The sequence below is a fragment of the Mesoplodon mirus genome, assembly GCF_964341445.2.
Source record: "Mesoplodon mirus genome assembly, chromosome: 7".
NCBI classification, from domain to species: domain Eukaryota; kingdom Metazoa; phylum Chordata; class Mammalia; order Artiodactyla; family Ziphiidae; genus Mesoplodon; species Mesoplodon mirus.
In genome coordinates, this window is record NC_138983.1 from 97534441 (window position 1) to 97678619 (window position 144179).

General features: G+C 43.2%; 2 long non-coding RNA genes and 2 pseudogenes across 4 annotated transcripts; 2 read left to right on the top strand and 2 right to left on the bottom strand.

The window, feature by feature from the left end:
* Positions 1-21108: 21108 nt before the first annotated feature.
* LOC309807709 lies at positions 21109-103545 on the top strand. The gene is made up of 3 exons (XR_014294650.1): positions 21109-21568; positions 89330-89576; positions 103067-103545. It is a non-coding gene; the product is annotated as an uncharacterized lncRNA (long non-coding RNA).
* LOC309808083 (3-hydroxyisobutyrate dehydrogenase, mitochondrial-like) lies at positions 56591-60921 on the top strand (annotated as a pseudogene). The gene is made up of 2 exons: positions 56591-56602; positions 59708-60921. The product of its transcript is annotated as a 3-hydroxyisobutyrate dehydrogenase, mitochondrial-like (transcript).
* LOC309808084 (dipeptidase 2-like) lies at positions 71467-75826 on the bottom strand (annotated as a pseudogene). The gene is made up of 9 exons: positions 75654-75826; positions 75222-75563; positions 74857-74983; positions 74423-74552; positions 74058-74199; positions 73687-73756; positions 73390-73566; positions 72721-73010; positions 71467-71485 (listed from the first exon to the last, which is right to left on the bottom strand). The product of its transcript is annotated as a dipeptidase 2-like (transcript).
* A 12607-nt stretch (positions 103546-116152) lies between the features above and the next one.
* LOC309808236 lies at positions 116153-118314 on the bottom strand. Its single transcript, XR_014294714.1, has 3 exons — positions 118099-118314; positions 116814-116959; positions 116153-116382 (listed from the first exon to the last, which is right to left on the bottom strand). It is a non-coding gene; the product is annotated as an uncharacterized lncRNA (long non-coding RNA).
* Positions 118315-144179: the final 25865 nt, after the last annotated feature.

The following is a 144179-nucleotide window of genomic DNA, read 5'->3' on the forward strand; positions in this document are numbered from 1 at the left end:
AGGTTGAAGGGATTAGCCTGGAGCACAGAGACCAAGAAACCCAAGCCAGTAGGTGGAAGGCAGACTTTTCATGGAAGTCTCCAAGCCCAAGTCAAGTTCTGGGACCACCAAGTACAAGTCAAATAGTGCTCATTTAACCCCAAAGGGCCCCATGGGAGTGGAGGAAGACTGGAAAGAGAGGGAGAAGGGGCCAATGAAGGTACAGTATTTACTATGGGATTTAACTCCTGAAAGGCCTCCCAGTAGCTTCAGATCTGCTCAAGAATCCTTCATGTCCTGCTGGTTTGCAGGGAGTGGCTCACAGCTTCAAGGCCTCCTCTGCCAGATAGAGAACTATTTCAACCATCCTGCCTCTATTTTGGACTGTAGCAATGCAGACAGGAAACCTGACCCCATTTTCAGGTTCTAAAGAGAAATTCTAAGTACCTGAAAGACTAAGGAACATGGTGGCTTTTATTTAAGATGGGGAGCTAGAGAGCACATACCTGGACTTGGGCCTGCAGCAGCACCAAATTGCACCAAGAGTTCCCTTTAGTTTCTCTCGCATCTCTGTTTCTCCTTTTCTCTCTGCTGGATTAGCCACGGGGACTCCAAGTTCTTCATTGTGTGGTCCTGGTACCAAGATTCTCCTGGGAATTATAAAGCTATTCACCTTGTACACCGAGCACTTCTTATTTTTTCCCCAGCAACGTTAAGTCATCCTTAAGAGGAGTCAGGTGCTAGCTCTTAAATATATTTTAGTCATCCCTTTGTACATTAAGTGCTCTCTCTTGGAGACTGCTCCTGACGTGGCGTTCACCGTGCTCTCAGCTGGCCTCCTGAAGTTCTGCCCTGCCTTCCCCACCAGGTACAGTCCAGGAGCTGCCTACCTCAGGGTGATAGGTTATCTTCTAGTTGCTTTATTCCTGTCCCTTTTACATTTAGAGAATCTAATTTGAATACATAAACTTCTCTGTGACCACAGCTTTATTTGCAACCCACAGGTTTTGTTATGGCATATTTTCATTATCATTCAATTAATAAAATTCTAATTCCCATTGCGACTTTATCTTTGACGTACATAATGATCAGAAGTATGTTTTTAATATCCAACTATTTGGTAAAATATTGGTTATATATTTTTAAATTTCTTGCTTATTCGGAGTCTTGTTTTATAACTGGAATATAGTCAATTTTATAAATGTGCCATATGCACCTAAAAATTTCTGCGTAATATATATATTCCATCATTGTTGGTGCAGTGTTTTATGTAAATGTAGGCCAAAGTTTTTAATGATGGTATTCAGATCTTCTCTAATCTGCTCATTTGTTCTTGTGGTTCTACGTTACTGATCTAGGTAATTTAGGTTTTTCTATTTCTACTTAGATTTTTGGAATTTCCCTTCATCTATTGCATTGAAGTTTAGATTTATAATATATTCCTTGTAAAGTAACAGTGGGTTTTATTATCCTGCCTTATCACCAGTGATACTTTTTCCTTTCAAATCTATGTTAACATTAAAAACTCTTCTTCAATTTTACTTATTGTTGTTAGGACGTAAGTTTTGAATCCTTTAATTTTCAATCTGACTCTTGTCTCTTGTAGGTGGCATAGAATTAGGTTTTTTGTTTGTTTCAATAATCCTTGTCCTTTAATTTGAGTATTTACGGTTAATGTATTTTCTTATAGACCGTTTACTCCTCGTTTACTATTTGTCCCACCTTGTTATGTTCTTTTTGCTCTTCTTTCTTCCTTTTAGATTTCTTCAAATTCCATTTTCCCTTGTATTAGCTTGTTATTTTTACATAAGTAGCAGTTACACATGTACCATGACTTATTAGCTCTTTTACTGCTTCTCAAGCAATGCTGAGATCTTAAATTTCTTTTACTACTTTTCCTCTTCCATTTGTTTTAATGCATTCTAATTTTTGATATATTTTATTATTACTCTTTTGTGCTGTTAGATTTTATTTAGGTTTATCCACTTATTTATACATAATTCTTTATAAAGTCCTTATTTTCGTCTGTGATAATCTTCCTTCTACCTGCGGGTCTCCCTTTATAATTTAATTCCGTCAGTTCTGATGAGAACATATTTTCTAAATTTTGTTTGTCTGCAAATTTCTTATTTCATCTTTCCTTCCAAACAACATTTTCTCTGCCTCTAGAATTCCCAATGGGCAGTTCTTTTCTTTAGCACTTAAAAATGTTATTCATTATTTTCTAGTATCCAGTTTCACTGAGAAGAAAGCTGTAATCTTAATCCTATTGTTCCTTTGAAAGTAATCTCTCTCTTTTTCCTCGGGCTGCTTTTAAGATGTCATGTTTTTCTTTACTATTCATGAATTGTACTGTGGTGATCTTAGGTGTGCTTTTCTTTGTATTTGTTCTTGTTGCATTCTTTAGTGCTTATTGAATTTATGGCTCCACATATTCTTTTTAGTTTTAGAGAACTCTCAGCTGTTAATATTTCTGAAATATTGTTTTCATCCCAATCTCTCTCTCCTTTTTTCTTTGGACTCCAGCTTACACATATGATAAAAATGTTTACTGTGGCCCATATGTCTCAAATGCGCTTTTGTGTACTTTTTATTCTTTTCGTTTCCCATGTTTTAGTCTTAATATTGTTACTACGCTATCTTCCAGTTCACTTACCTCTCTTTACCTGTGTCCAATCCACTACCGAATTTTAAATTTCGTATAATTTTTAATTCTATCAGTTCAACTTCAATCAGTTTATAGTTTCTAGTTGTGAAGTTAAGTTCTCCACCTTGTCATCTATTTTCTTGAACTTGATAATATTTACCAAAATATGTATGAACTTTAATGTTTAGGTCATGTATGATTCTGATTCTGTTTTGTTTTTTATTCTAATTCTCCTTTTCTTGGTAGTCTTGGTGGTTCTTCAGTGAATACCAGACTTGGGATATGACAAGTCGTAGGGAACCTGAATGACGTTACAGTTGCCCTTTGAACAACCTGGGTTTGAACTGCAGAGATCCACTTATACATGGATTGTTTTTCAATAAGTAATACAGTACTACATGATCTGTGGTTGGTTGAATCCTCAGATTCAGAACCACAGATAAGAAGGGCCGACCATAAAGTTATATGTGGATTTTTGACTGTACAGGGAGTCAGTGTCTCTAACCCTTACCTTGTTCACGGGTCAACTATATTTTCTTGAGGAGAGAATTTCCTATTCTTAGGTAGGGAGAAGAGGGGAAGATCACCTCAGTCACTGGACCAACTTCATACTCATTTTCCTTCTTTATAAGGTTCAGTATAGATGTTGCATCAACCTTCCTAACACACAGACACAGACACACACACACACACACACACACACACACACAGAGACACACACAGAGAGACACACACACACACACATATGTAGAGACTTTCAATGTCCTAATTCATATCATTAGCTTTCCATTGGGCCACAAATCTTTCATAGGTTCTGAACCCCAATTTTGTCTCTTCAGCATTATGAGCCAACTAAGTCTTTGCTTTGACTTCAGTTAGCTTTTGTTTGACTTCTTAGCATCTTGCCTTATCTACCTATTATACATGGAAAATACTGCAAGGGAACACTGTTGCTGAATCCAGCTCTGTTCTCTGAATCTTTACTCTCTCTGTGAGTTTGGTCCTTAAAACTCTAGCTGCCTTGTTATTTCTCAATTCCAACCTGGTTTCCTTAGTCCTATGACATTGTCCTAAGATCTACTGGCTTTTCTACCTCTTAGGAGCCACATTTGGTTTCTCAGACTTTTGCTCTTCATCAGTAGTTTCTAAATGGCTGGGCTAGAAAAGCATGTGCAGAATATTGTTCTCACTTCAGTGAGTTTCTTTCTCTATTTTACTTTTCTAGGTCATGGCTACCTCAGTAGCTTTCTAACGCTCACAGTCCAATGTTGCTTATGATTTATTTGGCCTTTCTAGTACGTTTTCCTAAGGTAAACTGATATAGTTGGAAACAGAAGTTTGTACCCACCATTTAAAAAATTCTGTTTTGTCTTTCTATGGATTCTCTTTTTGTCCCATCTTCTGTCACTTTTTCCTACCCAAAATTCCCATTCTCACAGATAGATTATTTTAAGATTAAAAATGAAGATTTTTAATTTTATTTTTAATTTTTAATTATTTTAATTTTTAATCTTATTTTAAGATTAAAAATTAAGGTAATATAATTTTGAAAGGAATTAATTTTGCTTTGAACAAGAACACAGATTGGTGAATGGAATATGGAAGGTTCCTCAAGAGCTTTCTCATCTCTAAGAGTAGTATCCAACCATCGGTACCATTATAAGTTTGTCAACTATGGAACAAAGCAGTCTTTATAAAATCAGCATTATTCAATAATCTCAAAAACTGCTTCACTTTCCTGCTCATGCCACGAATTTCCAAATGTTCAATAGGAGCAGAGAATCATGGGATGGGATGTGGAGAAATGGCCTGTCATAGTAACTATAAATATTGGAAGAATGAAATTACAAATAAAGAGGGTTTTCTATGAATATATTTGAAGTGTTTGTTCCTAAAGAACTTCTAGAATAAGACTTAGAAGTTTAACATAGAAACACCTCTTGATAAGTATGAAACTCAGTAAAATTTATCTCATCATAGTTTTTTCTTTTGTGTTGTGATTGTCAGAGTCACACAAAACTGTGTTTTTCTGGACTTCACAGATCTTCTTATTTTTACTATGGGATCAGTGACCCTACATTTTTGAAACGTGGCAAAATAGTTAAAATTGGAACATTTCCCCAGAATCCAGGGCATATGACTTAATTTCTGTAGAAGGCAATATTATATTTCTGTCTAGTTCTGGGGTAAACATTTTCATACCTGCCAATCCAATTTGACTAATGTATCGTTTTTACAGTGCATTAGTGTAAATTAAATGGTAAATTCAGTCAAACAGTCATTTCATACATCAGAAAGGAAAATCAGTCAACACAACTGTCTGACTGAAATGAATGAAGAAAACAATTCAAGGCAAACAACTGTCCCAGTAGACTTGTATAAATACAGTAGTGGTGTCATGTGCAGAATTAATCTTCCCTCACTCTTAACTGGAGAACACCCTGCCAGCCAATTCAGTCACTCAAATGATACTGAATTACAATATTCCAGTTTCATTTACTCTCAGTTACTGGTGACTGCCCTTCCTTCTCCTTCATCTGTCCATCAGTGGAGAATGTCAGAGCAGGAGAATAGTAATATTGGCCTATTGTAATGTACTGTCTTGAATTCTACAGCTTCAAAATTCTTAGGCTAACTCAATGATCTTAAAGAGTCTGGTGCAGAAAGGATATGTGAATTAAATCGCAGACCACTTGCAGCACTAACACCCCTTATTCCTGGTTCTAATATATCACAGAATACTCAAGAGGAAGGTTTTGAGTGGTCAGCATAAATATGGCTCCAAAGCAGGCACATGGAAAAGAAATGTCATCTCTGATCCACTTTAAAGTTGACTTTAAAGTCAGTTGTCTTTTACTCATAAACCAGATTCAGTGTGAATTTTGTTCTGCTAAAGGTTAGAGAATCTGTTGGAGGAGTGTGGCCAATTCTTTTGAATTTTTTTACTCTCTAACTTTTTGTTTTTTTTAACATCTTCATTGGAGTATAATTGCTTTACAATGCTGTGTTAGTTTCTGCTTTATAACAAAGTGAATCAGCTATACATATACATATATCCCCATATCTCCTCCCTCTTGTGTCTCCCTCCCACCCTCCCTACCCCACCCCTCTAGGTGGTCACAAAGCACCAAGCTGATCTCCCTGTGCTATGCGGCTGCTTCCCACTGGTATCTATTTTACATTTGGGAGTGTATATATGTCCAAGCGACTCTGTTACTTCATCCCAGCTTACCCTTTCCCTTCCCCATGTCCTCAAGTCCATTGTCTATGTCTGCGTCTTTATTCCGGTCCTGCCCCTAGGTTCTTCAGAAGAATTTTTTTTTTTAGATTCCATATATCTGTGTTAGCATACGATATTTGTTTTTCTCCTTCTGACTCACTTCACTCTGTATGACAGTCTCTAGGTCCATCCACCTCACTGCAAATAACTCAATTTCATTTCTTTTTATGGCTGAGTAATATTCCATTGTATATATGTGCCACATCTTTATCATTCATCTGTCGATGGACACTGAGGTTGTTTCCATGTCCTGGCGATTGTAAATACTGCCACAATGAACATGGTGGTACATGTCTCTTCTAATTACGTTTTTTTAAGGGTATATGCCCAGTAGTGGGATTGCTGGGTCGGACAGTAGTTCTGTTTTTAGTTTTTTAGGGAACCTCCATACTGTACTCCATAGTGGCTGTATCAATGTACATTCCCACCAACAGTGCAAGAGGGTTCCCTTTTCTCCACAGCCTCTCCAGCATTTCTTGTTTGTAGATTTTTTGATGATGGCCATTCTGACTGGTCACACAAAGAACTTTGGCATGGTGTTCATCATCTAGCTTATCCTAACATGCAGACATTTATGAGAGTAAAGTCAGGTCTTTGCCAGAGTGGGTTGCTTATTTGGGCAACTGGGTCCAATCAAGAAGGACAAATGTAGGCTGCCAGAGTAAATAAGGAGAGGAAAAACAAAAAGAATGAGACATATCATTCATCAGTGATTTTCCCCCCAATATTCTTAGCCTCCACCTATCTCCATCTTACTGGTAACACAGGAACTAGACTGAACTATCAGGTAAAAGGTCTCTACAGAAACTGAGGTAATATAGAAAATAAAATAATAAAATATAAAATTGTAAATTTTCTTCCTAAGGATAATTGAGATGATGCTTCAATAATAACATAAATCAGGGGAAGTCTAAAGAAATTTTAGAAAACTTGGATAAAGTAAGAAAACCTCTGTTCACCAGCATCCGAATGTTTGAGAGACACCAAGACACGTGGGCCAAGTTCTGGAGAGAAGGGAAACACAGATGCAAGCTTGACATTTGGTGCAGCTTTTCTCCTTGGGGCATTTGCTGATTCAACTCATACAGCCTAGGAGCTGAAAAGCCAAGGAGTTCAAAAGACTGTAACCACAGAAGCCAAACGGCAAGAGCTCAAGCTAAAAGCAACAACTAATGGAATGACAAGCTACACGTATCCTTAGTCTCACGGGGCTGGGGGAACCATTACATTTAAAGCCTAACAAATACAAGGGTAGTTGGGAATAGGGAGAATACAAACTTTCACATGGTAATCCCAAAGGGCAACACCCATAGAGGAAGGACAAGACAGAAATAGAGCACCCTTCACACAGACTGAAAAACAGCTTTGAATGAGCTCAAACTGAGAGTGGACTAAGGTTTCCAGTCCCTATAGTAACTGTGTGCCATGGGCAAAAGGAAATCTTTTCAAGAGAACAATAACAACATCCAGAATGTGGAGGTATCTTTATAGTTTCCTAAAATAAGTTAAGCCCAATTTTAATGTACAAAATAATTGGACATACCAGGAAAAAGACTAAATGATCAAAAGCTCAAAAAAAAAATAAAAGAAAGAAAGAAAAAAGACAATATAAATGGACAAGGAGGACAAGAGTTAGTAGGCTTTGGTTAAAAAACAAAACAACTATGATTAAGCAAAGAAAATAGACACACGGCAAATATGCATATGAAAAGATGCTACACATTCCATGTCATCAGGGAATTTTAAATTAGAACAATAATGAGATACCACTACACACCTATTCAAATGGCTAAAATCCAAATACTGAAATACCAAAGTTGTTGACGATGCAGAACAACTGAAATTCTCATTTGCTGCTAGCTGGATACTTGGCAGTTTCTTACAAAATGAAACATACTTTTACCATACAGTGATCTAGTAATCATGCTCTTTGGTATTTACCCATAGGAACTGAAAAGTTATGTCCGCATAAAACCTGCACATGGGTATTTATAACAGTTTCTTTCATAATTGCCAAAACTTGAAATCAACCAAATGTTTTTCAATAGGTGAATGGATAAACAAACTATGGTATATTGGTACAAAGGAATAGCATTGAGCAATAAAGAGAAAAGGCTATGAAGCCATGAAAAGACATGGAAGAAGCTTAAATGCATATTGCTAAGTGAAGAAAAGCCAATCTGCAAAGGCTACATGCATATTATATGATTGCAGCTATATGAACTTTAGGAAAAGGCCAAAGTGTGGAGACAGTCAAAAGATCAGTGGTTGCCAGAGGTTGTGGGGAGGGAGAAAAGGATGGGTGAAGCACGGAATTTTAAAGGCAAAGAAACTCCTGTGTATGGTTCTGTAATGGTGGATACAGGTTATTGCACATTTGTCAAAAAATCATATAATGTACAAAACAAAGAATGAAGTTTAAAGTAAACCATGGGCATTAGTTAGTAATAATGTATCAATATGGGTTCATTAACTATAACAAATGTATTACGCTAATGTAAGATGTTAATAATAGGGGAAACTGGCTAGAGAGGTAAGGAGGTATGAGAACTCTGTCCTTTCTGCTTAATTTTTCTGTAAACCAGAAACTGCTCCGAAATAGTCTGTTAATTGAAAAAACAAATCTAGACCTGCATACAAAACTTGCGCGTAAATCCAACCACAGCAGCATTATTCATAAGAGCCCCAAAGTGGAAATAACCCAAATGGCCATTTACTGTGAATGGATAAATGAAACATAGTAATATCCACACCATGGAATATTATTCAGCCATAAAAAGACATCAAGTACTGATGCATGCTACAACATGGATGAACCTTGAAAACATGCTAAGTAATTGTATGATTCCATTTGTATGCAATGTCCAGTCTAGACAAATCTGTAGGGACAAAGAATATTAGTGGCTGACTAGGGTTTGGAGAAATGGGGGAGTGAGTGACCTATAATAGATTCTTTTTCTTTTGGGGGGTGGATGAAAGTTCTAAAATTGATTGTGGTGGTAGATGCATAACACATTAAATTGTACACTTTAAATAATATGGAAAGTAAATTATATCTCAATGAAACTATTATTTTAAATTATGATTTATGTATTAAGAAAAGGACAACATGTACAATTTAAGCAAAAATGATCTGTGAAATGCAACCAAAAGAAACTTCTAGAATTAAAAAAGCTGAAATTAACCACTCAGAAGATTGGTTGAACAGTACCTTAGTCAAACAAAAGAAAGGAATACAAATGTCAATTAAAAAATAACTACACAAAAATTTGGAGGGAAAATGATGGAAAACAGAGAAATAAGTACTTAAGACATATGGAGTATATGTAAAACACTGTGTCTAGCCAGCCCCAAGTCACACAGCCTAGGGAGGAGACACACAGCCTACCTGAATCACAAGGACTTCTCCAAAGTAAAAATGAGGTTCTGATGCCAGAAGTGGAAGGAATGAATTACAAAGAAAAAGAACAATGGTAAACTATAATGCAGATATACATCGGTAAATACATAGGTTCCCTGGGGTTGTGATCTGGTACAACAATAAAAAAAAAAGATAAGACTCATAGTAGAGGCTGCTAGATTCTGCTGAGGAAAATGTCCAGGGAGGGAAGAGTTGATTTATTTCATTATTTTTTTAGAGTCCACATATAAGTGACATCATGCACTATTTGTCTTTGTCTTATTTCACTTAGCATAGTGTCCTCCAGTTTTATCCATGTTGACTTAAATGATAGGATTTTCTTCTTTTCTAAGGTTGAATAATATTCTATTGTATATATATACCATATTTCCTTTATCCATTAATCTACTATGGACACTTAGGTTGTTTCCATACCTTGGCTCTTGTGCATAATGCTACAATGAACATGGGAGTACAGATATCTCTTCAAATCATGATGCTGTTTCCTTTGGATATATACTCAGAAGTGGGAGTGAGGAAGAACTTATGACACAAATCGACCATGTGTAAAAGATGTTGTAGGAATGAAAAAGTCTGAACACCTAGGAAGAGTGTGGAGTATTTGGAAAGGTCATTGTTCCAGGTCATACAAAGTTTAAAATTATGACATTTCAGTGAGCCTCTGTGCATGAAGGCTTGCTTATGTTTTGGGATTTGAATACAGTGCAAAAGGAGTTGCTAAATTTTCAATCAACATCAAAAAAAGGGTGTAAATGTTTTTTTCTTTGATTATGAAACTACAGGAGAGGCAAGCCTAGAATTCTAGGCCCACTAGAATTTTCCCTGATGATAGTGCTAATTTAGGAGAAGAAGAAGGATCCAAGGCCATAGAACAATTTTGAAAGCAAAATAAGACTGCTGAGTCTTCACCCCGTGTATGAGATTAAGTTTTAATGGCATATGATGAAGTGGCCATGACACAGCCGGCAGAACTCGTTGAGTTGTTGAAAATGGCTCTTGAAGCTATAGGAAATGGACAGTAGACATAGAAAAAGAACAAGGTAAATCCCAAAGAGTGGAAGGACAAAATTAATCAAGAGAAAAGTCAAAAATAGAGAAGAAAAGCAGTAAACTTGACAAATAAAACCAAAAGATTGTTCTTTAGAAAGACCAATAAAATAAGCAATATTTGGCAAATATGATAGAGATGGGACTAGCTATAAAACAGAGTGAATTTTTTTTTAATTACAAAAGAATACTATGGTAGCTTTATACCAACACATTTGAAAATCTGGACAAAATGGCTGATTATTGATTAGTTACATGCAGCCATTATTTATACCTGTTTTGAGTAGAGAATACAAGAAGCTTTATGAAAATAGAAAATATAATCAAAGATATACACCTTAGAAAGACATGAGTTATTTTCCAATGTATATAAAAAATTAGACGAGTCCTAATACAAAAATCAGATACGGGGCTTCCCTGGTGGTGCAGTGGTTGAGAGTTCGCCTTCCGATGTAGGGGACACGGGTTCGTGCCCCGGTCCGGGAAGATCCCACATGCCGTGGAGTGGCTAGGCCTGTGAGCCATGGCCACTGAGCCTGCGCGTCCGGAGCCTGTGATCCACAACGGGAGAGGCCACAACAGTGAGAGTCCCGCGTACCGCAAAAAAAAAATAAAGTGAGTGACAACTTAAATGATATATGGAATATTTTGCTGACTTACAAGAACATGCAGAATTAAGTATGACCCAGTTGAAATGTTAATTTTATTTTAATGTGTATGTTGGGGTGGAGTCTTCAAGGTGCCAGAAGACAAGCATTCACCCATCCTGTTTGGAACTGCAGCACACAGACACCTTCAGTTACCAGTTCTGTTCATTCCACAGAATCATCTTGAGAAAACATACTGTTTTTTATGGACCTGGTATATATCTTAATTAGTTTGAAGAATTTCCCAAATACCTGTTAATATGTAGTTCTCCAATTCCAATCTTGCCACATCCTGTACCAGTGACACAGCACATACGAGTTTTATTTCTCTTTCTTTCTCTGGGTTGTTCAGAACCCAACGAAAGAACAATGGAATGTCATCAAAGAGATCAGGGTTCTTGACTCAGATTTACCATAAAATAATAGTGTCCTCTTGGGAAAATTATAGTTATTCTAGGCCCCTTTCCTTTTCTTTCCTTTGACAGAGCTGCACTAGATGACCCCAAGGAACACTGCACTCTTTGCAGTCGTAGCTTAGATGTTATTGGTTTTTCTGAAACAAATGAGGACAATGACACGTGAAACTGTGCAACATCTGTGTAACTATGTGTTCTTAGAGTTGCCTCCATTTTACAGGTGATAAGATGGCTGAGCACAGAAGTAGATGTCTTGACCAGAGGTTCCAGAGTAGATGGAACTGAACCTCAAGTTTCCTTCTTTCCTGATGCTCACTTAGCCAAAACATAGGCTTCTGAATATTAAGCTGTAAAGCATATTATCAGTGTGCTTTAAAAGAAGCAGTTCTTCTAGGATTTCCAATTAATAGCAGGAGGTTTTGAAATTCTTCAAAGATGATCTAATTTTGTGAGATTTACAGCTCTATTTTCCTGTCAAGCAAGTTGTATTAGTGCCAATCATCTGAACTTCTGGATGCTTCTCTGAACCTCTTGAAGTTTTCTTCTTGCTATCTGAAATTCATGCCAGATAAGCCTTTTTCTAGAGCGTATATACAGACTTGTGTATTTTTATACAGAAAAGCGATGCAGTGAGTGAGGACGGGGGTTAAGCCCTCAGTCTCAGAGTGGTATTGAGCTCCTGGTGAAATATAATCATCATTTCCTCAGAATCGAAAAGCAGTTATCTCTAGTTTTCAATCCCATTAACTATTTATACATTTATGTATGATACATGTATTTATTGTACCTACTAGGTGTGTTCTCTTTGGGAAGTACAAAGCTCTTTGAGACATAGGTTGTTCATTTTTTTGTTTTCCCACAAATACTGCGACCTTTTGAGCAGGAAGGTCTATATTTTACTAACATCTAGAACCAGAAGTTAACAAGGTGTCTAAGATGTAGTCAATAAATATGAAATACATAAATGAACAGATTTTTAAGGAAGGGCCAGGACATGAACAAATAGAAATTTTTCATTTTCAGTCACAAAGCAACCAGAGACATAAAACTGATACAGACAACAAGTGCTACGGTCATTCAAAGAAGGCGTAGAATAGATACAACAAGGATCTCCTCTATGGCACAGGGAACTCTACTCAATATTCTGTAATAACTTATAAGGGAAAAGAATGTGAAAAAGGAATCACTGTGCTGTACACCTGAAAGTAACACAACATTGTAAATCAACTATACTTAAATTAAAAAACAAACAAACAGACAACAACAACAAAAAGAACCCGAAAGAGGTCATAGAAGTTTTTATGAGATTCCATAAGAGAAGCCAAATGAGGATGGGAGAGACGGCTTTTGAATCAATTCAGAGGAGAAGTCACAGAGAAACTTGTCTTTGACCTGAACTTGAGTTTCCATTAAAATTGCATCGCAGAGATATTACAGATGAAGGTAATCACATAAACTTACTATACTGAAACTTGCAGAGGTTATGAGCGTTGTTCAAGATCCCAAAGCAAGTGCATTGTGGAATCAGAATTTTAAGTGAGGCCTAATGAACTAAAAACAAACAAACAAAAGAACAAGCCCTTTCTGTGATATCATGTTGCCTTTGAAGTCGTTCTATTGGTGGGTTGGTAGAAACTGGTTCCAGTGTTTCTGGCAGGGATGACTAGCTCTGTCCCCCCACTGTCCCCCGCCCCCGAGTTGATCCTCAAAGTTTCCTTTAGAATGGACTTGCTAAAATGCAGACCTGCAAGTATTCATGACGCCTGTGTCCAATCATTTCTCCTGCCATTGCCTACTTCACTTCTGGATTATATGAACAATTCACTGTCTTCTTTTATGCTTTTCCCTCCTCCAAGAATTCCTTTCTCCCTATGGGGCACCTGGGAAACCCACTTCAGTTTTCAAACCTCAGTTTACATATTATGTCTTTTGTGCAGTCTTCTTTTTAGTGTTGTGATCACACGCTCCTTTTTGCTACCCTTGCACTTCTTCATTCCTGGTTGTTGCACTCGCTACACTGTATTGTGATTGTATTTTTTACATATCTCTGTCTTCTCCTGGGCAACATTCCTTGGGGCCAGGGACTACCTTTTTTCATCTATTGATGTTGCCTTAACATGTTACTTGTTGTGAAGTAGTTAGTTATAAAAATGAGATTTGATTAAATTGAAAATTGTTTTGTACATATTAGTTATTATCATTTACAGATATAACAGGAAAAAATATTAATGTTGGTGCTGAAAGTTCACTGCTAGTAAATGGTGGTGGTACTTGACTTCACATATTATTTTCCCCACTATTTTATATCTTTCTACCTGATATGTCTTCTTTATTTCCATCTATGTTTCTTTATTACTACACCAAGAAAAACAGGGATGAGGGTAGGGCTAGGCCATACTTGGCTGGAATAGTAAAGAAATTGTGTGGGGTTTTGGTGAGAAAATCCTGAAGCATACAGGTCTGCATCTTCCCTTTGCTGCATGTGGAGGGTTCTGCTTCTAAAGACTTTTATTAGCAACTAATCAAGATGGGTTTTTTGGGTTTTTTTTTTCTGTGGTACGTGGGCCTCCACTGTTGTGGCCTCTCCCGTTGCGGAGCACAGGCTCCGGACGTGCAGGCTTAGCAACCATGGCTCACGGGCCCAGCCGCTCTGAGGCATGTGGGATCTTCCCGGACCACTGCGCCACCAGAGAAGCCCAATCAAGACGCTTTTGCACAAGGCTCCTGATAAGCTTTTGGTATACTAAGAGTAAATCAGAGTTAACGTAGCTTCTGATTTCTTTTACATTGTCAATGTGGATGATCATTTTTTACTGCTGGGGGTGGTGGTGGTGGGGAGTGAGGGAATGTTCCTTTCCTGCTCGTGATGTTTTAGTCCTGTCAAGAGAGCTCGTAGGGCCCTATCAGCGCTGCTTCTTTACTGACTCTGCCCCAGGGTGATCAAGTGACTTATATAGAAAGCTTGAAAAGAATTAAGTGAGCATGCTTGCCTTGACTAATTCTGTTCTCTCCCTTGAGAGTGTGAGTGAGTGTCTTCTGTTTCTCTCATTCTGTGTATTACTAGTTAGTAAATCTGCCCCATTCTGGGGTTCAGTTATGTGATCATTTCATTCCAACTGGATTCTCAAGCCAGGGTTATCAACAGTAACAGGAATATTCGGCCCTCCATCTTTTCTCTTATTTTCTAATTTATGCCAAACCAAATGGAATTAAGGCATTGTAGCTGCTGAAAGGTAATTAAAAGACCCTAACATTTGGTGCATTACTTGGGAACACTGAGAAATAAAAAGAAAGGAGCAGACATTTTGGAGAGGAAAATGTCCATGTGGAAAATCTTTTGGTACTGCCAAGGAAGGTATTCCAGTGCCTTGGTCTTTAATGTATGGTGGGATGTTGGGACCTTTGACTGTTTGAAAATATTTAAGTTTGTGCAGTAAACTGCTGAAGCCTATAAAAGGTTTAAGACATGCTGTATTATTCTCCCGTGCTTATTGTAACATACTACCACAAACTTGGACGCTTAACACAATAGAAATTTACTATCTCACAGTTGTAGAGGCCAGAAGTCTGATATCAAGGTGTCAGCAAGGCTGCTCTCCCTACAGATGCTTTAGGGGAGATTCTACCCCTTGCCTCTTTCAGCTTCTGGTGATTGCCAGCTTCCTTGGCTTGAGGCCACATCACTCAGTTTTTGTCTCTGTCTTCACATCACCCCCTTTCTGTGTCTGTATCTTCTCTTTTGTGTGTCTCAAATGTCCCTCTGCCCTTCTTGTATAATAAGGACAATTGTCATCCTATTTAGGACCCATCCAGATAATATAGGATGGAAATCCCATGTCAAGATCCTTAATGACATTTGCAAAAACATTTTTTTTCAAATGAAGTAACCGTCAAGGATGAGGACATGGATATATCCTTTTGGGGGCCACCATCCAACCCACACTACCAGCCATAAGATACTTTGATTTTGGCTGATGGCTGCAGCTTATGGTGTGGGAAAGTGGCTGTTTCTTTCGAGCCACTTAAGTAAAGGTCTGACATAAAGAAAAGGGGCATTAGGGAGTTGCAGGTGACTGAGCAATACCTGGAGTGGAATGAATAAGGCACCTGGAGGGTCTTTAGTATACCTGGCACTTGACTTGAGAGTGTGCAGGAGTTTACAGGGCAGAAACGTCTCAGGCAGCTGTCCAGCAGCCAGCTGCTGCAATAGCAGCCACAGCCAACTGTACCCTTCAGGTCCAGTTTTTCCCAAGCAGGCTTGACTGAGACAAAGACTCAATTGTAAGGAAAACATGTTTTATAGAACTTGTCGGCATTGACACATATGGTCTACCGTAGGCTCAAGTGACTCCCCTTACATGTGGACCCAAGCTGACACTGGATTTGTCAATTATGTTGGAGAAAGAAATGTTCTCTTCAAGGCAGCTGCCTTTGGTCTAGGCAGTTCCATAGCAGAAGGCAGTGAAAATGGCCATGGCGGCATAGGACTGTCTAATCTACGCCTCAGAACTGGAGGTGTCATGTCACTAGACAGAACCCATAATTAGTTCAGTACTGCAGTATGAACCACAAGGTCATCAAACAGGAAGGATAGCTCAAGAGTCCACGTGTGATAGATGCTCAGGGCTGTGCACTGCACATGGCAAATTCATGGTGACAAATCAACGTCAGGCTAAAAGATTCCTCCTGGTTCGAAGTTCGCAGGTCAGAAATTTCAAAGAAATGGCATAGACTAATGGACATTCTAGTGAGGCTAAAACCAAAGAGACTTTCTCTTTCTCTCAAATGCCATTGAGTTTCTGCTATGTTCTTTGGTCAAATTCTGTACTGGATTCTGGGAACAAAAATGTGCCTAGTTTGACTCTTCTAGGAGTGGGGGATTGGCTTGCTTTTGAGATTGTTTTTAAATTTTGGGGATAGTGCTGTAAAATCAAATTGTATCGTAGTAACTCTTCAGACTCAGCATGGTTCATGAGAGGCTTGATAAACTGATAAAACAGCCAAGGCCCTGAGAGACCCAAACCCGTATCAGTCTGTTCTCTGTGTCTGTGAGTCTGTTTTTGTTTCGTAGACAAGTTCATTTGTGCCATATTTTAGATTTCACATATAAGTGAGATCATATATTTGTCTTTCTCTTTTGACTTACTTCACTTAGTATGATAATCTCTAGTCCATCCACGACGTTGCTGCAAATAGCGTTATTTCATTCTTTTTATGGCTGAATAATATTCCATGGTATATATGTACCACATCTTCTTTATCCATTCATCCATCAGTGGACATTTAGGTAGCTTCCATGTCTTGGCTATTGTAAATAGTGCTGCAGTGAACATTGGGGTGCATGTATCTTTTCTTTCTTTCTTTCTTTCTTTCTTTTTCTTTCTTTCTCTCTTTCTTTTTTTCTTGTCACAAGGCATGTGGGATATTAGTTCCCTGGCCAGAGATGGAACCCCTGCTCCCTGCACTGGAAGCATGGAGTCTTAACCACTGGACCACTAGGGAAATCCCAGGGTTGTATGTATATTTTTGAATTAGAGTTTTCTCCGGGTCAATGCCCAGGAGTGGAATTTCAGGACCCTATGGCAGCTGTATCTGTTCTCTGCACGTCTCACATCAACCACCTGCACTCCAATCCTTGCTCTCAACGTCATCTTCAGGGAACCCAACCTGTGACCGGGACCTTGACAAGAAGAAATGGCTCAGGGAAAAGCTACCTGCACAGGGAGGAGATAGAGGCCATCGACCCTGGGGTGTGGCAGGGAGAGTGGGCACAGAGATTTGTCATTTCACCCCCGATACTCAGCCCTCCTGGCTGCCCCACTCTAGGTCACCTCGGGATACAGAGGTGACCCGGTTAGAGTCCCTGCCTGTGCAGGAATCTAGGGGCACCAGCGGGTCTGAATAATATTAGTGCAGGGTCTCCCCCACGGCACTGGGGTTATTTGGGGCGGGTCATCCTCTGCTGGGGGCCCCTCCTGGGCACTGTGTGGGGTTCAGCAGCATCCCTGGCCCCACCCATTTGATTCCAGGGGCCTCTCCACCCCAGTAGTGACCACCACAGATTTCCCCAGACATCACCAAAAAACTGGGGGAGGCGGGGGCAGGATGGCCCTGGGTGAGGACAGCTGTGTTGAAGCAACCAGCCTGGCCCAGGGCAAGGTCTGCCCCAATCCCGTCAGAGCCTGCATTTAGAACTGCCCCTTTCCTCTCCCACCTCCCCTGCCCTGCAGTGGTCTCCGAGACATCATCCCCATGTAATCCATCACACCTTCTCAGTTTACTGTCCCCAGCACCTAGAGGAGTGTCTGATGTGTAGTAAATGCTTCATAAATACTTGCTGAATAAAGGAGTTGAATAAAGGGATGAGTGGATGAATGAATGAAGGTTACCATGGAAGGAGGGGTGAGATTCCCTTTCTGGCTCTCGGGGGTTGGGAGATCAAGTGAGAGATCCATGCTAAATAGGCTGACCAGCCTTCTGGGGTTCCCCGGAATGAGGGTTTCCCCACAGTTCCAGCGCTCAAACCTGAGCGGTCCTGGGCAAACTAGGGGTGGGTGTTGGTCACCCTATGTAAACAGTAACAATTCCAACTGCAATAGCAATGGCCAAGGACCTCTAGGGTCTTACTGACCAGGCAGAGTTCTTTACCTGGCGGGGAAAGTGACACAGGAGGGAGGGAGGAGTCTAAGGAAGAACATCCCACACGACAACATGTGCCAATGGCCCTGGGCCCAAGGTCACACCTGACCAGGGCTTGCTTTTATTTTTTTTCTAGTTTACTTTTTCCCACGTGGGTATGCAATTGTCCAAATGCCATTTATTGGAAACTCCTTAATTTCCCCACTTTCTGTCATATCAGGTTCTCGTATATCTCCTTCTGGACCTTTATTCTATACCATAGAGCTTTTCGTCCCATCCTTGCACCACTAGGGATGTTTCATCACTATAACTTTATTTTTTATTCATTTATTTTTTTGGTCGTGCCGTGCGGCATGTGGGATTTTATTTCCCTGACCAGGGATTGAACCCGCGCCCCCTGCAGTGGAAACTCGGAGTCTTAATCGCTGGACCTCCAGGGAAGTCCCCAGGGCTTGCTCTGACATCCATCGAATGGTGGCGGGTGGACTCGGGGAGCAGCTGTCTGTGAGCCATCCTGTGTAGAAATGCAGGGTGGAGGGCAGGACAGCTGGAGCGGGAGGGGAAGAGGCGGAGGAGGGAGGGAGGGAGGGCGGGCGAGAGACAGACAGAGAGTTTCCGGAGACAATAGCTCTGGCCATGTCCTAGGGCATGAAAGCTGAAAATAGCTCCTAGTGCCAGGAGCCTTGGAGCCGCAGCCTGTGAGCCAGGGTGACTGGCTCTCCTCCCTGGTGTGTGTGTTGGGGGGGGGTAGCTCTGGGCTTCTCAGGCTGGGAATGGGATGCACGGAGCAGGGACGGAGTAGGGACCCTTCTCTCTGGGACCTCGCGGGCCATCCTTAGCTCACAAAGCTGAACCACTCCTGACCCTACGAGTGGGGGGCTTATCCTCCCTGTCCCCTGGATCACACCCCCTCACACACAACTTCCCCATGTGTGCTCCCAGCAGCCAAGAGAATCTGTTTTTAAAAGATTTGGGGGAGGGGGGTAAACATACAAACAAGAGCAGAATGGATACTTTTTCAGAATGGGAATGGCTCTGTGTAACCCCACCCCCAGGGAAACCACAGTCCTGACCTCTAACACCCTTGACGAGTCAGCCTTGGTCTGGGCTTGCGGACCCATGGAAGCTTCCTCATCCCCTCTTTCAGACCCTGTCTCTCCCTCGGCGTCTTTGTGTGAAGCACCTGGGGAAGTGGCACTGCTCGGCTGTACTGCTGCTAGAACTCCACCTGGGCTCCACCAGGCTCCAGCCCCCCGCCCTGTGCACCTCTCTGACCCTGAGGCACCTCAACTGGTAGGAGCGGCATCACCTTCCCTCCCGGGACTTGTGACACTTAAGGGAGACACCGAAAAGACAAGCGTTTGGCTCCCTGGCTGGCAAAGAGCAGGTGCTCAATTGTCATAAGTGTCCGTATCAGTGAGGCTTCTCCAGACAAACAGAATCCATAGGGTGTGTGTGTGTATATACACACACACACATACATATGTACACGCATACAAAAATATACAGCTGTGTATATATGCAGTATGCATACAGACATATACACATATAGTATATGCAATACACACATACATATATACACACATATATAAAATGCATCGTTTGTATATATACAGTATGTATACACACATACAATACACATATACATATACACTATACATACACACATATAAAATGCATAGTTTGTATATATACATTATGTACACATGCATATAACATATGCAATAGACACACCTAGTACATATATATCATACATATATACACACATACAAAGATATTTAGATGTGTATATATACAGTATACATACATATATAATATATGCAATACACGTACATACATATAGACACATATATACACCTAACATATAAAAGCGTGTAGCATAAAAATATATATGTACTGTACATATAAATTCATCATATATATACATATATATCATATATATAAGATATATACACATACATATACACAATGTATACACACACATACACACCTATATGTAAATATGCGCATGTACATACACATATAAATACATATGCAAGTGTGTCTATATATAGTATATACATATATACATATAATACCTATGCAACATATACACATACAGGTATACAACATATATACACACCTATATATAAATATACACTGTATACATACATACGTACAGCGTACATCTACTGTATATATACACACACCCATATATCAATATATGGGTGTGTGTATATATACAGCATGTTCACATTTATAATATGTATACTATATATATACACATACATACATGTATACAATATATACACACAAATATATAGGCTTGTATGTATACTGTATATAGTACTTACACATATAATACAAACGCACGCACATATAAACATGTGTATACATATATATAATATGTATACACACATATACAAATTAATAAGCTTGTATATATTCAGTATTTTTACATATATAGTTTTGTTTTAAGGAGTTGACTCATGTGACTGTGAGGCAGGCAAGTCCGGGCAGGACTCTGGGCTGGAGACACAGGGAAGAGCTGATGTCCCAAGGCCACTGGAGGAACAGTTCCCTCTTTCTAGGGAACCTCATTTTTCTCTCCAGTCCTTCAACTGATGGACGAGGCCCACCCACGCCGCGGCATTGACAGTCTCCTTTACGCAAAGTGGACCAATTTCAGTGTTAATCTCTTCTGAAAAATACCTTCCTGGCCACATCTGGAATAATGTTTGTGGTTGCCGGGGCCCCACGCAGTGCGCACATGAGATTAACCATCCCCGTGGCGATGATGACACTTTATTTTCTCCCTTGAACATTGTCCCTACTATTCCAATTAAAATGGCAGTGCCACGAGGGCAGGGCATTTCCTTTTTTGCCAGTACTGAGCGTCCGCGGTCTGGTGCCTAGCATAGGCTAAATACACGGCATTTTTGTGAGCAGAAGCCGGGATTCCAGCTGTCATATTTAATGAGGAATTATAGTCTTCTTATTGGGGGGGGGGTGTCACGGTACGTCAAGGGCGGGAGTCGAACCCGCCACCCCAGGCCCCGAGGGGTCTCCTCGGGTCCCCACTTCGGGCCGGTGGGTGTGGCTGGGGGCAGCCGAAGACGTGCGTGCGTGCGTGCGTGAGAGCGGGCGTGTCCACAGGGTGGGCCGCGCGCGCCGCGAGTGGTTCGGCCCGGTCTCCGGCTCATTGTGCTCGCCTCACGCAGGCCTGAGTTCGCAGCAGCGCTGGAGGCCCGGGGCCTGTGACCACAAAGAGGGAGCCGGGGGCCGGACGGGAGCGCGGCGGCGGCGGCTGAGGCCCAGGCCAGGCCCCCTCCCCTCACTGCCCGCCTGCCTGTTTGCTCCGCCCCCGCCGGCGGCGCCGCGCCCCTCCCCCAACCGGCAGACTAGCACGGTGCGGGGGCGGCGCGCGAAGACATGGGGGAGAAGCTGGAGCTGAGGCTGGAATCGCTCGTGGGGGCCGAGCCCGCCGTCTGCCCGTGGCCGCTGCCGGTCTACGTAAGTGCCACCCGTCCCCTCCTCCCGGACCCCCGCCCCTCTTCCCCCACGGCGGGCGCTGAGCCCACCGAGAAACGGAGCGACTCGAGTCGCCAGACCTTCTTTGGAGCCCCCCTTCCCGCCCCGCCGTGGTTCTCCGCGGCCTTTTCCAGCCCCCGCGCGCAGGGTGGGCAGAGGGGAGCCGGCGCCGGCCGGGGGCGCAGACTCGGCCGCGGGGACCCCGGGCTTCTGAGGGGCGCCCGAGCCGGTCTGCGGTTGGCTCTGCAGGGCTGGGGACCCCGGTCTCCCCGGGCCTGGACTGCCGGCGGGCTTGCCCTTCTGTACTTTAGGATTTGACATGTAGGGTTTCTTTTGCCTGGTAGTTTATTCTTAGCGCTGTCAACGTGCTTAGTTTTTTTTTTTTTTTTTTTTTTTTGAGGGCACCCTTTCCTCCCTCTCTCCAGTTTTTTGTGTTTCTGTTTTGTTTTGTTTTAGTTAGGCATTTTGTCCCTCTGATCTTGAGTGGGTGGGCTGGCAGGACACTTGGAGAGGAGGCGTGCTGTCCCCTGATCTTGAGTGGCCTTTGGAAAATGACACGCCAAAGGGAAATTTACACACAAGTCCGGTGATTGCAGAAATGTAGGGTGTCCGGCCAGGTGGGCGCCCGGCCTCTCGTCCCCTGTGGCGGCGTGGTGCGCGTGTACCTTGTCTCAGGGTTTACGCTTGGGCCCCGCAGCCCACCTTCCGGAGGGAAAGCGCAGCGGGCGGCTTGGGCCGGCGCCTTTGGGGCGCCCTTTCGTGCGCTCAGCTTGCGGGGGACCGGCCTCCAGGCGACCCGGCGGGGAAGCCCGCGCGACCCGCGCGTGTGTGTCAGTTTTGTGGAAAGTGTGTCGCGGCCGGGGTCGGGACGCTGGGACCGCCTGGAGCCGATGTTGACTCCGAGCCCCGGTTCTCCGCAGTTATCTGAGGTCCGAGGGTTTCCAGCCCTCCACTGCGCACTGGCGCTTTCTATTTTTGCCCTTCCTGTGCCTGGAGGCGCGGCTGAGCCTGGGCTCTGGCTTTTCCGGTTGGGTAACTCCAGGCGGCCCGGGTGGGCGGCCTGAGCAGCAGTGGGCCGGGCGGGGAGACATGCCAGGGGAGGGAAACTGAAAGTGGGGAGAACCTTCAGAACTCCAGCTGATCCACTTGCCTCGCCTCCCCGCCCCTCTTACTGCACTTGTCATGCCGGGGATGGCTGGTCGGCACATTTTTCAAAATGTAATAACTTGTGTATCCTTAGTAGCCGTGAAGCGTAGTTCACTTGTAGTGCACAGTTGTAGGAGTTTTGATCGCCATCAGGCGGCAGAGCAATCCTGTCATCCTATTTGCTGCCCTTTGGCGCCAGGGTGCCTCTAGCCTCTTGGCCACTAATGTCCCGAAGGTTTTAGCTTTTCCAGAAAGTCAGATAAACGGAACAACAGCATGTAGCTTTTTGATTCTGGCTGCTTTGGCTCAGCAAAACCTATGCGAGATTCCTCCCGGGTTTGTTTTTTTTGTTGCTGTTGTTTTAAATATTTATTTAGGTAGTTATTTACTTGGCTGTGCTGGGTCTTAGTTGCGGCACATGGGATCTTCATTGCCGCGTGCAGTATGTTTTAGTTGTGGCGTGGGGGATCTAGTTCCCTGAGCAGGGATGGACCCCGGGCCCCTTGCATTGGGAGTGTGGAGTCTTAGCCACTGGACCACCAGGGAAGTCCGTCATCCCTGTTGTTGCGGGTATGAGAAGCCACTCCTTTTTCTGGCTGTGTTGTATTCCACTTTCCGTTTGTCCATTCGCCTGCAGGTGGCAGGACTTGTGGGATGTTTCCAGTTTTGAGGGGATCAGGAATAAAGCTGCTGTAAACATTCCAGGGCAGGTTTCCATGTGAACTTGGGTTTTTACCTCACTTGAGAAAATACTCAGGAGTGGGACTGGGGTCTGTGCTAAGTGTATGTTTAACAACCCTTCTGCATCTTAGAAATTGGTATTTTTGAATATTGGAAGAGTTTAGAAATCCACTGTGACCCAGCACCCAGGCACTTGAAACGAAGTTGAAAGTTCATCTGGAGATGGTCACGTTGTCCCCGTCACTGTCTTTTCTTCGAGGCAGAGCAAGGCCACAGATGTGTAACCCTTGTAAGGAAGGCCTCATGTGTCCAGGCCCTGGCAGGACCTGGCTTTCTAGTGGTGGGCGGTTCTGCAGTGGAGATCGTCTTTCCCTTGCTGGCCAGACCTCGCTTGGCAGGGTGCGGGGTGTGCTGCCTGCCTGGCCGGGCGCTCTTTCTGCCGGTCAGCAGCCGTTCCTGGTGTGTCTGTCCTACTACCAGGCAGGCGGTCAGGGGCCCTAGTGACGTGCTCAGCGAGCCGCAGCTTTCCTAAAGCTTTGCGGGTAATGTCTGCTACCCTCCCATTTCCCTGCTGAGAAATTTTGCTTTCTCATGGGAAGTGAGGGGGCAGTACTTTATAAGAGTTCATATTTTGTGATGACTCGATGCTGAATACATTAAGAAAATGGGCTCCTTCCAGAAGCTTAACTTCTCAGAAGGTCACATTTCGCACGTGACTGCACGTTTGAAATGAGTGAGCTTGTTTGTTCATGGATTCATTCATTCTGCAAGCACCTCCTGGATATTTACAGTGAGTGTTCCAGGGGGCGCGGAGGACAGTAGACAGTATTCTTTTTTTTTTTGATTTTTGAATTTTATTTTATTTTTTTATACAGCATGTTCTTATTAGTCATCAATTTTATACACATCAGTGTATACACGTCAATCCGAGTCGCCCAGTTCAGCACGCCACCATCCCCACCCCCTGCGGCTTTCCTCCCTTGGTGTCCATACGTTTGTTCTCTACATCCGTGTCTCAACTTCTGCCCTGCAAACTGGTTCATCTGTTTGAGACAGCTTTGTATTTCCCGCTTCCAGGGGCTCTTGTGTGGGCACTGCAAAGCGGGGTTTTAGATGGTGCAAGGTGGAGGGTGGGCACTAGAACCGGTGCCCAGTGTCCGGGTGTGCGTGCGCTAGATGGGGCGTGTGGCCTAGGACTCCTGCCGGCTCGGTGACCCCGGCCGAGTGCTCTAAGGCTTCTAGGTCTCAGTATTCTCATCTGTAGCATGGGCTGAACAGGACTCACTCTCTCTGGAGGTTACAAGGTCGAACTGTGTTAATGCTTGTAGACCCTACAATGTAGAACACTTAGGACAGTTTGGAGCATCGTTAATTGTTCCACAGATATTACCTGGTCTGTTGAACGACTTTGCCTGGTACACGCCAAAGCGATTAGGAAATTGGTATATCCCAGCTTCATTTCCTTTCCATTAAAACAGGGCTCAGGAAAAAAAATCTGTTTTTCAGTAGTCGTATCATATAGTGGAAAGAGCACTGGTGTGAAGGCAGCCTAGGGTTTGAATTCCAGGTCTTATGCTGTCTGTGGCCTGGGCAGGTTACTTTTGAACTGCAATCCCCACACTTGTAAAATGACATTAAAAACCACTCTTTCTGTGGGTTCTTAGAATTAATTAAGCAGGTTATGTGTGTAAAGTATCCTGGCACTTGAATGAGTTGTCAGAACCAAGGGCTGCTGGAGACGATGCTTCTGCCCTAGGTAATCTCCCCTTCTACTGGGCGGCAGGTAAGCACAAGCACAGTAGTCAGTTCTCTGGAAGAAGTGAGTTCTGGTGCTACAGAGCACAGAATCTTTCTTTTTAATTTAATTATTATTTTATATTGGAGGATAGTTGATTTACAATATTGTGTTAGTTTCAGGCGTACAGTAAAGTGATTCCGTTATACATATATCCATTCCTTTTCAGATTCTTTTCCCGTACAGTTTGTTCCAGGCCATGGTGTAGAGTTCCCTGTGCTGTGCAGTAGGTCCTTGTTGATGATCTGTTTGATATAGAGTCGTGTGTCTATGTTAACGCCAAAGTCCTAATGTATCCCTCCCCCCCCCAACCTTTCCCCTTTGCAGAGCACAGAATCTTGGAAGGGAAAGTTCAGGGTAGGCTTCTTGGAGAAGGTGCCATCTTTTCTAAGGATATGTAGAAGCTCCTGGGGTGGCAGGAGGGAGCAGTGTGTGTCAAAGTTTGAGAAATATAAGAAAATATGGCAAAACTACTGTACAGGACTGGAACTCAGGGTTTGGGAAAGAAATGAGAGTTGATACTGGAAACCTAGTGGGGCCCAACAGAACGGGGCCTTGTTTGTCCTGTCAGAAGTTTAGATGTTTATCCTGAAGGCTGTGGGAAACCCTAAAGAACAGTGAGATGGACTTCTGGTTTAGAGACTCACTTGGACCTCCATGTGCAAGGCACTTGATTGGGTGCAGGGTGAATTGTAATCTAAGGTTCCCACTTAAGTTATAAAAGGTTGGACTGGATTTTGCAGATCTGAGAGAGAATGGGTGGGGCTTGGTGACCAGTTAGAAAAGGGAGGGCAGCAAGCGTGGGTGACAGTTTACAGCTGCATCTTTTTGTGAGATACAGAGCACAGTAGGAAGGTATTGGGGGTGGGGAGAGGATCTTACTTTATCTTCAGTGCTTTAGAGGGGCCTGGTAGACAGGTCTGGGCCCAAGGTTCAGATCTGGGCTTTTGGGGAGGAGAGGTGTTTGAAGGCATGGGAGAGACTTAGGTTACCCACAAGAAGATCCAAAGAATCATAGGTCTGAGGGCTTTTTAAGTGGGTATACTGAGGAAGTTTATAAGCTGAAAGAAAGCAGCCAGCAGAGAAAGGGTGTGAAGATCTAGGAGAGGAAATGATTGTTCATTTGTTTTCAAAAAGCTGAATACTTATCGTGTGCTTGGCCCTTTTCTAGGATCTGGGGTTCTCACCATGTGTTACCTCTTCTGCAAGGACAGTTCAACTCATTCCCTGGTGAAGAGAAGTCTGATTATTCTTTGCATCCCATTCAGGTGTAGGAACTGTTCTGTACCTCTGAAGGGACTTTACTTAACCAGAGTAATAAGTTAGAAATCAAAAGAAGTTAGAGCTGGAAGGGACCTTAAAAGCCACTGTACTTAATTTTGCCTAATATTTTACATTGATTGTAAGAAAAATGCAGAGCCCATTCTCTTCAGAATTCCTTCACGGAACTTTCTTTATGACTTTCATCCAGTGGGTCTAGCTTGTAAATTTTAGCCTCCTCCTAAATTTGCTTCTTCATCCACATTACATTTTGCCCAGACTATGGCAGAAACCCCTGGGTGGTTTCGCGGCCCCTGGTCTCAGTTCCTCTAAGTTCATCTGCCTACTCGGGTTGAGTGATCTTCTAACATGACAAGATATGCCTAAAATAATGCTGCTAATGGCTTGCCCACACAGAGTTAGTGCATACTAGCCGCCCAGCGTGTGCTCTGCACAGAGGCCTGTAGTCTGAACTGTGCTTTGCCAAGCCTCCTGGGGCTCTTTGGCCCTGAGGAAGGGGAGCTTTTTGTGATCACTCTCTTTATCTAATTGGTCCTTCAGCTGCGGGGCGCCTTTTTCTAATCAGCGGAGGCACCCTTACTCAGCCAGTGGTAGCCCCAGGCCTCATCACCTGTGGGATACAAGCCATGCTCTCTCCCAGGCTTCCTTGGACCAACATCTCTATTTTTATTTCTGTCTCTTCTCACACTTGGACCCCTGTTCTTTAGTCATCCCCACCTGCAGTATTTACAGTGCCCAGCAGGTGTCAGGCTTGAGTGTCTTTGCACAGGTGCTCCCTGTGCAGCTAATGCACCACCTACTCCACCTCTGCATAGCCTCATCTTTCCAGACTGTACTTCAGGGTTATCATGAAGCCGTCACTTAGATATAACTTTTGGCCTCCATAGGCACTTCTGTGCTTTATCTCATGTGGTTGAAATTTTGAGTTTATAGATCTTCCTCCTTAATGAGGCTTTAAGGACAGGAGTCATTTCTAATCCTTATCACAGAGCAGATGCTTTTTAACGGTGATAAAATGTATGGTTTAAATGACTCTTTTTACAATAATTTTGCTTTAGCTTCTGATAGAAATAAAGTTTCCAGATGTTGTGTTCCTGCAATAAGAAATAAAGATGTGACCTTCCAGTTGTGTAAAGCCCATCAATGCTGTGTAAGTGCATCGGGTGCGCTAAGGAACGTGGAGCCAAGTGGGCTAGTTGTGAGAGAGAGAGACTTAACTATGTTAACAAAGGTAAGCCTTCATTGTGTCCTGCCAACATTTGACAGTTGCTTTTGGGCAAACTAAATTTATAAAATTTTAAACTGTTCCTCCCCATTAAAGGGATTGAATATTTGTCCACTTTGGTGCACCTGTGTCCTGCGAATTGTCCAATTGGAGATGGAGGTTTAGAAAGTGAGTTTCAGTCTTGTTTAAGTCTCTTCCCATCAGACTGGTCTCGTGATTTCCTACACACCATGTTACTTCCTGTCTACCTTTCCTTGGTGTTGTTCATGCGTGGATTGTCTCCTGTACCTGCTCAAACCTTGGTCCATTCTCATTTGTACCATGGAAGTTTGTCATGCCGGATACTGTCAGAACTAATTTTACTTAAGTTTGTGTTAAGGTGCAAAGCACCCGTTTTGTATATTATCTGTTTTTTGTGTTTGTTTATATTTTTATGGTTTCTCTTCAAGAAATATTATGAGTAGGGAAATAACAAGACGTAAAGAGAAAAAAGTCATCATTCTCTTTTAAGTTGTTAGAACACCTACCTGCAATCATAATGCACTGTGGTATGTGTTAAAATAGGAAATATGTGTCATGTCCCGTAGGAGCAGGAAAGTCAGTGGTGTTAGTGAGGGTGTGTCATGGAAGTAATCACAAAGCAGGTGACTGCTGGTTGGGGTCCTGAAACATTAGTGTGTGTTCCCTGTGTCCAGTAGTGGTCTGGAGAGGTCAGGAAGCGTGCCTTTCAATTTGAGGGAACAGAGGGTTTGAGGTCCTCTCTGTTCTATTACTCTAGTATAGTACACTGCATAGCAGCTCATAAAATACTGTGTTTATAGTTGATATTTAAATCGCTGATTGATCATCAAGATTGGGATGTATCATTGGAAATGAAAATAGGAAGAGTCTTATGCTTTTTAGGTTTTTCCTTTTTTTCCAATGTCTCAGAAGGCTCTTTGATGGGGGGACTTTTTATTCTCCCATACAATTGCATGAATACTTATACCCTGGCACTTATTTTAATGGCATTTTCAATTTATAAATGTCTCTGAAACACATACTGTAAACTATTTGAGGGTAATGACCATGGCCGTTGATGGCACATCTTAAATGTGCATCGTGTTAATGTTTGAGTGTCAAGTGGTCTACCATCAGTGCTTCCTTCTTTCACCCAGTTTTCTTCCTCATTTCCTTCTCCAAATTTGTCTCATTTTTCTACTCTCCCTTTTGCTTCTCTATTCTTGCTTTCTCTTTCCCATTGCATGTGTCATTCTTCTTCTTTTTCTTCTTCTCCTTCTGACTTCATTATTATGGCCAACCAAAACCTTTTCCAGGATTGTCTCTATCTTCCTTTCCTCTTCATTGCCATCCACAAACTCTTAGAGAATATTCTTGCTTGACTCCGTTACTTCCTAGCATACCCATGTACTTCCTGGTCACTTTAGAACATTGAAAAGGGTTGGAATTTTTAAAAATAGGTAATTATAATCAGTCTTCTTTCACCTCTGGCATAAGACTCTTCTTCCTCAATCTGACTATTCTTAAATCTAGAAGTACTCCAGCTCATTGGTCTCCCTTACCCCCATGTTTAGACCAAAGAACTTGTGAAACCTTAGCCCTGTTTAATACTTGAATTTATCAAAACATAAGAGGGCTAATTCTGCCTAAGGGCACCAAAGAAGAATAAAGATGCCACAAATAAACGTTTAGTCCAGATTTATAATGGACTCTTAAGTGCCTAGTTGAGTGCTAACCGTTAACTCACTTGAACAACAGGGAGGTCATGACACAAACTAACATGTTAATTGTATAGACACTTCACTTCACCATTCCTCAATGTAGCTGATAAACTGCATCCAGTTAGCTTAAATAACATGAATGATGAATTTCCCTGTGTATATAAATTGGGAGTTTCTAAAGTTTTCTTTTTCCCTTTGTACAACTACTGACTGGCACCTCACTTGGTCAGTGCAATAGGAAATGATGACTAAGAAACACATTGTCTCAATATCAGTGGACATAATGTCCTAGTAGTCTATAAAAATCTCAAAATTCTTAATCTAAAAGGTAGGTCTGCCAATCTTATATCCTTTTCCTTTGTTAATATAAGTATCCAATCTATGAAGGTCTCAGTTTCCTTAGAATATGAGGTGGATAGATTTGCCAATATCTAGGGACCTTTCCAATTTTAATATTCCCTAGTTATAAGGGCTGAGCCAAATACAATGGCTCCCTTAATCATTAACCTCGCTCATGATGAAAGTTATCAGCAAGTTCTACTTGTAAGAGATCAAACATTCATATCCATGTATATTGTAGCACATTGACTTTTACAGAACTCCAAGTAACACAACATAGTTACATTCATAGACTTAAGGTCACTGTGGTATACTTTATAATTTTTCTTTTCCCTAGGAAGGAAATGTAGGTCCCTAGGAAGGGATTTCTTTCTCTGCCTTTCAGTAATGTAAGCCTTTTATTATCTCTTGGATCCTAAAAATGGGTAGGGTTTTGGCAGGTGGAGCTTAGGACAGACATTCCAGGTCACAGGGACAACAGGAGAAAGGGCAGAAGGAAGAATGGATTTTCAGAAAGACTTGATATCTTACACGATGAGAGCAGCGTTTCACAACCTCTGTCCTGCAGAACACTGGTTTTAGATGATGTTAATGTAGTTACAAGACAGAAGCATTTGGGAAGAGCTGTACTCTACATCCCGACATGAAATTCAAGTTTCACTTTGTTACATTACATACTCTGAAAAGTTTTGGAGGAAGGAATTGATTTATTTTTGTTTAATTCAGTCTTACTCACAGTTACTTGACAAACCTGATGGGACTGTATTTTGTGAAAGGCCAATCGGAGAAATGGTGAGATGGAGCTTAGGCTATTTCTCTGTTGGGACAGGCATGTGATTATTTTTCTTATAATTCTTTACTGTTTGTCGTAACAATTGTTACTTTGCAGGAGTCAGTTTTTTTTTTTTTTACATCTTTATTGGAGTATAATTGCTTTACAGTGTTGTGTTAGTTTCTGCTGTGTAACAAAGTGAATCAGCTATATGCATACATATATCCCCAGGATTCAGTTTTAAGCCCTCTGTTTTTACCTGAGTTATTGGGAATCTTAGAAAGCTCAACAGTCCTGGAGTCTTCATCTCTGATGTAGTTTCCAGAAGCTCCTGGCACTTACCACTATTTCCTCTTGATTCTTTTCCTCCGACTTCAGACTTCTTACAATTATGAGCTGATGGTTTTCTCAGCCTCTAGTGTCAAAACCAGCTACCTCACTCATCTTCATTGTCTCAGTTACAAGGTACAATATTTCCCATGTTTATATGTGTCAAAATATAAGTCAGGGGCTTCCCTGGTGGCGCAGTGGTTTAGAGTCTGCCTGCCGATGCAGGGGATACAGGTTCGTGCCCCGGTCTGGGAGGATCCCACATGCCGCGGAGCGGCTGGGCCCGTGAGCCATGGCCGCTGAGCCTGCGCGTCCGGAGCCTGTGCTCCGCAACGGGAGGGGCCACAACAGTGGGAGGCCCGTGTACCATAAAAAAAAAAAAAAAAAAAAAAAATATATATATATATATATATATATATATAAGTCAGGGATTGATACATAGCATATGCATAATAAAAATTATATTTCTTTTTTTTCTTTGTTCAGAGGTATCCAAACACTGGCCAAGTTCTTAAATTGAAAGTAGAGTGATCTAACTTATTCAGCTCATCCAACCATCAATGTTGAATATTTGTCTTTTTTCTTACACATATTTCTTGTATTCCAATTGTGACATTCTAGAGCACAGTGAGTACATTTGTAACTTATTACTGCATTACTACCTTGGCTATTCCTTGACCAGAATTTACTTCATACAACTGACAGCCTAATTAACCTACTAGAGTTTTTTTTAATGTATGCATACATTAAAAAAAAACTCTAGTAGGTTAACTGCATTGCTAATAACTGAATTTTTACATCTCTATGCACCCATGTATGCAACACCAGATCAAGATATTATAAAATATTTCTAACACCCTACACGGTTCTCTGTTACTTCTTTCTGTTCCATACTCTCCCAGGGCAACACCTAAGCTGACCTCTATCACCATATATGACATACATGGAAAGACACAGTGTGTATTCTTTGGTATCTGGCCTCTGGTTACATATCATTATATCAGTAGTTTATTCTTTTATTGTGTTTTACTGATTTTTTAAACCTAGACATTCATACAGTGTCAAAGTACCACTGAGTTCTTCATATTATTATGCTGACCTCCATCTTCAGGGGCTTTCCACAGTCTTCCATGTGTCTTTGCACCTACATTCTCTTCCATCTAATTATGTTTCATTTAACCAACCTCAGCCAGCCTTCCCCCATATTCCCCAACACGTAGCAGTCCTGTGTTCAGCCAGTTTTGTCCCCTATTCCATAAGCCCTTTGTGCCATTCCTGACACTGTGCCTGTTCCCTGCCCGGAAGGCCTGTTCCCTACCCTCTATATACTTGTTCAAGACTCAGTTTAAATGCTACCTGTTCTGAGAAGTCTTCTCAGAAGAAGCCAGTACTTTTTGGAATCCTTCTTTAATGAAATCCCATAGCAAGTGTAATCTGTCCTCCCTGATCTGGTAATTAATTATCCATTGTTCCTATCATATAGTGTTTGTTTTCCTTGTGTGCTGTTATTATTTATTGAAGCAGATTACAGTGACTTGAACCAGGAACTGGGTCATTTTCCTCTTCATTTTAGTGCAAGTTTCTGTGATACGAAGTTAAACTCTTTTTCCCTCACTTCCCATTCACCCTCAGCAGTTGTTAAACATGAAGTACAAGTGAAACTTATTGGTTAACAGGTTTTTGTGGCCCTTGGTTCTGGTCCCTAGGTCTAAGCTGCACTTCTGTAGTGCTAATTTGACTGATTTCTTATTGTCACATAACTCAGGCATTAACTAAATCATTACAAATTTAGCTACATATAAGACAGTATAAGAAAAACCCAGTGGATATCAAAAGTTTTGGCCTGGAGGAGAGTGTTGTATGAGTCCTAGTTTGGTGGGGCTCACACTTAATGATCGAGCCTTCCAATATTCCACTGTAAGTAAGAAAGAGGTATGCAAATATATGGTTAATATTTAACAGTGTTGATAGAAAAAAGAAGAGAGAAAGGGACGACAGATACTTTGAGGGCCTTTTGGAATTCATGAACGATTATGATTGGATGGGGAAAAAGAAGAACCGAGGGCTAACCTCCCACAAGTGAGGTCAGGAAAGAGAGAAGGGCTCATCTGGTATGCAGGTAGAGAGGTTTGACCTACAGAATCTTAGAAAACCTCAACAATCTGAGCAGCGTTTGCAAGAGGCAAACTAAAGGGCTAACAAAAGTCTGCAAAAGTCTCACACAAAGAACTCTGGCATGGTGTTCATCATCTAGCTAATCCTAACATGCAGACATTTATGAGAGTAAAGTCAGGTCTTTACCAGAGTGGGTTTCTTATTTGGGCAACTGGGTCAAATGAAGAAAGGCAGGTGTAGGCTGCCAGAGTAATAAATAAGGAGAGGAAAAACAAAAAGAATGAGACATATCATTCATCAGTGATTTCCCCCCAGTATTCTTAGCCTCCAGCTTATCTCCATCTTACTGCTAACACAGGAACTAGACCGAACAGTGAGGTAAAACGTCTCTACAGAAACTGAGGTAATATAGAAAATAAAAAATAAAACATAAAATTGTAAATTTTCTTCCTAGGGGTAATTGAGATGATAGTTGAATAATAACATAAGATCAGGTGAAGTCTAAAGAAATTTTAGAAAAGCTGGATAAAGTAAGAAAACATCTGTTCGCTGGCATCTGAATGTTAGAGAGACACCAAGACATGTGGGCCAAGTTGTTGAGAGAAGGGAAACACATACACAAGCTTGACATTTGGTGCAGCTTTTCTCCTTTGGGCATTTGCTGATTCAAATCTTACAGCCTACGAACTGAAAAGTCAAGGAGTTCAAAAGACTCTAACCACAGAAGCCAATGGGCAACAGCTCAAGCTAAAGGCAACAACTAATGGAATGAGAAGCTAAGTGTATCTTCAGTCTCACAGGGCTGCGGGAACCATTACATTTAAAGCCTAACAAATACAGGGGTAGTTGGGAACAGGGAGAATCCAAACTTTCACATGGTAATCCCAAAGGGCAACACCCGTAGGGAAGGACAAGACAGAAATAGACCAACCTTCACACAGACTGAAAAATGGCTTTGAATGAGCTCAAACTGAGAATGGACTAAGGATACCAGTCCCTATAGTAAGTGTCTGCCTTGGGCCAAAGTAAATCTTTTCAAGAGAAAGATAATAATATCCAGAATGTGGAGGTATCTTTATAGTTTCCTAAAATAAGTTAAGCCCAATTTTAGTATAAAAAATAATTGGACATAACCAGGAAAAAGACTAAATGATCAAAAGTTCAAAAAAAGAAGAAAGAAAGAAAAAAGACAACATAAATAGACACAGGAGGACAAGAGTTAGCAGGCCTTGGTTAAAAAAACAACAACAAAACTACTATGGTTAAACAAAGAAAATAGACACATGGCAAATAAGCATATGAAAAGATGCTACACATTCCATGTCATCAGTGAATTTTGAATTAGAACAATAATGAGATACCACTACACACCTATTTAAATGGCTAAAATCCCCAAACTGAAATACCGAAGTTGGTGATGATGCAGAACAATTGGAATTCTCATTTGTGCCTAGCGGGATACTTGGCAGTTTCTTACAAAATAAACGTACTTTTACCATACAGTGATCTAGTAATCCTGCTCTTTGGTATTTACCCATAGGAACGGAAAAGTTCTGAAAAGTTATGAAAGTAAGAGCCTTTACAGTGAGAAAATTCTATGATTCTATGGTTTTTCAACTCATTAATTTGTGTAGTTCATCCATTTTACTCATTGTATACACTTAAGTATATTGTTCCTTGAAATGGCCATTCAAAGTTGTTTCCTGTGCCACACACTATGAATGTTAGGGTTGGTCCTGTGTAAATCTTACCCCCATTGAATTAGTATTAACCCTAAACAAGCAGCTTTCTTCCATAAGGAAACAAAAAAGAGGTTCAGAAATGTCCAAACTAAGGTTTTATAAAACTGTGTTATCAAATCTTACTTATCAAAAAACTTCAAACATAGCAGTATGAGTTCCCATATACCCTTTACTCAGCTTCCCCAAATGTTAACATTTTCTATTACTAGAGTATAATTATTGAAAGCAGAAAGTTTACATTGTCACAATGCTACTAACGATTTATAGACTCGTATTCAAATATTGCCTATTGTCTTGAGGTCCAGATTCAAATCTAGGATCCCTTATTGCATTTGCTTGTCATATCTCCCCATTCTTCTCTAATCTAGGATAGTTCCTCAGTCTTTTTTTGTCTGTTATGACCTTGAACTAATGGAAAATCCTAGCCAGTCATTTTGTAGAATTTTTCTCAAATAGGGTTTGTTTGATATTTTCTCATGGTTAGACTGAGGATATGTATTTCTTGACAAGAACACTTCAGGAGAGATATGCCATTTTCAGTACATATTAGAGGTACAAACAAATCTGTATGTCTCACTACTGGGGATGCTAACTTTGATGACTTAGTTATAATGATAGCTGCAAAATCACTATTTTTCCCTTTGTAATTATTTGAGATTGTTCAAATATTCTGCTTCTTGTTTAATTTTCCCATACTAATTTTAGCATCCATCAATAATTTTTGACTCCACCCATTACTGTGGTGTTTGATGATTGTTCATTTTCTATTCCCATCATTCCTTCTACCTTTATTAACTATAATTTGAGTATAAGAAAGAGCTATTTTTCTCCTTCATTTATGTATTTATCTGGTTATTTGTTCATATATATACATACATCAGTGTGAACTTGTGGATAATTATTTTATTCTACGGGTTAAAATTTATTACAATCATTAATAGTTTTGTTTCTCAAAGTGTTCCATATTTGGTCACTGGTACTCCTTCCAGCTGTCTCCTATATTTTTCCTACATGGCCATACAATTTTTGGAGTAATATCTTATTTTGTGACACCACAAAATGCTCCAGACCCATCTTTTACTTTCCTCTGTCTCAGCCTTGAATCAGTCATTTCTCCACGGAGTTCTTGTTCCTTGCATTAATAATGGTATTCAGAAACCAGAATCTTGGTATGAGGTGGATTTATCGCTATCCAAGCTACCTCATTGTGTTTTCAGCAGAGAGAGCTAAAAATATATATACGAATACATAAAAATATACAAGTATCTCTATTTTCATATTATCTATCTGGGTGTGTGTGTATACACACACACGTGTGCACACACACATTATCTATCATCTGTCTATCTACATATATATATAACTTCAAATTGATATATGAATTCAAATTGATACCTTGATTCCAATCCAACACCACAGGGTTTATTCTAGCCTCCCTTACCCTTTCCTTATTTGTAACTCTTTTCTTTAACAATTAGAAACCTGATTCTCATTATTTGCAGTCTATTTATTCATTTGCTCAATTCTGGAATACACATAAAATATTTAAAAATCATTAACCTGTACACGTGTGAAAAATAAATTTACTAACAAGTTCAATATTTGTGTACATTTCTTTTTTTTTATTAGTTTCTGCTTTATAACAAAGTGAATCAGTCATACATACACATCTGTTCCCACATCCCTTCCCTCATGCATCTCCATCCCTCCCACCCTCCCCATCCCACCCCTCCAGGCGGTCACAAAGCACCGAGCTGATCTCCCTGTGCTCTGCGGCTGCTTCCCACTATCTATCTACCTTACGTTTGGTAGTGTATATATGTCCATGCCTCTCTTTCGCTTTGTCACAGCTTACCCTTCCCCCTCCCCATATCCTCAAGTCCATTCTCAAGTAGGTCTGTGTCTTTATTCCCATTTTACCCCTAGGTTCTTCATGACATTTTTTTAAAATTCCATATATATGTGTTAGCATATTTGTCTTTCTCTTTCTGACTTACTTCACTCTGTATGACAGACTCTAGGTCTATCCACCTCATTACAAATAGCTCAGTTTCGTTTCTTTTTATGGCTGAGTAATATTCCATTGTATATATGTGCCACATCTTCTTTATCCATTCATCCGATGATGGACACTTAGGTTGTTTCCAGCTCCGGGCTATTGTGAATAGAGCTGCAATGAACATTTTGGTACATGTCTCTTTTTGAATTATGGTTTTCTCAGGGTATATGCCTAGTAGTGGGATTGCTGGGTCATATGGTAGTTCTATTTTTAGTTTTTTAAGGAACCTCCATACTGTTCTCCATAGTGGCTGTACCAATTCACATTCCCACCAGCAGTGCAAGAGTGTTCCCTTTTCTCCACACCCTCTCCAGCATTTATTGTTTCTAGATTTCTTGATGATGTCCATTCTGACTGGTGTGAGATGATATCTCATTGTAGTTCTGATTTGCATTTCTCTAATGATTAATGATGTTGAGCATTCTTTCATGTGTTTGTTGGCAGTCTGTATATCTTCTCTGGAGAAATGCCTATATAAGTCTTCTGCCCATTTTTGGATTGGGTTGTTTGTTGTTTTGCTATTGAGCTGCATGAGCTGTTTATAAATTTTGGAGATTAATCCTTTGTCAGTTGCTTCATTTGCAAATATTTTCTCCCATTCTGAGGGTTGTCTTTTGGTCTTGTTTATGGTTTCCTTTGCTGTGCAAAAGCTTTGAAGTTTCATTAGGTCCCATTTGTTTATCTTTGTTTTTATTTCCATTTCTCTAGGAGGTGGGTCCAAAAGGATCTTGCTGTGATTTATGTCATAGAGTGTTCTGCCTATGTTTTCCTCTAAGAGTTTGATAGTTTCTGGCCTTACATTTAGGTCTTTAATCCATTTTGAGCTTATTTTTGTGTATGGTGTTAGGGAATGATCTAATCTCATACTTTTACATGTCCCTGTCCAGTTTTCCCAGCACCACTTATTGAAGAGGCTGTCCTTTCTCCACTGTACATTCCTGCCTCCTTTATCAAAGATAAGTTGAGCATATGTGCGTGGGTTTATCTCTGGGCTTTCTATCCTGTTCCATTGATCTATCTTTCTGTTTTTGTGCCAGTACCACACTGTCTTGATTACTGTAGCTTTGTAGTATAGTCTGAAGTCAGGGAGCCTGATTCCTCCAGCTCCATTTTTTGTTCTCAAGATTGCTTTGGCTATTCGGGGTCTTTTGTTTTTCCAAACAAATTTTGAAATTTTTTGTTCTAGTTCTGTGAAAAATACCAGTGGTAGTTTGATAGGGATTGCATTGAATCTGTAGATTGCTTTGGGTAGTAGAGTCATTTTCACAATATTGATTCTTCCAATCGAGGCGCATGGTATATCTCTCCATCTATTTGTATCATCTTTAATTTCTTTTTTCAGTGCCTTATAATTTTCTGCACACAGGTCTTTTGTCTCCTTAGGTAGGTTTATTCCTAGATATTTTATTCTTTTTGTTGCAGTGGTAAATGGGAGTGTTTTCTTGATTTCACTTTCAAATTTTTCATCATTAGTGTATAGGAATGCCAGAGATTTCTGTGCATTAATTTTGTATCCTGCTACTTTACCAAATTCATTGATTAGCTCTAGTAGTTTTCTGGTAGCATCTTTAGGATTCTCTATGTATAGTATCATGTCATCTGCAAACAGTGACAGCTTTACTTCTTCTTTTCCAATTTGGATTCCTTTTATTTCCTTTTCTTCACTGATTGCTGTGGCTAAAACTTCCAAAACTAAGTTGAATAAGAGTGGTGAGAGTGGGCAGCCTTGTCCTGTTCCTGATCTTAGTGGAAATGGTTTCAGTTTTTCACCATTGAGGACGATGTTGGCTGTGGGTTTGTCATATATGGCCTTTATTATGTTGAGGAAAGTTCCCTCTATGCCTACTTTCTGCAGGGTTTTTTATCATAAATGGGTGTTGAATTTTGTCGAAAGCTTTCTCTGCATCTATTGAGATGATCATATGGTTTTTCTTCTTCAGTTTGTTAATATGGTGTATCACATTGATTGATTTGCGTATATTGAAGAATCCTTGCATCGCTGGAATAAACCCCACTTGATCATGGTGTATGATCCTTTTAATGTGCTGTTGGATTCTGTTTGCTAGTATTTTGTTGAGGATTTTTGCATCTATGTTCATCAGTGATATTGGCCTGTAGTTTTCTTTCTTTGTGACATCCTTGCCTGGTTTTGGTATCAAGGTGATGGTGGCCTTGTAGAATGAGTTTGGGAGTGTTCCTTCCTCTGAAATTGTTTGGAAGAGTTTGAGAAGGATGGGTGTTAGCTCTTCTCTAAATGTTTGATAGAATTTGCCTGTGAAGCCATCTGGTCCTGGGCTTTTGTTTGTTGGAAGATTTTTAATCACAGTTTCAATTTCAGTGCTTGTGATTGGTCTATTCATATTTTCTATTTCTTCCTGATTCAGTCTTGGCAGGTTGTGCATTTTAAGAATTTGTCCATTTCTTCCAGGTTGTCCATTTTATTGGCATAGAGTTTCTTGTAGTAATCTCTCATGATCTTTTGTATTTCTGCAGTGTCAGTTGTTACTTCTCCTTTTTCATTTCTAATTCTATTGATTTGAGTCTTCTCCCTTTTTTTCTTGATGAGTCTGGCTAATGGTTTATCAATTTTGTTTATCTTCTCAAAGAACCAGCTTTTAGTTTTATTGATCTTTGCTATCGTTTCCTTCATTTCTTTTTCATTTATTTCTGATCTGATCTTTATGATTTCTTTCCTTCTGCTAACTTTGGGGTTTTTTTGTTCTTCTTTCTCTAATTGCTTTAGGTGCAGGGTCAGGTTGTTTACTCGAGATGTTTCCTGTTTCTTAAGGTGGGATTGTATTGCTATAAACTTCCCCCTTAGAACTGCTTTTGCTGTGTCCCATAGGTTTTGGGTCATTGTGTCTCCATTGTCATTTGTTTCTAGGTATTTTCTAATTTCCTCTTTGATTTCTTCAGTGATCACTTCGTTATTGAGTAGTGTACTGTTTAGCCTCCATGTGTTTGTATTTTTTACAGATCTTTTCCTGTAATTGATGTCTAGTCTCATAGCATTGTGGTCGGAAAAGATACTTGATAAAATTTCAATTTTCTTAAATTTACCAAGGCTTGATTTGTGACCCAAGATATGATCTGTCCTGGAGAATGTTCCATGAGCACTTGAGAAAAATGTGTATTCTGTTGTTTTTGGATGGAATGTCCTATAAATACCAATTAAGTCCATCTTGTTTAATGTATCATTTAAAGCTTGTGTTTCCTTATTTATTTTCCTTTTGGATGTTCTGTCCATTGGTGAAAGTGGGGTGTTAAAGTCCCCTACTATGAGTGTGTTACTGTCGATTTCCCTTTTTATGGCTGTTAGTATTTGCCTTATGTATTGAGGTGCTCCTATGTTGGGTGCATAAATATTTACAATTGTTATATCTTCTTCTTGGATCGATCCCTTTATCATTATGTAGTTTCCTTCTTTGTCTCTTCTAATAGTCTTTATTTTAAAGTCTATTTTGTCTGATATAAGAATTGCTACTCCAGCTTTCTTTTGATTTTCATTTGCATGGAATATCTTTTTCCATCCCCTTACTTTCAATCTGTATGTGTCTCTAGGTCTGAAGTGGGTCTCTTGTAGACAGTATATATATATGGGTCTTGTTTTTGTATCCATTCAGCCAATCTGTATCTTTTGGTGGGAGCATTTAGTCCATTTACATTTAAGGTAATTATTGATATGTATGTTCCTATTCCCATTTCCTTAATTGCTTTGGGTTCGTTATTGTAGGTATATTTCTTTTGTTGTGTTTCTTGCCTAGAGAAGTTCCTTTAGCATTTGTTGTAAAGCTGGTTTGGTGGTGCTGAACTCTCTCAGCTTTTGCTTGTCTGTAAACGTTTTAATTTCTCCATCAAATATGAATGAGATCCTTGCTGGGTAGAGTAATCTTGGTTGCAGGTTTCTCTCCTTCATCACTTTAATTATGTCCTGCCACTCCTTTCTGGCTTGTAGAGTTTCTGCTGAGAGATCAGCTGTTAACCTGATGGGGATTCCCTTGTGTGTTATCTGTTGTTTTTGCCTTGCTGCTTTTAATATGATTTCTTTGTGTTTAATTTTTGACAGTTTGATTAATATGTGTCTTGGCGTATTTCTCCTTGGATTTGTTCTGTATGGGACTCTCTTTGCCTTCTGGACTTGATAAACTATTTCCTTTCCCATATTAGGGAAGTTTTCAACTATAATCTCTTCAAATATTTTCTCAGTCCCTTTCTTTTTCTCTTCTTCTTCTGGAACCCCTATAATTCGAATGTTGGTGCATTTAATGTTGTCCCAGAGGTCTCTGAGACTGTCCTCTGTTCTTTTCATTCTTTTTTCTTTATTTTGCTCTGCATCAGTTATTTCCACTATTTTATCTTCCACATCACTTATCCGTTCTTCTGCCTCAGTTATTCTGCTATTGATCCCATCTAGAGTATTTTTCATTTCATTTATTGTGTTTTTAATCGATGCTTGATTCATCTTAGTTCTTCTAGGTCCTTGTTAACTGTTTTTTGCATTTTGTCTATTCTATTTCCAAGATTTTGGATCTTGGAAATAGAATCTTGGATCATCTTTACTATCATTATTCTGAATTCTTTTTCAGGTAGACTGCCTATTACCTCTTCATTTGTTAGGTCTGGTAGGTTTTTATCTTGCTCCTTCACCTGCTGTGTGTTTTTCTGTCTTCTCATTTTGCTTCTCTTACTGTGTTTGGGGTCTCCTTTTTGCAGGCTGCAGATTCGGAGTTCCCATTGTTTTTGGTGTCTGTCCCCAGTGGCTAAGGTTGTTTCAGTAGGTTGTGTAGGCTTCCTGGTGGGGGGGACTAGTGCCTGTGTTCTGGTGGTTGAGGCTCGATCTTGTCTTTCTGGCGGACAGGTCCATGTCTGGTGGTGTGTTTTGGGGTGCCTGTGGCCGTATCATGTTTTTAGGCAGCCTTTCTGCTAATGGGTGGGGTTGTGTTCCTGCCTTGCTAGTTGCTTGGCATAGGGTGACCAGCACTGTAGCCTGCTGGTCGTTGACTGAAGCTGGGTGCTGGTGTTGAGATGGAGATCTCTGGGAGATTTTCGCCGCTTGAGATTATGTGGAGCTGGGAGGTCTCTTGTGGACCCGTGTCCTGAAGTTGGCTCTCCCACTTCAGAGGCACAGCACTGACTCCTGGCTGCAGCACCAAGAGCTTTTCATCTACCCGGCTCAGAATAACAGGGAGAAAAAGTAGAAAGAAAGAATTAGTAGAAGAAAGAAAGAAAGAGAGAAAGAAAGGAAGAAGGAAAGGAAGGAAGGAAGGAAGAAAGAAAGGAGGGAGGGAGGGAGGAAGCACGGAAAGAAAGAAAAGGGAGGGAGGGAGGAAGGAAAGAAAAAGAGTGAAGGGAGGAAGGAAAGAAAGACAGGACGGAGGGAGGAAGGAAAGAAAAAGAGTGAAAGGAAGAAGGGTGGTAGTGAGGGAGGAAGGAAAGAGACAGGAGGGAGGGAGGGAGGAAGGAAAGAAAAAGAGTGAAAGGAAGAAGGGAGGGAGAAAGGAAAGAAAGAGAGAAAGAAGGAAAGGAGGGGCGGAGGGAGGGAGGGAGGAAGGGAAGGTAGGAAAAAAAGAGCGGGTAAAGTAAAATAGAATAAAGTATAAAATATAGTAGCGTTATTAAAATTAAAAAGTAATTATTGAAAAAAAAACGGACTGATAGAACCCTGGGACATATGGTGGAAGCAAAGCTATACAGAGAAAATCTCACACAGAAGCATACACAAACACCTTCACAAAAAGAGAGCAGGGGGAAAAATCGAAAATCTTCCTCTCAAAGTCCACCTCCTCAATTTGGGATGATTCGCTGTCCATTCATGCACTCCACAGACGCAGGGCACATCAAGTGGACCGTGGAGCTTTAATCCGCTGCCTCCGAGGCTGCACAGAGAGATTTCCCTGTCTCTTCTCTGCTCTCACAGCTCCCGGGTCTCAGCCTTGGACCTGGCCCCGCCTCTGCGCGTAGGTCGCCGGAGGGCGTCCGTTCTTCGCTCAGACAGGACGGGTTTAAAGGAGCCGCTGATTCGGGGGCTCTGGCTCACTCAGGCAGAGGGGAGGGAGGGGCGCGCAGTGTGGGGCGGGCCTTCGGCGGCAGAGGCCGGCGTGACGTTGCACCAGCCCGAGGTGCTCCGTGCGCTTTCCCGGGGAAGCCGTCCCTGGGTCCCGGGACCCCGGCAGTGGCGGGGTGCACAGGCTCCCCGGAAGGCGGGGTGGACAGTGACCTGCGCTCACACACAGGCCTTGTGGCGGCGGCAGCAGCAGCCCCAGCGTCCCACGCCCTTCTCCGGGGTCCGCGCCTTTAGCCGCGGCTCGCGCCCGTCTCTGGTGCTTCTTTAAGCAGTTCTCTTAATGCCCTCTCCTCGCGCACCAGGAAACAAAAGGGAAGAAAAAGTCTCTTGCCTCTTCGGCAGCTCCAGACTTTTTCCCCCGGACTCCCTCCGGCCTAGCCGTGGTGCACTAACCCCTTCAGGCTCTCTTCCTGCCGCCAGCCCCAGTCCTCTCCCCAGTCCTCTCCCTGCGCTCCGACTGAAACCCGATACCCGAGCCTCAGCTCCCAGCGCCCCCCCCCCCCCCCCCCGCGGTGGCCGAGCAGACAAGCCTCTTGGGCTGGTGTGTGCCTGAGGGCACCGATCCTCCCTGCCGGAATCTCTCCGCTTTGCCCTCCACACCCCTGTTGCTGTGCTCTCCTCCGCTACTTCGAAGCTTTCCCCCTCCGCCACCCGCAGTCTCCGCCCGCGAAGGGGCTTCTAGTGTGTGGAAACCTTTCCTCCTTCATGGCTCCCTCCCACTGGTACAGGTCCCGTCCCTATCCTTTTGTCTCTGTTTATTCTTTTTTCTTTTGTCCTACCCAGGTATGTGGGGAGTTTCTTGCCTTTTGGGGGGGTCTGAGGTCTTCTGTCAGCGTTCAGTAGGTGTTCTGTAGGAGTTGTTCCACGTGTAGATGAATTTCTGATGTATCTGTGGGGAGGAAGGTGATCTCCGCGTCTTACTCTTCCGCCATCTTCCTCCGGGTTCTGTGTACATTTCTTTTTGTCTTTAGCTTTTCAGTATATATTATGCATGGTTAATTACAGTATATTAAAATACTATTTTCCAAAGTTACTTAGGTTAGCTCTTTTCCACCTCCTTCAGTGTGTTTTTTTTCTTCTGCAGTGTGAGAAAATCCAGTACTTTGTGTTCAACTCAGACTACCAAACCAGAAGTTCTAGCAGAAAAGGTGATAATCCATATGTGCAGTAAGATCCCCAGGTGATTCTTTTCATTGGAGAAATATGAGGAACACTGCTTGACGTCTGTACAACTGAGATGTCTAAAATGAAACTTCAATTATTCCTTCTTCCAAACTGTCCCATCCTGCAAATCTTTTCTTCCTCAGTGAATGGTGCCATGATTCACACAAAAAGTAACTCAATGCAAAAACCTGGGAATGGTCCTCAATTCCTTCCTTTTCTTCACTTTCTGCATAGACTGCATCATTAGGTCCTCTGGAATCTCATCTCTCTCTCTCTCATCACTTATATAATGTTTCTCTTCATCTTCATTGCCACCATCTTAGCCACTACCATTTCTCCTTTGCTCTACTTGAACAGCCTAGTATCTACACAACTATCTTTTCATTTAATTGCTTTCTCTTGCATCTATGATAAAGTCAAAATCCTTAGCCTTATAGATTCTGGCCTTGCCTTTTCTTGTAAGTTGTATTTTCATACTTATAAGTACAGGCACACTCACATACACACACACGTATAGTTGGTATTGTTAGTTTAGGTTTTGTTTGCCCTCCCATCCTAGCATGAGAAAACTAAGAAACAAAGTCAAACCAAAAAAAAAAAAACTTTAAAAATAAATTTGAATAATATCCTTTCCCTCCAGAACATTTCTCTAAAGCAGTATTACCATTAATGGCAGTACAGACCAGAATTTTTTCCCTTAGACATAAAGGTATGGTGAAGAAGTCTCATTAAAAACTGGAATCTAAGCTTTCAATGTCAAATTCTGTCTCTGATCTTCTGCAGTAAGCCATAATGATTAAAGTATAGGAATCTGAATCAGAGGTCTGGTTTAGTATAATCTTTTTTGTAATAAGCTTTGTACCTTAGACAAGTCATTTATCTCTCCATTCCTTAATTTCTTCATTTATAAACGGAGATGTTAAGAGTATTGATATTCAAGGCTAATGAAAAAAGAATGCATCTAAGTACTGTATCAAACACTTTAAAAAGTGACCAGTTCAGGTTCTCTGCCCATTTTTAAATTGGAATATCTGGGGTTTTTTGGTATTAAATTGTATGATTTCTTTAGATAATTTGGATATTAACTCCTTATCAGATATATCATTTGAAAAAATCTTTCATTCAGTAAGTTACCTTTTCATTTTGTGATGGTTTTCTCCTCTCTGCAAAAGCTTTTCAGTTTGATATAATGACACTTGTTTAATTTTACTTCTGTTGGCCATGCCTGAGGAGATAGACCCCCAAAAAATATTGCTAAGATCGATGTCAATGTATTTTTCCTAGGGGTTTTATGGTTTCAGGTCTTAAATGTGAGTCTTTAATCCATTTTAAGTTTATTTTTATGTATGGTATAAGGAAATAATTCAGTTTCACTCTTTTACAAGTAGTTGTCCAATTTTCCTAACACCATTTATTGTCTTTATTTCATTGTATGTTCTTGCCTCCTTTGTTGTAGATTAATTGATCACATAACTGTGGGTTCATTTCTGGGCTCCCTATTCTATTCCACTGACCTATGTGTCTGTTGTTATGCTAATACCATACTGTTTTGATTACTATAGCTTTGTAGTATAGTCTGAGATCAGTGCATGTCATACCACCAGCTTTGTTTTCCTTTCTCAATATAGCTTTGGTTATTGGAGGTTGTTTGTTTGTTTGGATGATTCTATACAAATTTTAGGATTATTTGTTCTAATTCTGTGAAAAATGCCATTGGTATTTTGATAGGGGTTACATTGCTTTGGGAATACATACAAATGACCAAAAGACACATGAAAAGATGCTCAATATCACTCATCATCTGGGAAATGCAAATCAAAACCACAGTGAGATATCACCTTACACCTGTCAGAATGGCCATCATCCAAAAGGGAACCCTTGTGCACTGTTAGTGGGAATGTAAATTGGTGCAGCCCCTATGGAAAACAGTACAGAGGTTCCCCCAAATGTTAAAAATAGAATTACCATATGATCCAACAATTCAACTTCTGAGTATCTATCCAAAGAAAACAAAGACACTAATAAGAAAGGATGTATGCACCCCTCTGTTCATTGGAGCATTACTTATACTAGCCAAGATATGGAAGAAACCAGTGTCCATAAATAGATGAGTGGATAAAGAAGATGTGGTGTATATATACACACATATATAATGAAACAGTACTTAGTCCTAAAACAGAATGAAATCTCTTCACTTGCAGCAACATGGATTGACCTAGAGTACTAGGTGTGCTAAGTGAAATGAGTCAGACGGAGAAGAACAAATACTGTATGATTTCACTTACATGTGAAATCTAAAAAAGAAAACCAAAGAGAAACAAACTTGTAGATACAGAGAACAAACTGGTGATTACTAGAGGGGAAGGGGGATGGGGACTGAGAGAAATAGGTGAAGGGGATTAAGTGGTACAAATTTCCAGTTATAAAATAAATGTCTTGGGGATGCAATCTACCGCATAAGGAATATAGTCAATAATACTGTAATAATTTTGTATGGTGATATATGGTTACTAGACTTATCATAGTGACCAATTCAAATGTATTTAGATGTTGGATCACTATGTTGAACACTTGAAACATAATATTGTATGTCAACTCTACTTCAATAAAAAGTGACCAGTTAACATTAATTGGTATTATAATTACATTTTCTCTTCATAAAGGCACATTTTATTGATTTTTTCATTATAAAGTATAAAAGTACCTTTTACTTTCAAGATGAGTTCTAAGATTACTTGCTAATGTTAATGTGGTAATTTAAAATACGTCTAGATATAATTTAATTTTAATTGCCTAACACAAATATGTCTGATATTCACCATTATGAATTCAAACCTATTACTAAAGATGTCAAATGAGTCACCAAAACATTTTTGTGTACTGCCTCTCATTGAACCCTAAATGCTAACAAGACTTTTTGTTGGAATGAGGGATCAAAGTTTTATACTCTTTAAGAACTAATGCCATAGCTGTTTTATTTTTATAAATAAGGCTCTTTCCGTTTACTTTGTAGTGTACAATTTTTGACTGGCCTGGAAAGAGAAAAATTATTCTTTGGACTGACAAAAATGATAAAGAGGCTCATTGCTGATGAAGGGAAGAAGACAAAGAAGAATAGAGAAAGAAGGATTAGTTCCTCTTTCAAAAGGGGGGCAAGATACTAGAGCTTTCTGCAGGGAAACTGAAGCACACCTTTCTTTCTGAGATTTGAAAGGAAGAGATGCCCTACATTTAAATATCATTTAAAAATGAACCTAGCTAATCATCCAGTGAGGAAGAAAAGAGTAAAATAGCCTTTGACCAAGTCTTTTCTGTGGTGTTAAGTGCAACTAATTATAATGAATATCACATATCTAATGAGTTCAAGAATTCCCTTTGGAAGAATTGGTCTGTCCTTTACAAAAAAGAGAGTTCAAGTGAGTTATTTGCATTTGGTAGGGAAGCTCTACTGTCTAAATCATACTCATTTAAAGGTGAAGTTCAGGGCTTCCCTGGTGGTGCAGTGGCTGAGAGTCCACCTGCCGATGCAGAGGACACAGGTTTGTGCCCCGGTTTGGGAAGATCCCACATGCCGCGGAGCGGGTAGGCCCATGAGCCATGGCCGCTGAGCCTGCGTGTCCGGAGCCTGTGCTCTGCAACGGGAGAGGCCACAACAGTGAGAGGCCCGCGTATCGAAAAAAAAAAAGGTCCAGTTCAAAGTCTGCCATAATTTGTTATTATATATGTAATTTTTGAATGTAATATACAGTTACATATGTATATAACATCAACAAGAAAGTGACCCACTTTAAAGTCCCACTTTAGAGTGACCCAGTTTAGAGTCAAGAAAATGTATAAGTGAAGTGTAAAAGGGTTGGAATAGATATACCATAACAGTAACAACAAAACAAAACAAGAAAACAACAACAAAACTGGGGTGGCTAATATCAGAAAAATATATATTTTAAGACGAAAATTTTTACTAGAGACAAAGATATTTTATTTTTATTTATTTTTTCACTATTTATTTCATTTTTTAAAAAAAATTTAATCAGTTATACATATACATATACATATGTTCCCATATCCCCTCCCTTTTGCATCTCCCTCCCGCCCTCCCTATCCCACCCCTCCAGGCGGTCACAGAGCACCGAGCTGATCTCCCTGTGCTATGTGGCTGCTTCCCACTAGCTATCTACCTTACGTTTGGTAGTGTATATATGTCCATGCCGCTCTTTCGCTTTGTCACAGCTTACCCTTCCCCCTCCCCATATCCTCAAGTCCATGAGACAAAGACATTTTAAACTGATAAATGATTATACCATAGAATGTATAATAATTATAAACTTACATGCACCTAACAACACAACTTCAAAATACAATGAAGCAAAATCGACACAACGGAAAAGAGAAACCGACAGTTCTACAATAATAGTTGGATACTTTAATACCTTTCTTTCAATAGTAGAACAGACAGAAAATCAACAAGAAAATTAAAAAAACTTGAACAACATTATCAGTCAACTAGACCTAACAGCCATCTATAAAACATTCCACCCAACAGCATCAGAATATACATTCTTTTCAAATGCACATGGATATACTATATGCTAGGCCATAAAACAAATTTCAGTACATTTTAAAGGATATAAACAATACAAAGAGTGCTCTCAGATGACAACAGAATGCAATAAGAAATCGTTAACAGAAAAAAATTTGTTGAAAATCACAAATGGAAATTAAACAATATATTCCTAAATAATTCATGGGTCAAGTAAGAACTCATAAAGGGAATTAGAAATAATTTGAGATGAATTAAAATGAAAGTATAACATATTAATACTTGATTGGTCGCACATAGTCTTTTGAAAAGCAGAGGGGTTAGACAAAGAGATCTAAATTAATTTAAAAAATCATTTATTATTCTGGGAATAAAAAGAACTGGGCTTAGTCTCAGTTTTGCCTTTCTTTATCTCTGTGTCTGTTGATCATCTTGGAATAGTCTTTACATAGTCAGAATACAGTTGCCATCTCAGGAATCAAATACTGTTATCTCTAGGGCTACCATAACAAGATACCACAAACTTGTTAGCTTAAAAGAACAGAAATTTATTTTATCACAGCTCTAGAGGCCAGAAGATCAAACTCAGAGTGTTGAGAGGGCCATGTTCTTTCTGACGCCTCAAGGGGAGGATCCTTCTTTGTCTTAACCAGATGCTGGTGGTGGCCATCAATCACTGGTGTTGGCATTTTTTGATTTGCAGCTGCATCACTCTGGTCTCTTCCACTGTTGTCACATAGAATTGTCTCTGTGTGTTCCTGTCTCTGGAAACAATTTAAATAGAAATGTCAATTTTAAAAAAACAAACTGTTGATTACTATGCTCTATTTAGATAGTTCCTCTAACCCACACCCACCTCCATTTCCCCATATGTATTTGAGAAGGAAAGAGGAACTCCTGTGAGCTATCCTATTGGAAAAAATCAATGATACATTGCTTTACTAGAGATGCCTCTTACCTAAAATATTTGAATTAAATATAAAATCTGGGGAAATTATCACCCAGTTTCCCTCTTCTAGAGGCATGATCTAAATGATAGGCAGCAGAATATTTTATAGCCATGAGGTTTGCTGACATTATTGATTTGATCCAGAATCTGTATTTTCTCTCTAAAGAAAACAGTACTCTCTCTTTCCTTTCTTTAATTTATAATGTTGATGTCTTAAGATTATTGTCAGAGAGGATGCTTGTAGTTCAAATGATTTGGCTGTATTTCACCAGTATTATTACAAGATAGTCAAACAATGGCTAGGCTCCAGTATAGACCTCGGTCCCTTTGTTCCACTGGGATACGGATGTGAAAGCCACTGTTTCCTTATATTCCAAAGACCAAATAAATAAAACAAGTAAATTAACACAAAAAAAAAACAAGTAAATGAAACTATCTTAAAACCAACTCTCTTTTCTTCCTCATCCATGTTAATTCTCTTCTACCTAAAATTACTTCCTGGAAGTGATTTTTATGTTTCTTAGAGCCTCTTTATGTATATATGCACACTAATGCATATAAAACTGTTCCTTGTAGATCTTTTACTTTTTCCATTTGAATAATTATTTTCACATGTCATATAGAGTTTATCCATTGTCCTAGATATGCATTTTTCCTGTGTATTTGAGAATCATAGGAAGATAAATTCTACTCTTGAAAATGTTAACTGGTGACTGAGACACAGAAAGCTATTCTTCTTATCATTTTTCAATAGTGAGTAGTAGATTCTGTAGGGGTGGAATTTTAAGATGTAAGTATACTGTTTTTCTACACTCCAATTATGTTCCCCTTATCATAGAAATTGACCAGTGAAGTGTGCTGCTGACTTTTCAGAATCCATGTACATACAATCCATTAAGTTATTAGATATAACGTTGGTCAGAAAAGCATACTGTGAAATGTTGCTTTTATTTAAACTCCCACTATTTTCACTCCAGGGTTTCAAGATTTGACTTCTTTATTGCCCTCTGGTGGTGGGCTCTCTGAACTGCATATTTCCGGGTCTGGAGCACATATCTTCCCGGAGGTATTTAGCTCCTCAGGTACAAGCTCAAGGGTAGATGATAAGAAGCATTCATATTTATTAAAACTAATTAAGAATATCAGTAGCCTGACTGTTGTTTCTAAAAATATAAACTATTTATCCTTCTGTTGTCAAACAACCATATTTCATGAAAAGAAGTATAAATCCTTTTTTGCTTGCAATAAAAGAACAATGATTGAAGGTATTCTTCATTTGGACCAATACCTTCTCTGAAAATATAAGTTAAAATAGGAGTTGAACTTTGCAAAATATTCTTTAGTAAATAAAACTCCACATATAATTTCAAATTATCATTGAATTTTACCTTAAATTTAAATATCTATATTGACTTAAATGCTGTACTCTGTAATTTCAGATGATTCCCTCCTTTATATCTTCTTCCTCTCTTCAACAAATAAAATACATATGAATGCCTAACATGAGGTAGGGTATTCTCTGTGAAATAATGATGTTGGTATACTTGATTTTGACTTAGCAGAGGGATTGAGCCTCTGTTGGTGAATTCTCCCCAGATGGTGCGTGGGGAGAGGGTCAGGCATGTCTCTGTGCTCCTGAAGTTTTCTCTGTGAAACTGTCAACCTCCAATATCAGAAATAACTTCCTTCGTCAGAAGGGATTTTCAGACATTAAAAGTTTTCTCTTAAAGTGCAAGTATTTTTAAAATCTATAAAATATAGGGCATTATACATTTTCTTTAGTTACTACAAGCTGAATTTTAACTGAGAAGACTGGGGACTCCATGTATGTGTACATGCATGCATGCGTGCATGTTTGTGTGCTACACACGTGTCTGTGTGTGTGTGTGTGTAGGTCTACTGAGGATACAGAACATATTCTGGACATGAACGAGCAGTGGTGTATCAGAAGGGAAAAGAATATAAAGGACCAGCTTCACCTGCTTAATTTCTCCCCTGACCTGGTGTCGTCTTATTTTCCACCATCCTTTGCTGATCTGTATACTAAATACCCAGGGTTCCTGGGTACCCCCAGGTACCTCTGTAAGTTTTACAAGCCTATCAATATCCCATGTACAGTGGATGGAACCTGGACTTTTTGCCCATATAGTTTTCCTTTCCCTCAGAGTTTTTGTCTGAGTTATGTCATGGGGTAGGTACTGTTGTGAAAATTTGTGCTCACTTGTTAAATAGAAACTACTTATTTAACTGTTTAAACAAATAAACAGTATCTTGAGTCAGTTGCACGGCACCTCCAGTCTCCGCAAAGCAGAGTTACTTTGGGACAGGAAGTTCTTTTAGTTTCCCCTTAAATCAAAATACAAAGTTATTGAGCAATTCTAGGACCAACCCTATAGTTGCAAACTTGGGAAGAGATCACAGGATTCTGTAATCGTCTGCTTATCCCCTTACTGGGACAGCAAATAGCTCAATAGTTCTTATACTGAAGTTAAAAGGAAGAATAATACCGGAACAAAGTCTGCATTTAAAGTCTGTGTCTTATTTTTATTTTCTCTTGGCACATAGTAGGTAACCGTTAAATGTTCTCTTGATAAATATTAAAAACACACAAGATACTTCATATACTAGGGGTCATAAAATTTCAACTTTTCTTTTGGCGTAGGGGTTGATGATGAAAAGTTTGGAAACTTCTGGTCCATGTTAATGTTCCTGCTTTGAGAACTGCAGGGCGCAGCTTTTAGATGGAAAAGGTTGCCAAGAGGACCAGAAGTAGAATAAAAGCATTTATGTAATTCTTCCTTATAATTTCATTTATTGGTTTTCAGCATCTAACTTCGAAAAGTTGCCTGAGGCTGCCTAGGGTCTGCAATAAGGATCACAGCTGTGCTGTCCTACCCCCTCCCCACACGTGGGAACAGAGCCTCCCCAGCAGTGCTCATAGAGCCCCATGGCTTTCCGCCCACCTCGGTACTGCTCAAGGCAGTGGCTTTTTTCTACCAGCCTCACCCTTCTCCATGTGAATCTTTTTCTTCTTTCCAGTTTTATTGAGATGTAATTGACATATAACACTGTATAAGTTTAAGGTGTACAGCATCATAATTTGATACATGTATATATTGCAAAATGATTACCACAATAAGGTTAGTTAACACATCCATGACCTTACACAATTAATTACCTTTGTGTGTGTGTGTGTGTGTGTGTGTGTGTGATGAGAACATGTAAGATCTACTATCTCAGAAACTTTTGAGTATGCAATAGTGTTGTTAACTATAGTCACCATGCTGTACATCAGACTCCCAGGATTTATTCATCTTATAACTGGAAGGTTATACCCTTTGACCAACAACTCCCCATTTCCTCCACTCCCCAGCCCTTGACGGCCACCATTCTACTCGGTTTCTGTGAGAGCAGCGTTTTTAGATTACACGTAAAAGTGAGATTATGCAGTGTTTGTCTTTCTCTCTCTGAGTATTTCACTTAGCATAATGCCCTCAAGGTTCATCCAAGTTGTTGCAAATGGCAAGATTCCCTTATTTTTTAAGGCTGAATAACATTCCATTCTACATATGTGCCATATTTTCTTTATTCATTTGTCTGTCAATGGACACTATAGAAACAGAAACTCACTCAGTTCCTACAAGTGTCCAAGGTAACAATAGACAAAATATGGATGTTGGTGGGTGTAGATCCAGGCAATAGGTTAGACTACATCCCACAGGCAGGAAGGCCACTATTTTAGGAGGAGCTGCTTTGAATATGAATCAAATAATAATTGATTTATGTATCACCAGTTCAGAACTAACTCATCTGTTTTAGACACCTCACCATAGATATGAAATGAGAATGAGTGGAAAAGGAGGCTTCTGAAGGCAAACAGTCATAAAACCCATTATTATTCTGTAAAAAGGAGACTATACAGTCTTACCTTTAGAACCTCAAATCAAACAAAGACATGTAGCAGCCTCAGTAGGATATAATCACAACAGAAAAAATAGAAGCAGAAGGCAGAGGAAAAAGAAGTGCCATTTGGTATGGGAATAACTAGTTCTGTATGTCTCAAAAGCCTCCTATAAACATGTCTGGGTGTCAATATAGTGTAATAATATATATAAACCCTGAGTCTTAAGAAAAAAGAACTGTATCTTTTGCTTTGTTTTAGAAAGGGACAGAAAGGTAACTATATTTGCTTTAATAAATACAGAGACTTAGTGCACTTAAATATTTGATCAAATAATTTAAAAAATGTTTCTTACAGCATACATCATTTTCTGATGAAACGGGTAAAATAAGGTTCTAGGGTGTGAGGAGGGCATGAGGTATTATACACATTTTCTTTTCTATCCTTTTGTAGCTGAATATCCTTTTCCAGGCCTAAAGAAGTAGTAAAATTATGGATCTAAGATTGAATAAAAGGTTTCATAGACATATTTTACATATATGCCATTAGATTTCCACAGAGTTATTTCAGGCTGTGACAGGCCGCTTGCTTGAGCTGAGACCCCTCTAAACAAAGCCCAGGAAGAAACTAACAACTGTGAAAGCCAACTTATTTCTTCTGTGAGTAACTTGGCTGCAGAGCAGACTAATTACCCCTTTAACCACACTGTTTGAACTCATTGTACTTATCTGGGAATCACTATTCTGAAAGTAGAGAAGGGGACTAGGGAAGTTAAAAGAGACAAAAGATGTAAATATGGTCTCTTTGCAGAATCTCAAGGGTCAGGCAACAGGCTTATTTCTGATGGTTTTAAAAAGAGAAGCTGAGCTGTGGTTTAAAGGTCCACTTTGGAATTCAAGTTCTACCTCAGGTGCAGCCTGAATGCTAGTCTCCACCTGGAGTGAATCACTGAAGGATCATTTCTCAGCACACAGTCAGTGTTTTTTAAATTTTCATATTATTTTATCCCAGTGAATAATACTGATGAGGGATTTTGAAACTATTACATTCCGCCAAAGGACTTGATTTTGTAATGATACCAAACCTTGGAAAATAAAGGAAGTAGAGATTGGTGAATCCTTGACAAATGATTAGAGTTTTAACTGATTGTTTCATAAGGAAAGATAGGGAATGGATCATTTAGGAACCTGAATGAATACTTTGAATCTCATCTATTTCTGTTAAAACTACAGGTTAGTTGAGCTCAAAAATTGTAGGTACAAAAATTGTGTTTTTTGGTAATAACATTTGTTTTAACCCTTCTCTCAATTATGCATTTAAATGTTGACCAATTCACAAGTAACTGTTTACAGTCAATGGATTGGCCAGTGGCTTTGGGGTCATTCATTTTACAGTCTGGGATTTCCAGTGTGATCTTTATCTTCCCATGTATACTCTATTTCATACATTTTATTAGCAGCAGTAGTAGAAATGGTAGCAGCAGTATCATTATTATTTAGTTAGAGTAGAATTGTTTCTGTAACTTCTTACGCTCAGACATATACTAAGCAACACACATTTTGAAAGCACTGGTGTTGGAGTAAATTCGATGTTGATGAGACTAGTCACTGCCCTTAAAGGAGCTTGTCTTCTAGTTGGAAAGATGTGACATATACAATAATCTGAGGCAGTAAGTAAATACATGGGTCTGAGGGCAGAAGATCCTGAAGGAAGCAAGCTGCAAAGAACTCATTTTGAATCCTGGCATTAATATTGGCAGATCTCCTCACACCTTTTTAGGACAGTTATAGACAAAGCAAGTAGGACTGGAGAATACACTACAATGGCCAAAATAAGATTTAATGTCATTTCAGCCTAGGGGATTCTTTCTAGGCTTTGAGCATATGATAATTTAAATGCCACCTAAATAGTAAACTTACTTTAATGCTGACAATGTAGAAAAGATATTTTGCTGCAAAAGTATACACAGTAGTAACAAGTGGATTTTGGAAGAAACTAATATTTTGTCTTATACTGATACTACACTATTGCCCTAGACCTAGCAGCAGCCTTTACTCTTTGTTGTTTTCTTCTAAGACTAAAGAGCCTCTTTATTTTTTTCCACCAACAGATCTCAGAGCAATCTGAGTGCACTGGCCAGTTGGGACACAATTATCATTAGAATTTTTGGCTAGAGAAGAAAGCTCCTAATTTAAGAATGGCTTTTTGCCTTCTGAGAGCTCAGAAGAGCAAATTGCAAGCCATCTACATTTATAAAACATGTTTTAGTATGGAAAATTTCAAACATCTACAGAAGTAAAAAGAAAGAAGTAGAAACGTTCATCAATTGTTCTCATCAAATGTCCATTTCAGGCCAATACATTTTCTCTACACCCTCTCTGACTACTACCGCCATAATCCCCAGCAATTTTAGAGCAAATCCCAGGTTTCTTTTTCTCAGTGAAAACGTCAGTATACATATTTCTAAAATGCAAGAACTGCCCTTTGTAAGCTCAACTATGTCATTATCACACATCCGCAAATAATAATAATTCCTTAATATCAACAAATAGCCAGTCAGTTCATGTTTCCTTGATTGTCCTATACATGTATTTTTATTTTAATAACCATTATTTATTTGATTGCTGATCCAAACACAATTTCTTTTAAAGTATAGGTTTAAAAGAACTCAATTTGCTCATTTTTCTTGCAAGTATTTGTCATTGAATTCAAAGCATTCATCCAGTAGGGTTCCCAACTGTCTGGATTATGCTGATTGCATCCCCTTTATGCTTATATATTTATCATGCTCCTTTGGCCCATGTATTTACTGTCAGTTGGTAGATAGATCTAGAGCACTGACATAATTCAGGTGTGATTTTTTGTCAAGTTTACTTCATAGATAATATTGATGAATTCCAAAAGGAACTATAAAGTGTCTGTCTTACTGTGATGTTGCAGCCATTAATGATCAATGTCTAGATCCATTAATTTCTTAAGGGTACCAAATGGTGATAGTCTACTAATTAGATTATTATTCATTTACTAGTTAGAAGATTATTTCATCAACTACTTGGTTGCCCTGAGTTACAGTTTAATTAGGAAAGGAAGAATAAATGTTTCTTTTATTTTATTTACCAGTTTTACAAAAAAAGAAAAAAACAGGAGAGAGAAAGGTTGACTGCAAAGTAGCTTCCGAAGATGACTAATGAGGTATTTTCTTTCTTTGTTGTTGTTTTCAGTGAGGTTGTTATAAATATCGATGCAGAGATTGTCCCCTCTTAGGTTCACGGATCCTGTTCAAGTTGGTTCCTGAGTCCTTTCCACACAACCACAGTAGTCTTTGAAGTCTTCCCAGCTCTCTTGTACGACAAGGTGTAACAGGAACATCTAGTTCGTTTCTTATGCTGGATTTGAAATCAGCTATTTCTCCAAGGAGGCATTATCCACTGTGTTTATTCAAACTTGTGTTCCTTCTAGTTTAACCTTCTCTCGAGACATGATTTTTTTTAAACAAATTACTTACTGAATTTTTTCACCTTTTCAAATCTTGCTATACTCCAATCACTTCATTTCTGATTTTTTCTAATTTCTTTTATGTTTTTCTTAAAACCAGTTTCTATTCCTTTTAAAATTTCTTTTACTTTTTCCGCAATACCAGGCAATAAATTTCATTTGTTCTGTGGACGTGTCTTTCTGTCACGTTTTCAGGATTTGCTGGAACTTTCTTTTCACCCTTCTTTTTTCTTTTTTTTTCTCACTGATTTTCTACAGGATGTGAGTGGAATACTCTTCTGTCACTCATTTTTAAATGAAATAAGTTTCCACTTTAGGAGGGAATCATAGATCAGAATATAATTTCTAGCTTCAGAACTCCAGGGCTCACTATCTTCTATTCTTTTCACAACATAATTTTTAAAAATGACCTTAAAATTTCTAAAATCTTCCTCCTTGGCCCTTCTCTGCCCATTTACCCAGGGCTCCTCTTTCTTGTCCTTGTTGAGTATGGGGATTTGTTCTGGAATGGTGCTTTGGTTTGATAGGTGTCAAGGTTTCACAGACCCCAGAACACTTGGCATCCTCAGAACATTTCAAAGTTCTTGCACTCAGCTGCAAAGTGGAGCCTGCAACGTTCACTCCCGGTTTCTGTCGCTGTTCTCAGTGAGTTTTTCAATCTCAGTGAGTTCTTGAACCATAGTAACCTTTGGCTCTCCTGAAAGAGAGAGAGAGTCCTTCCCTCGTCTTCCTCCCACACACCTTGGGATACACATATGTAGGTCTTTTTCCTGTTGTTGATTTGTTCCTACCTGGCTGTATGTTGCAGTTAATGTGGACACCTTGTTGTAGATGTTGTCTGTGGGTTTTTGATCTTGCTATTCTAGATGCTTTTCTTTCTTCTTTGTGGGGGTGGGGGCTTGTGTATTGAGGGGAGGGGTGGCATATTCAGGGATAAAAATCTTCTCTGTAGCCACCATCATTTCCCCAGAATCCTCTGCCATTAATATTTAAAAGAGGGCTTCCCTGGTGGCGCAGTGGTTGGGAGTCTGCCTGCTGATGCAGGGGACACGGGTTCGTGCCCCGGTCCGGGAAGATCCCGCATGCTGTGGAGCGGCTGGGCCCGTGAGCCATGGCCGCTGAGCCTGCGCGTCCGGAGCCTGTGCTCTGCAACGGGAGAGGCCGCGACAGTGAGAGGCCCGCGTACCGCAAAAAAGAAAAAAAAAAATTTAAAAGAAAATCATAGGAATCATTATCCGGATCCTTAGGATAATCATTACATTGTATCTGTCTTTTTTCCAGGCTTCAAGCTGCCTGTGGCTCCCCACGTTAGTATACTGACATGACTGGGCAATGCCTAATTTGGCAGGTTCTTTCTGTACTACCTTCCTCCTAATCATGACAGTCTTGTATGCTATACGTAGTCTTCTTTACTGATAGGGAATTTAGAAAATACAGGAAGCCATGGGTTTAATAGCTGAAAGTGAAATTAATGTATTATTTTTCTCAGGTAAAATATCATAAGACTCCTTAGGCCAAAGTTGTAAAATGAAATCGCAAATTTCCTGGAATCATTTTGCAAATGTGAATGCCCACATAAAGTACACTAGGACTTGAATCCAAGGAATAACACATTTTTAGAGCCTCCAGATTTATAAACTTAGTACAATTCTGCATTACTTCTTAAGGCAACTGAAGAAAATAATTTTGTGATCAAATAAATATTGATTTTATTAACATAGTTATTTTAAAAGTTTATAAGGCTTTTAAAAAATGTTAAGGCTCTGTCAGCCTCATCAGTTGTTATTTCTTTTGTAGAATCTTGGATAAAGGAACAGTCGTTTGAGGGGAAACATGGTATAAAATGGGAAGATAATCTAACAGTGAAGATAGTTATATCTCTTCCTGTGTGATGAACTACTCCTAAGCTTGGTGGTTTAAAACAGCAGGCACTTTATCTCCTCACAATTTGTGAATCAGCAGAATGGGCTGGGATCCCCTGGGTGGATCTATCCTGCTTTCACCTGAGGTGACTACTGAGGCTGCCATCATCTGGTTGCTGGACTGGGGCTGGTTGCTTTCACATGTCTGGCCATTGATGCTGGCTGTGGCCTGGGCCTATTCTCCACTAGGTTAGCGAGGCTTCCTAACATGTCAGGTTTCCATGAGGACAAGCCCTAAAGCACGAGTACTCTCCAAGCTTCAGCTCTTGATATGCCATTGGGCCAAAGCAAGTCATGTGACCAAACCCAGGTCAAGGTGGAACAAAACTACACAGGGTGAGAAAACGGGGGGGAGGGGCATTTTCACTGGGGGTCAGTAGTCTAACAAACTGCTGCAATAACTATATAAAGAAAAGCCCCCCGGAGGACAACTGGCCAAAAATAAATGTGTGCGGGGTGGGGTGGGGGTTTGGCATGGGGGGGGAAAGGCAGTAAACAGGGGCTACCAAAATCTGAAGATTCTGGAATTTTTGGAAAATCCACTGGGATTACAGGAGTTAAACAACCATGTTCTGACACCAGAAGAAAGGTCCCAGTTGAGCATCAGGGAAGTCTAGCGCTCTTCCTCCATCGCATCAATTTCCACATTTCTTTGACTCAGCATATTTGTAGAATGAATCATGACTTTCTATAAATTTTTAGTTCAGTTTTTCAAAGAAATAGTGACCTCGCTTCTATCTGCTGTGCCACAAAAATGCCGTCGAAAAAAATTCCTTCTGTTAAATCTCTCACTAGGTGAAATTGTATGTGTAACCTAGTACCAAAGAGGTATTAAGAATCGCCACAGCCGAGCCGGCCCTCCGCACCACACACCCTATAGCAGCCAGTGGGTGAGCCGGGAGTCGAGGAGGTCACCGTGGGAAGGAGGGGCGCGGGCAACGTGTCAGCCTCCTTCCGTCTCCGTGGAGCCACCTCCTGCCTCTGGTACAGGGAGTCGTCTGCAGCAGCCATCGGTGGCCAGCCTTGCAGCGCTGTGTTCTAGGTCAGTAGCTTCCAAGACTCCAGTTGGATTCATTGGAGTAGGCAACGTGGGGAATCCAATGGCAAAAGAGCTCTTGAAACATGGCTAGCCACTCACTATTGCTGATGTGTTCCCTGATGCATGCAAAGAGCTGCTAGTTGCAAGTGAACCCGGTAGTGTCTTCTGCAGCGGATGTAGCCGAAAAAGGTGACAGAATTATTACAGTGCATCAGTGCGCTAGAAGCTTATACTGAAGCAAATGGAATTCAAAAAAAAGTGAAGAAAGACTATTAATAGATTCCAGTACTGTTGATCCTATGGTTTTGAGAGAATTGGCCAAAGAAGTTGAGAAAATGGGAGCAGTTTTCTCGGATGCTCCTGTTTCTGGTGGTGTGGGAACGGCTCGGTCTGGCAACCTCACATTTAGGATGGGAGGGGTTGAGCTGCTGTGGTGCATGGGCTCCCATGTGGTGCATCGTAGAGCTGTCGGGACTGGCCAGGCTTCGAAGATCTTCAAACACTTGCTGTTAGCTATTAGTAGGATTGGAACTGCTGAAGCTATGAATCTGGGACTCAGGTTAGGGCTTGACCCAAAACTCTTGGCTAAAATCCTAAATACGAGCTTAGGACGATGTTGGTCAAGTGACACTTACAATCCCGTACCTGGGGTGATGGATGGAGTTCACCTGGCTAATTACTATCAGGGCGGATTTGGAGCAACAGTCATGGCTAAGGATCTGGGATTAGCATGAGGCTCTGCTACCAGCACGAAGAGCCCAATCCTTCTGGGCAGTCAAGCCCATCAGATCTGCAGGGATGTTGTGCGAGAAGGGCTACTCTAAAAAAGACTTCTCATTCGTGGTCCAGTTTTTGCAAGAGGAGGAGACATTCTGAGTTTGCCCTCTGGCTGTGAACACTGAAACATTGAAACCAAACTGTGTCTTGGAGCCCCTTATGGCTCACTCCACAGGAAAATGGGCTTAATCAAAGGTCAACTGTCTGCTTTTGAGTGTCTAGGTCAGGGGTCCCCAACCCCTTGGCCTCGGACGGGTACCAGTCCACAGCCTCTTAGGAACTGGGCTGCACAGCAGGAGGTGAGTCGCAAGCAGGCCAGCTATAAGCTTCATCTGCCGCTCCCTATGGCTCACATTACCGCCTGAACCCCACACACCCCGCCTCCCCTCCCTGGAAAAATTTGCTTCCAGGAAACCGGTCCCTGGTTCCAAAAAGGTTAGGGACCTCTGGTCTAGGTCACAATAGATCCTGGGATTTTTCACCCATTTTAAACTGCTTATTCTTTTTATCTATTTAACAAACATATCATCTGTAATTTTTTTTTCTGCAAGCCACTGATGGTAACTGCTAGCTAGCTAGCTGATTGGCCTTTTTCAAAAGTTTGATTCCTGAGCATCTTCAGCGAAAACGCTGCCTACTTCACTCAGGATATTATTTACTCCACTTTACAAATAAAACTAAAATTGTTTTCAACAGGATAAAATCTATCCTCGAGGAAAGAAAAGAAACTGGTGTGAGAAAAGGTATTAGAGAAAGGGGAAGTATAGTGAATTACTACCTGTGTCCCTCAGAAAATTTGTCCTGTTATCCCAGTGGTGATATTCTTGCATTGAGATTACTGGTTTATTTTCTAGGAGTTGTTAAAGCAAGAGAACTCCTTGCTGCATGTTATGTAATTTGGACTCTGTTACAGTTATCTTGGTGTGCCCCTCTTGTAACAACTTCCCATACTCAGCAAACTGTTTTTTTCATATTTTTGCTTCCTTGTCCATTTTTACTGCATATTTTTTACTTCAAAAGAATGACATCTTTAGAACTGTTTCAGAGCCAGCGATGATATGTGCTTTAGATAATTATTACACTATGCTAAATATAACCATATTCTTTTGAATTGAAATAAATTTCTATGCTGATAAAAAAAGAGAGGCACATTTCATCAATGTTTAAATAGTATCCTTCCTCCTCTAAAACTTAAAATAGGATTCAGTCTGATTCCTAAAGGGTTATTTTCTTCAACAACAAGAGCTGACTTAGGCCATTTCTTGGCAGTGGAATCTGAGCATAGAGGTCTCTGTCTCACTGCCCTTTGATTCTCACTCACAGTATCCTGGGTGAATGTAATGGATGGGCGTGCCCTTATGACTTAGCCCACTGCTACTGCTCCTGATGAGGGTTAATGGTGTGGGCCACTTTAAATCTTGCCCAGCAAAGTGCTGACATCTGGGGTTTCCTATCAAGTTTACCAGATATTCCACAGTAATTTCATAATTTACACAACATAAAAACACTGATCTTGAGCTTAGGAAAGCATTTCATTTAAACAGATACAGAACACTACTCTACAAAATGGTTTAAAATTTGTGAGCAATTACATTAAATAAACTCTAATATAAATTAATCTAATACAAGTAAAGTAATAGTTGCAAAGCTACTGGTCGCTTCAGAAGCGGTGGCTACGGATAACTTCAAAGTTGTTTCCTCAGTGCATTAAGAGGCGAAACTATTTGCTGTCAACTTCTTCTTGGGGAAGCTTTTTTCCTTAGTTTGATGCTGATTCGCGTTATGAATGTATAGGAACCATTACTGGTTCTTCCTTTCCATATTCAGTGCACCATTATACTTCTATCCTCTTAAGATCTGGATATCTGTTACTGCTACTGTTGGCTGGAGCCTGGCAGGAGGAAAGCTATCAAGAAAAAAGGTCAACAAGTGTTCAAGAGTTTTAGCATACTAAGACTTTTTATCTACCATAATCATAAGAAATAATAATAAAAATTACAGCCTGGTCAGTGAGACCTTGAGTAAATTGTGGAAGCATCCATGTTTCCTACAGTTTCAGGGGATGGATATTTCCTGTTATTAACTCTATATCCTCTTCAACTGGAACAGAGAGACCTTTCTCTGTTGAAGCAGTTTTGTGTTTTTCCTGGGCATTTTCAGTTTTCTCTTATGAGAGACTTGTAAAGCTTACCTACACAAACTTACACATACACGTATAAAGCAAAGAAGGGATAGAGTAGTCTTGAGAGGACACTGTTTTGTAGCAGGCACACAAGACAGAGGTAATACTCCCTGATTGCATTTGCCTCCCTAGCCCCATCTCCTTTGTGGAAAGCATCAGCATTCTGAGTGGTCTCTGCACCCCACTAACTGGACGGAACACTGCATTGGCATTCTTAGGGAGCACTGATGGTCCCTCCGGAAACTGTGGTTAGAGCTTGTGCAGCCACAGTGCACAGGAAAGAATAAATATACTTCATATAACATGCTTACTCTGTTTTGCTTAATTAGCACTTATTCCCTGTAAGAGGCTGATTTCTGCTTTGACAGGGAGTAATCGAACTCTGTATTCACCCAAACCATAAAATTAAAGTTAACATACCTCAGCTTTTCATCCTACTGGAAGAAATGTATGAAATCTAAAGTTATTTTTTAATTGCTGCTGTTTAGAATGCCTGAGGCCCATTTGCTGAACTTGTTAAAGAGCAGTGTTAATGAGGGTAGTTTTCGTTTCTTTCTTTTCCGACCACAGCATGAATTCTCAGCCCAAAGTGTGCCCTGTTTCCCACAATAGAGACGGGGAAAAGTGAGAGTCTCTCACCACAAAGCATGAGACAACTACAAATACTTCTCTCCCAGAGTTAACATTGATGAGAGTCTTTGTGGAAAAGGACTTCCTCTTTTTGCGGGAATATAGTAGAAATGCAAGTCGTATTCTCCATAATTTCACTACTGGAAAAATAATTTCATAGTCCATATATATATATGTGTGTGTGTGTGTGTGTGTGTGTGTATATATATATATATATATATACTTTTTTTTTTTTTTTGCGGTATGCGTGCCTGTCACTGCTGTGGCACTTCCTGTTGCAGAGCACAGGCTCCTCATGCGCAGGCTCAGCGGCCCTGGCTCACGGGCCCAGCCACTCCGTGGCATGTGGGATCTTCCTGGACTGGGGCACGAACCCGTGTCCCCTGCATCGGCAGGCGGACTCTCAACCACTGCGCCACCAGGGAAGCCCCATAGTCCATATTTTTTATTGGTCTTCTTAAAAACATATACAGTGTTTACAATAAGGAGTAAAAGAGAAGATTTTCAATGCGATATTTCAAGGAGCATTTTGTAAAGGCGGGATCCAGTCCCAACTTTGGAAAATTAACACACACCTATGAGATCAAAGAGTCACCTGCAAAAAATTTTATTATGTTTTTCTTTCATACTAGTTTCCTAAAGGTGCATTGTTACTTCTTGGTAATGTAATAGTCAAAATGACTATATGGTGGCCATTTGAGGAAGAAGTAGCTCTTACATAAGTGTCTAGTGACCTTATCTCCTTTGATACAATACCTCTTGGTTTCAGAGGCTTGCACAGATTTCCTCTAAATGAATAAACTTAGTAAGATTTTTCTAACTATCAATCTAAAAGTAGATTTAGAAATCTACTTCTGAAGCAGTTTTGTTAAGTAATTATTGGTCAGTTCTCTTTCTGATTGGTACTTCTTTCTGCAAAAGAAATCCCTGTACTTAGAACAATGAATACCACCATCCCTGGCTCCTTGATTATTACACAGTGATGTTTCTTGAGAAAAAAGCTTACCCTTTTTTGGGGGAAACTTCAGTCCATGAAGTAAAACTTCATTAAAACTAGATCTGCTTCTAATGCCAGTGTGATGCAGATCAGTATTCCCTTTCTTTTTACTTTCCAGGCTGTGTGAAGAGAATGGTATGGTTTGGTTTAGGAAGGGTTGTAGCTTAAGAGGATTGCATTATGTTTCTGTGTCACTTTGGGGGGTTTTATTTCAATATTATATCCTGTTCTGTAAAAACACCATAGTCATTCTCTTACTTATTATTAAATAATTAAACGCTGCCCTTGTTTACTTTCCCCTTCTGATCAGAAGACTCCTCTCCACTCTAGGCCTTGATCTGAGTTCCAATTCATCAGCTTGTAGTAGCTACACTTCTGGTTTCTTTTTTTTTTTTTTTTTTTTTGGCTGTATGCGGGCCTCTCACTGTTGTGGCCTCTCCCGTTGCGGAGCACAGGCTCCGGACGCGCAGGCTTAGCGGCCATGGCTCACGTGCCTTGCCGCTCCACGGCATGTGGGATCTTCCCGGACCGGGGCACGAACCCGTGTCCCCTGCATCGGCAGGCGGACTCTCAACCACTGCGCCACCAGGGAAGCCCTACACTTCTGGTTTCTGAAGTCAGTCAGATATGGGTCCCATTTCTGTCTTCATCAGTTATAATTTATTCTCTGATATATGCATACCAGAGCTGGCAGTGACAAACATTTTGCTTCTCCTTATAGGGTTCTGTGCATTTTAATAGAGGATCACAATATTTTAAGTAGAGCTGGGATGGGGTGGAAAGAAAGAGCAGGCAAACATGCTTTTAGGAAGGTCTGAAATACAAATCACATGGAGGTAACTGCTTGAGAGAAAACCACCCCTACCTGAGTATTGTCAATAAAGTAGCACAGGGAGGCAAACGAATCAATTGTTCACTAAAAATATTTTTCTTTAGAAGAATAAAATTCACAAGAAAGCCTCATTGCAAATAAAATATATTTGTTTTCCTAAAGGAAGATATTTGAAAAATCGTAGTAAATACCTGCTTTGACCTTCTGTGTCCCTAGTGTTCTATCTCCACTAAGTTTTATGAACACTACATAGAGGAGGAGCCTGAGTCTCAAAGACCATAAGTAAGAGATGGATTCCAGAGCCTTTGCAAGGTCCATTATGCCCCATGACTTCCCATTGCTTGTGCTGTTCATCCAGATAGGTGCTTAGGATACCAGAATGAATACATCTCTTTCGAGAGGTTTTTAACAGACATTAGATACTAAACAAGTACAACACCTAACAAATAGAACAGAATGCTTTATTTAAAGCAGAAACAGAATAAATGCTCACCTAGTATCGTTTAAATCCCCTTTAAATTATTTTTTGAATCAACATGTTTATATTTGAGGGTATTTTCTTATTTTTTCCTAGTTCCCTTTACTTGCACCTCCTTTCTTTTTCACTTTTCCCAACTGAAAGGTTTATGGTTTCAAAACTAATTACTTCTTGAAGAAAGTTTTCGTGTATACTAAGTGCTACCTAATGGAAGCCATAAGCATAGAGTCTGCTAGCCTTTAGAGTGGTATAATACATAGCCAGGTTGAATCAAGTGGGAGAGAAGGTTAATCATTCTTTTAAACTGGCAGTGTTGCCGGAGGTGGATTAATATGCTTTTTGAATCTCTTATGTGCTGTAAGTCTCCTTGATCACAATCACTATGTTAATGGTTGAGGTTTTGAATTAGAGGTGTCTCCTGGACTCAGCTGGGCCAAGTCCCTTCATCTCTCTGGCCATATTAGGTGATAGTTTTCTCATTTCAATACACGATCTATGTTAGAGGGAGTGTTGACTATACCAGACTTTTAACGTGGGCACCCAGAAAGTGGAAGAATCTCTCTATTGGTGATTAATCATAACTCTTTTCATTGTGAATATAGTCCTTCCCTTAGGTAAGGCAGGAAGACCATGAAAAATAGAAAGTTCTCGGGTGTCTGTGGAAGCTGGAGTGCTCTCGACCTGTCAGCTCACTGGCAGAGCAGGCTTCGTCCGGACACTAGAGAACAAAATGTGAAATTGGCAGCAGCCAGCCTCTCCATTGCACAGGATATCCCTATTTAAATTTGACAACCAGGATATTTTACAATTTGAAATTCTTGTCATCTGGTTTTCTTTAGTTTTTTCTTTGGGTTGAAAAGACTGAGAAGCTTGTTAAAAAATCTGAATTCTGATGGTGAGGCTTAACCAGATGTATTGAGTCATCAATCAGCAAACATTGACCAACGCTTACCATTCCCCCAGTTACTATACTAAGGACCCAGACACGTCTCAGATAGTGGCCTTGCTCATTCACTGTATTTACAGTACTTTTTTCTAAATGTAACCAGAGCTCAGGTAAAGACAAGACATTGATTTGAGTCTGAAGTAAACAAAGCTGACTGGTCTGATCCCTTCAGTTTCCAGAATTATTTTGTTTCAGGTAGTAATTTTCCCAGACCAATAGAACAAAGTTCTATCGTCTATTTATTTAATATTTTATCACAATAGTCCTTGCCCCTTTGACCTCTAGTGAGGAAACTTGCCTAAGATACTGAAATATGCTTAGGTTCTATGGGTAAGTGCAGATAATGATATGAATGAAATTGAAAATGAAAAGCCAAAGGTGGAAAAGGCAGTTCTGAATAGATGAAGTAAGACAGAGGTATTTGAAAAATCAAGTAGAAAAGATACCATAAGGAATGGAGAGCTTCTGGAAGTTTTCCAATAGGTGAGGGGTTGGTACATCTTTTTTTTTTTTCTTAATAACATGTCTGGCAGTTGTATGCCAGAGAAAGTTATAAGGGAGTTGACTATATGCATGAAGTCCAGTGAGAACACTGTTTCTGTAGGCCGCTGACGGTGTTCTGAGTGTACATTCTATAGTACTAGAAATTAAGTTAGGAAACAAAGGGTAATCTGATGTCATTTTAAATGAAATTTCACAAATGATAAGAGCTAAAAGGTGTCTTTTTTCACTCAGCCAACACGTTGAGCACGTACTATGGGGCAAGCACTGTGCTTACGGGTAAGAGATAAAAGAAAAAATAAAGGCCAGAGGAACTCAAAAGAGAGTGTGAGAGATGCATAAACAACTCATTACAATCAAATAGGGAGAGGCTATTAAATAAATAGATCATAAAAATGTAAGTTTGTAAAACAGAACTTGGAGTCAATAACCTTGCTAGGGGATATTAAAGAGAATGCCAACAATGAGGGGGTCTTTAATTAGGTTTTGAATGTCAGTAGTAATTTTCCACGTGGAGAGAAGGTCAGGGGCATACCAGGCAGAAGGAACATCCTGGACTTGAGAACCAACACAGTATATTTAAGTGATTGTAAATGAGATTTTTTTGACTAGAGTGTAGGGTATAAGTTGCCAAATGGTAGAAAATAGAGTATAAAAGTTAGGCTGGAATAAAAGTATAAAGTGTCATAATTCTTATGATGAAAGTTAGGTGTTTTCCTACAAAATGGGTTACTTATAAATCTTTTAAAAATAGAGACTGCTGTGTAAGGCTTGAAAAAACACTAAATCAGAGTTGTACAGAGCTCAGGCTTAGTGGTGAAATTTTCTGTATTTTGTTTTCCAGGTTGGATACTGTTACAAGTCTTTAACATTTCTTTTTCCTAAGTAAAGGCATCTGGTGAAAATATGGGACCCATTTTATCCTGGGGAAGTTTTGTCTTAACCTTTCTTCTATGTATTTTTTCTATTTAAAATGCTTTTGCAGAATCTAATCATATGAAGTTCGGATACTTGAAGTACCTGCTCATATTCTCTCTTTGACATAATGGGAATAATTGGGAAGTCTTCTCTAATTTTGAGACTACCATGACTACTTTCTTATGTTGGTTATTCCTGTAGATGAACCAGTTTTAGGTTCATCTGAGTGATTAGTTAAACTTACTCCTCACAGATCGATTCAGCAGGTCTGAGAAGATATCTCAGAATATGTATATAGAGAGATAAACAATAAGAAATTACAGTAAGCACAAAAACAGATAAAGATCATTCATAATTTTTCATAAGATCTTATTTTCTCTCATTTTTTCATAACTTTTCTTTAATCATATGAAAAAGAAGGGAATTTACATGGAATAACAAAAGATATGCAAAACTTAAGGAAACACAATTTTCTTAAATTTCTCAAACTTATTTGTATAGGATTCAGAATGCACTTAAAATGATTAAATGACTTAAGCTAAATCTTTTTTATTGCAAACTGTTTTAACCCAGTTAATCAAGCAAGAAACTGAGAGTCATTCTTTACTCTTCTCCCCTCCCTTAAACTCTGGAACAATCCCTAAGAGTTGTCATAATTATACTATATATATATATACACACATATATATATACACACATATATACACACACATACACACACACACACACACACACATATATATGTCCATTCTTCTCTATGTCCATTGTCATATCTTTTACATTTCTTACTCGGATGTAACATCCCAGTTCACTTTTTCCCTGACTCCAGTATTATTTCTGTCTTGTTTATTCTCTGCATTGCAACCTAAATTTCACTCAAAGGCTTAGAGCTCTTTGATAGCTTCTCTTTAATTTTGGGGAAAAGGCTTCAAGCACTGTGCTCTTGCCTACTAGTCCACCCTCATCTGCTTTCTCTATCCTTACTTAGCATCTCCTTCTTCCATAAATTTTCAGCAATACTCAGTAGACTTCAGGGTTAGACTTCTCTTAATGCTGAACTTTCTCCAGGTAATGTCATCAATTTGTATCATACTTTATTCATTCAATCCTCGGTTAATGCACTCTCATCATATAAGTTTCAAAATAAACATTGAATTTCTGGCTTTTCATGACTTCCATTAGAGATTAAATTCCCTTTCTACGTGTTCTTATAAAACTTGGCTGTCCAGTTACCTATGAGAGGTATAGTTCTATTTTATAGTTCGTTGCCCCTACTACATTGTAAACTGCATGTGAACAATGTCGTTATTTACCAGTGTTGTAGGTACTCAATGAATATTTATTCTGTTAAAAGATTTATTCTGTTAAAAGTTGAGACTGTTTATGTTCCATAAATAAGAGAAAATGTAGCTCAGAACCAAGTAGTGGCAAGAGGCTTGAATAAAAGTAGACAATATTGAGAGATAGTAGGAATTTAGGTTAGAGAGTACTTGGTTACTGAATTAATTGTGAAGGTGAGGGATGATTATACAGAGTCCAGAGTTTTATTATTCCTTTAAATTAATTTTTATTAGAGTATAGTTGCTTTGCAATGTTGTGGTAGTTTCTGCTGTACAGCAAAGTGAATCAGTTATACCTATACATATATTCCCTCTTTTTAATATTTCTAACCATTTAGGTCACCAGAGAGCATTGAGTAGCGTTCCCTGTGCTGTACCATAGTTTATCATTAGTTATCTATTTTATACATAGTGGTGTATATATGTCAATCCAAATCTCCAAATTGATCCCCACCTTCCCCCCGCCTTGATATCCATGTGTTTCTTCTCTACATCTGTGTCTCTATTTCTGCTTTGCGAATAAGTTCATCTGTACCATATTTCTAGATTCCACATATAAGTGATATTATATGGTATTTGTTTTTTTTTTGATATTGATCTGCTTGAGTTGCTTATATATTTTACAAATTTGTTTATGTTTCTATTTTTTGGAGATTAATCCCTTGTCAGTTGCTTGGTTTGCAAATATTTTCTCCCATTCTGAGGGTTGTCAGAGTCCAGAGTCTTCAGCGTTCACCCAGTATCCAACTTGGACAACTGTACAAATAGTGGTGGTATAAATGATGTAGAGAGATGAATAGTGGAAGTAAGTATTGAAGGTAAAATTAATCGTTCAGTAACATCACATAATTAATTTTAAGTGTCCATGTTGTATTTGGGCAGAGTTGTTCAGTTGGCAATTAGTTAAGTTTGTAAGAGACTCAGGAGAGAGATATGTACGTTTTAGGTCAAGATCTGTGATATGTATGATGGCTGGAATCACAAGAGTAGATGAGACCATCTATCAAGGGCAGAAGAGAGCTTCTGAGAAATACACATCTCTTGGCAGAGGGCAAAGTGAGAGTGCCCAGTGAAAGAGAGAAGGATGTCCAGAGGCAGGAGGAAGAAGTAGCAGGTTAAGATGCTACTGTTGTTAAAGTGAAAGATTTTTCTGAGATGACAAGTTTGATCAACAAAATCAAATATTGCTGAAAGGTGACAGAATGACCAAACAATATTCACTCAATTTAATCACAAATTAAATGTTGGTGAATGCAATTCCAGTGTAGATAAGTAAGAAGGAAATAGCAAAATTGTGTGAGTCACGAGGTACATAAAGATAAGAAAATACAATGAGAATAAATACAATTTTTGATAAACTGCACTGTGAAATTAGGAAGAGAGAAAAGGTAACTAGAGAATTACTTGGCATCAAGCAAGAGTAATTTTTAATGGGAGGGGGGCAGCTTTTTAATGGGAGGGGGCCAAAATAAAATCTCTAAAGAGGAAAGGCTTAACAATACCAATGAGGTGGGAAAATGAATGGAAGATACTGAGGAAGTGAGAATAGGTATTTATAAACTATGTCGACAAGCTATTCTTGTCCGTAAAGAGAAAAAGTTAGTTAGGGGTGTTTTTGCTTTATAGTCTGTGTTTTCTCTGTGAAATAAAAGTTTGATGGGAGGTGATGTCACCTCGAGATAGCGCTCATCAAATATCCTATGTGCTTATCTACATTTTTCATCCTCCTTTGTAGTTAAACTGTTTTTCTTTGATTAGTTGTGGCCAGTGGCAAAGAAGCAGAATAAAGTGTATCACTTCTGAGCTGAGGTCATTAGGAGCCAGTGTCCCTCTTGTCTGGTCCTGTGCTATTGTGACATTGGAGGTCAAATAGTCCAGATGACGTGGCTGCAAGATGGATCGGGACCATGTGATCTGTAAGGGCTTTACTTAGTAGAGAAATAACGTACTCATATTTTCCACTGAGATTCCTGTGTTCAATAGATCTGCCTGTGAGAGCTCAGAGAGCATAGCGAAGGCTGAAATGACAAAGACAGAGGGAGAGATGTTGGTAACAGATGGAAGGCGCCTGGCAGATAATATATTAAATGGTAAACAAAGCTGCTGGAGTAAGAGAGAGAGTATATAAGAGACGAGAAGAAGGCCAACTGTATGTAGTATCTAACGCTAAGGAGTGAGGAGAGAAACAACTGAAAAATAAAAATAAAAAGAATGATCAGAAAGAAGCTAGGTGGTATGCCAACAGAAATCCTAAGATTGCTATAAAACATAAAGGAAGGTAGTTTTAAAAGAAGCACCATTTAATGGAGTCAGTTGTTTCCCAAAGGCAAAATGCTATGGGAACCGAAAATAAACCATCTGATTTGATGACTAAACTTTTATGAACAAAAATGGAACCATTTCAGGAAAGTCATGGGAGAAGACGCTGTGTTACAGTGGGGAGAGTAATCAATACATTGTGAGGAAAGGTGCCTTCATTTGCAAGAAATGCCAATTAAGAAGTGAAGACAGCATTTAAAGGGAAGGGATAATGTAAGAAAATTTAAAAAATTTAATTAAGGAAACTTCAATAATTCGTAGACAAAGAGGGAAGTATTAGTGAAAGACTGAAAATCAGAGAAAGCTATCTTAAGTTGTTGTTATGGACTGAATTGTGTCCTCCCCAAAATTATATGTTGAAACCCCTCCTAATTTGACTGTAGAAGATAGGAGATAGGTCCTTTAGGGAGGTAGCTGAAGTTAACTGAAGTCATAAGGGTGGGGTAATAATCTGACAGGGACTGATGGTGTCCTTATAAGAAGGGGAATAGATTCCAGAGATCTCTCTCCCTCTGCTCGTAGAGGAAAGGCCGTGTGAGGACACGGCAAGAAGACAGCCATCAGCAAGCCAGGAAGATTGTTCTCACCAGAAACCAATTCTTATGGTATTCAATACCTTAATCTTGGACTTCCACCCTCCAGAACTGTGAGAAAATAAATTTCTGCTGTTTAAGTCATTCAGTCTATAGTATTTCACTATAACAGCCCAACCAGACTAATACAGACCTTCATGTACACTGCAATATACAGAAGCTAAACAATGACTGTGAGCCAGAGATTTACATCTTGAACAGAAGTGTAATGACGCGGTACTCACAACTTCACGAATTTTGTCAGAAAGATGTGAAAAAAAGTCAGTCAAACAACGGTTCTGATAGTGGATATTTTCTTTATGTTTTTGACATAAAGCAGTGTCTGACAGCTTCCCTGATACCCATCAGTATCGCAGTTTTGATTCTGTGGCTCCAGTTCCACATGGCGCCAAGGTGCTGTGTACTGTCCATTCTTGGGTTTTTGGGTGCTGTACCTATTGCCAACAGGTGGGTCAAAGCACTGGGGCTCTTCTGAAGTCCTCCCTAAATTTGGACCCAGCTTCAGCTCCAAATCCGAGTTTTCAGAGAGCCCAGGGTGAGGCTCACCTGCCACAGTAGACACGTTGGCTAACGGGTTGCACTGCAGCACCCGCTCGGACAAGGACACCATCGCGATGCCACCGTTTTTCTTCTGCAGGGGTGGACCGGTGGACAGTCAGCTTGGCCCCCAGCACAGCCAGCTGCCTGTTCACTCTCTCGGCCCCTGTGAGGAAGGTGTTCAGCCCTGGCTTTGAGGTCAGAGTCGTCTCCTCTCTGGGTTTGTGTGAATGGAGGAGCCTCAGCCCTGGTCTGGGTGGTGTGTTGGCCCTGGGTTTCTGGGTTTGGAGGAGTATCTTACCACCTAGACTCCCACCTAGGGCTGAAGAGTTCAGGGGCTGTGGACCGTGGGTTTTGCGGGCAGAAGATATTTAACCTGGCGTTTGAGGAAATGGAGGGAGAAGAGGCTCAGGTTCAAGGGCTCCTGGTTTGAATCTCTTGCTTTAGGTTTGAGGGCCAGGTTAGTCTCTCACCAGAAGGTGCAGGATATCATCAGGAACATTGCGAGTGTTCTTGCACATACCCCGGGCAGCTGAGTGGGAGAAGATGACAGGTGCCTGTGACACTTGTAGGGCTCGCCGTGCCACAGCATCCGAGACATGGGCCAAGTCCACCATCATGCCCAGGCGGTTCATTTCTGCCACCACCTTCTGCAGGGACAGGATGGGGAGAGGGCATGAGGGCTGCATTTATCTTGTGTGTATTTATCTGTAGGGAACAGGCGGGGCTGTACATTCATGTGGGGCAGGGTATGGAAGCCGGGTCCTTACCTCGCCAAAGCCAGTGAGCCGACTGACATTGCTGTAGAAGGGGTGGATACCCTTTGCTGAGCTCTGTGCCCTGCAGGATGGCCAGGAGGCAGTCTGACTGGTGGCCATGACTTGGCTACAAGAGCGTAGAAAGAGGTTCTGTCGAACCGTCTACACCTGCAACTCCCTGGTGCAAGAGGAGGGACCCAAACTGGGCTGTGCCTGGCAGTAGGAGGGCCCTTCTGGGGATTCAGTCTTGTTCTGCGAACCTCCATTCCCCTCCCGACCCCAGGTTCAGGGCTGGATCCCAGGGGTAAACTTGCTTTGGGCCCCAGCGTGATCTTGGGCAGATCCCTGCCTCACTGGGCCCTTACCACCTGCACTGTGCTCACCAGGGCGTGTTGCAGGTCTGGGTGAGTGTCATGTAGCGCACACCCAGCGCATAGAAGGTACGCAAGATGGAGAGGCTCCTGTCCAGTGAGTGGCCGCCCTCCACACCAATGAGGCTAGCCAGCTTCTGAGTATTGTTGAGAGCTGGGAGCAGGTAGGTCAGATGATCATTTTCAGAGGCAGGGGTAGCTAACTGAAGTTCCTAACACCTACCACCACCAGTCTGTTGACCATTTTTTTTTGTTTTTTTGGCTGTGCCGCACAGCATGAGGGCTCTTAGTTCCCCCACCGGGGATCAAACCCGAGCCCCCTGCAGTGGAAGCATGGAGTCTTCACCTCTGGACTACCCGGGAATTCCCCCGTCTACCTTTAACTGAGGTCACAAGCTCCAGCTCAGAATAGGAGGCACACATGAGGCAGATGAGGTGAACTTGCTCCAGGGTGAGGCGCACAGCATCGCGTTCGTGGGTCCGGCATGGGACGTAGGCTCACCAGAACTGAGGGAAGGCAAGGGCTTAGTTTGGGCTTTGGAGCTCCTTGGGCTTCTCATAGCCTCCTCAGCTGGCACAGCACTCACTGTGCCCAGAAGTCACATGTAATGCGTTGCTTTTTCTGTGGTACGTGGATGCCCGTCAGGTTGGCTCACTGTGACCCCTGTAGCCCCCAGCATCCATGGCATGGCACTTTCTAGGTCACTATGGTAACTTAGTTCCAATGTGACTCACCTGTGGTCTCTGAGGCCCCCAAACTGCCCCACATTCCCCAGCAGCCATGGTGGCACCTTGTGTGTCCCTTTGGTACCTGGGCACCCACGAGATCATTTTTCAGCCTGTCCAAGCTGGCCTGGCCATGACTGAAATTGCGCAGATTAACATCCTGTAGCCCGTGGTGGTAAAACTGCCTCAGGACCAGGGGCATGTCGTTGTGGCTGGAGGGAGGTCAAGGCAAATAGGTGGGCTCCTTAGGTCTTGGGATCAGGCAGGACACATTGCCTGGCCTGGGCCAGCCTGTGGGTCCCCCACCTCACACTGTCACACAGACTGTACTAGGAGCAGCTGAGGCCTGGGCTTAGGGGTTCCCACCAGGGAGGGGATGACAGAGAAGGGGAAGGGCATCCATAGATGATGGAGAGGACATCCAGGGGTGGTGTGAGGGAGCCTCCCCACTAGCTCTGCATGCTCCGGACCTCTTCCCCTGCCCGGGGCCAGGCTAGGCCCCGAGCGGCCCCCAGCAGCCCGCACACACTGCAGCCACCCATCCCCAATGGGAAGTCCCGCATCAGGGCCCGCGAGCGCTCCCGCAGACTTGGGGTGCTGGAGGTGCCCGGCGTGGTCTTCACGGTTACCGGCCGCAGCAGAAGACCCAGCAGGAGGAGCAGACACAGCAGAGGCCGCTGGCTGAGTGTGCGGGGACATTCGAGGCCCCCGGGCCACAAGCTGCGCAGGGCCAGGCAGGCGGGCAGAGGCGGGTCTGAGAGGGGCGGGCAGTGGGCCTGTCGACCCCTGAACCTGGGGTCGGGAGGGGAATGGAGGTTCTCAGAACAAGACTGAATCCCCAGTGGGCCTGTCGACACAGGCCACCCAGCGGCGGGGCCTCACGAGGGGGGCGGTTTGAGGGAGGGATACAGAGTCACAGGACCCTGTGACTCGTGTGCAGAGCCGCGATCCGGGAAGCCCAGCAGCCACCGGGCGGCAGTGCCCTCCCGCCCCCTGCTCACAGGCAGCTCCCGCGGGCTAAGCTGGCCTCTGCGGAGAGCCCACTCGCCTCCCATCGCGGGGTCCCTCCACCCCTGCCCCTCTTCCCACTCCCACTGCTCCGAGGGGGCGCCCTAGGTTGCTCTCCCCCGCCTGTAACCTTCCTGTCCAAGCTGGGGTGCTTCTCTCAGAGGGCCACCTTCAGCCCGAGGCCTCCCGGGAGCACACCTCGTCCCCATCTGCCTGCAGCCGGCCCCGCCCACCCCGAGGGCTGCGTGCCAGTGACTCTGTGGCCACAAGTGCTCTGGGCTCCCGGATTCCCGGGACTGGGCCATGGGGGCTGGTGTGGGGGAAGAGATAGTTTCTGGAAATGGGGGGGAGTAACCATGTGAGCTCTGGATTCCGGAAGGGGCCCTCTGCCCCCGACCGTCTCTCTCCACCTACTTGACTCCCAAACCTGCGTGACCATTCTCTGGGGACTTCAACCAGCGCCTGGGAACTCTCAGGAACCTCCCCCACTTCTGTCAGCCAGCCTCAGGAAAGAGCGCCCTCAGGAGTCGCTACACCTCCCCAGGGCCTGAATAGAGGGACTTTTGGGATGTGAACTGAACGACCTTCTGGGGAGAGTCAGCGACCCTTTTACTCAACAGAGCAGGAACCCAGTCAGCAGGCTATTTGAGTGGAAGGAAATGAAGTGATTTCCATGGTAGCAGAGCCCCCACCGCAGCAACCTTCCTCCCAGAGCTCCTGGCTGACCTTCTGGCCAGGATCCCTCCTACCTCAGCGTGGAAGGCCCGGCCTCGTGGAGAAGTCTAGGTTCTGAGGAAAGACCTGGCACCTGGGTTCTGCTGCTACACTTGCCTTATCTCGTGGCCCTTGTGGCTCTAGCTTTCCCAGAAACCTCAAGGGCTTAAGTGCCTGTGCTTACTCAGAGGCCGCACGCCATTCCCCATTTCCAGCCTCAGGCCCTCCCCCTAGCTGCCTCCTCTAGAGACCCCGTCTCCTCAACACACACACACACACACACACACACACACACACACACACACACACACACACACACACACACACACACACACACGATGTGCCTTCTCACAGAAGCTCAACCACAGAGATGCTTTAGGGACTGTGCCCAAACTCCTTCATCCCCGGCCTCTCAAGTTTTTGCTCTGATCCCTGGCACCCCCTGGAGCTGTTCCAGCTTTGGAACCTTTCCCAGGTGGCAGGAGTGCCTAGCACAGGGGTAGTGACCTAAGTCTGAGCACTGGCGACCCTAGAAATATTATACCAAAACATTTTATTGAGCAGTAAGGGACCCCACTGGGGACAGAAAGGGCTGGCAATAAAGGAGCATGTGACCCTCGGGGCAGGGTGCGTGCTGCTTGACTCTCCATCCTGTTCTTGCTTCAGGGAGCAGGTCCACCTGTGTCTCTCTATCCTGCCTCCTGAGACCCCAGGCAGGATTTCCCTTTCAAAAAGCCCAGCTCCCCCCTGGTTTGTGGTGGTGGCCGCTGACAATGGCTCAGGGCAGGAGCCCATGTGTAGACAGTTAAGGCTTCTCTGCACCCTGTCTCTGCTCCTGCATCCTCCTTGGCTCACCGAGTGTAGACTTTTCTTTCTTCAGCTCACAACGGGGCCCCTGAGGATTGAGGAGATGAGCGTCAGGTTTTCTTCCAGGCCAGCTTCTGCCCTGGGATGTTCAGGGCAGACTCTCATTACAAACCTCAGTTTCTGAGGCTTCTGGCTTATGGCCATTTAGTGTGGAAGGAGGCTCCTGGCTGGGGAAGGCTCAGACAGAACGATGCAGGTTCTAGTCTGTGGCCGTGGGCACTGGGGTGGGGTGGGGGGTCACTGCAGGAAGAGGCATTCGCTGCCTTACGCAGTTAAAGCATTGCCCTCTCTTGAGGATGTCTCACCTGCAAGGTTCTGTGGGGTCTGCCTCCTGGCATCATGCTACAATCGCCGGATTTGTGGTCTGGGGCTACCCAGGTCTTTGTCCGACATTTCCGGAGAGTGCTTTCTTTTCAGAGCACATCTGAGGACTGGCTTCTCTGCTTCCACCTTTGCTGGCGGGGCCAAAGGAGAAATTCAGAACTGATCAGTCACTTCTGCTGTGCACAGTCTCCTGCCAGAATTTCCCAGTTTCCTGTCTCTCCCAGTTTCTGGCTGAAGACCTTTAATCTACTTGATACCCAGAACACAGCCTTGGCCCATCACCTCTATGAGTCCCTAGAGAAGGGACACTGGCTGCAAAAGCAATCCCCAGGGCCTACGGCTGTAGCAGATGAGGAAGTCTCTTCACCGTTTCCAGGGAAAACACTAGAACCCGAAAAAAATTGCAATCATGATCCTCCCCATCTCTCCCTTCCACAAGAGAGGAAACATTTCTTGCAGTCTGTCACTTCTGAGGCTTTAATGGAAATGTCTTTCACGTTTTGGAAAGGAATAATCTAGTATAAATTGGTTAAGATCCCCTCCCACTTTGGCAACCCCTCTTGGGCCCCATTTATACGGCCTGTTTCAGCCACACTGAACTCGAGCCCTCTGATACTTTTATCTAGATTAGAACAGGGCGAAATACTGAGGCAGAGTGATCAGGAGACTAAGAACCGGGGTCTGGGTACCAAGTCTAGGCTCACATCAACCCAGCCTCCTGGGACACCATCTCCTCAGCCCTCCAGTCTCACTAGCATTTCATCACCCCCCTTCATTCTTCCGGTCTTCCCATCAATATGGCACCACCCTCTCCCTGAGTACTCAGCAACTCAGTATGGGATGTGTCTGAGGGGACCGATAGAGATGTCTGCATGACAGCACAGAGGTGCCTAGGTTTGAAAGTGCGCTTCAAGAGTGGCCGTCTTCCTCAAACTGCTCCATTTACCTTTTGCCAACAAAAATGCACTTGTCTTTTGCTAAGAGGCCAATCAGGAAAGGGTCTGAATGCAAGCATCCTGTAGCCCAAAGAGGAAGGCTACATTTACAAAGATCAGAAACTTCCTGCACACTTGTCCAGGGATTACCTTTCACTTGTCCTCAGCTGTGAGCCCTGTGGGCACTGAAGGTGTCCCAGGTCATTGGTATTCTTTAGAGCTGGGAGAGTGCTGAGGTGTATGTGGTGTTCAAGCCCCTCAGGAACATGTGGCAGCCAGGGGAGGTTGTGTGTACACCATGCCTCTTGTACAGATGCCCGGTCTCGGTGTACCTGCTGCACTGCCCTCCCGGGGAACAAAGGACAGGTTAGAGTAAATATAGAAGATCTGGTCAGACATTCTCTCTCAGACAACCAAAGAGATTGCTATGTGGTGGAGAACTTTCTCCAAGGAAAGAAGTTCCCTCCCGGGTAGGGAAGTTTCTCTGAGGGCAGCACTTTTGCATAGTTACCCTGCCATGGAAACTGTGAGAAGGTCTGTGAGGGCATCACTACCCAGTGAAGTCATATGAGGAACCTGTGACTTGAGGGGCAGGCTTCAGGATGAGGGGCAGTTTTGTGGAGGAGAGCAGGGTGGAGGCAGAGGTACTCTGCCTGACCCCTCACACCTGGGTCTTCCCACCAATGCCCTAGTCTACTAGACACCCCACGTGGGCCATGCTGGTGGGCGGGCCCATCCCCAGGGGCCCCAGGAGGGCAAGAGAGAGCCACATTCTGAGATTGGCTTGAGAGGCAAGATTAACATAAGAGACAGCTAGGTTGTATGGCACTGACCCTAAGAGGCAGAGATTTGTGTGGACTGGGGAATCAGGGAAGGTTCCTTTGCAGTGGGCCTGAAGGACAAGTGAGATTTGGACCCATGGGGAAGAGAGGAAAGACATTCCAGTTTGGAAGAATAAAAGCAAAGACACACTCTTCTCAACCTTGTCCTGCCCCAAATATAATTTCATAGCACCCTGAAATTTTCTACAACTGAGGACTTAAAAAAACCAAGAGGTTAAGGAGCCTACACAGTGTTACACAGGTAGTGGAGAGGTGTTCTGCTCAATGGTTAGGTTCATGTTGGGGCTCCGGGTTTACAGCTGATAGGAATATAAGGACAAGCTCATGCCATTTCAAACATTTCCAAGTGATACTGAGAGAGATGTTAAAGGTGCAAAATGAGGGTGCTGAATGACCTCACAAAGTGGGAATGGTGGGCCCATTTGAACATGAAATGGAAAACAAATTCATGACAAAAGGACATAATACAAAATGACAACATAATCACTACAGTCCCCTCTCCCCTAGAAGTAAAAGTCATTAGAATCCTCTCTCTCTCCACCATGAAAGGATGAGATAAAGGCTCAGCAGCAGCCCCCGTGAAAAACATGGTCAACAGTGTGGAGAGATGTTACTAAGACGATTTAGTCCGACTCAGAGAAGGAAAGAGTCAAATCTGCCCTTAGCCTGATCAGGCCCACAGGAAGCAACCACATTTGGTGCAGCCTTGATAGTGTGGCAATGAGAGAGAACCTTCTTTAGGAGGGAAGAGGGAACTCCCTGTTGCCGACCCTGAAAAAGCAAAGTTGGGACATTCGTTTAATGGATGAAAATAACTGATACTTCTGGAAATGCCTGTCATTCTGATTGGATATTTTTAAAATGTTAACTGAAATTTAAACGTATAAATTATAAAAAGAAGATGACAAAAAGGCCTATTATCATTTTATTACCCAGATAAACCCTGGTGGTCCACTAATAGGAGAAGGGTCTTCTCTAAACAGTTTTCTTCATCTGGATTTCTGGACACTCCGTAGTTTAATCTGCTTCTGGAGGCAGCGGATGACATTTTGGCAAGTTTTATTCAAATTCGTTATGCCATGATGTTAGGAAAGAAGAATAGTTGCTGTGCTGAGCTTTGCGAGGTCAGATAGAATTTTGGAGTATTCTCTTTCTCTCTCTCATAGACAGCAGCTGTCATTTGGTAAGCCATAAGCCTTCCTTTGCTTTGAGTGTGGTTAGTGTGTTTGCTGGATTTCTAAAATATATTTTTAGTGTTTACTTGTTTAGATTGAAAGCATTGGGCTATATATATATATATATATATATATATATATATATATTTATTATAAATATATATATATATATATATTTTTTTTTTTTTCGGTACATGGGCCTCTCACTGTTATGGCCTCTCCCTTGCAGGGCACAGGCTCCGGACCCGCAGGCTCAGTGGCCATGGTTCATGGGCCCAGCCACTCCGTGGCATGTGGGATCTTCCTGGACCAGGGCACGAACCCGTGTCCCCTGCATTGGCAGGCGGATTCTTAACCACTGTGCCACCAGGGAAGCCCTGGGCTATATTTTTAAAAGTTTATCCCTTCATTTGGGAAGGCCTTTGATGTTGTGACATTGCATGCAAGAGAGCTAACGGAATTCTGGACTCCATATTTTCGTTTTTACCTCTTTTATTTTCTCTGACTTTGAACCAACAATGGCTAAGAATGAAAGGCACTCAGACCCGAATATTTTTTCCCTTGTCAAGCACAGAGAATCTGGGAAAGAATGAAATTGGGAAAGTGTTTTGCTCCTCTTCCTCCTCCTGTTTGGTCAGTTACCTCAGTCGTCCAGCTCACTCTGTTTTTCTAGCCTGGCTTCAGAAAGACCTGAATTTGATGAACTACACACTGTTGGAGTAGTAGATTGCTAGAAGGAACCAAGATCCAGACAACCTTAAATGGCGGCTTCATGGAATTATTTTCTAGAAGGATGGTTTAACAAATTTCCCCACTTCCATTGTGAAAGGAGTTCCCTATTCCTAAGAAAATGGACCTATGTCCGACTGACACAGAAGATGGAGATTTATCCCAATGCATTTATATATGTATATATATTAAAATTATATATATATATATATATATATATATATATATAATGCCTAATGGAAATATCTCAGATGGTCTATTTGTGTTTTAATTTTACTTATAAAATTGTGACCATTTTTTAACTCAAAAGAGAATCTTAATTAATTAAAAAGACATTCTCAGTAGTCTAAGATTCAGAGTTACTTGGCAGAGAAAATTGCTGAATGGTTAGATAACAGTGCTGGTATGCTTGGCTATTGTAACACTTTCCATTTGAGTTTCTCTTCCTTGAAATTACAAGAACTATATGACTCAAGAGAAATATTGATAAGTAGGAATATTCTGCTTGCTTTTTATATAGCCTATTGAAGAATATTTTGATTAATTACTTGGAGGTCATAGGAAGGAACCTTCATGATCTAACTTTTGAACAAGTAGTGTGGCAACGCAAAGCTATGACTTCAAAAGGAAATGTGAAATGACCTATTTCTTTTGGCATCTCAATCCAGATATCTGTCAGTAAAATGAGTCACTTTTCAGTCAAATGGGTGGTCAGCAATATAATTTTTTATTGGGAAGCTGAAAGACGCCATTGCCAAGCAGAGCATCTGCAGTGTTCACATCTATATTTGAGCATCTTTCGTTTTCCCAAGGGGTACAGATGAGAATAGGGAAGGCAGAGAAATGCACTTGAATAAACTTTTCAAGATGGATAGAACAGAGAGCATTCCCAGGGGCAAGTCAAGTTCAACCCAAGAACAACTCTCTGAGTGCTTTCACAACTAGTTAAAATATAAGACCAGTAGTAACTCAGCTCTCAAATCAGTGCTGAAATCCAGCAGAAGGTTGTTAATATTGATAAGGTTAACATACATCAAATAGGATTACTGAATTTTCTGAATCCAAAAGTTCTCCACAGTGTTGACATGTCCTTACTGAACTCCCAGGATTGTTTGGTTTCAAACGCTGTTGGGCTCAAGTCGCATTTTGTTTTAAATAATCCTCCATAAAATGTTCAGCTTTCAGTCTAATATGATTGAAACCCAGCTTGAGTGTGTTTTATAATGCACTGAAGTGGAAAGACTATGGGCATTGAATTATTCAAAACATGGCAGGCAAAGGAGTGATATGTGGGGAAGAGGTGATCAAAGAAATGAGTGAGACTTGATATGTCTTGTTATCTCATTTGATTTACCTGTTAGAACTCTTCCAAATATTAGAGGAAAGAATTCAATATCAATTTTCACCTGTCACGTTCGACACTTCAATGATTAATGAATGTCAAATTTGACCACAGTTTTCTGTACCACCTGCTCTGCAATAATATTTCTGAGCCTTTATTAAAAATGTAAAATTGTCATTGAATTTCCAAATATGATTCTGCAGTGGCTAATTCAGCTTGTTTTATTAACAAGCAAGTTCTGATGAATAATACTAATTTAATAAGCCTGCATGTGAGGTTAAAGTGTAAACTATTCCCGCCGAAGGTGATGAGATACGACTGCGATGTGGTAGGGCACTCACCTTCCTGAACGAACCCTGCGAGCACACAGTTCTTGGGAGAAACCAGTACTTCATATAGTAGCAAATCTGATATTATTTTGCATGTCTCCTGTAGCAGTGGAATGCGCACACACACACACACACAGACATGATCAAGGGTGAAAAAACACACATGTGCACCTTATATGCTTACATTAATTTCTGAATATAGTTCTCCGGAAAGAAAAAGCTTTACTGATGATTTGTATTTTTATAGTTTATTGTTTTATCCATACTAAAACACTTCATGAAATCACTTCCTGTTTTGTTGTCCATGGAATCCTTTCCATTTTGAGATGCTAAATATAAATCGAAATAATGATTATAGTCATTGGCCATGAAAGACTAAGTTACAGAGAACCCGGTGACTGGAGGTCAGAGCTGCCACAGAATTATTCTCTGCTCCAGAGACCATTAGAATATCACTGTGTACCCACTTAAGGATAGAATGATGCTACTGAGAAACTAGCTCTCTTTTATTTCTACTAAAAGGAGAGAACAGCAGGGGACCTTGGCTGTGTGAGTGTATGAGACTTTCTCTGTTCTGTACAATGAGCCAAAAACAATACATGAAATAGCCTCGCGCCTTTTGTCTTTTGTACCTAGCTCTTTCCTGTATTGCTCCTGATCAGTTATACTTAAATCAACAAGAGTTGCTTGAACATTTTGACAGTTATGTTCCCCATACCTTGAAGCATATTTAAAGGGTTACTGAGATAAAGCTATTTCAAAGAATACTCCCTCCAAATTTTTTCAGGGTGGCATCAATGAAAGTAACTTAGAGGGAAAAAAACTCCAACTTGGGTTCCTGGCCTACCACTCTAAGGCCAGGCAAGCATTAACCTTCATAGCAAAAGCTAAGTTTGCTCCCAATTGAGAATTTGGTTTCCATGGTCTTATATAAAAAGTATATGGAGACTTTAATTCACTATAAGCCCTTTCCAAAGAGGAAATACAGTTCATTCGTAAGAGATGATGAAAATTACAGTTTTGTTGAATAGGTGAAATATATATTATATATAATATATATATATTTATTTTAAATATATATATAAAATATATAAAGTTACTATTCAGAGTCCTAAAACATGGATTTTTCTTACTTACCAAGAATGAACAGTAACTTGATCTCTAAACACAATAAAGCACCTGGTCATAGTAGAATCATAACAAATAGTTGATATCAGAATGAATTCACTGTTCAGGTGTCAAGAGGGAATACCTTCAGTTTTCCTCTTTCTGGCACCCCATTATTGCATCCTGGACAGAGAGGATTTTCTTGACTTTAATCTAAAGGGGAAATGTTCACTTTTGTTAAGATGGAAATTGACAACCTCAGTAGGCAGAGGCACTGTTTTTATTTGGCTGAATTCATGTTTCTAGTGATAATTCAAGGTGTAATAGGGTTTTCTCTGCCACTCCAAAATCTGAAAATGATAAGCATCTCACCAGAGTTTCAGGACGATCCATTACCTATTCTGTGGAAAGGATATACAAAATACCATGCTTCATCAATGTCTTCTTTGACTTATTAATCAATGGACAACTACTGAGTTATCTTATCTTTGCTTCAACAAAAAAAAAAAAAGAAAAGGAAAGAAAACCACAAACACAAAAAATCTGTTAACAATGAAAACGTATTATGCCAGGCCTTACTATGGCCTGACTTGGAAATTTAGTTTCAGAGCCTTTTGTGAATATACCAAGGAAAGAAGACCTAGGTGTATCTTATTCCCACAGGCCGCCAATAAATATTTGCTTAAAGGAGAAAAAATTAATATAAAGCGTAGGAGAGAACCTGACAGATGCTTAACATTATTGAGTGATAGCAATGCCCAAACTCATCTGTGATCAAACACTATAAAGTATCCTTCTAAGGATAAACTTATTACAAATAAGAAGTGAACATTCAATTATGGAGATACTTTCAGTTTCAGCTCTGATAGGCAAAAGGCTTGGAAGTTGTCACTGTATCTTGTCCTTACAAGATAATGCTGTAGAAAATGAAAATCAATGACTTTTCTCAGACGTGATTAATAAAACATGTAACTACGAAAGAATTTTAAAACTGTAATTATGTATGTGTATATATGTGTCTCTGAAAAATCTGGGTCAAAGAAAACTGGGGCTATCAGTATAAACTTACTTAACTTCTATCTCTTCTTACCTTTATTTCCTCCCAAACTTACCAGTATCCATCCAACTTGAAGGATACAAGTGATTTTTATATACTTTGTAAGGTTTGTTTCTTATTCATATGTCCGTGTTTCCCCAGTTCTCTAAATTATTGTCTACATCTTCAGGATCTCCTTTATCAGTTCCTCCATTTCAACATATAAAATAGAAGTCCTTCTCATTCTAAAAAATTCTTTATTGCTAATTATTTTCTCTTTTCATCCAAACTCCTTGAGAGTAGCCTATTCCCACTGTTTCACTAGCCCCGCCTGGCCCCGACAGGCAGCCCTATGCCCTCAATGTATTGCAGTCTGGCTTTCTTGTCCACCACTTCACTGAACTGCTCTAAGGTCACTGGGGACCTAACTGCCCAAATCCAATGGACGCTCACATTCTCTGAAGGATGACACTGTCATCTACTTCCTCCTTCTTGAAACTCTATCACCTCTCTCCTTCCCAGAATTCTTTCTCTGCTTATTACTTAAACGTTGTCGGTACTCACAATTCTCTGAAATCTCATCCATTTTCATGATTTTAATGACTGCTGATATGTGCTGATGACATTCAAATTTTTATCTTTCCATGTCTTCACGTGCATGTCCAGTTATCTACCAGTTTGTCTTCGGAATTCTACAGGTGCTTTCAAATTCTACATGTCCAGAACTAAAGTCTTTTCCCCACTTCAGTTCTTTATCCCCTATTTCCAAACTCAATGATACCACCACCCAACCTTAGTCACACAGATGGGGGTTCAGCCTCCGCCTCCTACTTCTTCCTTACTTCCCAAGGTCAAGTCTTGCTGGTAATTTCCTAAATACAATTAGAACTTATTTCCTCCCTTCATCTATACCTTATTTCAGACCCCTTTCTTCTTGCTATTACCTGGTCTAGAAGTTACGAAATTGCTGTTTGGTGGAACCAGTTGTTAGACATTCTATTAAAAAAGGACTCTAGGGTCAAATAGCTTTGAGGATGGCTGTGTACCATACGCCTGCTGTGACGATCCAGAATGAACATTAGCCTACAGCAGCCCCGAGAAGCTGTACAGTAAAGGAACCTGATTAACTTTACTTAAGCCAGGTTCTCCCTTCTGCCGGCCTATAAACCTTTCAGTAGGGACAGGAGAGGAGGTGGCAGCGTGAAAATCCCACTTGAAAATATAAAGCACTGCTCCTCAGAAGAGTGGGGCATAATTATCTCCAGGCTTCTTCAGAGTCCTCATCCATACTGACGTCAGTGGTCTAAAATGCCACCTGAACTTGTCCTTTCCATTCTTAGCTATTTTCTGAGGAAACCAGCTCCCCGCACATGTGTGGTTAAGACCTGCTCTCCTCCTCCTCGCTGCCTCCTTTAGGGGCACTTGCCGCTGCCTGGGGACACTGCACTGATCCTCCAGAGCCTGTGCCTGTGGCTCTGTGACACACCCCTCGCACACTCACGGCTCTGGACTTCCGCTGTCCACTCTGCCTTGAGTATCCTTGCCTTTCACCGGCTGACTCACCAGTTTCTCACGAGTCCTTTAAGACTTAGCTTAGGGACTGCCTCTTTTGATGACTTTTCTTTGCCTCATGGCTCCCCCTCTTCTTCCACAAACACTGACTAAACGCCCTGAATATGCCCGTCACAGCATGTCACGTGCAGGATGAGACATCTGCTGTGCGTCTTCCCCTCTCACTCCACTGCTAAAGGGCCAACACTACATCTTGCTCGTTGTTTCACTCCTCTAACACTCAACCCATGACTAAGGAACTAACTAGTACTGTAGTAGCCCTCTTAGTAACAATCAGGCAGGACCTTCTACAAGAAATCTGACACTCCAGCTTTTCTCTGATCTCACCTTTCACTCTGATTGAACTAAAGACTTATCTGTACATGTTTTACCAGGGAGACATCATTTAATCCAGAGATGTGTCATCACATACTCTTACATACTCTGCCGTTTAAAAGTTCTGCTCAGATGGGGGAAGGAGACAGGTGTGCTTTCTGACAGCCCCACTGTTTTTGCACTTCTAGTGGTCACTGGCTTCTCTCAGTGCCTTCCTTAAACCCTTCTTCTCTTAACAAGGAAACAGGATAACAAAGTAATTAAGAGCCTGGTTACAGCCTATGTGTGAACAGAAACATAGCCAAGGACATAGAGAATAGACTGGCGGTTGCCAAGGAGGAGGGGGTGGGAGAGGGTTGGATTGGGAGTTTGGGATTAGCAGATGCAAACTGGTGTATATACAGGATGTATAAACAAAAAGGTCCTACATGCGACTTCCCTGGTGGCACAGTGGTTAAGCATATGCCTGCCAATGCAGGGGACACGGGTTTGAGCCCTGGTCCAGGAAGATCCCACATGCCGTGGAGCAGCTAAGCCCGTGCGCCACAACTACTGGGCCTGCGCTCTAGAGCCTGCGAGTCACAACTACTGAAGCCTGTGTGCCACAGCTACTGAAGTCCATGCACTAGAGCCCGTGCGCTGCAACAAGAGAAGCCACCACGGTGAGAAGCCTGCACACCGCAAAGAAGAGTAGCCCCCGCTCACCACAACTACAGAAAGGCCGCGTGTAGCAACGAAGACCCAACGCAGCCAAAAATAAAATAAATAAATACATTTATTTTTAAAAAGTGGATATATTTTAAAAAGGTCCTACTGTATAGCACAGGGAACTATATTCAATATCCTGTGATAAACCATAATGGAAAAGAATATGAAGAAGAATGTATATAAATGTATAACTGAGTCACTATCCTGTGCAGCAGTAATTAACACAACACTGTAATTCAAGTGTACGTCAATAAAAAAATAAAATTTTAAAAAACTGCCATAAAAATCATCACATAAGGGGAACTTCCCTGGTGGTCCAGTGGTTAAGACTTTGCCTTCCAATGGAGGGGGTGAGGGTTCGATCCCTGGTCGGGGAGCTAAGATCCCACATGCCTTGCGGCCAAAAAACCAAAACATAAAACAGAAGCAATACTGTAACAAATTCCATAAAGACTTTAAAAATAGTCGACATCAAAAAAAGTCTTAAAAAAATCACATAAATCAGAAACAAATGAAACATAATAAAGTCCATACATTAAAAAAAAAGAGCATGGGTTCTGTTCTGGTCACATCCCAGCTTCCCACTTAGTTATAGCTGTGTAATTCTGGGCAACTCACATAATGTCTCCTCAGACTCCTCATCTATAAAATGGGGATGGTAATAGTTCCCTACCTCATAGTGTTGCTGTAATCCATAAACACGGTTAAGTGCCTTTGTAAATGTTTGATGCTCTCTGGTTATTGTGAATTAAAATATGTCAGTGGCTTCTGGCCATACGATTTATAATAGTTTGACAGTTAACCAAATGGTAAAACGATTCCATTTATTATTCCCATCTCTTTTTACCCGTTACCCTGTTTTGTTGTTTACGTTTTCTCCCACCACAGAGTGTTAGTTCCAGGAGAGTAAAGGCTTTATTTTGTTCACTGATGAAAGCTATAGCACCCAGAAAAGTACTGTACATATGAAGCCCTCAGTAAACACTAGCTGAATGAATGGTGCAAACTGTCACAAGGAAAAATACACCAAAACTTTCATTATAATAAAAAAGTATAGATAAATCTTTCTCAAATGTCTTCCAGTCAAGTATTTCAAAACACCATATGCTATAATAAAAACATAAGTAATTTATTAAAATTTGAAGGCAAAAACATAATTTTAAAAGATTTTAAAAGATGTAGACCTATGTTAGGCGTGATGGAATATGGATGCTTTCTGGAAATTCACAATCAGATCCAAGAGTCTCACTTTCAGAATGTTCTAGTAGACTGAGTTTACTTTTAGTTGTCTTTGATGAAACAGTCACTATTGTACTCTCTTTCTTAACAGAAATGTGTTTTTTTGAAGACTCACTTCTAATTGGTTCAATAAGCAAAGAATTATTTTGCCCAATTCCTTTGCTTTTCTGCTTTACAGGTGAGTCAGAGCAGGAATGCAGGTCCTTCCCAGGTTGTTTCTTAGCAGAGTAGTTTTTGGTATATTATGCTTTGGTCATTTTCTCTGAAGGAGACCTGCTATTTCTAGATAATTCCTCTTCTTTTCTTTGACTTCCAGTTCCAGAAATGACGTCTGCTGAAGGAGAACATGTTCTAGCAATGAAATCTTCAAAAGACTCCTGCCGCTACTCTGTGACTGCGACCCCCAGGTTGTCTTTGGAAGTTTCTTAGGCCTCCTGAGTAGAGACTGGGACATGGAAGGAGTCGACAGGCAAAGGAATCCCAGCATCACCTGTAATTTTCTGAAACTGGAGGGGAAGACAAAAGACAAAAATTCAGTGATGAACAAAGCCAGCCATTAAAAAGTAGAGTTCAAAACTTCAGTGTTACTCTGTGATCTTATTATTAACACAGTCAATTGATTATTCAAAAGATTTCAGAGCCAGTTTTTTTCTAATTATATCCTGCCAAGTGATTCTCAGCTTAACCTAGCTATATCCAAGGCTATGTCAGCTACATATTCAGACTTTGGTGATTGGGGTAGTTATTACCCATTTCCTTTCCCTCTCTAAAATGAAACCCTATTCTGTAGGATGATTAATTTCTTTTCTATCCTCCAGGCACAAGTAAACAGTATATAGTTTGTGACCAGACTGTGTTCTCAAGCTGTCAGTTCCCAAGACCAGTCTGAGACTGGCTGAGCTGGGCGAAGGGGGCTCCAAGTGAGGCTGGAGGAAAAGCTGACAGGTTTCCCCTCCCATTCCCCTGACCAGTTGAGTCACTATAATATCTTACGTATCAGCTATGTCAAGATTACTTATTTTAAAAATTATATCAGTATGTGTACCTTCATTAGTGTTCCTTCATTGTAAGCTGACTTCATACAAATAGAAACCTAGATAAAATATGAATAGAACAGACATTTATACAATTTAAAATTTGGAATATTTTCTGTAATGTTTTCTTTCTTCATTAAGGAGAGTTTGCTTTAACTCATACATTTTCTAAAGAACTTCCAGTTTTCTTATGTACAACAATACAGTATCATGAAATGGGCCCACATTTACTAATCTCAGATTTGGAGAGGACTCCAGAGTCTTCTAGCTCCCAAGCATGTGAACTATTAGAGACTGACCATTATTATTTTCTCTCTGACTTGATCATTTCCTTTTTGCTAATCACTCTTAGAATCATTAAGTGCTGTCCTCTCCACTTACTTGGACATTTTGCGTAGGTCCTGGGGCACTCTGCTTTGATTCTGATTTTTCCTCTTCAGGTGCCTTCTTTCCTTCTTTAGGTGGACTACTAACAGTATAATTCATCTGGGGACGACCTAGTAAATGAAAATCTGACTGATCTATACCAGCCATTGTGGCCAACTGCCCAAGCCTGGCCCAGAGGAGGAAAGGAGAAAAGACAAAGGTTATTAGAATCACAGAAGAGCAGTTTAGATTTCCCCAGAGCTACAGTCATGAAATACTTCTAAAATCTTAAAAGTCAACATCCTACTCCAGACTACAAGCCTCTCTCTCCCCCAAATTCTCAGCCCTTTCCAGATTCATCCTCTAGGAGACATCCCACTGTCTCACTATCAGCTTCAATATGTACCATGCACCCTGTCCACCGCCTGTCACACCTCCATTCCCACACTTCTTTACCACCTTTCCTCCAGTTTCCAAGAATGTGTTTGTTCCTTCCTTCCCAATACCAACTCATTCACTGACAAAACACCACTCCATCAACTATCCATCTCCACTTCCCTCTTTCAGCAAAATTGCTCGCAGTTGAGAACCACTGACCTATATCTTCCCTGAAGATTAATAATAATTTTTATGTCTAAGACAAAAATAACTTCAATTCAAACTTACCAAAACAGCAAAATAAATGAGAGGAAAATTCTTATCCATTCCCGAATATTTTCAATGAAAATTGCCTTCAATTTAGTCTTTACAAAAAACTGTACCTACTAATTACTCTGTCTACAGGTTACTGTTTTATAATGGGCTCCCCACTCTACCAAAGCAGGCTCCCCTATTTGCATTTCTTTTTTTTTTTTTCTTTTTTTGTGGTACACGGGCCTCTCACTGTTGTGGCCTCTCCCGTTGCGGAGCACAGGCTCCGGACGCGCAGGCTCAGCGGCCACGGCTCACGGGCCCAGCCACTCCGCGGCATGTGGGATCTTCCCGGACCGGGGCACGAACCCATGTCCCCTGCATCGGCAGGCGGACTCTCAAACACTGCGCCACCAGGGAAGCCCCAAGAGTAATCACTTTTAAAGCAATTTACAGTCAAGCACTGTTCCTGGAGTTCCCTGGGCATTAAATAATCTAATCATCAAAACCCTAAGAGGGGGCTTCCCTGATGGCGCAGTGGTTAAGAATCCGCCTGCCAGTGCAGGGGACACGGGTTCGAGCCCTGGTCCGGAGAGATCCCATGTGCCTCCGAGCAACTAAGCCCGTGCGCCACGACTACTGAGCCTATGCTCTAGAGCCCCCGAGTCACAACTACTGAGCCCGCGTGCCACAACTACTGAAGCCTGTGCACCTAGAGCCCGTGCTCTGCAAAAAGAGAAACCACCGCAATGAGAAGCCCGTACACCACTACGAAGAGTAGCCGCCGCTCGACGCAAGCAGAGAAAGCCCGTGAGCAATATCAAACACCCAGCGCAGCCAAAAATAGATAAAATAAATTTATTAAACCGTACGAGGAAAGAACGATCACTAACTCCATGTTATTTTACAGATGAGGGAAACAGAGGCAGAGGAGTAGAGTAAGTAGAGCAGCACAGCCAAGGTCACACCACTAAGTAGCAGAGCCACACTGTGGACTCAGGAAGCTGGCTGCCATTCCTGCTCACGGAGGTGGTAGTCTTCCCTTCACCAAGGTCACTGAAATAAAATGAACACTGATAAGCTATCTTAGGAGTTTTAGGAACTAAGACACTTCGGTCCTTGAAGTGGGGACACTGCTTGCAATAGGCAGAATTCTGACAGAGCCCCCAAGACTACCACTTACTGATGTACACAAACCTTCCACTTATCCAATCAAACTCTAAATGTAGGTGCTGTAGTGAAGGGATTTTGCACATGGAATTAAGGTTCAAAATCAGTTGATCTTTTAAGATAGGGAGATTATTTTAGGTGGATGTGGCCTACTCAGGCACCCCATGAAAAGGACCTGAACTCTTCCTGAATTGAAGTACAAAAGGGACAAGAGGGAGACTCTCCATTGTTGGCTCTGAAGAAGTCCAATGCTGTGCCAGGGAAGGCAAGCGAGAGGCCTCTAGGAGCTGAGACTGTCCCCCGACTGAGAGCCAGCAAGGAAATGGGGACCTCTGTCCTGCAACTGCAGAATCTGAATTATGCCAACAAGCCGAAGAAGCCTGGAGGCTTGCTTTCTCAGAGCCACTGGATGCTAACACAGCCAGACTGACATCTTGATTTCAGCTCTGTGACCCACACAAACTAGGGTGAACATCCAGCGTTTGGGGCTCAATGTCTTACACTTAAATTTCATGTGCTTTAACACTCTCAGGAGGGAACTCACATGTTCCCGTGTGTATCTGAGCAGGAAACCCAGTCACGCTGTGCCTGGACTTCTGACCTGCAGAACTGTGAGCTAGTCAAATAGGTATTGTTTTCAGTCAGTAAGAGTGTAGTAAAAGAATCAATATCCTACTCAACCTCCAGGTTCGTGAACAAAATAAATGATTGTGATTGTTTTAGGCCACTGTTTAGGGGTGGTTTCTTATGCAGCGATAAACAATCAGAATTCCTATACTTATGAAAGCAGTATGATATATTTATACCTTTTAACTGCTTTGAACAATCACTTAAAGAATGAGGAACTCTATTATATGCCATCATTGGGAGAGGAGCTGGTATCACTTTCTGGAGAGTAGTTCTTGGGACCTAACAACAATCCTACATCAGGAGTTTACCCTAAGGAAATCAAAGATGTGGGCAAAGATTTATCTACCAACATGATGTCATGAGATTGTTTATAACCAAACCCTAGAAGAAATCTAAGAGCCTCCGAATTGGGGCCGCTTTAAATAAAAACAGCTCACCGTCTGAAGGAATGCGCTATGAAGCCACTAAGAAAAGAATGACAAGAGGTCTCAACCAGAGTTAATGAATGGGCTTCAGGAATTCTACATTCAAAATATATCTGTGCGTTTTTCCTGGGAGATGATGCATAAGCTTAATCAAATTCTCTGATGTAGAAGAGTAGTTAGTGACATGGCAAAATATTTGACACTTTTTTAAGACAAAAGAGCAGATTAGGTGTGTGTACATGCAGAGGTGGCTTTTATTTCCTTCAAGAAATTGTTCATTGTTTTCAAACATTTGCTCAATGAACATACATTTTTATATTCAGAACATGTTTTAAAAATTGAGAGTCTAAGAACTTCAAATTCTTTAATGTTTCATTACTAAAGCCAGTCAAGTTTTCAATGGGGAAAAAGGGAAAAAATTGCAAAATTCCTCTACTTTTAATATAATGGTTTAATCAATCATCTAAAACTGATTTCAAAGAAATTCTAAACAAATAAGCAAACAAAAGACCCTCACCACGGTCAGAGGAAAGTAGACTAAAATTCCTGATTGGTTCTAAATAGCACATCAAAGTGCAGTTACATGCAACAGTTTCTCCCTCTAATGGAGGGAATTAGAACACAGTGCTAAATTTTTGTGAAAAAGTGTACCCTCCTCCTACAAAGAATTCAGAATTCATGTCCCTTACATGGAAATATGGAACCAAAAAAGTTAGAAAGTAAAATTGCTTGATATTCTATTACTTTAAGACTAATGATGAGGCTTTGGAATAATTTTCCTTCCTGCCATCTGCTCTCCCTTCCACCCTTCTGTACACCGGCTAGGGTGATTTTTCTGGGACAAAGCTCCCATCATATTGGATATCAAATTTTATGTTCAACTTTTCTCCATTTAACATTGAAATCAATCATTTCTCATATAATCAGGGGATTCATAACCTTGATTTTTTTGTGTGGGCTACAAAATATTCCACTGAGTGGGTTTACTGGTTAACCATTTTACACATTTAAATTCTTTCCAACTTTTCAGTATTATCAGACAAAATAACCATTTTTATGCATGAAGGCTTTTTTCCATATTGAGAATAACGTTCTTACAATAAATCCATAAAAATGAGTTTGAGATCAAAGCAAATGAACATTTTTAAGGCTCTGAGGTACCTATCTCCAAACTTCTTTCCAAAAGATTTCTGAGGTTTTACACTGCCATCAGCGATGTATCACTTGATATATAACCTCTACTATAACTGTTGGCTTACTTCCTCACTTAGAGTGCGAGTTATTTGAAGACGGGGTGTATATTATTAAGTGTTTATCCCCAGCACCTGTGCCTAGCACAATGTAGATGGTCAATAAATAATTGCTTAATAAGGAAAATCCCTGCCAATACAAGATGTACGTGTGTGAAAGACAGACTGTGTTTTTCTCTAACTGGATAGATGAAAATTTGTCATCTTCTTTAATGTGCAATTTTTTTTGCTTATAATTAGTCATTAAATTTCTCTTTTAGATTGTAAAAATTCAGCTTCTCTGAGGCAAATGGGCCTGGCACTACCCATTAGCTATATAACCTTGGACAAGTTCTATAACTCTAGGCCTCAACTTCCTCATCTATAAAATGGAGATAAGCTCCCATATCACAGAGCTCTTGTGAGGATTACATGAGCTAAAACACATATAAAATTAGAAGAGTGCTTGGTACATACAACATGTGAATTAATGCTGAATGAATGAACATGTGAATGCAAACAGCAGTGAAGGGGTTAAAATGAAATTTTCTCTTTAAAAAGAGAATACTTACATAAACACTGAAATCTGAAATCGAATCTGAAAGTATTGATACTTGTCAGCATCGCAACCCCCCCCATATCCTTTTCTCATCACAAGCTCCTTCCCTCTTCCCTGTTAAACACCATCCTCACTTCTTGACAATCATTTCCTTTAACCTGTATGCATCCCTAACAAAAGAGTTTAGTTGTGTCAACATCTAACTTTATGTAGAGGATCATAGTATATGAAGTCTTTTCTATCTTATTTCTTTCTCTCAACATTGGTTTAAAAAATTCATCCACATTGCTGCCTGTAGCTCTAGTTCATTCAATTTTATTGCTGGACAGTTTTCCCACTGTACGAATACACATCATTTATTTTTGACTCTTAATGGACATTTGGTTTGTTTTCAGTTTGTGCTAATGCAAATCGTGGACAGGAATCCTGCTGTACCCGTTATTCTGCTGCATTTACACAGGGTGGTGGTGAGGGCTGCTGGCTCACAGGCTATTTATATACCTTCAGTTGATGGAGAGGGCTAAATGCTTTCCAAAGTAGTTGTGTCGATTTACATTCCAGTATAAACAGGGTAGAGGATTCCCATAGTACTTCAGGTCTACAATACCTGATACTACCAGACTTTATTTATGTATTTGTCAATCTGGTTGGCATGTAGTTTCCTTGGTTTTGACTCACTTTTCTCTTATTACTTAATGAAGTTGTACACTTTTCTGTGTTTACTGGCTGTTTGGATTTCCTTTTTTATGAGGTTTACGTCAACTATTGTTATTTTTTATTATTATTTATTTATTTATTTTTGGATGTGTTGGGTCTTCGTTACTGCGTACAGGCTTTCTCTAGTTGAGGCAAGCGGGGGCTACTCTTCATTGCGGTGGCTTCTCTTGTTATGGAGCACAGGATCTAGGCGCGCGGGCTTCAGTAGTTGTGGCACGTGGGCTCAGTAGTTGTGGTTCACAGGCTCTAGAGCGCAGGCTCCGTAGTTGTGGCGCACGGCCTTTGCTGTTCCGCGGCATGTGGGATCTTCCCAGACCAGGGCTCGAAACCATGTCCCCTGCCTTGGCAGGCAGTTTCTTAACCACTGCGCCACCAGGGAGGTCCAACTACTGTCATTTTGAATTCTTCTGCATTTCCAAGTAATACTCTCACATGACTATTTTGGCACTAAATTGGAGGCATTATCTGTTCACTTTCTAACTTACTAATAAGTAAGGGTTTAGTTCCTCTACACTCTTTCCTATGTCCACACTGCTCAGTAAAGTTATGTCATCATGAGTTATTCCACGGCTCATGATCTCTTTGACATGTAGTCATATACTTAAAAACCTACATTGTTGATCAACTAGAAACTCTCTCAACGTCACGCTGTGTAAAATGAGGACATTCATACCATCTTCCCTTTTTTCTGCCTCCTGTCTACCTTCCAAACCTAGCTCTTACATTGTCAAAGTTGAAATTTATATTCTATTCTATGTGCAGTTAATTCTTCTGTTATTTGAGAGTCAGTACGGAGTAAGGTTTAAGAGAACAGGCAGAGAGCCTAAACTCAAAGGCTCGATCCAACCTTAAACTAGGTACAGCCTGGGCAAGTTCCTTCCCTGTCTTAGCTTCCTGTTCTCAAAAGTAGGAATGATATTAGCACCAACGTCATAAGGCTATTCAGAGGATTAAATGAGTTAATATATGCAAAAACACTTAGAGCCTAATATATACTAAGTACATACTACTACACAATACATTTCAGTACATACCAAGTTAATACTAACACATACTAAGTATAGTTTACTTTAGTTATTTGTGATTACATGCAAGTTGACAATAAAAGCTGCAAACCAAGACAGTATTGCCATTATTACAATGAAATTAATATTGCCCACTGCAGATGTACTGTGTCTCTGTGTATAGACTACACCTCGTTCCATACTGTGCCAGTGTCACTGCCCTTGTGCAGGGTGACCACATACCCCAAGCCACCTTGGGCTGTTCCAGTTTATACCTGTTGTCCTGATGTTACAGCATTCGAGTGCCTCCTTACACTATTGAACTGTAGGGAGTTTGGACAAGTTCTGGTTTGGACAACAAATTACATACGTGGTCATTACCCCTGTGTGTCACTGAAAAGGGGGACATCTATAGTGTCAAGTTGAAGTGGATTCTTCCCTTCCTCACCAATAGTAGGTTAAAAATCAACCATAGTTCAGTGTGCTTCAGGTTTATGTCCGTATAGCCTTTTCTCCTCTGGAGTTCAAGTTCCTACTCCTCTTCCTCTCCCTCCTCCCTTCCAACAGTGCCTAACACCTAGTAAGTACGATATGCCTCAAGGTGTTTCTAAGCTCTCAGTCACACAATCAATAGAAGCCTCTCCACTCTAGACTAGCTGCAATCTGCACTGAATCCCCTATTACCTTCCTTCTTGGTTTATTGCCTCATTTTGCTGGATTATGTCTATAAATAGCTTAAGCTGTAGCACAGGAGGTCAATTTTTCAAATTTCTTTCTGTACAAAATATCTTCTTCAGCCTCCACTTATGACTCATAGTTTGGCTGGATACAAACCCCTAGGGTGAAAATTATGTGCCTGAAAAACTTTGGAGGTATCTTTCTAATGCCTTCCAGGATCCATGGTGCTCATGACAAGTATGATAAAGTCAGATTGTAACCTTTTTTTTTAGGTGACCAGTATTTTTCTCTCTGGAATGGCTGTATCCTCTCAGTATTTTATTCTATTTTAATTTATTTTTTCAGTATTTTAAAGTTTCACAAAGAAGGGTGCCTAGGTATGAGTCTATTCTTGCTCATCTTGCATAACTATTTTCAATGTGAGGCCTGATGTCTACTTTCAGCTGTGGGGAATTTTGTTGCCCTTTGACAGCTTCACTCCATTTTTTTTCTGGGTCTGGAGTTTCTAATAGTAACATGTGGGATCTCCCAGATGCAGCCTCTCTAACATATTTCTATCACATTTTCCATTGTGTCTTTCTTTTTTATATACTGAGAAATTTTTTAAATTCCTACTGAATTTATTTCAGCAACCATATTTTCATTTCCAGGAGACCTCTCTTGCTTTCTGACCATTCTCCTTTTCATTAATACCCTAGTCTTATTTTATAGTTGCTAGCTCTTTTTAAACCTCTCTCAGGATACTAATTAGGGTTTTTTCTTAAATTATTCTGTTCCCTAAATTGTCCCTGGTCCTACTAGGATATGTTTTCACTCTTTTTCCCCCTCATGTTGTAAGCTTTACTCAACTAACAGGCAAATGACACTTATTTTCTATTTAAGAATGAGTGCAGAAAGCTCCCTGAAGTCAACGATTGATTGGCTTCTTATGCAGGAAGAAGCGGGCAGTAACTGTAATAGGATCTCCCCCAAATAATTTTCTAGGGTGTAAAAACTCACACTAGCTGCCCCAGTTCTCGCCAGTTTCACTGCTTTCAAAATGAAATCATCTCATTTCAGGAGGGTGAGGGCGGGGCTCGGAGTCCACTCCTCCAAACACAACCCTTCAATGAGCTCCCCTATCTCAGTCACACTTTTAACTAACTCCACACTCTCTCCTACATGCACATCAAAGCACGGAGCTACTTCTGCAGGTGGGGTCAGAATCCTCCTCAGTTGCAGGTGGTCCCTGTGCATATTCTAGGTGATGCTTTTCCTCTGTTCTACTGCTTCAGTTTCACACTCTTCCACCTGTCTTCTCTCTTTCAAAACTATGTTGAAATCTCTTGATTGTTGTGGGCATATATACTTAAACACTTTGATACCATCATTGTAGTGTCTTGTCAAAACAGAGAAGAGCTAAAAGGGTTCTCAGTGCATTCTGAATCTGCTATTCTGTGGTCCCAGTGTTTAAACTTCTTGGACTTCCCCACTGTCTATTACTGCTTTTACAAATACAGTCTCGTGGTCTATTCGTGAAGGAAATGAATACACCACATCTAAAATAACAAGGAATGCGGGTTAGATGCTCTAGGGTCTTGTCATACTCTGCCATTTACTAATAAGCCACTTACGTTCTACAAATTGTAGGTGCTCATTTATAAAACGAAAGGGAGTAACTCTACATGAACTATAGATTTCTCCTACTCTATCATTTCATAATTTTCTAAGTTCTTTTCTTAAAATTTCTCTATATTATCATTAATTTTAATTAAAAAATAAAAATCTAACTTTCTCTCTTGAAAATCAAAGAGTAATTCCCGTAGTCCTACAATAATGGGATAATCAGTTCTGAAACCTGTCAAGTGTCATGTTTCATATGAAGAGAAAGTCATATTAAATAATTTTAAAAAATTAAACATGGACTTTGTAGCACAAAGACAAGGTCCCCCCCAAATGGTGTTCCTTTATTTACTAGAAATGTTCAGCTCTACATTAAAGTTGAAATAAAATAAATATATTAATTTTGAGGTGCAAAAATTTCTTATGAAAATCAATTTTTCTTTTCTGTCCATACAAACAAAAGTATGGAATGACATTAGAGGTCAGGTTTATTTGGTAATAGAATGTAGCTTCTTGATATTTTTGATTTTAGGAAAGTAGAATATCAACATCAAAACTTTTTTCAACTTTACTTTTATTTAAAATGAGGCCATATTTTCCTCTTATAAAAAGAGAGTTCAGGGCCTCCCTGGTGGGGCAGTGGTTGAGAGTCCGCCTGCCGATGCAGGGGATACGGGTTCGTGCCCCGGTCTGGGAGGATCCCATATGCCGCGGAGCGGCTGGGCCCGTGAGCCATGGCCGCTGGGCCTGCGCATCCGGAGCCTGTGCTCCGCAACGGGAGAGGCCACAACAGTGAGAGGCCCGCATACCGCAAAAAGAAAAAAAAAAAAAAAAAAAAAAAAAAAGAGAGTTCAACTAGAACTGTCAATTTTCTCATCTGTAAAACAAGAGCACTGAATCAGCTGACTGTAGTCATTCAGAACTCAATTTCCTTATCTTATGACCACTAAGCTTCTCCCTAAATCTAATATACTAAGGTTCTAAGGAAAGGAAAATATATTACTAACGACATGTTTTGATTTTCGTTTCTTAGAGTTCAAATGTCCACCATTCACCTTGGTCTAAGCTTAAGGAACCATTCAAGGGGATACAATGCAGGTGGGAGGAGAAAACAGAACCCTCACACAAGCTGTGCAGTGTTGCAATCAGCCTTCCGTTTGAAAAATAATCTTCACTATAGCTTTAAAGTGATAACTTTGTACCTGCAATGCTTCTTGTTTCAAATGGATTTTCTCTGGCTCCTCCTGAACACGTTCTGAGGAATCATCGACCTCTTCGATTTCTGAGGAGGAAGGACTCTCTACTGCCACAGTCACAGGAAATTCTGATGGACCTGAGTGTCACAAGAAGAAGATAGGAAACCCCAGAGTTGTTACACTAAAGTGCAAAGAAAGAAGACAAGATTGTATAAAAGACAACACAAGCCAGATACCAAATATCCAAATGTTAGAGGACATTTAACAAAAGTGATCTGAGGTATCATTATTTATAAATGTCTCTCACTGCTCTTTAGTGTAAAACAGGCAATGACTAAGTAAAAGTACAGGAACTTATTTTTGCTATGTTACTGTACAGACCTCTGTTGTACGTGGTTAGGATTAGTAATGGGAATTGCCCATATTATTTTATTAAGTTTCTTTCACAGAAGCCAAGTGAAGATCCAAGGTAAACATTTTTTCTCAGATCAACTTTATACTGCAAATGAAAAATTTGTTCTTCACCATCAGACAAAAACAGTCTGGAAGAAAATGTAGTTTTTCAGAGGAAAATACATCAGTAAAGGGACTGATGAATAATCAGAAAGTCAACATACCTAAGCTGTGAATAATAGACATTAGAATTTTAAAAAATAAATCACATACACATACACAACTAAAACTGACCCATCAAAAACTTCATCTTCTCACCACCCTTAAGCCAAAACTAGGGCAACGATTCTCCCAGCAAGCTTCACTGCCACTGCAGTGTTGTTCAACAGGACATTTCCAAACATTTAAAACTGACCTGGCCACAACCCCATAAAAGTCTACACATCATAAAGAGCTGTGCTGGGATTATATAACCACGCAGAAGACAAGTCACTAGGACATCATGTTGACAACAAGCAGCAAACCCTGCAGCCTAGGAAAACCCTAACAGGAGAACGAGGTGCACACCCCTCTCTCTGGGAATGCAAGGCCAGGACTGACACCCAAGATGCTCTTCTCTCAACCTCAGCAGTGGTGCCTTTCACAGAGCAACTATGCAGTCTCCCAAGACCACTGGGAAAGAGAATCTGATACTGACAGTATTCGCTTGCCACGAGGCCATAAGCGAGGGAACGTGTGTGGCCTTGGTGAGAGAGCAGAGGTTTGGGAGATGTTGCTTTATATTGGCTTTCAGATCAGGAATTTGTACATATAGCCCGCAAACAACGTTTCTTGAAAACATGTGAACATTCTTGAGTATGACAGCTCCACGTGAGGGGTCAGAAATGGCAGTCAAGTTCGTCTCACTGGGTAACAGCTGATTTGCGGACTGGAAAACAGGATTCCTTGTTTACAGACATCACCACAAGGCTGCCCGTTGTGCGCCAAATCCACACAACTACACAGTTGCATTGGGAGAGCGACCAAACATGTCTTACATGGATTTATTTCAGAGAGGGAAATGCTTCTTGTAAGGCTCTGTCAGTTTAAAAAGCAAGAAGAATGACCATCCACCTTTCCCAATTCAAGCCCTATATATCATAAATATGATAGCTACACACCACCAACTGATTACATACATCACGAGCTTTGATGAATGGAAAGCCCCTAAAAAGATAGCAACAAAACGAAGTTAGATCTTCATGTAAATACTTCACCAGTTAAACCCAGTTAATACAACTATTTAGTAGTATGAACAGTATCCATACTGAATTCTGTATAAAAATAAATAAGCTGAAAACAAGGACCTGGAGGGCTCTGCTACGGAGAAAACAGAACAGAATTCAGCCTACTGGCTTGGTAATAACTCTCTGAACTGCTGAGAGGCCCCTTCAGCTCTTATGTTCACGATGGTTGAGATTTCAGTCTCTCTTCTTTAAATGGTGATATTAATCGTTCTCTAATTTACCCCCCTGTGTGACGAGGATGGACCTGCGATTAAGTGTCTCAGGAAGAAGACAGGAAACCACAGAGCTGTGAAACTCAAGTGCAAACACTGGGGATTCAGCACTATAGTTTATGCAACAGCAATTCACATTACCATTTGCAAAAAGTAGTCGGTTGTCCAGTGGGGATTAGAAACATCCATTTAACATGAGCAACTGAACAGATATTTTACACAGTAACGACTTCACGTACTATTTAAAATGAATTCTCTTTGTTTTCTTAAGCAATTGTTCATCCCCAATTTCATGATTACTACCAAGTAAGTCACCTGAAGATCATCTAGAGCCATCTATTTCACTTAGCAAGCCTAAAGCTATAATTCAACCATTTTATTTACTGTTCTGTGACAAAAATTACTATGAACAACTATCCCCTGGATAAGAAATCAGGTAATGCTAGTTTGACTCACTAAATCTGATTTACTGAGTTAATAAGCCAGTTGATTTAGAATAGGTCTCATGCATATTTTTCATCCATTCTGCATTAAACTATTTCCCATGCCTAAAATGTCTTTTTTCCCATTCGTACGTATCCAAATTCCTACTTCTGTGCTGTAGGGCTTCGCTCAACTACACCTGCCTTTAATGAAACTTTCCTCACATGCACAATTGGTGATCATTTTAGTCTCCTCAAGACTCCCACAGAGTTACCTCTGTTGTGACACTTGAGAAACAACTTGAAACTCCCAATTACTTTTAATTTTTCTTCCTTAGAGGGCTCATTAGGCAGAAGCCATGTGTGAGTTACCTTTTTTCCTCTACACAAAGCACCAGAGACCACCCACATAATACAAGTTCCAAAATAAAGAACTCTAAATGACTGAAAAAGACAGGGAATGCAAACAGCTTACCTGTTGCTTTTTGCACTTTCTGCAGGACACAATGGCCGGAAACCAGACACTCCAGGTGGTAGCGGTTCAGGAGGGTAACATTCTTGACCAGCAGAGTGTTTCCTTCCATTACTTACAGGCTTCTTTGCGGCCAAGACTACGTTTGACAAAGCATGAAAACAAGGAATCAAGATGCACCAAAGGTCTACAGAGCAACTGTCACACGTGCACACGTCGAAAGGAATCAAAAAGGCACTTGACAATGATGCCAAGCCCATTAAAAAGAGGATCGGTTTTGTACAAAGGTTTTACATAAGCCAGCATTTTTAAAAAATATAAGTTCTCTACAGTAACAAGTTATTTTAACTAAAACAAAAGTTTTGAGATGTGCAGAAATGCAAAAATAAAGTTTAAAAAAAATCCCAAAGTATGATACATTTTATGTATCATGCAGAAACACTCAAGTTTCTTGAATCTTAGAACACCTTTGGCATTTCTGAATCTCGAGGACACAGAAACACAGATACACCCATGACTTCTGCCAAACAGAATCTTCAGAAGTAGACCAAAAGTTAAATTTAAGATGAATTTTTCTATGTAAAAACAATACAAGTTATAAGGCTGCAAGTTGCTGGGGGGTAGGTGAGTCAATTTTACCCTCCTATAAGCCTGTCAACCTTCACTGCTCCTTTGATTTCATATAGAAAACACAAAAAAAAACAAATGAAACCCACTGGATGAAAGAGTGAAATGTGGAGACTTACCCTATATTTCAGTAGTAAAGAGGCAAGTATCTTTATATGAAACATTTGGTTGCAAAAACTAGACCTACGTGTTAATATTTTACTTAGAACAAGCCATATATTAAAATTCACATTTAAATATTTAATTTGAATTTACTGAAAACAAACATCATAGGTTAAAATGGTTATATTTATTCTTCAAAGCTACTATATTTTATGTTATTTTATTTATTTATTTTAATAGATCTTGATTGGAGTATAATTGCTTCACAATTCTGTGTTAGTTTCTGTTACACAACAAAGCGAATCAGCCATATGCATACACATGTCCCCATATCCCACCCTCTTGAGCCTCCCTCCCACCCTCCCTATCCCACCCCTCTAGGTCATTGCAAAGCACCAAGCTGATCTCCCTGTGCTATGCTGCTACTTTCTACTATATTTTAGCAGCATTAGGATGCAGGGTAAAATGGAGTGTATGCGGTAATACAGGACAAATATTTCATAGAGTGTAGCTTATTGATAATCACCACACGATCCTGTGTGATTTACATGCCTCTTAAAAATATATAGGAGCTCAGTTCATTTTGTGCTATTTTATTGTGTTTTTTAACTTAATTGCCATCAAAAAAAATGTTTGTATGCATATGGTTTGTATGTGTATACCCTTCCTTTACTTTCAGAAACTAATGCAAATACATTTGTATTAAAATTTTTTTAAATTACACTTTTCTTGTTAGGAGATTAAAAAATTTCTAATAATAGTTCCCATCTTTTATTAGGCATACATAAGTACAATATAAATGTGACACAATTCACACCATTATTTCACCCCTATACTCACCTGGATCTAGGTATATACCCAGATACTGATTTGGCTTACCTCTATGTCTCCAAATAACTGAGGCAAATACAAAAAAAAAAGCCCAAGAAATAAAATTACTCTTAAAAGAGCTCAATGAGCTTGTATACTTCAGTTACATTTCCACTTTGTTTAATCATGCAAACTAAAAAAAAAAATGTTTAACTGTTCTCATTCCATGATGCCCTATTATTCTGTACTAGTTTTACAGAATTCCTAATATGTTTTACATATACATATTTTATTTATATATCTTTCCATTTCTAATATCATAGCAAAAGTCAATGTAGCTATTTTAAGAATGCTTTACATATAACATAAATTTTTAATAATAATATCTAATTAGTGTGATATCACAAATCTTAAATTCTTTGAATGTACTATTTGATTATTAAAATAGCACTCTCTTGAAATAACAATTGGCAGACGATCATAAGCTTTTTTTGACTTCATAAACACTCTTAACAACTTATTTAATACACTATTGTCCAAGCAAGTTGATTAATAGAGAATCAAAAACATACAACTTGAAGTAGAAAAAAAAAAGCTGTATTTATGAAGATGTTTACAATAGTTTATTTGAGGTTATTTCCAATTTTTCACCAATTTAAAAAATTGACCTACTCAATGAAACCTTGTGAATGCAATGGTAAAAAGTATAACTATGAATCACAGAATTTAAATTTAGTATGAAAAGATAAGAATGGCAAATTATATTGAAGCTATGTGGAATTATGTTTATAGACAGCAGGAAGAGAAAATAAAAATGTAAATATTGCTTGATAGGATAATGGGATTAGAGGTGGTCTTTTAAATTTTTCATTTTTATGCTAATACATACCTTTATAAAACCCAAAAATCTTCAAACAAAACATTTTTTAAAAATTGTGGTAGACTACACAAAACAGAAAATTTATAATTTTAACCATTTTAAAGTGGACCGTTCAGTGATATGAAGTCAACAAATCTTTAAAACTTTCAGAGGGCACCTGAATAAAAGATGTGTTGTCCACTGGTGATTTTAATGTATCTGGCATATAACTAAAGTCACCACAAAACTCTTTCTGGGAAATTGGCAGATCATAAACATAAAAAATTTATTTTGCTTTTTATTAAACCTTATTGTTTTGCTGTTTCAAAATTCAAATTTACTCACAAGAAAGGGTCAGTTTCATATTAGATTTGGTTTCACAAATGCTGCTCCTGCCATTCATTCTTACCACCAAAAAAAAAAGACTATTTGTGACTAACGATAATATGTAACAGAACATAAAAAGTTAAAAGGTTTTCAATCTGCATATCTGGGAACCTAAATTAAAGCATCACACAACATTTTCAAAAACAGAAAAGCCATTTGATTTGACTCAAATCTTAGTTTTAAGATGGCAGAAAGTTCCTTGATAATTTTAAGAAAGAAAGAAAACCAAGCCATTAAAGAGAAATTCTTCCAAGAGAACTGAAACATGTTATATACCTCTGACTTGGCACTCCTTCCATCTGGAGAACTTTTTTGGTAACTGTTTTCATCACAGAATGATCTAAAGTAAAATGAATTGAAATTAGAGTAATTATTTTCCAATAAGTGGCTATTTCCATTTAAAACCAAAAGCCAACTAATTATTGCTTTTCCCATAAATTTAAATATGAAATTTACATTATATAATTATACACTTATTTCCCTCTTTGTGTATACATTATATAATTATACACTTATTTCCCCCTTTGTGTATTCTAATTTCTTCCTCAGAAACCTAAGATGCCATCTTGCAGACTGCCCACAGTGGCTACTATTTTGGCAGCAGCAAAGGTCAACTTGAAACATTTTGCATCTAAAGTGGCTTTGGCTACCTTTGGATACAAAGTACAGTCTGAGCACCGTCCAGACGCTTAGATACCTAAAGAGCATCTAAGATATCAAACCAGGGCATCCAAGATAACAAACCAAGTCCTGATATTCCCTCAAAAGCTGCTCCTCCCATCAGCCCCCTTCTTCTAAGGGATACTACCCAGTTGCACACATAATCATCAACGACTTGTCTCCTTGGTACTATTTCCTTCATACCTCACATCTATCTGCAGGTCTTGATAGCTACACCCTCAAAACACAACCTGAATTCAATCACTTTTCACTTGCTGCAAACTTCCAACCTAACCTAGGCCATAAACATCTCTTATTTGGAGCACTGTGATAGTCTCCTAACTGGTCTCCCTGTTCCTCTTCTTTTTTTTTTCTTTTTGCGGTACACGGGCCTCTCACTGTTGTGGCCTCTCCGTTGCGGAGCACAGGCTCCGAACGCGCAGGCTCAGCGGCCATGGCTCATGGGCCCAGTCGCTCCGCGGCATGTGGGATCTTCCCGGACCGGGGCACGAACCCGCGTCCCCTGCATCGGCAGGCGGATTCTCAACCGCTGCGCCACCAGGGAAGCCCCCTGTTCCTCTTCTTTATCCTCCCAAGTCCCTTCTCTGTACCAGGTCACCTTATTCAGATACGATTTGGATCATGCCTTTTTCCAGTTCAAACCCCTCTAGTCATTTAGAATAATACACATCTTTACTCTGGCCTTCAAGACTTTACAAGAGCAGACCCCTGGCTAGCTCCTTGACCTCATGTCATACCACACTCTTCTTCACTCGGTACTCTGCCCAGATTGGCCTCCTTGCTTTTCCTTAAATACTCCACCCACCTACATGCCTACATACTCATTGCCTCCTTGTCTTGGAATGTGCTTACTCCACATCTTCCATGGCTTGCTCCTCTCTTCATTCAGGTCTCCGTTCAAATGCCACTTCTCCAGTGAAGCTGTCCCCTAACAAACCTATCCAATGGAGTCCTACCTGCTCTCCCTCACTCTCCTTACATTAAGATAGTTTTGCACTTCTTACTCTCTAAAATTATATGACTTACCTGTTTACTCATTTCTATCTGATCTCCTTCACTAGAATGTAAGCTCCATGAGGGCAAGACTTTTGTCTGTCTGGTTCACTGCTTTATCCCTAGTCCCTAAACCCGTCTCTGGCACACAGAAGATGATTACAAAATTACTTGTGAATCTGACAAATGAATAAAGTACTCCTGGCAAGAATTCAGAGGTTGCACAGGAAAGAAAGAATGCTCTTGGTGGAAGCAGGCTTAGTATCTAGGTTCACCTCTATTCAGAGTAGAGATAAGAAAAATTTACAAGTATAATTCACTTTAATTAGTACAGTAGCTGCTAAAATCTTAAGGGAAGTGCAACACTAGAAAAGTACAGTTGAAGCTTGAACAACATGGGTTTGAACCTCGTGGGTCCACTGACACACGCATAGTTTTCAATACATATGTACTATCGTCCTACATGATCCACGGTTGGTTGAATCCACAGATGTGGAGCCACTGACTATAAACTTATACCCAGATCTTCAACTGCGTAGGGGTCGACACCCCTAACCCCACGTTGTTCAAGGGCCAACTGTATATGATGAGGAAAGTTAAACACATTAAATTTTAAAAAACTGTCAATACCTGAACAAATTCTTTTTGTTTTGCTATGTGTTCATCAATTTTAAAAAAGTGACCACATACCAACAAGCAGATGTTTTCTTATATCCAGAACGAGCAGAGTTCTGTTGGTTTCAAGGGCCTTTAGTAAAGCCTTTGCTCCTTCACTAGTGAGGCCGCACTGCTGCAGGTCAAGTGCTTTCGATGAAAGACAAAAGGTCACTTGCTAACTCTACAGATTTAACATATAGACAACTCTCATTTTCTCACGTGTGGAAGAGTCCTGCACAAGACAAGTCATGGCAGGTTTGTAATTTTGGGTATGAGAAAAAACAAACATATACGCACACACATAATGCATAATCCAATTTAAAAACCTCTTCTTGGATGTGCAATGATAACCCTGGCTTTAGTACCAATAAATCAGACAACATATTTTACAATTACAGAACTGAAGAATAACTGTATATAACCTATGAGCAAAAAGCATCACAAAATGAATCTCAGTTCATAATTAGCAAGGGCGGCAGGGGCATGTAAACCTCACAAGCAAAACCTGGTGGAGCTCAGAAATGCACTGCATTCTTTTGATCATGATCTTCAGCTCCAAATCACACTTGAAACTAGTTCAAAGGGGAAAACAAAATAGAAGAAATGTAATAACTGTTAGTTTTAGAGGAAAAAAAGACAAGTCTAAGAGGATACAAATAATAAAAACTTTCAACAATGTGTGAATAGAGAATACATACTAAAAACCTATCATGAAAGTATGATGGTCAAGAACCCTCGCAGTAAAAGGTCAGACAAAAACCAGAAAAACTGGTCATGAATTCTAGTAGTTCTGGGGCTGAACAACCTACTCATTTAAACCAAAGGGATCATCACTAAAGCACAGGGATTAAAAAATATTACATGAAAGGAAACTATCATGAGTCTTTTGTTTAAGTGTTGTGTGGACCATCACATTAAAATAACTGGAGTCTTTCAACACCCCCATGACACATAGAAATAGCAAGTCAGACATACGGATCTGACAGGATATGATACAACCCTTACAAACTCTCACTACAGAAGAATGGACACAGGGTATAATTAACCAAATAGCCAAATTAATACAAACAGCCAGTAAACCTCACCAGTCAATCAAATGAATACAAAATAAAACACAATGTGGTTATTCTCCTATCAGAGGAAGCCAAGATTCTGTAAGAAAAGCCTTTAAATAATGTCTATACACTTTGGATCCAACAACTCTCTTTCTAAGAATTTAACCAAAAGAAATAGTCAGAGATATAGGTAAGGATATATATCAGAGTACTATTTGTAACTGAAAAACTGGACAAAGCTTATATACAAGAATGGATAAGCTATGTGCACTGTGGCATATTCATATAATGGAATACTGAACAATCACAAAAAATGATGCAGGAGATGCAAATTTACTGACTTGCTAAAATGTTCATACTAAATTAATTGAAAAAAGTTATAAAATTTGGAGTAATCCCACTTGCAAAGAAAATGGAGAGGTACTCATTTTTGTAGTTTTACATTTTTTTACAAGTGCTACAGGCCAGTGTTTGTGAGAGGCAGGCTTCACATCTACTGTTGGGGTGGACTACAAATTGGCATAGCCTTTCTGGGTGGTAATTTGGCCATGTGTATCAAATGTCTTAAAAATATGTCACACTTGTAGTACCTTATTCTACAGAAGTAATCCCGATGGACACAGAGAGGTATATACAACGTATTCACATTGTTTCTGACAGGGAAAAGCAAACTGTCTAAATAGAATTGCAAAGAATTGATTAAACTATGGGACATCAATATGACGCAATACTACATGATACATCATTAAGTGAAAAAAGCAGGCATATGAAATAGCAAGTATACTACAATTCTATTTTTGTAATCCCTAAGTGTACATATATATTTGTAGAAAAAAAAAGACTGAAAGTATATACGTCAAAATGAACAGTGATTATATCTGGGTATTAAAATGATAGGTAATTGTTCTCTTGTTACTCTGTATTTTCTGTAAAGGATATATGCAACTCTTAGAGAAAGTTTAAAAGCAAAATAAAAGCTATCAGTAAAATGAGGCTTTAAAAAATCCTATCACAATAGTATCATGCCAAAAGCTAAGCATATTTCATATTAAAAATTCAATATTTTCAATTTTAGAATTTCCCTCTAAGCCATAAATCCTCACTAAGAGATTCTGCCAAAGCACTTGCACCCAGGTCACCAATGAGCATGTGGCAGTTCAGAGTGATGCGCCTCAAACCAGCCATGCAGTCAAGATCACGTCTCCTGGAATGAAGACTCTCAGCCCAGGTTTCTTCATGCCTTCTGGTAGTCTGATACTTCAAAGATTTAATGGGATGAAATTAAGATGCTTGAATAAGGAAACAGGGTGTGCCTGAGTATGGCTTATTATGTCAGAGATTTACACACACACACAGATCAAGCATATATGCCAGGAGCATCAACCTGAGAAATTCAACAGTCACTTCTGGTTTACGAGTCCAGTGAGTGACCCAGATTCTTCTCGGTCAGTGATTAGATTCTAGCCACTGGATTTCCTGTTTCTGAACACTTATGTAAAGTTGGACAACTCAATTACAGTCTATGAATTATTTTCCTTATCTTCTAAGTCAGGGAATTGGTTCTAAATTCTATCTTTGCTGAGGCCCTATATTTCATCATCCTGTCCTCCAATGGCCTCCAAACACCTGACTGGGCAAACCATAAGAAAACTTTTTAATATGCATCTTATTTATTAACAAATTATATACACAAAGTTCCATACATAGAATTTATGTACATGATAAACTACACAGATTTCTTAAAATAATACAAAGGTAAAAATGTTCTCATATTTTCTTTTCCTACCTCCTAAGGCATTATTTTATTTTACTTATTTTTTTATAAAGATTTATTTATTTATTTGTTTGTTTGTTTGTTTGGCTGTGCCGGGTCTTTAGTTGCAGCATGCCGGATCTTTTAGTTGTGGCATGTGGGCTCTTAGTTATGGCAGGCACGTGGGATCTAGTTCCTTGAGCAGAGATCGAACCCAAGCCCCCTACATTGGGAGCACATAGTGTTAACTGCTGGACCGCCAGGGAAGTCTCAAGCATTATTTAAAAAACTATATTTACAAAATGTATCTCACATGCTACCTAGGGTGTGCACACAAGCTTTAGAGGCCTGGACTATGCAGAGCCAGTTTGATGTGCCTTGGGGAAATAATGGTTTGACATTTAAGCAAAAGTACTGTCTTGAAGACATTGAATTCTTTATATTCATAAAGTAAATTTTGGTAACAGGGAACACTGACTGTAAATGAAAAAAGTCTTATTACATTCCTGAAAAAGTAAAAGACTCAAAGTGCCTTTGTTACTCTAAAACGAAAATCATTAGTGTCGTTTTTCTATTAACAATAACTTATTAAAGCTCCAAGCAGAAACAACAGCAATCACTTACACAGTGCTTAGTATGTGCCAGGCACTATTTATACAAATAAGTGCATTTAAACCTCATAATGAGGCATAGAGGTTAAGTGATTTGCCCATGGTCACTAGCTATGAAATGGGAGAAAGGGACTTTGAACCTAGGCCATTTGGCTTCCGCACCCAAGTTCCTGACTGTTTTCTACCTCAGGGGTCAATGGACTCGCCCTGTACAGGCTCAAAGAATTTTTCAATTTTTAAAATCTAAATTTAAACATTTCCAGATTTGTGGGCTATACAGTTTCTGTTGCAACGACTCTGCCCCACTGGTGTAGGGTGAAAGGAGCCACAACTACCATGTAAACAATGGGTGCGACTCTGTTCCAGAAAAACTTCCTTTACAAAGCCAGGCGACGGGCTGGATCTGGCCCACCAGCCAGAGTTTACCTATCCCTGATCTGCACCATCAAACTATTAAAAAGCCTTCATGTCAAATTATTAACTAACTTTAGGCCTAAACACAGTCATTATAACCACTGTAAAGTTGTTAAGGCATTATTTTAAAAACTGTATTTACAAATTGCTGATGTACTGACTTTTATTAGTTTAAAAACTACAACAGCTAATAAACACTTGATTCGTTTAAGTCTTGAAGACTAGAATGGCATAGTTTCTTCACAGTATTACAATAAATGTTTTCAGTAAAAAAACATACATAAAACTATTATTAGGTATTATATATTAAATCTCTTATTTCTAAAATTAAGTGGACTATCTTTACTAAATGGTAGAATCCCAAACTGAAAACTGGTCATATTCTTTCGGCAAAATGAAAGCTGCGCTCACATGTATCAAAAGACAAAAATTAGGGCTTCCCTGATGGCGCAGTGGTTGAGGGTCCGCCTGCCAATGCAGGGGACATGGGTTCGTGCCCCGGTCCGGGAAGATCCCACATGCCGCGGAACGGCTAGGCCCGTGAGCCATGGCCGCTGAGCCTGCGCGTCCAGAGCCTGTGCTCCGCAACGGGAGAGGCCACAACAGTACCACACACACACACACACACATAAAAAGACAAAAATTAACTGCCCTCTGTATCAATGTATTAATGTGTTTCAATCACATATGTTTTCATTAAAGTTTAAACATAAAATCACCTTTAAGATCTAGGCCATGTGATCTGCTCCATGCCATGTCAGAATACACCCCGTGAAGTTTACTTAACTTGTCTTAAGTGTGATAGAATTCTTTATACCTTGAGAAATAACTAAAAGGAAAAAAAAAACCCACACACAAAATAAGATGAAGAGCATATACATTTGTCAATCTTGACTTATTTGCTTTTCTTGAGTCAGTTGGAGGTTTATAGCCACATTCTCAAAATCATTAACTACAATCTTCCCAAACAGGTAATTGACGAACAGATGCATTCTAAAACTTGTCAGTAACAAAGTGCTATTCCAGTTTACAGCAACAATTTAATTCTACTTAGATACTAAAACTGAATACACTGAATACTGCAAACTTTATTCCCAACCACTCAGCATACATTTTCAGATATAGGGAAAAAAAGAAAAAGCACACGATTCTTCCTATTTTCATTTCCAAAGATACATCCCAATCTTAATGATCAATCAGCGATTTAAACGTCAACTATAAATCCAGTATACTGCTGCTATGCAGTGTACTAGAGCAATAGAAGAGAGAGGACCTCAAACCCTCTGTTCCCTCAAATTCAAAGGCAGGCTTCCTGACCCCTCCAGACCACTACTGGACACAGGGAAGGCACACTAATGTTTCAGGACCCCAACCAACAGTCACCTGCTTTGTGATTACTTCCATGACACACCCTCACCAACACCACTGAGTTTGCTGCTCCTACGGGACGTTACATGTATTTACTATTTTAACACATACCACAGTGCATCATAATTATGATTGCAGATAGATGTTCTAACAATTGAAAGAGAATGATGACATTTTTGCTCTTTACATCTTGCTATTTCAATTCCCATAATATTTCTTGAAGCGAAACCATAAAATATAGACAAACACAAAAAACAGATAATATACAAAACGTGTGCTTTGCACCTTAACGCAAACTTAAGTAAAATTAGTTCTGACAGTATCCAGCATGACAAACTTCCATGGTACAAATGAGAATGGACCAAGGTTTGCGCAGGTACAGGAGACAATCCAGGCATGACCAACACCAAGGAAAGGTAGACAGGAAGTAACATGGTGTGTAGGAAATCACGAGACCAGTCTGATGGGAAGAGACTTAAACAAGACTGAAACTCACTTTCTAAACCTCCATCTCCAATTGGACAATTCGCAGGACACAGGGGCACCAAAGTGGCCAATTTATTCAATCCCTTTAATATGGAGGAGGAGTTTAAAATTTTACTGGTTTAATTTGCCCCCAAAGCAACTCTCAACAGTTATGGCCTCTGTCGTCGGAGCTTTGTATGAAATTAAGTCCAAGTGTGGAGCTCCTTTGCCTTTTTTTTTTTCTCCTTAAAAAAGAAAAGAAACAATTGTTCCGAGTAAAAACAAACATATTCCAAAGCATGTGTACATTGAAAAGTAAAGAAACTTTATTAACAACTTCATAAAAACTGACTTAAAAGTTTAAAAAGAAAAAAACATGTTTCAAAGTCCTTCCGACTGGAGTCGTGTCTCATAGTGTCCTTTCTTTACAGAAATAGTCGTATTGTGACACATATGCACAAGGATTAACACCATGACACACTGTACACGGTGGGCCCCGGCGAGCTCACCAGTCGTCGTCTGAGTCCAGGTCTCTGGGGAGGATCCACTCCACGGATGAGCCCAGCAGAGTCTGAAGCTCGTTCGTGAACTCCACCAGATCTAAGAGCTCCTTACTCTCCGGATTAAAGGACTCCAGGTCTTTGAGGCAAGAGATACTTGATACTTGCTGATACTTGCCGGTAGAACTCGGCCTCCGCGATGGTGACAATTTCCACATTTGGGAAATTGCAGCGGAATATGCCCGAGGACATTTGCAGTTTCTTGAGCAGGTCTGAGAGCAACAGCCAGTTACGAGGCCTACACCAGAGAAAGGACAGTGGTTTGAGTTTCCGGCAAAATTAGAGGCGCTCCCAACTATGAACTACCCGTCTCCTGGCAGTGAAAGGGCCTGCTACTTCCGCTTTGATTACCCCAACCCCACCCCACTTCTCACTGTCCTTAGAAGATCTACTTCTTCTTTTTCTTTTTTAATTTTATTTATTTATTTATTTTTGGCTGCGTTGGGCCTGTTGCTGCACACGGGCTTAGTTGCTCCGTGGCATGTGGGATCTTCCCCAACCAGGGCTCGAACCTGTGTCCCCTGCACTGGCAGGTGGGTTCTTAACCACTGTGCCACCAGGGAAGCCCGGAAGATCTACTTCTAGCGGGGGAACTCTGGACTCATGTGCATGTGTTAAGAGACCACCTAGGGCGGATCAGCCAACTTAGACAAAAGCAGGAGCAGCGCCCCTGAACCAGCCTCGTTGCAGGCCACCCCAGTGCTGCCTTGGCTCTGGCCACAACTCAGGTCACCCCTCTCCAAGTAAGTGCACCCCGTTCTAGTCACTGGGGAAAACCAGTCTGTATGCCAACCCAATGGAGATGGCAAACACCTCTTTGACCTCTCCTCTCCTCCGGCCCTCACGGAGAGAGCATGAGAAACACTCGAGGTCACCTGGCTTTCCTTTCCTTTCCCACACCTCCAACCCGCCACTCAATGCTGCCGGGAGTGAGGCTTTTTCGACAAGGGAGGTGGTACAATCCTTCCTGATACCCTGCCACGCTTTATGATCTCTATCCCGAATACAATGTCACCACAAAGGCAGACACGGTCCCAGCCTCAGAGTCCAAGGAGGATGCTACTCCTTAAGCAACGGGGTCAACACACAGCAGAGCAAGGTCTCCTGATGTGTTCACTCCGAAGGGTTGGTCATGGGGCACAGTGGCCCGACCGTGGGGACAAGACTCGATCTAAGCAAATCTGAAGACACATAAGATCCCAGGTGCCACATACGGCTTTCTCTAATCTTATACGAGAAGAAGGTACACATCAGTATCGTCCCGTGGACCTCACGCACCTTGGAAGGCCCCTATGGTAGCCGTTTGGGGAGGATCCCTTCCCCAAGCGTTTAGTGACTGAAACTGTGCAATTGCAGTCGCTGACTCCCGTGTCCTTTGGGCTCTAGGGGTGTGTTCCAATGAGGGCAGTAGGCTGGGGAGCCCTCCCATCCCCCAAACTTTTCTGGAAAAGTTCCACTGCATTATGTGAGGTCGGTGGACACTTGGTGAGGAATTCACTCACCCCCCAACCCATCCACCCTCATCTGCTGAAGGGGATTTCTAACTCCTGCCACCCCACAGAGCAGATGGGCTGGCTCTCGACCACACGCTGGCCACGCTCACCCCTGAGCGACGGACACCTGGACGTTATAACACGGCAAAAGGGGGTCTTCGGAAAATTCAAACTCCAATAGGTCACCATAGGCCTCGTTGCTGTCATTCTGGTCCTCCGGTCCTGGGAGATTTGCTAAAACATCGTAACGACTTTCATCATCTGGTTCTAACTGGGGGGGCAAACAAGAGAGAGGTCAGTAAGCTGGAGCAAGATTCCAGCTGTTCTCCAAAAAGGACCCTGGAAAAATTCTTTCCCAAGCAAGCCCTGCTCACAGCACCACCCCCACCCCCACCCCCACAAGCCCAACTGAAACGAACAAGGCTGCTCAGCACACACACAGCTGCCAGAGAACTCCGAAGAGCAACCGGGGTTACCGTCGTCAGGAGCCTGCAGGTTATTTAAACAGTCTGGAGAGAGAGGGGGAGAGAGAGAGAGAGAAACAAGATAACGCCTGCTGGTAAGAGGCAAATGCTGCTGGAGTTCGGGAACATCTCACGCTGGGGCTGGTGTCACCTCCTGATAAGTCCCACTGCACACGCCTCCAGGTATCTGACTGAAACCTCCCCACGCGTCCACCCGCCTTCCTGAGGGACTGCCCGCCTCACCGCCCCAGCCTGCCAAACAAAAGCTAGCCTGGCTACCTTAGAGTTTTCCAGCCCCCCACCTTGCAAAACTCAAAGTATGTATCTCTTCTTTGACAGACTAACGTTGGGCCGCTTTTCCCAGTAAAGGGTCACTTAGAGTAAACGGGGGGTGGGGGTAGGGGGAACCCAGGTGAAAGGCTGTGAAGTCACCGTCTAGATGCTTGAACAAGACCGTGTCTTGACCTGTGCTGTACCTGTTAAGAACTTCTCCAGAAGTTCGCTGTGGTTCACTTTCTTGATGTTTCTACCTGAGTACGTAGCCAGGGTAGGATCAGCACCGTAGGAGAGGAGCAAGCGGACAATTTCGAGATGATCATTCTTGACAGCATCGTGGAGAGGCCTAGGAGAGGTGCGGAGGATTACACCTGTGCACATGACGCTTGTTTCTAAGGACACGGGGCAAAATCGAGCGTGGGCGGCCAAGCCTCGTAGGCGCGCTATTTCACCGAGGAGGTGAGTGTACGGTCGCTGCGACAAATTACTCTGTTATTTCAACACATAACCCTTTACGGGACAGGTGAAGGGACTAATTCTTCAATGCAAATCTCTCTTAATGCATGGCCCAAGGAGGAACTCAGGCCACGATGAAAACGTTTCCAATGAACTTAAATAGTGACAGACTGTAAGAAGGTAACGTACGGCGGGGTGGGGGGAAGAACCCCAGCATCATGGAAGCAGATACGAGAAGCCATTGTTACACCATTACAAACAAAACCCAAAAAGTGCAGTTTGTAAAAGAAACTAGGGGCAAAGTGGAACCTCTCCTGAAACCAACTTGGAGATGAGTGATCAACCCTCTCGCCCAGAAGCAGTCGACAGGCAGGGCGAGTTCTCAGGCGGATACAGAGTCCTCCTGCCCGTGTCCGCTGGGGTCAGGAACACTGTCCGCAGTCCCATCCAGAAAGGATGCTATTTGGAAACCATGAACCACCAAATACCTTATGGTTTTGCTAATGTTATGACTGTCAGGAAAGCCCCAGTGCCCTGCCTCGTGGTGGCATCCCAGGTACAACCAGGAAGATGCTTGGGCTGACTCAGACCTGGGCCTCTGGCCAATAAACCGAGGTCAAGGACAGAGTGGGGGCCAGGCCCGGGGATGTGGGTGGACACGGCAGGTCCTATCAAGCCAGTTGCCACTGGACCTGTCGGTACTCCTGCAACTTTCAACTCACATATATGTTCAAGATTGTGATTCAACAGACGCTGGTGAAGAGTCCAGGGTCTTAAAAGAGAACACCCCTGATTATTCATGCAGGCTCAACATTTTCAGGGACTTCTGTCCATAAGAGCGTCACAGACTTTTAAAGTTCTATGTAAATTTGCCAGAAAGATCTGTCTGATTCCATTCTAGAGGACTCCGCCATCAGTGTGCTTACATGGCACTCACTCTCCATCTTTCCTTCTGGGGTTCCCCGCACACCCTGAGAACCACTGCCTATGCCCCAGCAGGGCCAGGCCAAGAGCAACACCGCCACTGACCCGGTTCCATCCTGGGCACTGCAGTTGACATCGGCGCCATATTCAAGGAGGTGTCGTACGATGTTGAGCCAACCTCTTGCACAAGCCTCGTGCAGGGCACAGTAACCCGCGTTGTCACGGTGGTTCACATCACAAATCTTGTTCTCCAGGCAGTACAAGACCACTTCCTACGGGGAGAGGAGAGGAGAGGAGAGGAGATACCATCAGACCACCATACAGTGAACCTTGTAAGCGTGACCTCCCCATAGCTTGGCGGTGCCCACTTTCAAAGGCATACATCCTTGGGGCCAAAAGCCCACCATGGCGCGGGCAGGCGGCAGGCATCCTGCTGGGGGGCGAGAGTGCATGAGAAGGGCTTGGAGATGCAGACAGTGTTGTCTAAGGCTCTGCTGCACCAGTGGCCTGGCCATGGGCAAGTTACCCTTGAACTTCTCCAAGCTTCCACAGGGCTGCTGAGAGGACGCATTCGGATAGCGATGAAAGCCCTCAGCCCAGGGGCCGACGTGACTAGTACAGAGGTGTCACGGCTGCTAACATCTTAGATGACACATTGCCAAGCACAGACCATTCTCACTTGATGGGTCTGTTCAGTCGGTGGCAGTGGACGATAACACAAGTTTAGATAAAAGTATGGCTGACCAACACTTAAAGAGAGGTTAAATCAGCCGGAGAACATTCCCCAGCTTAGAGAAGCAGGGACACCCAGGTCAGCTACATCCTCGCGCCCTCTGTTAAGACCCAAAATCAGAACCTGGGCCTCAGATGCTCTTGTCTGTATGTTAAGTAGAGTTAAAGAGAAGCTCTCTCCCTCCATCCTCGAGGAATGACACAAAATGCCTCCAATAACCCCACCCTCTATTTTGCCTAACTCCACCCTCTCGGGGCAGAATCAGTCTAATATTTTCATATTTACTCAAGTTAATGACAGGAACCTGATACACCACAGGCTGCAACCTCCACATTTCAAGAATCAAATAAGACGTTCACCGCCCCCCCGCCGGAGATGTTCTGTGTCAACACTGTGCATTAGAATCACTGTTATTAACCTTATTTCTTTGGCTTGTTAAAATATTAATATGAACCACTCCCAGTAAGTAGAGCAGGAATTTATTCAATGTTTTATTACCTTAAGAAAGTTTTCAGACACATCGAAAGCATTTGCCACCGGAAAACACGTTACACTGTTTATACTGAGTAAGTCGTGCCCAGCAGAGAGCTGTCATGTTCTGAGAGCTGGGAGTAGGCAGAACGTGCATGTGGCCCAGCACATGGTCTGCTGGGTAAGCGGGGATGCGATGGGGTCAGAACAGTCCTCCTTGTGACATCTCTCAGGTAACTCATCTGTTAAACCCAAAACGGGGGTCATTCTAGCCGCCCATAAGTGTGAGATGGGTTCTGTAAAACCTTTTATGCCCTTTGGGGGGCATGCCAATCAAAGGTGACCACTCACTTGGGAGCGAACTAGAATGTTCCATTTGCTTACCACGTGAACCCAATGGGGCATGCTGGTAAACCTGGCCATCGGTGCCCTGTTACTTCAGGTCACTGCAGCAGCTCCCTTCCAAAACAAGAGGGAGAAGAGAAAAGGCACGCCCACGAATGCGTTTCTCTGTTTACATCCCAACCTGCCAGAAAGCCCACAATCCTCTGGGCTCCCAGGCCACCTGCCCCGAGCCCTGGTATCCAGGATACCGCATGAAGCTGCTGCTCTTTTAGCAGGCCCTCACTAGCCAGACTTGAGTGGACGGCTGCAAGCTAATGAGTTGTGTGCCCCAGCCAGGGAGAGGCCCTGTCATGTGGCTCTGGGATCAGCTCTGAACGCCACCAACTGCTGTGCACACATCAATTTACTCAACCCAGGGTTTATTTGCTGTGACAATCATGGCCTTCACCTGGAAACCTTCATCACTACTAGGGCAGATTCAAGGGTACCTAGAAATGAAAGGCCGTCCAAGCTGGTGGGTAAGTCAACTCTCTTCTCCTGGAAGATGGCAGCAAAGGCAGCAGTAGCCCCACGGCCAGGTCAGACTTTTTGCCACGGGCTGTCCTAACTCAACCACGTTGATCCCACTATTTACACAGTGCTTCTCATTTCCCCAGACGAGGACATCTTCTGTCACCCACAGGAACCCAGGAGCTACCAGGAAAGGAAGGTAGTACTATCCTCATTCAACACTTGGAAACTGAGGCCCAGAGATATTAAACCCCAAGTTCAATTAACATGAAGTACTAGACCTATAACTCAGGTCTTTGGTACCTGGTCAGCTGGGAAGATTCAAAAGGCCCAAGAGGGCCCCAGTTAGAGGGGTGCAATCCAGCTGTGACGAGCATCCCACAGGCCTTCTCTGTTGGGGGTCAAGTGGGCTAACTACACTCTCCTAATTAGGAGGGTGATGGCCTCTAAATGGATGGCAACCGTCGCCACCAACACTTTCTCTAACTGAAAGGTGAAGAGGCGGGGCGAGTCTGTCGACGCAACACATTCCTTGGTTTATTTTCTCCGCTAGAAATAAACGGGAGTGTCTGAAGGGCAGCCCAGCCATTCCCGAGCAAAGTCAAACTGTTTTTGTCGGACAGCTCTCTGTTCAGTGGCTATAAGGCGAATGCCATTACACGCAAAATGTAACCATAAAGGCCATAAGCCCGACGTTGTTAATTAATTAAATGCCTCATTAACTTTTTAAAAAACATGACTTATTCAATTCATAGAAAATTTAACCATCACCGCTAAAGGCACAAGCATGTGGTTGCACACTGGCGTTTCAGCCTAAGAAATAGAAGCCTTTTTCCCAGGAGGGAAAGGTTTGAGGTCTTTGGCCACGCAAGTGATCTATTTAATGCAGATCTGAAGCCAGAGTGTGTTTCTAAACTTCCAGAACCACATTATCATGACATAAAGCTCAGACAGCCTTTATACTGCACATGGTATCTTTGGTTAAGCAGAAGAAAATAACAAACAATGCTGAAGACAAAGCTTCAGGAAAACCCTCCCAAACCACACCCTTATGTGGTTAAGCAAACTGTCCTTCAATTTTAAAAGGTTTAAGCTGCCACATCTCCCAACTGGGCCATCATCCCAACATTTAAAATTCTGCCCAGAGAAATCCCAGAAAGTTGGATTCAAAGTTGAAAGCGTTCATCTACTTGTCACAATGTTCAGCATCAACACTGGTGATGTGTGGAATCTACATATTGAAATTTACATTTGAAGAAAAAAACGAATCCGACCGTAAACATTCCCAAGGCTTCCTGTGCAATCAAAGGCCAGGTAGCCTAAAAAAGTATGGATCAAGTGCCCCTTGGTCCAGGCCTCAGAGCCACCAAACCAAAATGCAAACTGTCTTAGAGGACCAACGAGGGTCTTTTGACGTCTCTGGTCCCAAAGAGAGGCTGCTGGAAATGATGCCAAGTTCACAAGTGGGGCTCGGAGCCCCGCCCTCCACGGCGGGTGCAGCAGCACCCCGCCACCCCCATCTCCAGCATTTGCTGGAAGCGGGAGTCTACTTTCTCAACCCTAACCCAAAAGTTGGGGTTAGGGGTCTCCCCCTCACCTCCAGCGTTTGCCGGAAGCAAGGAGACTATTTTCTCAACGACGGGGGGTCTAGCTCAACACTATGTGCAACATCTGCTCTGTCCTCCTAGACGCCCGCTCTCAGCTCTTGGGAAACCAACTGGATGCTCCTTGGACTTCACCTGCAAGTAAGTGCGCTAACTACCAGAAAGTGCTCTCTAGCTAATGGAGAGGTCTCCAAGAGACGTGTAGATATACACAAGAGCACATTCAACCCACAACAACAACAAAACACCCCCAAACTAAGCATAGCCCTAGTGCTTCCAACTTCCCACCCACAGTCAGGCCTTAGGGCCAAGGCAGGCACACTTCCAAGGGCTCACGGCACTATGGACCGGGGTGGGGGGACACGACGGGAGACGGGGGACAGGGGCACAGAGCTGGCTGAGGGTGTGGGCGCCAGGGCTCCGGGCCAGCCTGGGTCCTGCCACCCCAGTGCTCAGCCACACCTCCACGCTCAGCCTGCTCAACCGCGTTTTACTGTCACCATTCAACACCCAGAGGGCTGATGCCAGCACAGAAAAATGCCTTTGCCCTGTGGGCTATCACATCACAATTGCTACTGACAAGTATGGTGGGGGAACTGCACAGGGCATGGAGAGGCATCTGTCTCACAGAGGTTTTGAACTGTAAAAAGGGCAATTCCAGGGCCTCCCTGGTGGCGCAGTGGTTGAGAGTCCGCCTGCCGATGCAGGGGACACGGGTTCGTGCCCCGGTCTGGGAGGATCCCATATGCCGCGGAGCGGCTGGGCCCGTGAGCCATGGCCGCTGAGCCTGCGCGTCCGGAGCCTGTGCTCCGCAACGGGAGAGGCCACAACAGTGAGAGGCCCGCGTACAGCAAAAAAAAAAAAAAAAAAAAAAAAAAAGGGCAATTCCAGTGTGAGCCAGTCTTGCTGAGGAGCGTGGTGGGCTGTGGAGCACTGCTGGATTGCTACCTGTACGGGTATCAGCTAACCCCTCCGAGGCTCAGATTCCTCATCCGAGAGTGGGCTAGTACTCGTTGCTCTAGCTTTAGTATGCCTCACAGCACTCAAGACTCTCACGTGGGCACTTCTCTCCAAGGAAGTACACTGTGTACCAAAAGCCTTCTGAGCACACTCAAGGGCTACACAGCTCTGGGAACATCCCTCACTATGCAGTAGGAAGGGCCGGGAACTAATCTGTTCTCCTATGGCTAGCGTTCCACAGCTTGGAAACAACCTCAGGAACACGGTTCTTGGCAGCCTTTCTTTCCATGCGGGTCTGCCACGTTGAGGAAACCTACGCTGCCCTGAAAGAAACCACCGGGGCTCCAATTCAGTTTGGGGACTCCTGCTCGACGGCCCTATAAGTGATACGGAAAACTACACTTTAGGTCCAGCCCGAAAGAAAGTGGAGATTGACCCTGAGCATTCCTACGCATCTGGAACATCCAAAGTCACCTAGGCCTCCTGAAGGCTTTTAGAGGATTATGTCATTCACCACATGCAGAACACACTGCATTCAAAAGTTTCATCACAGAAGGCCGTATTGTGTTCCAAGGGTTTCCTTTGTGCTGTCAGAGAAGAGAGGTACATGTGCTAGGTGAGCCAGGTTGTAATTGAGAAGCCTGGAAAAAGGCAGCGTTTTCCCCATTTGGAAGGTAGATAGTGGCGGTCTCAAGGCTGACTGAAAGACATTGCTGTTACCCGTCTGTTAGTCACTTGTAGGAATGCCTCAGTGAAGAAAGTGCGTTTTCTCCTACGAATCCAGGAGGTCTCCAGGGCCTTGCTAGGAGCTCATCCCACGCTTGCCCTAGCTAAAGTGCGAAGTAAACGTGACCCCAGGCCTCAAGGTAAGCACGAGTGTCTCCCAGCAGCAAAGGTTGGTGTGCATCCATCTCCATGAACCCTGACTCGAGAAAGGGCTTTAACTCTACAGCTTTCCATAGGCCTGAGAGAGTCGCGTATGAATTCCCTTCTGAGGGAGAACGTGTGTGCTGGGAGTCCCCCTTGTGTTTTCCGAGCCACATAACACAGCACAGACGGTTGGGGTCAACTCGTTCTATGCAGAGGGAAGGGCAATGAACTGCTTCTCGCTTGCATAGCTTGATTTCTACAGCTGTAAGGCAGCCCCAGGACAACGATTCTGCCAGTATTAGATACAACGTGGCTTTCCCTCTGTGGAGGCCCCCTGAACTGCACGGAAAGAAACCCTGAACCTAAAGTGCATCCTGGCAAGTCTTACCTGTCATCTCTCTGTTGTGAGCCAGGTACACTGTAGGTCCACCCTGACAGAAAATACAGGAAAACCGGTAAAATTGGGTGGCATTTGGACTATCCAAAGTCACCTAGGCCTGACTTAGTCATTAAGCGGGTAATGCTACACATGGCATGCAAAACACCCCGCGTCCAAACAAGTGTGATCATAGAAAGGCCCAGTGTGGCTCAAAGTCTCCAGTCGTCAGTCAGACAGTGCCGGTAAATGCGCTGTGTGGTCACGATGGAAAATGGAGCATGTGGGAGAAACCCGACTTTCCCCAGTTGGAAAGCAAATTCGGTGCAGCTTCCAAGCTGCCTGAAAACCACACCAGCAGGATACTATACAATTCACAGATGCCTCTGACGAGCAGTGAGATTTTCCAAAAGAAACCAGGTGCTTGTGATTCCTTCCTGGGCGCTCATCCCAGGGCATAGTGTAGCTAGAGTGCCAACTAATGTGACCTCTAGTCTCGAGGTAAGGTGCACCTTTTCCCACGACCAGAGATAGGGGTGCACCAGTTTGCAGGAAGTCTTAGTCAATGGACGGTTTTAGCTTTAGTATGCCTCACAGCGCTCAAGACTCTCATGTGGGCATTTCTTTTCAAGGAAGTACACTGTGTACAAAAAGCCTTCGGAGCAAAGTCAAGGGCTACACAGCTCTGGGAACATCCCTCACTATGCAGTTGGAAGGGCCGGAAACTAAGTTGTTCTACTATGGCTAGCGTTCCACAGCTTGGAAACAGCCTCAGGAACACGGTTCTTGGCAGCCTTTATTTCCATGCGGGTCTGCCACATTTAGGAAACCTACGCTGCCCTGAAAGAAAACACCGGGGCTCCAATTCAGTTTGGGGACTCCTGCTCGACGGCCCTATAAGTGATACGGAAAACTGGACTTTAGGTCCACCCCGAAAGAAAGTGGAGATTGACCCTGAGCATTCCTACGCATCTGGAACATCCAAAGTCACCTAGGCCTCCTGAGGGCTTTTAGAGGATTATGCCATTCACCACATGTAGAACACACTGCATTCAAAAGTTTCATCGCAGAAGGCCGAATTGTGTTCCAAGGGTCTCCTTTGGGTTGTCAGAGAAGAGAGGTACATGTGCTGGGTGAGCCAGGTTGTAATTGAGAAGCCTGGAAAAAGGCAGTGTTTTCCCCATTTGGAAGGTAGAGAGTGGTGGCCTCAAGGCTGACTGAAAGATATTGCTATTACCTGTCTGCTAGTCACTTGTAGGAATGCCTCAGTGAAGAAAGTGCGTTTTATCCTACGAATCCAGGTGGTCTCCAGGGCCTTGCTAGGAGCTCATCCCACGCTTGCCCTAGCTAAAGAGCCAAGTGAACGTGACCCCTAGCCTCAAGGTAAGCACGAGTGTCTCCCAGCAGCAAAGGTTGGTGTGCAGCCATCTCCATGAACCCTGACTCGAGAGAGGGCTTTACCTCCTCTACGGCTTTCCATAGGCCTGAGAGAGTCGCGTATGAATTCCCTTCTGAGGGAGAGCGTGTGTGCTGGGTGTCCCCTTTTTGTTTTCTGAGCCACAAAACACAGCACAGACGGTTGGGGTCAACTCTTTCTATGCAGAGGGAAGGGCAATGAACAGCTTCTCGCTTGCCTAGCTTGATTTCTACAGCTATAAGGCAGCCCAAGGACAACGTTTCTGCCAATATTACATTTAACATGGCTCTCCCTCTGTGGAGGCCCGCTGAACTGCACTGAAAGAATCCCAGAGCCTAAAGTGCATCCTGGCACTCTTACCTGTCATCTCTCTGTTGTGACGCAAGGTACACTGTAGGTCCAGCCTGACAGAAAATACAGGAAAACAGGTAAGATAGGGAGGCATTTGGACTATTCAAAGTCACCTAGGCGTGACTTAGTCATTAAGCGGGTAATGCTACTCATGGCATGCAAAACACCCCGCATCCAAACAGGTGTGATCATAGAAAGGCCCAGTGTGGCTCAAAGTCTCCATTCGTCTGTCAGAGAGTTCTGGTGAATGCGCTATGGGGTCACGTTGGAAAATGGAGCATGTGGGAGAAGCCCGACTCTCCCCCTTTGGAAAGCAACTTCGGTGCAGCTTCCAAGCTGCCTGCACACCACGCCACCAGGACACTGTTCACTCCACAGATGCCTCTGAGGAGCAGTGAGCTTTTGCAAAAGAAACCGGGCGCTTGCGGTTCCTTCCTGGGAGCTCAGCCCAGAGCATACTGTAGCTAAAGTGCCAACTAAATGTGACCTCGATCCACGAGGTAAGGTGCACATTTTCCCATTCCCAGAGGCAGGGGTGCACCAGTTTCTAGGAAGTCTCAGTCAGTGGACGGCTTTAGCTTTAGTATGCCTCAGAGTGCTCAAGCCTCTGACGGGGGCACTTCTTTCCGAGGAAGTGCACCGTGGACCCAAAGCCTTCTGAGCACCATCAAGGGATACACGGCTCTGGGACCATGCCTCACTACGCAGGTGAAAGGGCCGGGAACTAATCTGTTCTCTAAGGCTAGCGTTCCACAGCTTTGCAACAGCCCCAGGAGCACGGTTCTTGGGCAGGCTTTCTTTCCATGCGGGTCTGCCACGTTGAGGACACCTAAGCGGCCCTGAAAGAAACCACCGGGGCTCCAATCCACTTTGGGGACTCGTGCTCGACGTGTCTCTAAGTGAGGCAGAAAGTAGACTTTAGGTCCAGCCCGAAATAAAGTAGAGATTTACCCTGAGCCTTGCTAGGCACTTGGAACATGCAAAGTCACCTAGGCCTCCTGAGGGCATTTAGAGGATTACGCCATTCAGCACATGCAGAACACACTGCATCCCAAAGTTTCATCGCAGAAGGCCGAATTGTGCTGCAAGGGCCTCCTTTGGCTTGTCAGAGAAGAGAGGTCTATGTGCTGGGTGATCCGGTGTGTAATTGAGAAGAAGCCTGGCGAAAGGCAGGATTTCCCCCCATTTGAAAGGTAGATAGTGGCGGCCTCAAGATGACTGAAAGTGCTGTTACCCGTCTTCTAGTCAGTGCTAGGAATGCCTCAGGGAAGAAAGTGAGTTTTCTCCTACGAATCCAGGTGGTGGCCAGTGCCTTGCTAGGAGCTCATCCCACGGCTTGCCCTAGCTAAAGTGCGAAGTAAACGTGACCCCGGGCCTCAAGGTAAGCACGAGTGTTTCCTATCAGCACACTTTGCTGTGCAGCCATCTCCATGAACCCTGACTCGATAGAGTGCTTTAACTCCTCTACGGCTCTCCGGAGGCCTCAGAGAGTCGCGTATGAATTCCCTTCTGAGGGAGAGCGTGTGTGCCGCGAGTCCCCTGTTTGTTTTCCGAGCAACACAGCGCAGAACAGGCTGTGGGGGTCAACCCTTTCTATGCAGAGGGAAGGGCAATGAACTGATCCTCGCTTGCAGAGCTTGATTTCTACCGCTGTAAAGCAGCCCCAGGACAACGTTTTTGCCAGTATTACATTCAACGTGGCTCTCCCTCGGTGGAGGCCCTCTGAACAGCCCTGAAAGAATCCCTGAGCCTTCAGAGCCCCCTGGCGACTCTTACCTGTCATCTCTCTATTGTGACGCAAGGTACACTGTAGGTCCAGCCTGACAGAAAGAACAGAAAAACCGGTCAACTTGTGAGACATTTGGACGATCCAAAGTCACCTAGGCCTGACTAAGTCATTAAGCAGGTAATGCTAGGCACGGCATGCAAAAGAGCCCGCCTGCAACGAAGTGTGATCATAGAAAGGCCCCGTGTGGCCGAAAGTCTCCAGTAGTCAGTCAGAGGGTGCCGGTAAATGCGCTGTGGGGTCACGTGGGAAACTGGAGCATGTGGGAGAAGCCCGACTCTCCCCCTTTGGAAAGCAACTTCGGTGCAGCTTCCAAGCTGCCTGCACACCACGCCACCAGGACACTGTTCACTCCACAGATGCCTCTGAGGAGCAGTGAGCTTTTGCAAAAGAAACCGGGCGCTTGCGGTTCCTTCCTGGGAGCTCAGCCCAGAGCATACTGTAGCTAAAGTGCCAACTAAATGTGACCTCGATCCACGAGGTAAGGTGCACATTTTCCCATTCCCAGAGGCAGGGGTGCACCAGTTTCTAGGAAGTCTCAGTCAGTGGACGGCTTTAGCTTTAGTATGCCTCAGAGTGCTCAAGCCTCTGACGGGGGCACTTCTTTCCGAGGAAGTGCACCGTGGACCCAAAGCCTTCTGAGCACCATCAAGGGATACACGGCTCTGGGACCATGCCTCACTACGCAGGTGAAAGGGCCGGGAACTAATCTGTTCTCTAAGGCTAGCGTTCCACAGCTTTGCAACAGCCCCAGGAGCACGGTTCTTGGGCAGGCTTTCTTTCCATGCGGGTCTGCCACGTTGAGGACACCTAAGCGGCCCTGAAAGAAACCACCGGGGCTCCAATCCACTTTGGGGACTCGTGCTCGACGTGTCTCTAAGTGAGGCAGAAAGTAGACTTTAGGTCCAGCCCGAAATAAAGTAGAGATTTACCCTGAGCCTTGCTAGGCACTTGGAACATGCAAAGTCACCTAGGCCTCCTGAGGGCATTTAGAGGATTATGCCATTCAGCACATGCAGAACACACTGCATCCCAAAGTTTCATCGCAGAAGGCCGAATTGTGCTGCAAGGGCCTCCTTTGGCTTGTCAGAGAAGAGAGGTCTATGTGCTGGGTGATCCGGTGTGTAATTGAGAAGAAGCCTGGCGAAAGGCAGGATTTCCCCCCATTTGAAAGGTAGATAGTGGCGGCCTCAAGATGACTGAAAGTGCTGTTACCCGTCTTCTAGTCAGTGCTAGGAATGCCTCAGGGAAGAAAGTGAGTTTTCTCCTACGAATCCAGGTGGTGGCCAGTGCCTTGCTAGGAGCTCATCCCACGGCTTGCCCTAGCTAAAGTGCGAAGTAAACGTGACCCCGGGCCTCAAGGTAAGCACGAGTGTTTCCTATCAGCACACTTTGCTGTGCAGCCATCTCCATGAACCCTGACTCGATAGAGTGCTTTAACTCCTCTACGGCTCTCCGGAGGCCTCAGAGAGTCGCGTATGAATTCCCTTCTGAGGGAGAGCGTGTGTGCCGCGAGTCCCCTGTTTGTTTTCCGAGCAACACAGCGCAGAACAGGCTGTGGGGGTCAACCCTTTCTATGCAGAGGGAAGGGCAATGAACTGATCCTCGCTTGCAGAGCTTGATTTCTACCGCTGTAAAGCAGCCCCAGGACAACGTTTTTGCCAGTATTACATTCAACGTGGCTCTCCCTCGGTGGAGGCCCTCTGAACAGCCCTGAAAGAATCCCTGAGCCTTCAGAGCCCCCTGGCGACTCTTACCTGTCATCTCTCTATTGTGACGCAAGGTACACTGTAGGTCCAGCCTGACAGAAAGAACAGAAAAACCGGTCAACTTGTGAGACATTTGGACGATCCAAAGTCACCTAGGCCTGACTAAGTCATTAAGCAGGTAATGCTAGGCACGGCATGCAAAAGAGCCCGCCTGCAACGAAGTGTGATCATAGAAAGGCCCCGTGTGGCCGAAAGTCTCCAGTAGTCAGTCAGAGGGTGCCGGTAAATGCGCTGTGGGGTCACGTGGGAAACTGGAGCATGTGGGAGAAGCCCGACTCTCCCCCTTTGGAAAGCAACTTCGGTGCAGCTTCCAAGCTGCCTGCACACCACGCCACCAGGACACTGTTCACTCCACAGATGCCTCTGAGGAGCAGTGAGCTTTTGCAAAAGAAACCGGGCGCTTGCGGTTCCTTCCTGGGAGCTCAGCCCAGAGCATACTGTAGCTAAAGTGCCAACTAAATGTGACCTCGATCCACGAGGTAAGGTGCACATTTTCCCATTCCCAGAGGCAGGGGTGCACCAGTTTCTAGGAAGTCTCAGTCAGTGGACGGCTTTAGCTTTAGTATGCCTCAGAGTGCTCAAGCCTCTGACGGGGGCACTTCTTTCCGAGGAAGTGCACCGTGGACCCAAAGCCTTCTGAGCACCATCAAGGGATACACGGCTCTGGGACCATGCCTCACTACGCAGGTGAAAGGGCCGGGAACTAATCTGTTCTCTAAGGCTAGCGTTCCACAGCTTTGCAACAGCCCCAGGAGCACGGTTCTTGGGCAGGCTTTCTTTCCATGCGGGTCTGCCACGTTGAGGACACCTAAGCGGCCCTGAAAGAAACCACCGGGGCTCCAATCCACTTTGGGGACTCGTGCTCGACGTGTCTCTAAGTGAGGCAGAAAGTAGACTTTAGGTCCAGCCCGAAATAAAGTAGAGATTTACCCTGAGCCTTGCTAGGCACTTGGAACATGCAAAGTCACCTAGGCCTCCTGAGGGCATTTAGAGGATTATGCCATTCAGCACATGCAGAACACACTGCATCCCAAAGTTTCATCGCAGAAGGCCGAATTGTGCTGCAAGGGCCTCCTTTGGCTTGTCAGAGAAGAGAGGTCTATGTGCTGGGTGATCCGGTGTGTAATTGAGAAGAAGCCTGGCGAAAGGCAGGATTTCCCCCCATTTGAAAGGTAGATAGTGGCGGCCTCAAGATGACTGAAAGTGCTGTTACCCGTCTTCTAGTCAGTGCTAGGAATGCCTCAGGGAAGAAAGTGAGTTTTCTCCTACGAATCCAGGTGGTGGCCAGTGCCTTGCTAGGAGCTCATCCCACGGCTTGCCCTAGCTAAAGTGCGAAGTAAACGTGACCCCGGGCCTCAAGGTAAGCACGAGTGTTTCCTATCAGCACACTTTGCTGTGCAGCCATCTCCATGAACCCTGACTCGATAGAGTGCTTTAACTCCTCTACGGCTCTCCGGAGGCCTCAGAGAGTCGCGTATGAATTCCCTTCTGAGGGAGAGCGTGTGTGCCGCGAGTCCCCTGTTTGTTTTCCGAGCAACACAGCGCAGAACAGGCTGTGGGGGTCAACCCTTTCTATGCAGAGGGAAGGGCAATGAACTGATCCTCGCTTGCAGAGCTTGATTTCTACCGCTGTAAAGCAGCCCCAGGACAACGTTTTTGCCAGTATTACATTCAACGTGGCTCTCCCTCGGTGGAGGCCCTCTGAACAGCCCTGAAAGAATCCCTGAGCCTTCAGAGCCCCCTGGCGACTCTTACCTGTCATCTCTCTATTGTGACGCAAGGTACACTGTAGGTCCAGCCTGACAGAAAGAACAGAAAAACCGGTCAACTTGTGAGACATTTGGACGATCCAAAGTCACCTAGGCCTGACTAAGTCATTAAGCAGGTAATGCTAGGCACGGCATGCAAAAGAGCCCGCCTGCAACGAAGTGTGATCATAGAAAGGCCCCGTGTGGCCGAAAGTCTCCAGTAGTCAGTCAGAGGGTGCCGGTAAATGCGCTGTGGGGTCACGTGGGAAACTGGAGCATGTGGGAGAAGCCCGACTCTCCCCCTTTGGAAAGCAACTTCGGGGCAGCTTCCAAGCTGCCTGCACACCACGCCCCCAGGACACTGTTCACTCCACAGATGCCTCTGAGGAGCAGTGAGCTTTTGCAAAAGAAACCGGGCGCTTGCGGTTCCTTCCTGGGAGCTCAGCCCAGAGCATACTGTAGCTAAAGTGCCAACTAAATGTGACCTCGATCCACGAGGTAAGGTGCACATTTTCCCATTCCCAGAGGCAGGGGTGCACCAGTTTCTAGGAAGTCTCAGTCAGTGGACGGCTTTAGCTTTAGTATGCCTCAGAGTGCTCAAGCCTCTGACGGGGGCACTTCTTTCCGAGGAAGTGCACCGTGGACCCAAAGCCTTCTGAGCACCATCAAGGGATACACGGCTCTGGGACCATGCCTCACTACGCAGGTGAAAGGGCCGGGAACTAATCTGTTCTCTAAGGCTAGCGTTCCACAGCTTTGCAACAGCCCCAGGAGCACGGTTCTTGGGCAGGCTTTCTTTCCATGCGGGTCTGCCACGTTGAGGACACCTAAGCGGCCCTGAAAGAAACCACCGGGGCTCCAATCCACTTTGGGGACTCGTGCTCGACGTGTCTCTAAGTGAGGCAGAAAGTAGACTTTAGGTCCAGCCCGAAATAAAGTAGAGATTTACCCTGAGCCTTGCTAGGCACTTGGAACATGCAAAGTCACCTAGGCCTCCTGAGGGCATTTAGAGGATTATGCCATTCAGCACATGCAGAACACACTGCATCCCAAAGTTTCATCGCAGAAGGCCGAATTGTGCTGCAAGGGCCTCCTTTGGCTTGTCAGAGAAGAGAGGTCTATGTGCTGGGTGATCCGGTGTGTAATTGAGAAGAAGCCTGGCGAAAGGCAGGATTTCCCCCCATTTGAAAGGTAGATAGTGGCGGCCTCAAGATGACTGAAAGTGCTGTTACCCGTCTTCTAGTCAGTGCTAGGAATGCCTCAGGGAAGAAAGTGAGTTTTCTCCTACGAATCCAGGTGGTGGCCAGTGCCTTGCTAGGAGCTCATCCCACGGCTTGCCCTAGCTAAAGTGCGAAGTAAACGTGACCCCGGGCCTCAAGGTAAGCACGAGTGTTTCCTATCAGCACACTTTGCTGTGCAGCCATCTCCATGAACCCTGACTCGATAGAGTGCTTTAACTCCTCTACGGCTCTCCGGAGGCCTCAGAGAGTCGCGTATGAATTCCCTTCTGAGGGAGAGCGTGTGTGCCGCGAGTCCCCTGTTTGTTTTCCGAGCAACACAGCGCAGAACAGGCTGTGGGGGTCAACCCTTTCTATGCAGAGGGAAGGGCAATGAACTGATCCTCGCTTGCAGAGCTTGATTTCTACCGCTGTAAAGCAGCCCCAGGACAACGTTTTTGCCAGTATTACATTCAACGTGGCTCTCCCTCGGTGGAGGCCCTCTGAACAGCCCTGAAAGAATCCCTGAGCCTTCAGAGCCCCCTGGCGACTCTTACCTGTCATCTCTCTATTGTGACGCAAGGTACACTGTAGGTCCAGCCTGACAGAAAGAACAGAAAAACCGGTCAACTTGTGAGACATTTGGACGATCCAAAGTCACCTAGGCCTGACTAAGTCATTAAGCAGGTAATGCTAGGCACGGCATGCAAAAGAGCCGGCCTGCAACGAAGTGTGATCATAGAAAGGCCCCGTGTGGCCGAAAGTCTCCAGTAGTCAGTCAGAGGGTGCCGGTAAATGCGCTGTGGGGTCACGTGGGAAACTGGAGCATGTGGGAGAAGCCCGACTCTCCCCCTTTGGAAAGCAACTTCGGTGCAGCTTCCAAGCTGCCTGCACACCACGCCACCAGGACACTGTTCACTCCACAGATGCCTCTGAGGAGCAGTGAGCTTTTGCAAAAGAAACCGGGCGCTTGCGGTTCCTTCCTGGGAGCTCAGCCCAGAGCATACTGTAGCTAAAGTGCCAACTAAATGTGACCTCGATCCACGAGGTAAGGTGCACATTTTCCCATTCCCAGAGGCAGGGGTGCACCAGTTTCTAGGAAGTCTCAGTCAGTGGACGGCTTTAGCTTTAGTATGCCTCAGAGTGCTCAAGCCTCTGACGGGGGCACTTCTTTCCGAGGAAGTGCACCGTGGACCCAAAGCCTTCTGAGCCCCATCAAGGGATACACGGCTCTGGGACCATGCCTCACTACGCAGGTGAAAGGGCCGGGAACTAATCTGTTCTCTAAGGCTAGCGTTCCACAGCTTTGCAACAGCCCCAGGAGCACGGTTCTTGGGCAGGCTTTCTTTCCATGCGGGTCTGCCACGTTGAGGACACCTAAGCGGCCCTGAAAGAAACCACCGGGGCTCCAATCCACTTTGGGGACTCGTGCTCGACGTGTCTCTAAGTGAGGCAGAAAGTAGACTTTAGGTCCAGCCCGAAATAAAGTAGAGATTTACCCTGAGCCTTGCTAGGCACTTGGAACATGCAAAGTCACCTAGGCCTCCTGAGGGCATTTAGAGGATTATGCCATTCAGCACATGCAGAACACACTGCATCCCAAAGTTTCATCGCAGAAGGCCGAATTGTGCTGCAAGGGCCTCCTTTGGCTTGTCAGAGAAGAGAGGTCTATGTGCTGGGTGATCCGGTGTGTAATTGAGAAGAAGCCTGGCGAAAGGCAGGATTTCCCCCCATTTGAAAGGTAGATAGTGGCGGCCTCAAGATGACTGAAAGTGCTGTTACCCGTCTTCTAGTCAGTGCTAGGAATGCCTCAGGGAAGAAAGTGAGTTTTCTCCTACGAATCCAGGTGGTGGCCAGTGCCTTGCTAGGAGCTCATCCCACGGCTTGCCCGAGCAAAAGTGCGAAGTAAACGTGACCCCGGGCCTCAAGGTAAGCACGAGTGTTTCCTATCAGCACACTTTGCTGTGCAGCCATCTCCATGAACCCTGACTCGATAGAGTGCTTTAACTCCTCTACGGCTCTCCGGAGGCCTCAGAGAGTCGCGTATGAATTCCCTTCTGAGGGAGAGCGTGTGTGCCGCGAGTCCCCTGTTTGTTTTCCGAGCAACACAGCGCAGAACAGGCTGTGGGGGTCAACCCTTTCTATGCAGAGGGAAGGGCAATGAACTGATCCTCGCTTGCAGAGCTTGATTTCTACCGCTGTAAAGCAGCCCCAGGACAACGTTTTTGCCAGTATTACATTCAACGTGGCTCTCCCTCGGTGGAGGCCCTCTGAACAGCCCTGAAAGAATCCCTGAGCCTTCAGAGCCCCCTGGCGACTCTTACCTGTCATCTCTCTATTGTGACGCAAGGTACACTGTAGGTCCAGCCTGACAGAAAGAACAGAAAAACCGGTCAACTTGTGAGACATTTGGACGATCCAAAGTCACCTAGGCCTGACTAAGTCATTAAGCAGGTAATGCTAGGCACGGCATGCAAAAGAGCCCGCCTGCAACGAAGTGTGATCATAGAAAGGCCCCGTGTGGCCGAAAGTCTCCAGTAGTCAGTCAGAGGGTGCCGGTAAATGCGCTGTGGGGTCACGTGGGAAACTGGAGCATGTGGGAGAAGCCCGACTCTCCCCCTTTGGAAAGCAACTTCGGTGCAGCTTCCAAGCTGCCTGCACACCACGCCACCAGGACACTGTTCACTCCACAGATGCCTCTGAGGAGCAGTGAGCTTTTGCAAAAGAAACCGGGCGCTTGCGGTTCCTTCCTGGGAGCTCAGCCCAGAGCATACTGTAGCTAAAGTGCCAACTAAATGTGACCTCGATCCACGAGGTAAGGTGCACATTTTCCCATTCCCAGAGGCAGGGGTGCACCAGTTTCTAGGAAGTCTCAGTCAGTGGACGGCTTTAGCTTTAGTATGCCTCAGAGTGCTCAAGCCTCTGACGGGGGCACTTCTTTCCGAGGAAGTGCACCGTGGACCCAAAGCCTTCTGAGCCCCATCAAGGGATACACGGCTCTGGGACCATGCCTCACTACGCAGGTGAAAGGGCCGGGAACTAATCTGTTCTCTAAGGCTAGCGTTCCACAGCTTTGCAACAGCCCCAGGAGCACGGTTCTTGGGCAGGCTTTCTTTCCATGCGGGTCTGCCACGTTGAGGACACCTAAGCGGCCCTGAAAGAAACCACCGGGGCTCCAATCCACTTTGGGGACTCGTGCTCGACGTCTCTCTAAGTGAGGCAGAAAGTAGACTTTAGGTCCAGCCCGAAATAAAGTAGAGATTTACCCTGAGCCTTGCTAGGCACTTGGAACATGCAAAGTCACCTAGGCCTCCTGAGGGCATTTAGAGGATTACGCCATTCAGCACATGCAGAACACACTGCATCCCAAAGTTTCATCGCAGAAGGCCGAATTGTGCTGCAAGGGCCTCCTTTGGCTTGTCAGAGAAGAGAGGTCTATGTGCTGGGTGATCCGGTGTGTAATTGAGAAGAAGCCTGGCGAAAGGCAGGATTTCCCCCCGTTTGAAAGGTAGATAGTGGCGGCCTCAAGATGACTGAAAGTGCTCTTACCCGTCTTCTAGTCAGTGCTAGGAATGCCTCAGGGAAGAAAGTGAGTTTTCTCCTACGAATCCAGGTGGTGGCCAGTGCCTTGCTAGGAGCTCATCCCACGGCTTGCCCGAGCTAAAGTGCGAAGTAAACGTGACCCCGGGCCTCAAGGTAAGCACGAGTGTTTCCTATCAGCACAGTTTGCTGTGCAGCCATCTCCATGAACCCTGACTCGATAGAGTGCTTTAACTCCTCTACGGCTCTCCGGAGGCCTCAGAGAGTCGCGTATGAATTCCCTTCTGAGGGAGAGCGTGTGTGCCGCGAGTCCCCTGTTTGTTTTCCGAGCAACACAGCGCAGAACAGGCTGTGGGGGTCAACCCTTTCTATGCAGAGGGAAGGGCAATGAACTGATCCTCGCTTGCAGAGCTTGATTTCTACCGCTGTAAAGCAGCCCCAGGACAACGTTTTTGCCAGTATTACATTCAACGTGGCTCTCCCTCGGTGGAGGCCCTCTGAACAGCCCTGAAAGAATCCCTGAGCCTTCAGAGCCCCCTGGCGACTCTTACCTGTCATCTCTCTATTGTGACGCAAGGTACACTGTAGGTCCAGCCTGACAGAAAGAACAGAAAAACCGGTCAACTTGTGAGACATTTGGACGATCCAAAGTCACCTAGGCCTGACTAAGTCATTAAGCGGGTAATGCTAGGCACGGCATGCAAAAGAGCCCGCCTGCAACGAAGTGTGATCATAGAAAGGCCCCGTGTGGCCGAAAGTCTCCAGTAGTCAGTCAGAGGGTGCCGGTAAATGCGCTGTGGGGTCACGTGGGAAACTGGAGCATGTGGGAGAAGCCCGACTCTCCCCCTTTGGAAAGCAACTTCGGGGCAGCTTCCAAGCTGCCTGCACACCACGCCACCAGGACACTGTTCACTCCACAGATGCCTCTGAGGAGCAGTGAGCTTTTGCAAAAGAAACCGGGCGCTTGCGGTTCCTTCCTGGGAGCTCAGCCCAGAGCATACTGTAGCTAAAGTGCCAACTAAATGTGACCTCGATCCACGAGGTAAGGTGCACATTTTCCCATTCCCAGAGGCAGGGGTGCACCAGTTTCTAGGAAGTCTCAGTCAGTGGACGGCTTTAGCTTTAGTATGCCTCAGAGTGCTCAAGCCTCTGACGGGGGCACTTCTTTCCGAGGAAGTGCACCGTGGACCCAAAGCCTTCTGAGCACCATCAAGGGATACACGGCTCTGGGACCATGCCTCACTACGCAGGTGAAAGGGCCGGGAACTAATCTGTTCTCTAAGGCTAGCGTTCCACAGCTTTGCAACAGCCCCAGGAGCACGGTTCTTGGGCAGGCTTTCTTTCCATGCGGGTCTGCCACGTTGAGGACACCTAAGCGGCCCTGAAAGAAACCACCGGGGCTCCAATCCACTTTGGGGACTCGTGCTCGACGTGTCTCTAAGTGAGGCAGAAAGTAGACTTTAGGTCCAGCCCGAAATAAAGTAGAGATTTACCCTGAGCCTTGCTAGGCACTTGGAACATGCAAAGTCACCTAGGCCTCCTGAGGGCATTTAGAGGATTACGCCATTCAGCACATGCAGAACACACTGCATCCCAAAGTTTCATCGCAGAAGGCCGAATTGTGCTGCAAGGGCCTCCTTTGGCTTGTCAGAGAAGAGAGGTCTATGTGCTGGGTGATCCGGTGTGTAATTGAGAAGAAGCCTGGCGAAAGGCAGGATTTCCCCCCGTTTGAAAGGTAGATAGTGGCGGCCTCAAGATGACTGAAAGTGCTCTTACCCGTCTTCTAGTCAGTGCTAGGAATGCCTCAGGGAAGAAAGTGAGTTTTCTCCTACGAATCCAGGTGGTGGCCAGTGCCTTGCTAGGAGCTCATCCCACGGCTTGCCCGAGCTAAAGTGCGAAGTAAACGTGACCCCGGGCCTCAAGGTAAGCACGAGTGTTTCCTATCAGCACAGTTTGCTGTGCAGCCATCTCCATGAACCCTGACTCGATAGAGTGCTTTAACTCCTCTACGGCTCTCCGGAGGCCTCAGAGAGTCGCGTATGAATTCCCTTCTGAGGGAGAGCGTGTGTGCCGCGAGTCCCCTGTTTGTTTTCCGAGCAACACAGCGCAGAACAGGCTGTGGGGGTCAACCCTTTCTATGCAGAGGGAAGGGCAATGAACTGATCCTCGCTTGCAGAGCTTGATTTCTACCGCTGTAAAGCAGCCCCAGGACAACGTTTTTGCCAGTATTACATTCAACGTGGCTCTCCCTCGGTGGAGGCCCTCTGAACAGCCCTGAAAGAATCCCTGAGCCTTCAGAGCCCCCTGGCGACTCTTACCTGTCATCTCTCTATTGTGACGCAAGGTACACTGTAGGTCCAGCCTGACAGAAAGAACAGAAAAACCGGTCAACCTGTGAGACATTTGGACGATCCAAAGTCACCTAGGCCTGACTAAGTCATTAAGCGGGTAATGCTAGGCACGGCATGCAAAAGAGCCCGCCTGCAACGAAGTGTGATCATAGAAAGGCCCCGTGTGGCCGAAAGTCTCCAGTAGTCAGTCAGAGGGTGCCGGTAAATGCGCTGTGGGGTCACGTGGGAAACTGGAGCATGTGGGAGAAGCCCGACTCTCCCCCTTTGGAAAGCAACTTCGGGGCAGCTTCCAAGCTGCCTGCACACCACGCCCCCAGGACACTGTTCACTCCACAGATGCCTCTGAGGAGCAGTGAGCTTTTGCAAAAGAAACCGGGCGCTTGCGGTTCCTTCCTGGGAGCTCAGCCCAGAGCATACTGTAGCTAAAGTGCCAACTAAATGTGACCTCGATCCACGAGGTAAGGTGCACATTTTCCCATTCCCAGAGGCAGGGGTGCACCAGTTTCTAGGAAGTCTCAGTCAGTGGACGGCTTTAGCTTTAGTATGCCTCAGAGTGCTCAAGCCTCTGACGGGGGCACTTCTTTCCGAGGAAGTGCACCGTGGACCCAAAGCCTTCTGAGCACCATCAAGGGATACACGGCTCTGGGACCATGCCTCACTACGCAGGTGAAAGGGCCGGGAACTAATCTGTTCTCTAAGGCTAGCGTTCCACAGCTTTGCAACAGCCCCAGGAGCACGGTTCTTGGGCAGGCTTTCTTTCCATGCGGGTCTGCCACGTTGAGGACACCTAAGCGGCCCTGAAAGAAACCACCGGGGCTCCAATCCACTTTGGGGACTCGTGCTCGACGTCTCTCTAAGTGAGGCAGAAAGTAGACTTTAGGTCCAGCCCGAAATAAAGTAGAGATTTACCCTGAGCCTTGCTAGGCACTTGGAACATGCAAAGTCACCTAGGCCTCCTGAGGGCATTTAGAGGATTACGCCATTCAGCACATGCAGAACACACTGCATCCCAAAGTTTCATCGCAGAAGGCCGAATTGTGCTGCAAGGGCCTCCTTTGGCTTGTCAGAGAAGAGAGGTCTATGTGCTGGGTGATCCGGTGTGTAATTGAGAAGAAGCCTGGCGAAAGGCAGGATCTCCCCCCGTTTGAAAGGTAGATAGTGGCGGCCTCACGATGACTGAAAGTGCTCTTACCCGTCTTCTAGTCAGTGCTAGGAATGCCTCAGGGAAGAAAGTGAGTTTTCTCCTACGAATCCAGGTGGTGGCCAGTGCCTTGCTAGGAGCTCATCCCACGGCTTGCCCGAGCTAAAGTGCGAAGTAAACGTGACCCCGGGCCTCAAGGTAAGCACGAGTGTTTCCTATCAGCACAGTTTGCTGTGCAGCCATCTCCATGAACCCTGACTCGATAGAGTGCTTTAACTCCTCTACGGCTCTCCGGAGGCCTCAGAGAGTCGCGTATGAATTCCCTTCTGAGGGAGAGCGTGTGTGCCGCGAGTCCCCTGTTTGTTTTCCGAGCAACACAGCGCAGAACAGGCTGTGGGGGTCAACCCTTTCTATGCAGAGGGAAGGGCAATGAACTGATCCTCGCTTGCAGAGCTTGATTTCTACCGCTGTAAAGCAGCCCCAGGACAACGTTTTTGCCAGTATTACATTCAACGTGGCTCTCCCTCGGTGGAGGCCCTCTGAACAGCCCTGAAAGAATCCCTGAGCCTTCAGAGCCCCCTGGCGACTCTTACCTGTCATCTCTCTATTGTGACGCAAGGTACACTGTAGGTCCAGCCTGACAGAAAGAACAGAAAAACCGGTCAACTTGTGAGACATTTGGACGATCCAAAGTCACCTAGGCCTGACTAAGTCATTAAGCGGGTAATGCTAGGCACGGCATGCAAAAGAGCCCGCCTGCAACGAAGTGTGATCATAGAAAGGCCCCGTGTGGCCGAAAGTCTCCAGTAGTCAGTCAGAGGGTGCCGGTAAATGCGCTGTGGGGTCACGTGGGAAACTGGAGCATGTGGGAGAAGCCCGACTCTCCCCCTTTGGAAAGCAACTTCGGTGCAGCTTCCAAGCTGCCTGCACACCACGCCCCCAGGACACTGTTCACTCCACAGATGCCTCTGAGGAGCAGTGAGCTTTTGCAAAAGAAACCGGGCGCTTGCGGTTCCTTCCTGGGAGCTCAGCCCAGAGCATACTGTAGCTAAAGTGCCAACTAAATGTGACCTCGATCCACGAGGTAAGGTGCACATTTTCCCATTCCCAGAGGCAGGGGTGCACCAGTTTCTAGGAAGTCTCAGTCAGTGGACGGCTTTAGCTTTAGTATGCCTCAGAGTGCTCAAGCCTCTGACGGGGGCACTTCTTTCCGAGGAAGTGCACCGTGGACCCAAAGCCTTCTGAGCCCCATCAAGGGATACACGGCTCTGGGACCATGCCTCACTACGCAGGTGAAAGGGCCGGGAACTAATCTGTTCTCTAAGGCTAGCGTTCCACAGCTTTGCAACAGCCCCAGGAGCACGGTTCTTGGGCAGGCTTTCTTTCCATGCGGGTCTGCCACGTTGAGGACACCTAAGCGGCCCTGAAAGAAACCACCGGGGCTCCAATCCACTTTGGGGACTCGTGCTCGACGTCTCTCTAAGTGAGGCAGAAAGTAGACTTTAGGTCCAGCCCGAAATAAAGTAGAGATTTACCCTGAGCCTTGCTAGGCACTTGGAACATGCAAAGTCACCTAGGCCTCCTGAGGGCATTTAGAGGATTACGCCATTCAGCACATGCAGAACACACTGCATCCCAAAGTTTCATCGCAGAAGGCCGAATTGTGCTGCAAGGGCCTCCTTTGGCTTGTCAGAGAAGAGAGGTCTATGTGCTGGGTGATCCGGTGTGTAATTGAGAAGAAGCCTGGCGAAAGGCAGGATCTCCCCCCGTTTGAAAGGTAGATAGTGGCGGCCTCACGATGACTGAAAGTGCTCTTACCCGTCTTCTAGTCAGTGCTAGGAATGCCTCAGGGAAGAAAGTGAGTTTTCTCCTACGAATCCAGGTGGTGGCCAGTGCCTTGCTAGGAGCTCATCCCACGGCTTGCCCGAGCTAAAGTGCGAAGTAAACGTGACCCCGGGCCTCAAGGTAAGCACGAGTGTTTCCTATCAGCACAGTTTGCTGTGCAGCCATCTCCATGAACCCTGACTCGATAGAGTGCTTTAACTCCTCTACGGCTCTCCGGAGGCCTCAGAGAGTCGCGTATGAATTCCCTTCTGAGGGAGAGCGTGTGTGCCGCGAGTCCCCTGTTTGTTTTCCGAGCAACACAGCGCAGAACAGGCTGTGGGGGTCAACCCTTTCTATGCAGAGGGAAGGGCAATGAACTGATCCTCGCTTGCAGAGCTTGATTTCTACCGCTGTAAAGCAGCCCCAGGACAACGTTTTTGCCAGTATTACATTCAACGTGGCTCTCCCTCGGTGGAGGCCCTCTGAACAGCCCTGAAAGAATCCCTGAGCCTTCAGAGCCCCCTGGCGGCTCTTACCTGTCATCTCTCTATTGTGACGCAAGGTACACTGTAGGTCCAGCCTGACAGAAAGAACAGAAAAACCGGTCAACTTGTGAGACATTTGGACGATCCAAAGTCACCTAGGCCTGACTAAGTCATTAAGCGGGTAATGCTAGGCACGGCATGCAAAAGAGCCCGCCTGCAACGAAGTGTGATCATAGAAAGGCCCCGTGTGGCCGAAAGTCTCCAGTAGTCAGTCAGAGGGTGCCGGTAAATGCGCTGTGGGGTCACGTGGGAAACTGGAGCATGTGGGAGAAGCCCGACTCTCCCCCTTTGGAAAGCAACTTCGGGGCAGCTTCCAAGCTGCCTGCACACCACGCCCCCAGGACACTGTTCACTCCACAGATGCCTCTGAGGAGCAGTGAGCTTTTGCAAAAGAAACCGGGCGCTTGCGGTTCCTTCCTGGGAGCTCAGCCCAGAGCATACTGTAGCTAAAGTGCCAACTAAATGTGACCTCGATCCACGAGGTAAGGTGCACATTTTCCCATTCCCAGAGGCAGGGGTGCACCAGTTTCTAGGAAGTCTCAGTCAGTGGACGGCTTTAGCTTTAGTATGCCTCAGAGTGCTCAAGCCTCTGACGGGGGCACTTCTTTCCGAGGAAGTGCACCGTGGACCCAAAGCCTTCTGAGCCCCATCAAGGGATACACGGCTCTGGGACCATGCCTCACTACGCAGGTGAAAGGGCCGGGAACTAATCTGTTCTCTAAGGCTAGCGTTCCACAGCTTTGCAACAGCCCCAGGAGCACGGTTCTTGGGCAGGCTTTCTTTCCATGCGGGTCTGCCACGTTGAGGACACCTAAGCGGCCCTGAAAGAAACCACCGGGGCTCCAATCCACTTTGGGGACTCGTGCTCGACGTCTCTCTAAGTGAGGCAGAAAGTAGACTTTAGGTCCAGCCCGAAATAAAGTAGAGATTTACCCTGAGCCTTGCTAGGCACTTGGAACATGCAAAGTCACCTAGGCCTCCTGAGGGCATTTAGAGGATTACGCCATTCAGCACATGCAGAACACACTGCATCCCAAAGTTTCATCGCAGAAGGCCGAATTGTGCTGCAAGGGCCTCCTTTGGCTTGTCAGAGAAGAGAGGTCTATGTGCTGGGTGATCCGGTGTGTAATTGAGAAGAAGCCTGGCGAAAGGCAGGATCTCCCCCTGTTTGAAAGGTAGATAGTGGCGGCCTCACGATGACTGAAAGTGCTCTTACCCGTCTTCTAGTCAGTGCTAGGAATGCCTCAGGGAAGAAAGTGAGTTTTCTCCTACGAATCCAGGTGGTGGCCAGTGCCTTGCTAGGAGCTCATCCCACGGCTTGCCCGAGCTAAAGTGCGAAGTAAACGTGACCCCGGGCCTCAAGGTAAGCACGAGTGTTTCCTATCAGCACACTTTGCTGTGCAGCCATCTCCATGAACCCTGACTCGATAGAGTGCTTTAACTCCTCTACGGCTCTCCGGAGGCCTCAGAGAGTCGCGTATGAATTCCCTTCTGAGGGAGAGCGTGTGTGCCGCGAGTCCCCTGTTTGTTTTCCGAGCAACACAGCGCAGAACAGGCTGTGGGGGTCAACCCTTTCTATGCAGAGGGAAGGGCAATGAACTGATCCTCGCTTGCAGAGCTTGATTTCTACCGCTGTAAAGCAGCCCCAGGACAACGTTTTTGCCAGTATTACATTCAACGTGGCTCTCCCTCGGTGGAGGCCCTCTGAACAGCCCTGAAAGAATCCCTGAGCCTTCAGAGCCCCCTGGCGGCTCTTACCTGTCATCTCTCTATTGTGACGCAAGGTACACTGTAGGTCCAGCCTGACAGAAAGAACAGAAAAACCGGTCAACTTGTGAGACATTTGGACGATCCAAAGTCACCTAGGCCTGACTAAGTCATTAAGCGGGTAATGCTAGGCACGGCATGCAAAAGAGCCCGCCTGCAACGAAGTGTGATCATAGAAAGGCCCCGTGTGGCCGAAAGTCTCCAGTAGTCAGTCAGAGGGTGCCGGTAAATGCGCTGTGGGGTCACGTGGGAAACTGGAGCATGTGGGAGAAGCCCGACTCTCCCCCTTTGGAAAGCAACTTCGGGGCAGCTTCCAAGCTGCCTGCACACCACGCCCCCAGGACACTGTTCACTCCACAGATGCCTCTGAGGAGCAGTGAGCTTTTGCAAAAGAAACCGGGCGCTTGCGGTTCCTTCCTGGGAGCTCAGCCCAGAGCATACTGTAGCTAAAGTGCCAACTAAATGTGACCTCGATCCACGAGGTAAGGTGCACATTTTCCCATTCCCAGAGGCAGGGGTGCACCAGTTTCTAGGAAGTCTCAGTCAGTGGACGGCTTTAGCTTTAGTATGCCTCAGAGTGCTCAAGCCTCTGACGGGGGCACTTCTTTCCGAGGAAGTGCACCGTGGACCCAAAGCCTTCTGAGCCCCATCAAGGGATACACGGCTCTGGGACCATGCCTCACTACGCAGGTGAAAGGGCCGGGAACTAATCTGTTCTCTAAGGCTAGCGTTCCACAGCTTTGCAACAGCCCCAGGAGCACGGTTCTTGGGCAGGCTTTCTTTCCATGCGGGTCTGCCACGTTGAGGACACCTAAGCGGCCCTGAAAGAAACCACCGGGGCTCCAATCCACTTTGGGGACT